The sequence below is a fragment of the Astatotilapia calliptera genome, chromosome 14 (genome assembly GCF_964374335.1).
Source record: "Astatotilapia calliptera chromosome 14, fAstCal68.1, whole genome shotgun sequence".
NCBI classification, from domain to species: Eukaryota; Metazoa; Chordata; class Actinopteri; order Cichliformes; family Cichlidae; genus Astatotilapia; species Astatotilapia calliptera.
In genome coordinates, this window is record NC_137435.1 from 35,686,694 (window position 1) to 35,830,872 (window position 144,179).

The 144,179-nt window shown below is 43.3% G+C and overlaps 2 protein-coding genes across 14 annotated transcripts; both read right to left on the bottom strand.

Moving 5' to 3' along the window:
* Positions 1 to 1,932: 1,932 nt before the first annotated feature.
* Positions 1,933 to 59,958, bottom strand: usp2a (ubiquitin specific peptidase 2a). Of its 8 annotated transcripts, none has more exons than XM_080288991.1 (15): positions 59,721 to 59,945; positions 57,622 to 57,726; positions 47,119 to 47,221; positions 39,746 to 40,574; positions 11,315 to 11,365; positions 8,564 to 8,687; positions 8,175 to 8,286; positions 7,973 to 8,083; positions 7,072 to 7,136; positions 6,809 to 6,912; positions 6,461 to 6,541; positions 5,281 to 5,359; positions 4,696 to 4,800; positions 4,189 to 4,309; positions 1,933 to 2,595 (listed from the first exon to the last, which is right to left on the bottom strand). In XM_080288991.1, the coding sequence occupies exons 4-15, from the start codon at positions 40,511 to 40,513 to the stop codon at positions 2,511 to 2,513; spliced, it is 1,806 nt and encodes a 601-aa protein (XP_080145117.1). In that variant the 5' UTR covers positions 40,514 to 40,574; positions 47,119 to 47,221; positions 57,622 to 57,726; positions 59,721 to 59,945; the 3' UTR covers positions 1,933 to 2,510. The 8 variants fall into 8 exon arrangements, with proteins under 8 accessions (XP_080145117.1, XP_080145118.1, XP_080145119.1 ...); XM_080288992.1 differs by having other exon boundaries at positions 47,134 to 47,221; positions 59,721 to 59,903; XM_080288993.1 differs by lacking the exon at positions 59,721 to 59,945 and adding an exon at positions 57,895 to 58,141 and having other exon boundaries at positions 47,134 to 47,221.
* A 9,274-nt stretch (positions 59,959 to 69,232) lies between these two features.
* Positions 69,233 to 87,253, bottom strand: tbcela (tubulin folding cofactor E-like a). 6 transcript variants are annotated; one of them, XM_026192040.2, is made up of 11 exons: positions 87,174 to 87,248; positions 85,947 to 86,047; positions 85,758 to 85,828; positions 81,949 to 82,128; positions 80,347 to 80,486; positions 80,027 to 80,208; positions 77,704 to 77,960; positions 72,301 to 72,427; positions 72,032 to 72,148; positions 71,810 to 71,921; positions 69,233 to 69,665 (listed from the first exon to the last, which is right to left on the bottom strand). In XM_026192040.2, exons 4-11 carry the CDS (start codon positions 82,094 to 82,096, stop codon positions 69,459 to 69,461), a joined length of 1,290 nt encoding a protein of 429 aa, XP_026047825.1. In that variant the 5' UTR covers positions 82,097 to 82,128; positions 85,758 to 85,828; positions 85,947 to 86,047; positions 87,174 to 87,248; the 3' UTR covers positions 69,233 to 69,458. The 6 variants fall into 6 exon arrangements, with proteins under 6 accessions (XP_026047825.1, XP_026047826.1, XP_026047824.1 ...); XM_026192041.2 differs by lacking the exon at positions 87,174 to 87,248 and adding an exon at positions 86,820 to 86,935; XM_026192039.2 differs by lacking the exon at positions 85,947 to 86,047 and having other exon boundaries at positions 87,174 to 87,253.
* Positions 87,254 to 144,179: the final 56,926 nt, after the last annotated feature.

The window sequence follows — 144,179 nt, forward strand, 5'->3', positions numbered from 1 at the left end:
GCAGTTGGTGAATTGGATTTCTCAATGTGTTTGCCCTATCAGTTGTTTCACAAAGTAGAATTAGATAAGTTATAACAGAACAGTATGGAAATCTATCAATCTGAATGGTTACTTTCAGGTAGAAGATACACGGTTCCACATTTTACATTTAAAAGATATAGATTCACTTAATGCTGCAGTGTGCAGGTCACACGATCAGTGATTTGTTGTGCTTTTATGTACTGCAGGTAAAATAAGTATTGAACATGCTTACCGAATGTATTTAATACTCCATACAAAAGCCTTTGGTTTCTCCATACAGTAGGCATCTTGAAGCTGGCATCACCAACAGTCACATGCATTTCTAAATGTGATTCTGTCTTCAAATCCTGTAGGTTCCTGGATTTCTGATTCTCATCATTTTCACTCTGTCTGAAATCTGGTGTGGGGAGCACCTAGTTGTGGATGTTTTTTCCACTTCTAGATTATGGCCACAACACTGCTCACCGGAACCTTCAGTAGTTTAGAAATACTTCTGGAACCGATGCCATCTGTATGTTTTGCAAGAATAATGTGGTGAAGGTCTTGAGGGAGCTCGCTGGTTTTACCCATCATGAGATGGTGCTTGTGTGACACCGTTTTGTAATGGATCAGCTGGGACTGAACTAGCTGATATTAATTTCCACTAAGTGGCAGCGTTGCTTTCTAATTACTGATAGATTTCAGCAGCTGTCATGACTTTCTGCACTTCCCTTTCTTCCCATGCTCAGTCCTTTTTCCCTGTTCCCATTTCTCATTACTACACATAATTTATGGACATCTACGGTTTGTTTTCTCTGCATGTGTGGATTGGATGGGTTGTTACCAACATCTGGTGAGAATTTCATGCCAGTAGCACCTTTAGAAATATATTTACTTAGAAAACGTATTTTACCCGTTGAATGTGCTGGTTATAAAGGTTGTACTGGTAGTGACTAGAACAAATGTTCTCTTTGGGAACAACAAACATTATTGTAGCTATCTCTGTCTTAACTATAAGACCAGATTCAGGCAGCTGCAGACTCTCTAGCAGAGACCAAAAAAATACAAAGACAGAAAGTAAAAGCACTGTTGCGCTCACTTTTATTCATATATCTATCTATCTATCTATCTATATATATATATATATATATATATATATATATATATATATAGTCATGTGTTTGACTGCCACAGTTAAAAAGTGTGACTCATCACATTATCACCTGTAAGCATAAATAATGACTTTTTTTTCTCTCTTGAAACCTGGTAAATAAACCAACTGAAAACAGTTACGGGTCATTTTCAGCACCATTGAATAGTACATTCTCTATATTGCATCAGGATATAAAAATATACAGATATAGTGTTTTTTAAAACATTCTTTCCATGTTGTTCAATGGCATGAAACAAGAGAGGAAGAAAAGACCCCATACTGACAATGAGGATTATTACCGTTATCATCTGTATTATTAATCTGTAGCCGACCCTTAGCGGACCGTGCGCTCATCCGTTCACAGCACTTTAAAAACATCAGTAGCAGCCACACATGGGAGAAACAAATAAAATAAAACACGAGTAAGAGGCAGACTTCTTCTCTGGAACATTTCACGCTCACAGTGCCACCGACCCTCCCAACCACTTTTAGAGAACAAAAGAAAAACAGGAGAGTGATGGAGATGCTAATAGGGACCTGGGAGTGCTGGAGGGTTGTGGGAGGGAAAACCAAGCAGGCCGGTGGGCTGCAAGCTTCTCGTATCCATGACCAGTCCAGTTATAGACACGGTCTAAACACTGTACATCCACAGTCCAGGATGGTAACGATGCTAGGGGCCTCTATTAACCCCTACCCCGCCCCAAAAACTATCAATGGAAAACCCTCAACATGAATTCAAAGCAGAAAAACGTGAAGAAAGAAAGCAAGAAGAAAAATAATAAACTGGGTCGTCTCAGTTTTAATGGTTTGAGGCAAACAAGAAGATCACAAAGAGAAGACGAAGAAGAAGGAAAGGCGTGGTCAGGACCAGAGTTCAGTTTGCAGTGCATAGAGAGGGGCTTCTGAGATGGAGACTGAGTCACCTGGTTGGTTCACTCAGATGGGATTATTGCCCTCTGTCAACCTCACACACACGCACACACACACACACACACACACACACACACACACACACACACACACACACACACACACACACACACACACACACACACACACACACACACACACAGTAAACGCACGTCCACCCGCAACCAGCAACATGTGGGAGTACAAACGGAGAGCAGAATTAAAAAAGCCAGTGGTTTCCAGCCTGTCCCCCCATCCAGCAGTTTCTGTGGAGTGATGTGTATGTGTGTGTGTGTGTGTGTGTTTGTGTGAGCCATGTAATGTATGTCCAAGTAAAATTTCCAAACAGGCCAGGCTCCAACAGCACTTTCATGTGTTGCGTGTCCATCCGTCCAGTGTCTGTCTGTGAGTCAGAGTGGTGCTGTGGCCTGCCCTCCTCTACGACGCTTCACATCCGCGAGGAGCAAGCCAGCTCGTAGAACAAGACGTAGGCGTCGCTGCTGCGCACTTGGCTGGAGGACATTGGCGTTACTCTGAAAGTATATAAATAAAATAAAATTAAACTTAAGCTTTTGAACACTTGATTATAATGTATCATTTATATATTTTATTCAAGCAAAAATGATCTCATGATCCTCTGAGTGAGCTATAGGGTGTCTTTATAGATATTAACTGTAGACATAATCACAGTCTGTTTGAGCAGTTAGTATGCAGTAGGATGCCATATAGTGTAACTCCTATCTTACTCTAATAGAAATTACAACATGATAAATGGGATAAAAAGTCAAACTGAAAGTTAGTGCACGAAGGGAATGAAGCTGTCAGGCACTATAGTTGCTACTTCAGTCACACACTGCTGTCTAAAACAACCTGCCCAGACTTTGAATGTAATGACTAATTGAGTTAGCTGAAAGCTCCACCTGAGCCTCATATGTGTGTGAGTACATTTAGTAGAGCACCGCATTAAAAGCAGAATGTCTGAATTTGGTGATTTTGAGATGAGATGTCAAGTCTGAGGGAGCCCACGTGCTAACATGGTTTCCAAATGGATTAATTCTGTTGGCTAGTGCTGATGCCAGGAGGATGTGTAACAAATGATGTATGCCTTCCAGGAACGACTTTGATGCTTGATTAATAGGAGAGCATTAAATCAACGCTGCAGCCTGACATACGCCTTCCCTTAAACATCTGTTTGGTTGTGTGAGTGTAGAATACAGTACGAAGCATCTGTTAAATGTAACACAGTTGTAATTGTTTCTAGCTTGCTCATTATGCTGATGCAGCAATGTGGAACAGTGTCGAAATCTACAAGCGTTCTTGTTTTCTGAGCTTGAAATCATCAGTGTGCACTCAGTCGGCTGTCTTCTGTTATAGTAAAAGTTACTTTTGTTCAAGATTTATCAGCTCCAACGTGAGTAGCTCAGTTTCCGATGTAATGTTAGAACAAAGCAGACACACACGGGTAGAAAAGAAAAACAACACTAACGATTCACTGCCTCTTTATGGTGGCTTCACAGGGTTAATCTTACTTTGCAGTAATGCATATGTATATATACTGTATGCATGCTAGTGTATGAGGAGGTAAAGGAAACAAATTCACTTAGTCAATCTAATTTGCTTTGTTTCCATGCTGGAGTAACTTTCAGAATCATCATCAATTCATTTATCTTTCATGAAGCTATCAAATGGTTTCAGTGCCAGCGTGCATGCTGTACACTCCCAAACACACACACAGAACAGCGTGAGCTATGTGTAGTCATCAGCTATGTGTAGTACAACCCCCCAAGAGTGACGGAGAACCAGCATCAGACCTGACAACAGTGTTGAGTAAGAGGAAGCGTGGAAGGGTATGAATGAGTGCAGCGCAGCAGGAAACAGCCTGGAGTGACCAACGGGATGCTAAGCAGAGCAGATAGCACCCGCAACTCTTACTATCACTCCTCAACTCTGTTATCTTAGCCAGGGGGTGTTTGTGTGCTTGTGAGAGCAATAACAGCCTGTAAAATTATCATTATCAACGAGCTGACTTCTCCACACAGCTCCTATGATCTTCTACACGAACAGTGAACTGTCATAGTAACACTAAGTGTATGTGTGTGTCTGTGTGAGATTTGTGGCGAACCTACCTGGAGTCATTGAACGTGTACCATTCTCCCGAGCTGGGATTGCGACAGTAGGCTGTGTAGTGGCCGCCCATAGTGGTGCCTGAGTGGTTGGACACTGCGTACAGGTTGTACACTGCATTTACTGCAAGGCGACAAAACACATGTTTAAAGGGACAGTTCACCCAAAAATCAAATCTAGATATTGTCTCAATAGCCTGTAGTGATTGCTCACCACAATGGGCCATGACTTGAATATGGGGCCATCTAGTTCCATTATACTCCATTAAAGTATAATGGAACTAGAAAAAAATCTGAATGGAGAATAGTTTCATGTAGAAACCATTAGTTTAATGTTGTAGATCTGGGGCATTGGCTTGAACTGCTGCCTCACAGCACAAAGGCAGAAACTAGCTCACACCTAAACACTGAATAAACTTCTCTGTGAGCCAGAGAGAAAAGTTCTACATTTAGTGTAAACATAGCGTTCTGTGGCAGTCCACTCGTGGAGAGTACAAGCTCATTACTTACTGCTGTTTTCAGAGGCAAACTCCCGCAGGTCAAGATCCTTCATGGGGAAGTTAACAAATGTGGACAGTTTGCTGGTTCTTCGTGCCTCAGAGAAGCGCTTCAGGTCTTTAGAGGAAAGGGAGTCAAGGAACAGATGCTCTGCATACAGTAAACTGTACATCAAGCCAACATTCAACATGACTACTCGGAACGGCTTCACTCCACTGAGGCTTTAGAATGACACATCCATCACCTCAGTGACTTGACAAATTCATAACAGCCAATTAGCAGCTCGTTAAAACATCTGATCATGTGCACTGTCAGCGCTCACTCACTTAATTACACTGTTGGGCTTACACACATGACAACTTCCTGCCTCCATGGCAGAGCTGTCTGCTGCTAACTGTTCACAGCACTTTTCTATTGCAGCTATTGTCATAGCTGCAACAGAATAGCTAAGGGTCAGCTAATTACTAGAAAAACACTTTTTGCAATTCAGTAGAACAGAATACAAAGCAGTAAGTCATAAAATCTCAATAAAGCATTCAGCTACCCCACATGCCTCAGCACAGCATCACAGCAGGTGATGAATAAAGCAAAGGATACGCAGCACTAAAATCTTGGGGAATTTCTGTATTGTGAACTTTTTAGTGCATCTCCTCCTGGCTTTACATCTGTAGCACGTCTTTGAGAAGAAACAGAATAAGATCAGTCAGTGTTTAAGAACAGGAATCATAGAGGAACCACCACACAAGATAAAAAGCACAAGTTACTCACTCAGTCTAAACTATCTCTGACCATCTATGTGCAGCTTACATTTGTACTGAGCATAAAACAAACTGCAGTTTATAGATAGTTTCCCTTTTAGATGCTGTGTAAGTTCTGTGGGAGGGATTTTTTAATTTGAATTACTTTATAAGCATTTTACAGTTTGTTGTTGAACAGGAAAATTCCAAACCAGTTTTCCTAAATTTGCTGCTTCTGCAGTTACTTTGCTCTGCCTTTGTAGGGCAGTGTAACTCCTCTAATTACATGTATATGAAGAGTTTCTGAAGAAATACAGTTTTTTCTTATTTTTATATTTGTCCTGTCACACTGCTGGATGCTCACATTAAACATGACCAACAACACCTTTACATTTGTAAAAACAGTTCTACTGTCATTTATGATTCATTCAGATGTAAACATATTGTTGTGCACTTTGTGCGTCAAAGTATGAATTTGTTTTGAGAATTGTGTTTTTTACTTGTATTTATGTTGTATGGTCTACCTTACAATATAAAGTGCCTTGAGGCAACTGTTGCTGTGATTTGGCACTGTAAAAATAAAATTGAACTGAATTCTAGGTTTGCAGTTTGGTTTTGGAAATCCTACAATTGCAAGTTCAGGAGGAAGTCTTATGGCTTCTTTTAATGGCTTAAAGCCAGGCGAGGGGCAGCCAATAATATAGAAGTGAAAGGGTGGACGTAAAAGGACAGGAACTAAAGCAGCTTGTTTCAAACAGAGGATCAACTCAACTGAGTTAGGGGCAGCAACGAGCCCTGTATATGTTAATAGGGATTATTTTAAATTGTGAATCATGCAATTCTGTCATCGTCTAAGAATAAAAAAGGAGCTGAAATTAGCTTAATTATAAAGTAAACAATATAAACTCTTATACGCACAAATAAAACAAATTTCATGTTCTGTGTTAGCTGTGCTAACTCAACACTGGATAGGAAAAGTATGAAGTCAAAGTGGTGATTATCATAAGCTCTTTTTGTCAGTGCAAGCAGTGAACACCTACCGGCTTTTCATCCCCATCAAGGACGTCTTCTTTGGTGAAGAGTCGCATGCAGTCCATCAGACTCACCTCACCATAGCCCTTCTGAGCACAGATGCATTCACATTACATTCACACACACGAAGCAAAAACAAATAGAGACAGGAAAGAAATGAAGAAGCTCATATTAGGAGCTGTGGACACAGGAAGTGTTTCAATATTTAGTGCAAATCATCATAAAACACACACACACACACACCCACACTCATACACTGATTGTGCTGACATTTGTGTCTGCTGCCCTTCTGGTACGCGTTACGTAAGAAGGACAAACACAGGTCCCTGTCTGGACCTGTGAGTCTGTGGTCTAACCTTGGCGATAGGCAGAGAGAGATCCCAGAAGGGGTCGAAGACAGTGGAGCAGAAACCACAGTGGCTGCAGGTCAATGAGCTCTTCAGCTGTCCCACAAACAGGTCTGGAGAAGCACAGATCAAAGAGTACATCAAAGAAACAGATGAGAAAGTTTATCTTCCTTTTCATTTCCATTTAACCACGTTCTGTTTATGTCTTGTATGTGCAAGGTGAATTTTCACATTGGTGACAAATAAAACTGAGCTGCAGCCCATTTACTCACCTACTATCTTACTGTCCTCTCGCTCCAGGTATTTACTCCACATCTTCTTCCCTTTCTCCTCATCTCTGAGGGGGGAGTATGAGTTAGAAGTTAGAAAGTGTAAGCCTTACATGAAGTGTAAGGCTTACACTTCATGTACATATGTAATGCCTGAGCCCCCAGCAGGCAGCTGATAGTTAGGAAGATGGCTAAGATGGGGGAAATCATACTGAGCTGTTGTGACACTGTAAAAGGGTTTCAAAAATAACAAAAAGCAACAAGAGAACCTGGCCTAATTTATCTTAACTACCAAGGTGTCCAAGAACCATTTTAGGGGATTAAAAAGATGCTTTACAGAAACACTTCCTCCTGTGAAACACTTTTTCATGCTGTGTGCAGATATTTTCCTGCAGTTTTAACAGTGCAGCAGAGAGGATGTATTTTTAGGGCAATACTGGAAGTTGCTGGAATTAACTCTGACCCTTAAACAAACCGTGGTTAGATAACTGTTAATTATATCAATGAAAAACTGGAGCATTAAGTGCTTGTGGCCCCCAGAGAGGAAACAAATCAGCATGGGAGGTGAAACTATTGCACATGGCCTTGAATTAAAGATTAATGATGAGGCCTCAGTGATTAGTGCTGTCTTGGTTTGGGGCTTGTATTCATACTGTACGCTGCACATAACCTATTCAGAGATTTGGCCCAGATGTTTTTGAATTACTAAGCTAATGTGATTCAGGCTGGTTACGTATGAGTAAAAACTCTAATAAAATACAATAAACAGTTGTACTGTTCATCTGTGAAACTTCCAAACACATCCTCATCTCCAGCTAACAAAGTCCACTTTTAAAAACAAAACAAAACAGTGTTAGTGTGACTCAGTGCAGGTACACGCGCACGTGTCGGTCTGATTACTCACGGCAGGTGGTCGAAGTCCTCCACAGTGCCTCTCGGCCTCACAGTGACCCTGTTGACCTCGTTGTGCAGGCCGTCCAGGAGGAAGCGCAGGAACTCCTGAGCATCCTGTTGGCTGTGATACACCAAAACAGTTAGGGCTATGAAAATCAAAATCAGGTCACAAAAAAACAGAAAATAAAAAATAAAATGATTACAAAGCTTACTTGTATCCCACAAATCTGGGAGCATATCTCTGGATCTGTGTTTTAAATTCGGACGGGCTGACAGCCTCACTGCTGGATGATGTCCACATGGTCTGTAGCAGCTTGGCAAATTCTACCAACACAGCAGCAGCTAAGGTTATTCACACATGCTGGGACGTAAAATGCTTGTGTCACAGTGGAATGAAATGAAGGTAGGACTCTTTTTCATGCAAACTCTTAAAAGACCAAGAAAACCACTCTTGTTTTTACCTCTTCTAACATGCTTTCAGGTGAAATGTGCAAATCTTACAGAGATGCGGGGGGTAGGGGGGAATGAGTGTGCTGCTGGTGGATCGCTGCGAGGAGAGTTTGTTTTGGACTCTAAGGGGCCTGTGTGACATGTCTCTCACCTTCCATGAGGGCTGTGTTGGTGCGGCTGTTGTTGTTAAGGTCTCTGCGGTGGGAGTTGTGCAGGCAGTAGTCTCGCAGGCTTTGTGTGTTGCTAAGACACTGCAGGATACTGTTCATGAAACACTGTCAGGACAAAGCAGAGAAAACGGTTTGATTCCAGATGCTATAATCAAATCAGTTTATGCTTTTACTTAATTAATACTGTTAAGTTAAACGTATTACTATTCAAGTCCTAATTAATAAGATTTAAGACCAAACTTGACATGGACATCAAAAGCAACAAACACACTGTTGTCAGTTCAAAATGAACAATAAGGTCAAATTAATACAGGAAAAACTGTATTAAAAACTGTGACCCTGAATCCTCCCTTAGTTATGCTGCAATAGACGTAGGCTGCTGGGGATTCCCATGATGCATTGAGTTTTTCCTTTCCAGTCACCTTTCTCACTCACTATGTGTTGATAGACCTCTCTGCATTGAATCATATCTGTTATTAACCTCTGTCTCTCTTCCATAGCATGTCTTTCATCCTTTCTTCCTTCTCTTACCCCAACAGATGGCCCCGCCCTTCCCTGAGCCTGGTTCTGCCAGAGGTTTCTTCCTGTTAAAAGGGAGTTTTTCCTTCCCACTGTCGCCAAAGTGCTTGCTCATAGGGGGTCATATGATTGTTGGGTTTTTCTCTGTATCTATGAAGCGCCTTGAGGCGACTTTTGTTGTGATTTGGCGCTATATAAATAAAATTGAATTGAATTGAAAAACTGTCTGAATGTATTTGTTAATATAAACAGACAACCACCTTGTTCACCCAAATGTCAAACTCCTGAAAGCCTGACCAATTTATCTGATATTATTGGCTGAAACCAGCAATATGCTACTGCTGGCATGTTGTTTGGAATGCCACACTCACACCAAACAGCTGATCTGACCACAGTCGGGCAGAATGTACACGAGTAAATAAATAACTACACATAACAAATTTAGGGAAATCCTTTTGCCATGTCGAAATGGAAAAGAAATACTGGCATATATATTGGAATATGGCATTTTAAAATCACCAAATATTAGCACTAGTTTCAAAAATCCTTTACCTACCTTTGACAGGCAATGTTGTTTGTTCCAGAAACATCTACAAACTTTAATCATCAGGACTCAACTTTGCTATTATATCAAGCAGCAACTTCTTGCTTACTAAATGGCTGAAAATTAAGCCAATATGGACACATGCTAAGAGTTGCAGTTGTTTTATTGGTCAACAGATGCTGGTCTCAAACAGTAAGTCAATCCCCATAGACTATAATGTAACAATGTCCAACTCTGCAGCATTGAAAATGGCACAGGAAATGGATTTAGCTGTGACAGATCATTTCTACTTCATAACAGCTGTACAGGGGGTGAATGTTTTGGAGGCTAAGGCCAACCTTCATACAAAGTCTTTGGGTTAAACCCGCAGCATCCCATGACCACAAACCAACAGGAGAGCTGCCCTTCTTCTAAAGATTTATTTTTGCCATTTATCCTTTAGTAGATAAGATACAGGACAGACAAGAAAGCAGAAAGGGAGCATGGGGGAATGACACACAAGCAATGTGGCAGGTATATTGTTGGTATATTGGTTACCAGCTCAACCAGATGAACTGAGATCTAAACTGAACTTAAGATGGCTGAAAACTTTTAAAGGTGTTTTAATAAAAGATAATTCACAATTAAGACATTCTAGGCCTTTCTGAAGATGTGCAGACACCCTGCATCATGTCTAACAGTGATTTCTAATGTTGTTCCAATATGTTACCAAAATATATTTCTGAGCGCAATTTGCAGTGTTAAAAGATGACAAAACAGTAGCTTAACAGCTTGAACGAATACTTCAACATTTTGAGTGATGTGCTTATTTGCCTAGAGTTAGATGAAAAAAACAGCTAGCATGTATAAAGATAACAACATCTCCATATAGGCACTCAAAGCTCACTGAAGAATATGCTGTCTTGTTTGACTTCGGTGTGCTCAAAGAGTAAGAATAAAAAGTTGGGACTTTACAGAATGTGATTTGTGCACTAATTCCTCGGGTGAGCACATCATAGCTGGGTATCTGCTAACCTCACTGTAATTACAAATACTTGTTTTTACTTTAACTGTTCTAAGTCTTAGTGAAAAGCCAAGCAACTCAGATTTACTCCTCAGACTTGAGCATCATCAAGTTCATAGAACAAAGGCAATCAAGTGTTTTCGCCAGAACTCTGTTCACATCATTTTGAAAAAAGGTGGTGTACAGTCATGTAATAAAAGCTAAATCTACATATTATGTAAGAGAAGGATTTTTCAATGTAAATGTGAAGTCATTTGTCCTTGATGAATGTTTAAAGAAGCAGAGAAGCAGCAGTGTAACTCCTGGGTACAAAGAAGTATCACAGCACTGTCTCATGTCACGTGTTCATGTGACACATGTGCAGCTTGGTAAGAACAAGCCAGTCAGAGAGGGAGGGAATGAGATCTCTCTGGTCCATAGTTCAGAGCTCTCTGATTAGGTTACTCTATACAAGCACACAACACAGTGCACAGTTTATTTTAGGAGTCGTCCTTATGCTTGTTGCCTGGCAGACCGAACAGATCGCAACACACTGTGCTTACAGTGACACTCACTGGATTTTTGGAAAGCTATTGCAAATCAGTTGAGAACAAGAGCAACACTACTCAAGATGTTAGTCTCACAACAGATGTAATTACATGTATAGCATGTGGCTGCTGTACTTACAGTGTTTCCTAAATTCTTCAGTCCCACCAGGCCTTGGGTGCTCTTTGAATTCTGAAAATATAAATAAATAAATATCAAATTTAAAAACAAAACAAAACACCATTTTCAGATCATATGTACAGTCTTTTGATCAGACCAGTGAGGGCTGGTGACTCCCAATCACCACTGACAGTACTAAAATGTTTCATTTTATTCCTGAAGCAAAAACACTTGAAGAGCACTCCATGTAGCGGTTTGAATGAATGAACTGAAGCATTCAGCTTTTTCTGGTAGTGTTTAGCCTTCAGGAATCTCCAAACAGAAGATTCCCATTCCCAGCATCAACGTTATCTCTCGTGTCACTGTCCATGCTGCATAAGAAATACTAGTCAGTTAAATTAATAATTTGTAGTGCATTAAAGTACAACACCAGTTAACTATTGGTCACAGCCAGCTGTTTTCAGAAATAACACTACTCAACCAAATCTAACAAAGTCCTTCTAGCTTAGTGTGGAGCTTTGTCTGCACTGAGTTAGAATGGAATGGAACAGTTTACAGTGCAAAGGCCTTAATAGTGACTAACAGGAAAGTCTTAGTGTGTGTCAGACTTTAAAAATGAAAGCCCACAGTTATACACCGGATGTTTTCAGGATGACTTATGTTAAATTTTCATAACCAAAGTGTCCGGTTCCTTCTTGGAATACCAATGTTATTTAAAACATGCTGAATTCTCAAAAATAAAAGCCTCCACTGGTTGGTGGTTGTGAAATGTTAGATTTTTAAAATAGTCCAAGGAATTTGTCAGTATCCTTTGGTGTGTCCTTTTTGCACTAGACACCATTATCACATGCTGTAACTGTATGAGTTTCAAAATAAAAGTTACCATTTATGTATAGGCATTTAGCAATACTTTACAGAGTATTAGAATTTTAAAGATAAAACCAGGTAAGTAAAGCCCAAAAGGTTTATTCTGTTCATCTGGACGTAGCATTTTCAATGGGTATCGTCGTTTCTGTCACTTGGAAGAGTGATGAAATGTTTCTCCCATTGAAAAGGCTAAGTCCAGATGAACTGAATCAACCTTTTGGGATTTACTTACCTGGATGATTGAGCATGCATCAAGACACTTTCTTTGAAAACTTCTCTAATTGCTGGAATTGTTTATTTATGCAATCTTGAGTCAGCATCTTATCTTCAGCTTCTCTCAGCTAGCTGATTTTGCTAAAGATTTTTAGCCGCGAGTAGCAGACAAAGGCCAACAACAACAACAATAATCCAGGTGCACTCTCTTCAGAACCTGTGTGGTCTAGACATGCAATGTCTTAACTAATGTGTTACCGAATGCTGGACAGGTGTGTATGTGTGTGGATTTTAACCTTTAAGGACAGAAGGACTGAAGCCCTGCTAATCTGACATCTTGTGGGTGCACTATTATGCATGTGTCACGGACCCGGCTCTGGGGACTTGGGGTCCGTGGGCAGTGGGGGACTATGACTGTTGTTGTTGTTGTTGTTATTATTATTATTATTAGGTGTGTTGTCTGCACTGCCCCTGTGCACATCTGTGTGTAGGCAGGTATGTGTGTGTATTGCCTATCTGCTGTGGCCAAGTTACAGGCACCTTCAGCCCTGGGGGCGTGGCCTAACTTGAGGGCTGGCCACACCCGAAGTCCTGGCCGCACACCTGCTCCTCATCTGGGCTCGTCGGGGGAGCTATTTAGATGAGCGATGGAGCTTCCACCGATGCGGGATTATTGCGTTGGACTACACGTCAGTCTTCTAGCATAGTCAAGTTTGAGTGTATGCCTGCTGGGACAAGTGTGTAACGGCTGCCTCTATTGTTTTCCCCTCAGGAGGAGTGTGGGACAAGAAGGAGCAGTGAGCACGGGGAGTGCAGGGACACTGGAGCAGAGAGCACTACACGGGGACTTTAGGGAAGAAGACACTACACGGGAGTCTGGGAAACTGGGGATTCATTGTTGTTTACTTCACCACCTTGTAAATAAACACTGTTGCACTGAAGAGTCCGGCGTTTGGGTCCTATTTCCCCATCTCCCCACAGTCTGCCAGCCAGACCGTGACAGCATGGTGGATTTTTGAAACATTTCAGCAATTTTTAAATATGATGTAATAATGCAATTAACAGTTTGAAATGGAACTTAAGTTTGAACACATAAGATTTAATACCATCTGTTACACCGTGCTGAATGCTGACTGTTTCCAGTACTTTTCTTGCTTTTAGATGAGTTAAAATGGCATTTAGATTTATTAGTAAATGTAAAAAAAAAAAAAAAAAAAAATCAATCAATGAGGAACCACACACACATATACACACCCACAGAATGTGATTCTTTTTTTACTGAATCCAATGGGTGAAAATCCTTACATAACTGAATATGTATCCATTAATCTGGCAGTCTTTCTGCTGAATAAGCCGGGATTGTGAGCTACTTCGCCACTGCCAACAGTGCTGATGTGTTTGAGGCTGAATTTGCACTTTAATGATATCCTCATGAATCTAGAGACCTGACCTTGCGCTGTGTCCCTCTAAGAATGCCATATAGGAGGCATTTCCTGGTGAGCATTATCTGTAGACAGAAGCTTGTTTTTGTGATTTCACAGCTGCTTCCTCTCTGAGTAATCACTCCCAGATGGCTGAGATCTGATCAACAACAGCAAAGTCACTGTACCTCACAGAGTTTAATTCATACTGTAACTTTCACTGTTCTTTAGGCAGGAAACTATGAAACAGACACATTTAAGCTCAGTGAAACACAGCAGATGGCACGGCATATTATCATGTTTTCAGAATCTTAAAATGGTCTGAAATGCTTTAAAGAACTTATGTCATCACTCGCTGCAGTTCAATTTCATTACATAAGATTAGTGGTTATATAATAGTGTAACCAGAGGAAGAACAAACAAAGAAGACGGGGGTGGATAAGGAATGCACTGGTGCCCTTGGCTAAAAGGCAGAAGCATTTTTACAAAGACGCGTAGGACTGAATTCACTGTGCATAATGCTCCATCAACCAGAGTGCTGCTGTACTAATCGTGTTTATAGTCACTGTGAAAACACACTCACTAAAAACGTGTGGGTAAACTTGTGTTTTTAGGCACTGAGAGTGTCGGCAGACTGACATCAGTCACCTGAGCTCACTGTTTTGTTCGGCTCATTTTAAAAATTTATATGGCACATTTGAATACAACAGCAACCTGCTGTACAGAATTACAAAATAACTAGTACCGAATAACTCTCATACTGTATTAAAAGACAGTGAATACAAATGTGTTTTAGGTTTGAAAAGACTAACAGTAGGAGGCTGTCTGATGTGTAGGGGTAGATTATGCCACAGTTTAGGCGAGGGGTCTGCAACCTGTGGCACTTTTGTCCTTATACTGCGGCACCGGGTGGTTTGGAAAAATAAATTAGAAGTATTTAGCTGAAGTATTTTATTTGTGTTTAGTTCTTTTTTTAACTTGTAGTTCTAAACTGGAAGATTATTGTGATATTGAAATATAAAAATACAATTATATTTTCTTATTTTTCATTGCTCAAAATAAGCGGCACACTCGCGGAAGCTGGTGTACCCACCGAAACGCCAGCATTTATTGAGACTTTCAACGCCAGGTAGGCCAATTATGGATCTTCGGATCCACATTATGTCAGCAGCTATTCTCCACCGTGAACTATGTTAAAAACAAACACCGCTCACGCCTCACAGATGACAGCTTAGAGTCCTGCGTAAAGATGAAAGTCACTTCGTACAGCCCCGATTTGCAGACGCTGTGTGCAGAGGTTCAGGAGCAGAAGTTCCATTGTAAACATACCACGGCAGACCCGCTGCTTTTCAACATTTCTTTATTGACCACTTTTCACACAGGGTTGCTGTACGCATACAGCCGGCTGTAGCTTTTCAGCTCACAGCCCGACAACACAACAGCAGAGAGAGCACAGACTTTAAGGCGGCGAGGTGTGATTGCGGGTGCCGCTCAGGTGCGTCCGACTCCCATGCAGCGGCACTGCAGACCACGCCCCGCCACACACATTAACCATTTAAAATACATATTTAGGCAGAATTTTGCAAATATCAATTTTTTTTAGCAGCATAGTGCTTTTTTTCCAATAATTTTTTAAAAGTCAGGTCAAGGCTCCAAAAGCCCAAAGGTGATATGAGGGTGGCGGCTCACAACAGTTTTTGTTTGCTACATGGATCATTTTAGTTCAGCTGGCTGTCTTTCCCTTTGTTATATTTCTTTAAGAGTTCAAAATGTGTTAATTACATAAATAAAATGTAATTTTCTCTGTAGCACTTCATGGATTTCATAAGCAACACACCTTAGTTGCTCTGTGGATTCTTTTAAAAAGCAGTTAAAAACTTTTCTGTTCAAACAAGCCTTTTGTTGATCTACGTATTTTATATTCTTTACATTATTTACATTTGATCTTTTACATTGTGTATAATGTCTATTGATTGAACTGTTTACAGCGCTTTGTGAATGCCTGTCTGTTAAAAGCGCTTAATAAATAAACTTTACTTACTTACTTTAGTTGTTCACACAAAGCATAAAGGTAAAAAAAATATATATATACAGTGTTATCTTCATTTTAGATGTCAAAAAGTATTTGCGGCTCCCAGTGTTTTCTTTTGTGTGGAAACCGGGTCCAAGTGGCTCTTTGGGTGTTAAAGGTTGCTGACCCCTGGTTTAGGGGCTACGACCCCAAATGCTCATTTGCCTCTGTGAACCAGCCTACCCTTGGTCTGGCTAAAAGTAAAAGATCTTTTGATCTAAGAGATCTAGAGGGCACAAAAAAGCTGCAAGAGGTCAGATAAATACCCAGGAGCCTGTCTATTCAGGGCTTTGATGGCTGTGGGTATGTACTCATGTGCTGGCTGTTACCCTCACCTGTGGTAAATGAGAGTGCTATGTAACAGGACCACAATGAAAATCAGCCAAATTGCATAGAAGGCAAGCTCACCAAACCGTTTAGTGATTAAATCAAAAGCAGCATGGGAAGGAGAGTTAGCTTTCACTGATTTGGTCCAGGACACGTCAAACTGCAGGTAAAGGTGCCGTTTACAGTTTGTTACTTTAGATGTTCTCCTATTTCAGTTGCTGAAGTGTTCAAATTCCTCTCTGGGTCTGAACACAAACTAGATGATGCCTGAGAGGCCAGAGACCGCTCATCACTCACACACACTCAATCCCGTGTTCAACTTCACCCTGGAATTGACCTGACAACCAATATATGAGTCACCACACATCACGTACCTAATGACCTTCCTGAACCCAGTGACCATTCATAATGGTATCAACACTTCCTACGGTCGCACGTGAACAGGCTTAACAGTCAAACTGTCAGGGTTTAACTGGCAACAGACTTACATCATTACTACCAGAGCAGGACGTTTTCTGAGAGGCTCTGGAAGGAAAAGTATGTATGAAGTCACAGTTGGAACTTTTTCATTTCAGGTACAGGTGGGACTGGCTATCAAATACACCCTCACTTCATAAGGAGAAACCTATCAGAAGAAAGCTAGAGGTGAGGCTGCACCAAGGCTCAGTACATACAATAAGTAGGGCTTATTCTGAACTGTGAATGAGGCAAAGCTACAGTGTTAAGAGTCCAAGAACAGACCTAAGGAGATGGAATTGAGCAGAGGCTATGCTTGTAAAATTATTATGGTGTTAACTTACACATTCAGCAGCTCCATTACAGTAACATTATGATTCAGATGGTGTCAATGTTCTACCTTCTTCACAGATTCAAGTCCATTATTGCCCGTCCTTTTGCTTTTCATTCTTTTTAGTGCTGTTTTTTTTTTCAACAAACTCCTGAGAAATAGATTTGTTCATCAGCAAAAAGCAAAAAGTGTGAAGCAGGTTCATCAGATCTTTTTTTCCCCAGAAACAGCTGCTCGTTGGCACTGGAAACAAGTTTAATGAGACCACTGAGACCGAATAGGGAATCCAGAAATCTAAACAATGGCTACATTATTTTGGTCTTAAATCTCCATGGGTTCATTATAATGAGCTGTAAACACACTCTGCACACTTTGAGTCACTGTTGATAGGGGGGGAAATAACTGATAGTGCATATTAAACTGATGTTAAGAATACTGTAGCTGCTGATGGAATTTTTTGCTGTTTCAGCTGCACACAGAAGAGCTTCGCTTGCAATGCATGCTGGGAGAAAGAATGCTGAATGTGACAACAGAAATCAAAGTGACTACTCCCACCCTGAGCTCTGCTGCCGGCCTTCTGTAGCTTCACATGATTGGAAGTGTGTTCTGTTTGTTCACGAGTAACGTGCGCCTCCAGCTCATCTTGTTATGATGCTTTTATAGGAGAAACTCTCTGCTCTTATATAAATAACCCCTGCCATCTGCCTCTGATTCACCAATAACACAGTCATACAGGATGGGGGAGGGGAATATCTGCAGTTTAATTAACTACAGCTTACCTAAATCCCCCTTTCTGTAAATTCCTCTGTAGTGACTGGAACATTTTATTAGCCACGGCCATATAACATAAATACACAGACACATGCACACACTTCCTGCTGTGATTTCGCCACTATCTCAGCGATGACAGGATGGAGGACAAATCCTCTGTGCTTGCTGCAAATTTTATTTCATAACACACACACACACACACACACACACACACACACACACACACACACACACACACACACACACACACACACACACACACACACACACACACACAACTGGAATGTGGACATTGCTGAGTAATGCCACGGTCACTACCAAAAATAGCTGCCTTGCTTTTAGTAATGGCTGCTTGTCCACTCACAATTGACTGATGCTTTGGCCAGCCCAGTGCAACTCATAACAGTGAAATAACATCTTGGCTTTGTCACCGTGGCAACACTGTTTTTATTTTTATTTATTTTTTTGCAGAATAGAAAACTAGAGGACACTGTGACATCACTGTGACAGGACTGAGCATAGAGAGATCTCGCTCTCAGAGAGAGAGTGAGGTGTGTGTATGTGTGTTTCTGGGAGAAATGGCTTTGAATAACTTGGAGCAGATGTGACTTTTGACAAGTTTTAGAAGCTGAAAACACAAGTTATTTAGTCTTGGTAGTCAGCATTTCAATCCTGTCATCCCATAATAACAAAAATAATTAATATGTGTTTTCGATGAAAATATTACATGAAACATAAAATATCAGAAAGAGGCAGGAACCATGTAAAAAAGGCTGGGAGGTTAAGTCATATAGTAAAAAGTGACAATACAGGGGAAAAACCCAGACTGTTTTGAAATGACATTTTGGAAGAAAATTCCTGTCACGGCTGCACAGCAGTCGTGTGGTGTATTGAAAAAAGGATCCAAAATGCAGGTACCGGCTGGGGTGCGAGTGAGTGTTTATTTACAGCGGTGAGAAGGTGACAAAACAGGAAGAGCAGAGCGGGGAGTAAACAAACCTAAACTGGGAAAACTAAAGAACAAAACTTAAACCAAACACTCACGGGAGGAGGAGCGAAATGCACAAAGAGAGATGGCAGAGAGACGCAGAATGAATACCAGGTAACAGAATAATGCAGACTGACATGGAACTAAACAGACGACGCGACAGAGAGCACAGGAAAACACAGGGCTTAAATACACGGGGAGTAATCAGGGAATGGGCCACAGGAGGGAGACACAGCTGGGAGCAATAAGGCTAACGAGACAGGGGAGAGGTAAAACTGAACACACTGACATGAGACATGAACTTTCAGAATAAAACAGGAAACTAACAGACACAGAGAATCAGACAGGACACTGAACATGACAGGCAGACTCATGAGCAGACACAATAACACCATGGACAGACAGAGGGAACACAGAGAAGTGGGAGCAGGCAGGCAAAGAACAGAAACCTAACAAATGGCAAAATCACAACAGAATACACACTCGGAATGAACAAAAGCATAAGGAAACACAAAACACTGAGTCCTCAGACTCAGGACCATGACAGTACCCCCCCCTCAAGGGCTGGCACCAGACAGCCCAACAGAAACACAAAAACGGACCAAAACCAAAAAAAAACCCCACGAACCAAAAAACAGAAAACGACCCGACCAGGGCGGGCGGTGGGGGTCCAGGACGGAGGGACACAGTCCGAAAAGGCCCAGACGGACAAGGTCAGGGGGCCGACCCGGAGGCCAAAACAGTTCAGTTCCGGGGGCCGACCGTGTGAAAGGCAGCGGCAGTGGGGCAGGTCTGGAGGCCGGCCACGCAGTAGGCAGTGGTGTGGAAACAGTTCTGGGGGCCGACCGTGCAGACGGCAACAGCGGCGTGGAAACAGCTCTGGGGGCCGACCGTGCGGACGGCAACAGCGGCGTGGAAACAAGTCCGGAGGCCGGCCACGTGGAAGGTAGTGGCGGCGTTCAGGAGGGCGTTCAGGAGGGCGTCCACGGTGGCGGAGATGCCCAACAAGCGGCCTGGCAGATGACCGACGATGTGGAGGTGGTAGTAGGGGACCTGAAGGCTGCGTGGCCCCTGCAGCCCCAGGCGAAGCGGAGGCTGGACCAGACGAGGCGGAGGCTGGACCAGACGAAGCTGATGAGGACACGGAGGCTGGACCAGACGAGGATGAAGACACGGAGGCTGGACCAGACGAGGATGAAGCAGTGGCTGGACCAGACGAGGATGAAGCAGAGGCTGGACCAGACGAGGATGAAGCAGAGGCTGGACCAGGCGACGAGGATGAAGACAAAGCAGATGCTGAAACCGGACCAGGCGAGGCCGAAGACTCTGAGGCCGCAGCAGGCGAGGGTGATGAGACTGCAGCTGGTGATGAGACTGCAGCTGGTGATGAGACTGCAGCTGGTGGCTGGACGGGCTCCTCGGGCCCCCCAGCAAAAACAGTCTCAGACCCAGTGGGCACTGGAGCCCCTGGCACACACAGAACAGAACCAGCAGGCACACGGGCCTCTGGCAGGGACGCAACAGAACCAGCAGGCACACGGGCCTCTGGCAGAGACAGAACAGAACCAGCAGGTGCGGAGACCTCTGGCAGAGGCACACGGGCCTCTGGCAGAGACAGAACAGAACCAGCAGGTGCGGAGACCTCTGGCAGGGACAGAACAGAACCAGCAGGCACACGGGCCTCTGGCAAACACATGGCAGACTGCAGCTGCACAGAGCATTGAGTCTGCTCAGGCAGCGACGGCTGGGTGCGGTCCTCAGCAGGCTTCTTGACCGCCAGGGGTCCAGAGTCTGCTGGGGGCTGAGACCCAGCCTCTGGGGAGGCCCTGGGGCGAGTAACAGTCTCTAAATTAGCCAGTTTCTGAGAAACTAGAGTGGTTTTAATGCGTTTGTCTCTCCGCTCAAAATGGGTGCTAGGAACGGGGTTCAAAATGGGTGGCACAGACACAGCGTCCAGTATGGAGGGAGCGGGTGACCGGGCTAATGGAATAGATGCAGGCTGGGCTAATGAACTGGCTAAAGGCTGATGTACAGGTTGAAGTGAGACTGGAGTTGGTGGTGGAGTGGATGAAACACAGTCAGTTACTTGTGAGAGGTTAGTTACCACGAAGGTAGGTAAACACCGTGTACTGTCTTTACCCTCCCCATGAACAGCCCCAGAAAACACAGTCCCAGAAGCACCAGCGTCCTTAAAACTCACCACAGCTGGTTGCACAGGAGTCCCTGAATCCGGCTGTGGGGTGAAGCGCCGGTGGCGCGAATGTTTCCTCCCCACCGCTGACGGCTCCGACAGGCAGGGAAAATCCTCTGGGGGGTCGGGCCGTGAAACCTCCGGTGGGTGAATCTGAGACGGATGCTTTGTGGTGGTCATAGTCCATTGTTGCTGGGCAGAATCCGCTACTTCCCGAGCTTGCACCGCTTCCCGGGCTTTATGCAGCTCAGCGATTAAGTCTGTAAATCCCTGGACCTGGTGGAGATAAGGATTTCCGGCCAGGATAGCCTCAACGGCATTTATCCCCACAACCTTCGCTCGTGCATTGGAGGTGTGGGTTACCCAGTCCACCAGGCGTAGGGCACGTGTGAGGTCGCTCTCCCCGGCCCTGACAGTACGACGCGACCACAAGATGGATCCAGCGGTCTTGCTGGATCCATCTTGTGGTCGCGTCGTACTGTCAGGGCTCTGTGTGCAGGCAGGCAGAGATGAGGATCCAAATGCAGGACTCGAACACAGAATTGAAACTCAAAAAACCCTCAGATTTATGCCTGTGTGTCCTTGGTCTCAGTGTTCCATCCTCACTCCATGTTTGTTTTTCTGCCAGCAATAAAGCTGAGGTTTTTTGAGTTTCAATTCTGTGTTCGAGTCCTGCATTTGGATCCTCATCTCTGCCTGCCCGCACACAGAGCCCTGACAATTCCTTCCATATGTAATAAAATAAAGTTGTTTAATAAATATAATAAAATACTGTATGGTAGTTAGCCAATTTCTTAAATTATTTGCTATTTCCACTTCAATTAAATGCTTTTCCTTAATTTATTCTTGTGATTATTCACAAGAATAATGGGGGTTTTTTTTGTTTTAGTTTTTTTTAACCCACTGGACCGCCATAGATTCTAACTCGTGTTCTTTTAAAGGCTTTGTTTAGTGCATTATGGAACAGTAAAGCTGTCCACTAAAAGCCACACTGATGACATCATTTTGGATGAGTTAGAAGCTCTCCAGAGGGCAGAGCAAAGCAGCTTTTACGAACTGTTGAGGAAAATCTCCCAAATCACACTGGATTGGGGGGTTGCAGGGTTCTCTGCTCTCTCCATTATTCAAAAGGAAAATTGAAAAATATCAGTGAACAAGCGTGGAGCACTGACCTCTTTGCATTATACTGTGATTCTGCAATATACTGTGCAGAAAAGACTTAATATTTTTCTTTCATCCTACAACCTGACTTCAGACTCAGTGTAAAATACAGTTAGAATGTTAGTGACTAAACAGTGTATGAAACAGGACCCTTTAAACATTTGTGTGTAACAGTGCAGGAATCATACCAGACCACTTTAATGACAGCTACACCCGTTCTGCTAATTCTGCTAATTCAGCGATTCTTCTCTGTGAGCACTGTACAGAAGCACAGGCTGTGAGTGTGGGATTACACTCATGGAAGGCTCTACCAGTTGCATTTACACTGTTTAACTAGCAGAAAACCGACGAGGGGGCCAAATGCACAGATGTATGCATTCAATTAACAAAGCAGCTAAATGCTCAGTTAGGTGCTCATCCTATAAACATATCATAACATACAGTGTTAAGAGAACTGTGACATTACCTGGAGTCTACAATACTAATTCAGTCGAAAATAGAGAAGAATTTTCTGACTCTCTTGCTTCCTCCCTCCCCTTTACTCGTGGACTGGACCCCAAGACACATGAACTCCTCCGCTTGGGTGGGCAAAAGTTCACAGGCTTTGTTATGTTACAGATGTTATGTTCATCTTTTAGGTACAGTTTATGGACAAACTATGCAGCCTATTTTGTAAACAGAAGTGAGCACAGTGGATTAGGAAGAGCAGTGTCTGGACCAGAAAAGAACGGGCTTGTTTGATGTTAAACTCTTCAAAATAAATTCCAAATATTTTACTTTTTTACAAAATGCAGGTGTTGAGTCAAATATAAGTGATATTTTCACACATAATTTTCTCTTTTCTAACGCTTTCTAACGCTACAACACACACACACACACACACACACACACACACACACGTGCTGTAGGAGTAACTACTTATGACAGTGAAACAAGCCTGAACATGCAAATCCCCTAGATCTGCATACCTCCATAATCATAATTTAAATAGGTATATTCATCTCACACATCACTCACCCTCAGTACTCTTGGATTTTTTGTTTCTTGCTTGCCCAGTTTGGAGCTAGTGACCTCGGGAGAACAGGTCAATGACATATATTGTGGAGGTAAACACAGACGACACGAGAGCTCTCGATTAACACTGCTGGTTTATTACTCATCACCACACAACTGAATACTTTTCCCTCCAAAACACAGCAACAACACTTCCTGAGAACTGGGTGTGAGTGGAGCCCTCCAGTGGTCCACCACACATGCCCCCCCCCCCCCCCCCCCCCCGAACACCCAGTAGGGTCACCCCCTAGTCCAGAACCCTTGCTTTAATTAAACGTCCAGAACGGCTGAACCGTGGAGGTGGAGAGCTGGCGGAGGGGAAACGAGCCTGAGGGCCAGGCTGGCATGGGCGGTCAGGAAAAGCTGAAGATAGCTCGGGCCCTGCCAGGTGGGCGCGCTCCCAGAGGAAGCAGGGTTGTCCAGTCCAGTGGAAGGCGGGCGGCCACGGCGGGGGGCCTGAGCCGGCACCACCTGATCATCCAGAAGCACATATGCTGGTTTAAGTCTGTCAATAGAAACAGCCTCCTGCCGACCCCCAAAATCCAAAAGGAAATGCTTCTGGCTCGGTTGAATAACCCTAAAGGGGCCGTCATACAGTGGACGCAGCGGAGGCCTATGAGCGTCATGCCTGACAAACACAAACTGCGAAGAGTCCAACGACCTCGGAACAAAGGTGTCGGGCACACAATGGTGCACTGGGCCAGGAAGAGAAAACGAGTCTCTTGGGGGACGGAGAGAGAGCACAGAGGGAGCGAAGCACGGGGTGGGCTCTCGGGCAAGAATTCCCCGGGGACCCGGAGGGGCTGACCGAGGAAACCCCGAGGCCTTCTTTAACCGCACAGCGCAACCCCAGTAAAACCCATGGAAGGCGGTCAACCCAGTTGCCATCTGTGAGAGAAGCACGGAACGCGGCCTTAAGCGACCGGTGGAAACGTTCGCACATCCCGTTGGCCTGCGGGTGGTACGCAGTGGTCCGGTGGACCTTGACCCCCAGGCCGTCAGCCATGGCAGACCAAAGCTCGGAAACGAACTGGGGGCCTCTGTCTGAGGTGATGTCGGCGGGGGGACCGAAACGCGAAACCCACGTTGACAAAAATGCCCTGGCCACTGCTGCTGCTGTAGTGGATGCCAGAGGCACTGCCTTGGGCCAGCAGGTTGTGCGGTCCACTACAGTCAAAAGGTGCGTGAAACCTTGTGACTGCGGCAGAGGACCAACCAGATCCACATGTACATGATCAAAACGCCTCCCTGGAACGCGGAAAGATTCGAGGGGCGCCTGTGTGTGCCTATGGATCTTAGCACGTTGGCATGGGATGCACGCGGCAGCCCAGTCTTTCACCAATTTATGAAGGCCCGGCCTTCGTAAACCTAGAGCTGACCAGCTTGACTGAGGCCCGGACGCCTGGATGAGAGAGGGCGTGTGCGGAGTCAAAAACGCGACGACGCCACGAAAGGGGAACTACAGGGCGTGGACGGCTGGTGGAAACGTCACAAAACAGGCTAGGCCCGCCGTTCCACACAGGTCTGTCCTCCAGTACAAGGCCCGTTTGCGCAGACCGAAGGGCTTGGACGTCCGGGTCGGCCTGTTGGTCAGCGGCCAAAGCCTCAAAGTCTATGCCAACATAAACGGGAGAAACCAGCACGCGGGATAGACAGTCAGTTGGACTTACCAGCCGCGTGCTCAATGTCAGTTGTGAACTCGGAAATGGCAGCCAATTGGCGCTGCTGGCGCCAGCTCCATGGATCAGAGACCTTGGACATCGCGAATGTCAAGGGTTTATGATCGACGTACGCGGTGAAGCTCCGACCCTCGAGAAAAAAACGAAAATGCCACGTCGCGAGGTGCAGGGCCAGCAACTCCCTGTCAAAAACGCTATATTTGCGCTCACTGTCCCTAAGCGTGCGACTAAAAAAAGCGAGCAGTTGCCAGATACCGGAGACCCGCTGTTCTAACACAGGTCGCCACGTCCGACGCGTCAGAGGTCAACGCAATCTCCGCCGACGGAAACGGGTGAGCCAGCAGGGCGGCATTAGCCAGCAGGGCGGCATTAGCCAGCGCGGTCTTCGCCCCAGAAAATGCCTGGATGCGTTCAGGGAGCCAATCAATCTGGTCCTTAGCTGTTTTACCCTTCAAGGCAGCATAGAGAGGCTGCAGCAGGTGCGCAGCTCTGGGGAGAAAGCGGTTGTAGAAATTGACCATCCCCAAGAACTCCTGCAGCGCTTTAACGGACGCGGGACGCGGAAAAGCCGAGACGGCCCGGACCTTGTCTGGCAACGGAACCACACCGTCAGCGGAAATGCGGTGGCCCAAGAAATCCAGAACCGGCAAGCCGAACTGGCACTTGGAGGGGTTGACGATCAGGCCGTGTGCCGCCAAGCGCTGGAAAACCTGATGCAGATGGTACGCGTGCTGACTCTCAGAACAGCTGGCCACCAATGTATCGTCAAGGTACACGAAGACGAAAGGCAGCCCGCGCTAGACAGAGTCCATCAACCGCTAAAAAGTCTGGGCGGCGCCTTTCAGGCCGAACGGCATGCGCAAAAGTTCAAACAGGTCGAAAGGGGTAATAACGGCAGTTTTGGGGACGTCTTCGGCGCGCACGGGAACCTGGTAATACCCCCGCACCAAGTCAATTTTAGAAAAAATTGAGGTGCCGGCGAGGTGGGCGGAAAAATCCTGGATGTGGGGAATGGGGTAACGGTCGTTCTCCATGACATTATTCAAGCGGCGAAAATCCCCACACGGTCGCCGCCAACCGTCTGACTTGGGCGAAGAGGAAGATGTGGACAAAGAGGAATCCCCCGTCGTCCGGTCCGAGAAAGGATAGCATGTGCTCCATCAGTTCGAGAGTTGTACCGCCACCCAGGCCTGAGAGGGAGAGGAGCTTCTCGGCTCGCTCTGCGTCGGAGAGGGCATAGCGCCGAAGAAGCAGCTCCTTAAGGGCGGCGTACTTCCCTCGGGTGGGTGGGTCCCGGAGGAGAGTCAACGCACGACGGGTGGCTAGCGGGTCGAGAGAGGCCACCACATGGTGATATTTCGTGTCGTCAGCCGAGATGCCACGAAGGGCGAACTGAGCCTCCACGTGCACGAACCACAATGGGGGATCGTGAAGCCAAAAGTCCGGCAGCTCGAGCGCTACAGCAAACGTAGCTGCAGCCGGAGGCAGAGGGCTGACGGCAGCTGATGCATCCAGAGCGGAGTCGGTGCCACCATCGGACTGCAGCATGTTTGAGTCAGGGGTCACCAATGTGGAGGTAAACACAGACGACACGAGAGCTCTCGATTAACACTGCTGGTTTATTACTCATCACCACACAACTGAATATTTTTCCCTCCAAAACACAGCAACAGCACTTCCTGAGAACTGGGTGTGAGTGGAGCCCTCCAGTGGTCCCCCACAATATTTACATATATTTAGACGTCTCTCACTTTAAAAAAAAATCTGAATACTTTTAAGCAACATATCCTAAATTCACTGCATTAATCTGGTGTATTTGATAAAAACATTAAGGTGGTGTAAAAATGACACACCTGCAAGTACAAGAACAGGGAATATCATCACAAAACCAAAGTGTGCTGCGAAGACTAAAAAGATGAAAATAAAGAAAGCAGAAGACCGGAGATAAAAAAAAAGAGCAGGCACAGGAAAGAATATGAATCCACTCCTCATATTCCCTGTTGTTCCATGTGAGCACACTGTGCACAACAGAGGCAGCCCAGAGGGATAAATTTGTATAAATGCTCTATTCATAAATGTCAGAAGAAGCTCAGGCAAGCAGGGGAGCTGAAATCTTACTCCTCTTATGTTAAAAAGCAGGGAGGCCACTTTAAAAAGCATTCCAGAGGCCAGGTTGGACTGCTCCCTAGAGATGGGAATAAGAGACACAGGAAATGAGCATTTTGGCACAAGCCCAGCTCGGTGCAGGTAAAATCTGTCCATCAACTATGCTCAATTAATTCAAAGATGTTTGGACTGCTGGGTAGAGGAGGGTGGCTTGGGAGCAAAATGGGTCAAAACAAGGTGAGGAGGATGGAAAGGATAAGTAATCCCAGATTCTGGCTCTGCTTCCCAGAATGACTTCATAGGAAGACAGAAAGTGACCAACAGAAAGAGAGATTTTTACTCCTCTGACAGGCATTCAAGAAAAAATATATCAAAGACCACATGATAAATGTAAGACATGGTCAGTATATGTGTTTTAACAATGATGATGTTACTCCCTATTAAGAGAGGGTTTGCATAATGATGATATTTTTCTACCCTGCATATCTTGAAGAGAGTGAAACTGGGTCACCTTCTTACATTACATAAATTTATACAAAAATATCAATTATACCCTGGTAATATCAGGGAATAACTATTTGGAAATTCTTTATAGATAAAAATAACTACTCTTATTGTCTCCTGTCTATAATCACCTAGCAAATGAAATGCTTTTCACAGTCAGGTGTTTCACTACATGGAAGCATGTATGTTACAACACTGTATACGCTGCGGGAAAAGTTACAACAATATGAACACTACAGCAAAATCTTTGATTTGTGTGTAGATATGTGTATGTAAATTCTGTGTGTCCCTTGCAAAGGTTATAGCCAGAGCTAAAAGAGTGTTATTATGTACTCATTTTAATCACTTGTGGGGGATTCATTATTCACATAAACATTCCTTTTTATCTACAGATACAGATTATCTTAGCTGAGGCTTGCTTTGTCACATGTAGAAGAACAGAGGAAATGAACTGGTATTACAAGTACTGCGCTGCAGTGGTTTGTATCATATCTATCTAATAGACTCCAATTCGTGCATGTAAATGGAGAGTCCTCTTCACACACTGAGGTTAATTATGGAGTTCCACAGGGTTCAGTGCTAGGACCAATTCTGTTTACATTATACATGCTTCCCTTAGGCAGTATCATTAGAAGACATAGCATACATTTTCACTGCTATGCAGATGACACCCAGCTCTATCTGTCCATGAAGCCAGATAACACACACCAATTAGTTAAACTGCAGGAATGTCTTAAAGACATAAAGACCTGGATGGCCGCTAACTTTCTGCTTCTTAATTCAGATAAAACTGAGGTTATTGTACTCGGCCCTGAAAATCTTAGAAATATGGTATCTAATCAGATTCTTACTCTGGATGGCATTACCTTGGCCTCCAGTAACGCGGTGAGGAACCTTGGAGTCATTTTTGACCAGGACATGTCCTTCAACGCACATATTAAACAAATATGTAAGACTGCTTTCTTCCATTTGCGCAACATCTCTAAAATTAGAAATATCCTGTCTCAGAGTGACGCTGAAAAACTAGTTCATGCATTTATTACTTCCAGGCTGGACTACTGTAATTCATTATTATCAGGATGTCCAAAAAACTCACTGAAAAGCCTTCAGCTAATCCAAAATGCTGCAGCAAGAGTCCTGACAGGGACTAGAAAGAGAGAGCATATTTCTCCTGTTTTGGCTTCCCTTCATTGGCTTCCTGTTAAATCCAGAATTGAATTCAAAATCCTGCTCCTCACATACAAGGTCTTAAATAATCAGGCCCCATCTTATCTTAATGACCTTGTAGTACCATATCACCCTATTAGAGCGCTCCGCTCTCGCTCTGCAGGCCTACTTGTTGTTCCTAGAGTATTTAAAAGTAGAATGGGAGGGAGAGCCTTCAGTTTTCAGGCCCCTCTTCTGTGGAACCAGCTTCCAGTTTGGATTCGGGAGACAGACACTATCTCTACTTTTAAGATTAGGCTTAAAACTTTCCTTTTTTCTAAAGCATATAGTTAGGGCTGGACCAGGTGACCCTGAATCCTCCCTTTGTTATGCTGCAATAGATGTAGGCTGCCGGGGGATTCCCATGATGCATTGAGTTTTTCCTTTCCAGTCACCTTTCTCACTCACTATGTATTAATAGACCTCTCTGCATTGAATCATATCTGTTATTAACCTCTGTCTCTCTTCCACAGCATGTCTTTATCCTGTCTTCCTTCTCTCACCCCAACCGGTCGCAGCAGATGGCCGCCCCTCCCTGAGCCTGGTTCTGCCGGAGGTTTCTTCCTGTTAAAAGGGAGTTTTTCCTTCCCACTGTCGCCAAAGTGCTTGCTCATAGGGGGTCATATGATTGTTGGGTTTTTCTCTGTATCTATGAAGCGCCTTGAGGCGACTTTTGTTGTGATTTGGCGCTATATAAATAAAATTGAATTGAATTGAATTGAATTGAACTGTGGGCTGGCAGTGAAAAAGTCAACTCAATAACATCTTTATGATCCACAGTATCTCCCAATGTCTCTAACTCACAGTAGGATAAAACTAAAACAAGTGGGGACAGAAAACACTTTTAAAATGTTTGAACTAAAAGTAAGAATGATGAGCATGAACAAGCCATAACTCCTGCCCATCTTAATTAAACTGACTACAGTCTATAATCCATAATAATTCAAGGTAATCAAAACATGAGTTTAATCAAATCAAAAACAAGTTTAATCTTCATAACTACTTTAAGCATTTGGTTCTACAGTGTACAGCTCAGTTATTGAGGTTGTGTTTGCCACAATCACCCATGACCAACATGTGTTGCTGGGTGGATGACTGTTACTGTGTTAGCACGGAGCCAGAACAGAGACGATGCTCTGTTCTTTGTGAAGACAGAAGAGCTGCTGCTCAAGCTGTCGAGCTGGTGCTGACTAAGAGTGGTGATTACCTGCCATTAAAATCTTTATGGAAAACAAAGCAGCGAGTCATGATCTCAGAGTTTCATTTAACCAACCAACATCACTGTTAGCAACTGAAGTCATAGAATTACACTAACACTTATCTGAAAAGACAGATTCGTGATCAAATTTTACACATGATGGTTTTCAAAGTGGCTGGATATTATTTTCTGTCAACAAACAACTTTTGAAGTTGGAACTCAGTGAGAATGAGTTGGTAAGCTGTGGTAGAAAGCAACCTTTAATCTACCAGCTGGTTCACCCTGAGCCTGCAGTGTACAAACACGTGCATCATCACAGATGACAACACACATTACCCACTGTAAGCTCACCATCAGAAGGATACGACATGTTCAATGGGCAAGCGGTGGTCTGCAGAGATGGAGGAGGTGCTGAGCCAGAGCTGAAGGAGAGGGGCAGGACGGGAAGAGCAGGTGGGACGCTGACAGCGGAACAGACAACAGCAACGAGCGCAGCAGAGCACCGGGCTGGGCCAGCTGTAAAGTGTATTCTAATGTGATTTGTCATTACATAACAGAAGCTGGCACACAGCAGAGCCACTCCACGCTGCAGCCCAAGAACATGCACACAGACACACACCAGCAGCAGCAGCAAGCCTCACAGCACTTAAGGTCATTCCTCTTCTGTTTGTATCAGGGCAGTTAGCAAGTCGACTTAGTGGATTTGTTTAGTTCTTCACTTGGCATAAAACACACTGTGTTTTTGGCTGCACTCATCCAAATTACAGAGAACACTTTTCAACTATAAAAACAACAATACACAAAGAAAAATGACAAGGGCACTCAGTGAGCAAACAACACAGCCAGCGATCACATGACTGGCTGAGGAGTAAACATCAATAGATATTTAGAGTAGAAAGTACCACACACTTTTTTCCTCAACAGACGGAACTGACTGTCAGAATTTTCCTCACACCTACATTTATGTGTACATGTGATAGAGCCCATACAGAAACAGCAAGAGGCAACCTCCTCCTCCTATACTTTGTGTTGCATACATACAGGTCAGCCAGAATGATTTATTCCTGCATCTAACTCCACTGTAACACTACAATGGGATTCATACGAGCAGTATAGTAGGAGCAGCTGTAGTGTATGAGGGGGATTAAATGCTGGTTATATAACCAGTGACCTGCCAGTGCAGCCCTACTGATCCTGGCCCAGCAGAGTACAGCTCGGCTTAAGAGAGCGGCTTACCTCTGCAAATGATTCATTCAGCATTAAACTCGCTTCATCTTTCACAACATGCATAACACCGGGAGTGAAGTAAGATCTGTGGCCTATTTTAACGAGAAATCCTCCCACAGGAATCATTAGCCCTCCAACACATCCCAGCACTTACACAGATAATAAAACATGATGATAAAATACACTTGCAAATTAATGAGAATTTCATACATTCAGTATAATATGAAACTTTACACGAATATATTGTATATTTTACTTTCTGAAGTTTGTTACAGTGGAGTCCCACAGTAGATACATATCAAATACCACATATTATTATTATACTCACATTATATAAACCACTGACAAATATACAATCTTAGCTGGAACCTTTGAAGCTCTACAAATGGAGCATTATAAATATAACGGTTAAATTGTCAGATTTTTGAATGGAGTTTGGTGTGATGCACTCCCGGCGGAGCTCAGAGCTCACAGCAGGCACTCTCGCTGTCTCTTACCTTGGCTTGGTTGATGATAAGCCCCACGAACGTTGACACCAGCACCGACCCGGACATGCTGCCTTTTCTTCGCATCTCCTGCTTTAGGAACGGGAAAGCAGCGGCGGGCGGCTCCTCGGGAACTGTCACCGTGTAGGACTGTCGCATGCTCGGCATGCTGGCGGAGGAATGAAACCGATCACCGGTACGAGTTACTCAGACAACGGCGTAGGTCTCCGAGTGCTCCCGCTGACTGGATGATGAGCTTTCTATCTCAGGGAAGCGAATCACACGTTTCACCAGCTTTCTCTGCTTGTAGTCGTTCATTCATCGATATAGACGACCTGTGGCTTCTCCTTCCACGCCGTGCTACTACAGACTGCAATGAACACGCTAAAAGCGACAAACACGTGGTAAAGCCGAGTGTTATAAGAGCAACTGGCCGCTGTGTCGTTCTACGCAGGTGAGGGTCCATTCGGCGGTGTGGGTCTGTAAATGCAAATAAATGCACATTGTGTTCCCATTCCGTTTTACCGGACTGCAGGCCCGCCCCCTTTGGGCTCGGGTGAAGAAAAAAAAATCGGCCCACAACAAACGTCAGCGGCCGCCTCCAACCGTGCTGGCTACGTCAGTCCAGCCTTCTCCGCGCTGCTGCTACAGTCTGAAGGACTAAACGCTGTGCTCCAAGGAGACTACGCATCTTCATTTCGATCACGACACAAAAGTCACCCATAAGGGCAACTACTGTATAAAAATCAGTGTAATAGTATGGTAATAGCTAAAGTGAGGAAGAAACATCGGCTGTAAGGGAAAGACAGCATACACTCTTAATGTGATGGCAGGGACAAGTAGTTCTAAAATTAGGATGTGCAGTCCTAAAAAAAACGGTTGTTAATGACGTTTCCGGTGAATCACCAGCAAAGACATAGACACATTAGTGTTAGTTCTGGTCTGTCTTAATGAGAGGGTGTAGTAGAATGACAGCCTAGATCTATCAGCAGTACCCAAGCAAGCACAGAGTGCCGCTCAGCAGTCTGCTAAATATCCCATACAGTCCGCATGTAGCAGATTAACAACAACTAATGTCCAAATGGTACACTGTATTAGTAACAGAAGTTACAAAATGAACACCATATAACATTCTCTGACCTGAAACTATGAATTAATCCTGTAAACCCATCAATGAAGTGTTTAATTAGGTCACAGATCACAGGAATAACTCCTGTTGGCTATTCCAGGTTTACTTAGACAAAAGTAACAAGGGTTATAGTGAGTAATAACTAGTTGATCAATGATGACATTCATCAAAATACCAAAGATTACTAATAAGATAACAAAACTCATGGTAAAAATTCAAGTCTAAGGTTCAAAGTTGAGGAACGCAAAAGTAAGATAAATACAGACTAACCCTCTTAGTGTCAGAGTACACTCATGGACTTTCGTGGAGTTCACAGAAAAAGTGTTAAAGAAAAACAAGTGTTTCCATGATGGCAGTCAGGTGGCACACAAAGGTGGAATTATTGTGAGTAAGGAGGACTTAATGTTCTGTCTCATCCTTTTTTCTAAGTGAATGATGGTCACATTTTACACTTCAGGCAACCCCAAATAGACCTGCCGTAGAAATACTGAGAGCTACAAGTTACAGTAATGCTTGTGATCACACAGGTCTGTTGACTATAAGCACCTGTGACTATAAGGTTTTGATGACAGCTCACCCGACACCCGGAATTATATTCATGCTAAAAAGAAATTTCCCAATGAATGTAGTTAATAAAACAACCAAATGTCCTGTACCTGCCCTTCCACGTATGGGCAGTATAATTCAACATTGCATCAAACAGGCGAATTGCTGACAAAAGTAACATAAGTACAAGCTGATTTTAGCTGATCCGGTGTGTGAAGTGGAGGAAGTGCAACATGTACCCAACAACAATATCATAACCCAGACTCAAGTGTGTGTACACAACAAATAACCAAAGAGCACAGTCCATCTGCAGACTAAACACTTGTGTGTGTCTGTGTGTGTGTGTGAGAGAGAGAAAGAGTCTAAATCCCTGAAGAAGAAACCTGCAATGTGAGAAGGGTCTGTATTCTGATATGTGATGCAAAAAGCTACATAATCTAAAATTGGGACAAATGAGTCTGAGCAGTGTTTTCTGGGAGAAGTCAGTGTACAGTTACCTTGGGAGGACTGTTCTATTACTTAGGCACATCAGGCTGATTATCTCCTCGCTCAAATGTTTAAATTTAATCTAGGAACAACATATTTCATACTTTTTATTGCTGTTCGTGCGCCGTTATTCATTCTATAGTCACGCGTCGTACAGAGCATACTTTGACTTACTAGCACCGATTCAGATTCAGAACTAAAGGAAGAATGCAGGCGATCCTTCAATATAAAGCAGCTACCAAGTTACAGCTCTGCCCATTAATCCATCTTTCTGTCATAGTCAGATTGTCTCCAGGTTCATGTGGTATCAAATAGAATCCATAAACTGTATATAAAAAGTTGACAGAGGCATCTGTCTGGATTTTGAAGCCAGAAGTAACCAAGCTCTAGTTATCAGCTCAGTCTTGCTAGCTTGGTTAAGAATCTGCATGTATTATTGAGAACAGATGCCAAAGTCAGACACAAATATCTGCAAATTATATATATCATATATAAGCAGATAATAGTTTATTTATTAGATATTTAATACTGTGCCTACATTGCCAGGGATAGAGATGGAAATTAGTTTTTAGATAAATGTAAAAAAAGGCATCTTCTCTTTTCTGGGATGTTTTTTTACATGGTTCCTCACAAATACAACATAAAACTCACATTAAACTAAGAAAATATCTAAAGTTCCACAACTGGTTCAGGTGAGAAAATTGATCTTTATGGTTTTCTAAGCTAATTCCCTCTGATAAGAAAGACTGTGAAATATGGCGGAGAGCCAGCACTAAGTAATATATGAATCTTGACTTGAGTATATTCTGTCACACTATCAGATAACTAACAAATTAAGTCAACAATTAAACACTGATTCCCATTGTTCCTATAGTGGCTTGACGTAACCTCAGCATCAGATGGTGGTTGAGGAGGGAAAGCTGACCTACAAAGCAAAGCTCTTGATTTAGCGGTCTATATTCATCAATCTTTTGAGTTTACTTGTGAGATAACAATTCTAAGCTCTTGGTGAAACTCGCCAGAGAAAGTCAGGGCTCAGCCAGTTGCTATGAGTGACTATTTAGTTGGAAGAAAGATCAGAACGTCTATCAGACACAAATGACCAGACAGTATATGCTGACATCTGCATAGCACTTTAGAAGTGGTAGTCAACCAGCTGCCACAGCTAGAAAACAAAACAGATGATTTACATCTGAACCATCTCTGTGTGTTAACCTCAAGGTCCAAACAATAACAGGCCATCTTGGATTTAAAGATCCGAGTAGTGATACTCAAAAACCACTGCAGGTTTAGTACTGGGGCAGTGAACAGTAGTTTTAGAGTCCTGCTATAATGATTGCTCTGACAGATATGGCACACCCACAAACCTACCAATCAGGCAGAACTACAATAGCAGCTTGTAAACCTGAGCTACTTAAAAGGCTGGCCCTTCTCTGCCAAAGAACAAGGAAAAGCTCCATCTTGTACCAGACTGTTTATTTTCTCTTAAATCAAACCATAAGCTGTCTGGCTAAGGTGTCAAACCGAGAGTCAGACTGTCTAAACATACTGTTGACCCAACAAAAAGTCTAGACACAAAGCACAAATGGATCTGCTGAGTTTAGTCTCAAGGATGCCACAGTGCCCTGTTGTAGCTGTTTGTCTCCACAAGCAAACATGGAAAAGTGTCAGTGAAGGGCCATTAGTGTCTTTTCAAAGAGCTGGCTTTAAAAAGCAGTAAGAAACTTAAAAAGTACTACCACTTTGAACAATAGACTGAAAGTGGTCTGAATCTGTGTTGTTGATGGGAGAACAACAATACACACAACTGTGGCAACAAAATGTGTCAACATTTAAATGATAATAATACTGTTCTCTGTTGAATATGTCTGACTAACCCAAGAGTGTGTTTAGAGCTTGGTGGCTTATTTGTATCAGATCTCACTTATAATAATGTTGAGTGAGCACTTTTAGCATAGCTTTGTGATAATGCTAATAAGTTTAACTGTTAAGATAGCCAAAATACAAAAGCTTGTGCAATGTGGATTGTGTCATGGGTGCTAGCTATGCCATTCAAAACCTCGCACTACACGATGCACACACGATTAAGGCAAAACACAGGCCGATCCCCAAAACGGTTGCGCAACTGAAAAATCAGCTCTAAATGGGCCAAAAATCGCACAGTGTATGGCCAGCTTTTGGAGGCTAGCTCCAAACAAACATGGTAAATGGTAAATGGCCTGTATTTGTATAGCGCTTTTACTAGTCCCTAAGGACCCCAAAGCGCTTTACACGTCCAGTCATCCACCCATTCACACACACATTCACACACTGATCATAGTGTGCAGCTTGGCAGTGTATACAGCACTATAATGACCAGACCTAATTCTTTTGAAAACCTTACATCTTTCCCAGGTCTCCACTTCATCAAACATTGCCTAGACACAGAGCTGGATGAGGCCAGCACAAACAGCGGCCTATTCGACGAAGATGATGGATCCATGGGGTCAGGAAAGCCAGAAGCAGGGGAGCTGGAGAGGTACCTTTCGTGTCCATTCACTGGAGGTGTGGATCTATTGCATGGCTTTCCTCACATCAAGAAGCTGTCGATCAAAGTCAATACAGCTCTTCCTGCATCTGGAGCTTGTGAAGGATTCTTAGTCATGCAGGACTCCTGTTCACTGCTAAACAGTTACAGCTTCACAGAAAGAACCTTGAGAGCAAACTGCTGCTTAAGCTTAACCATCACCTCACTGAGTTAAGAAATGGCACATTTTTGCTAAATATGCAGAAATAAATGCACACCCATACAACTTATGGTAAACTGAGCTGCCTTGTATGAACATATGTTGAAGATGCCTCGTTCTAATGTTTTCTCTGAGGCTGCTGTGCCATTTGGAGCAAAAATGAATATAACGTTTACAGCATATCTTGTCACTGGAAATTGTTTGCACTGTTTATATATTTATATTATTTACTGTAGGTATTGGTGAAAAAAGCTTTATGTTGTGAAAAACTGAAATCTGGAAATTAGAATTGTTGTGCCTTATTTTGTTGATGTTTTTACATATATTCCTTTTGAAAATGGTAAAATTTGTATATTTATTTATATTTGTTTGTCTGGTAACATTTATTTAATAAATAAATCGGATATTTCAAACAGTTACTCACTACTTGAGTAGTCTTTTCGCCAAGTACTTTTTTTACTCTTACTTGAGTAACTTTTTTGACGACTACTTTTCACTTTTACTTGAGTAATAATTTTTTAAAGTATTGCTACTCGTACTTGAGTACAACTTTTGGATACTCGACCCACCAGAAGGATACATGATCTATTAAGCCTCAGCATTTGAAAGCTCTCTTAATCACAATGCATTCTTACCTGCATTGTCATGGCCATGCACATATGCACCACACAGTGATTACACTTCATTGCCTGCCTATTTGTCAAAGTTCTATTTAAGCATATCTACTTTCACAAGAGTCACAAGATTTTCAGAAAATTTGACCTCTGACCTTGACGTCAGGTCACCCAAACTAGAACTCGTCCCAGATTTTTACTAGATGCCACTATAGTATCAGTGTGAAAATCCGAGGTACCCAAGAAAAAAGACAAGTGGTCACATTCTACATAAAGAGGCTGAAAAAAGGAGATTAAAAAAAATGAAGGGAAATAAACAAAGTTGGCTGCATTAAAATCAGTAAGAAACAATGAGTCTGGGCTGGTGGACATACACTATTTTCATACACCAAACAAGTGCAAGCAACAGGAACTGTGCACTGTACTGCAAAGCAAGTTCAGCATACCCAGGTTATCTTTCTGTTATCAGGCTTCACTTACTGTAACATCGGCAGTCAGGCTAAGGGGTTACATCACTGTACTGACTTAGCAAGTTGATAACCATGGGTTTTCTTAATGTCGCTATGCGTACCTTCACACAAAATAGGTGGCAATGCCAGTCTCTGGCCATCAAAAACATTACAGCAATTGTTGTGAAACTGTTTGCAGGAAAGAGGGAAAAAAATCTTAATCATACTTAAGCATGTGGACCAGAGTACTCGGGGATGGATCCCAGGAAAATATTTGCTGAGATCACTGATCAAGTGCAAGTCAGTATACTTATTTTACAACTAGATTTCTTTTTGAAACCAGAGAACTCACCATTTGCTGGCCACTGGGAAGAATATAAGCTTAAGGCATTCAACATTAGCTTAACCTTCCAGACTGGGAAGCTACTTCCATCTTTTATATATAATCTATTGGTCTAATCAGTACATCCATTGTTTTCCCAAAGACGTGTCTAAAGCACTACACAGCTTCGTAAGTCAAAATCCACTGGGGCTGCTTTCTGCACGCTCTGCTGTCAGTGTTGACACCAAGCCCCTGGGAAGATGGTGATTATATGTGCTTGAGTTCATTAGCAATATGCACAGGCCAGCTGGTGACCTCCAGTTAAAGTCCTGCACTTTTCAGACCTTGCGTGTTAAAAAGGTGTTGATTACCTAAGGGGTTAAAATGAATAACCCTAGCAAAGAACAAGGAATTCTTTATAACCAGTATTTCACCTTTGCTTTAATAAAGCCTGACTTTTTTTGTCTCTATAGTTAACCCAGCAGCACCATGATCCCAAGTGTTCTTTGGGAACACTCTTTTGAAATGACTTGGTTATCTTAGGTCATGTTTGTGAATAAAGACTTGCATGAGCTATGTTTACCCCTGATGTCAGCAGGCAGCAGTTAGTTTCCACTGTTAAAACTCCATAGTCCAGAGTGCCGTAATACTGTAAAGTGTACTATTATGTCTTCTCTTTTCATTGTTCTCAATGGCAGTTAGTTTTAAAGAGCCAGTGCACGTATAGCCCACGCTGGTTATTTTAAGTAATTTGGCAGATAAGACCTCTCTTCAAGGCCGTGTGGGTATACACACACACACACACACACACACACTCTCCCAGTACTGCAGCACCCACTATCAACCTGAGCTAAGATCTGTGTGGATGTGCAGGGTCTTGGTGATATGAAACTGTTAATATATTAAGTTATTGTTTAAAAAAAAGTGCTAAAAAGTGTTAACCATACCCGGTGAGCCCTAAAACACATTCACTTCTCAGTAACACGCATGGGAGTTACATACAGCTGACTGGACATTACAGGGTTTAGACATTGCCTGGTTTAGAATGGGCCTTTGGGGCCTCTACAGTAAAGGCTGTGCTAGCTTACTTGACAGAAATAAAAATGTCAAGTAAGCTAGCACAGAGTGCATAAAAATGCACTCTGGTATTAGTTCTGTCACCCTACTGTCAGGCTCAGCCAGCAAACCAGCTGATAGTTGAGAAGATATCCTTCTGCTTTTCATATATGCAAATGAACATGATGAGCAGAAGAACTAAATGAATAAAGAATGTCACATTCTGGAGCATATCTGATGCAATAAAGATGACAGATTTATTCTATCTGAAAGCCACTTTCAAACAGACTTCTCACAAATTCTCCCTAATTCCCACTTTTCCTCCTTCCATCCATGGAAGCAGTTACTGAGACTAATCCAAAGGAAAAGTGGATCAGTCATACTTTGGGATCCACGCAGTGGAAACCTGAGTCATTATTCTTGATGCTGAGAGGACCCGTCTGCTCTTTGAGAGACTGCTGGGCTTAGAAAGAGCTGTCAGATAACCATCAAACTACTTTTGTACAGTACAATAAGAGAGTTAAAAGAATAAGGAGCATTGTAACTGTGTCCTAGCGGAGAGTTGTAACAGTAAAAACCACAGGAGAGTGTAAGGTGTGCAAGAATACTGTAAACCCAGACTTCAAGTGCACTGAAATTAATGTGAACAACAGTGCCCCCAACTGGTAGGAAACAGTGCTACTAGTAGCACCAGAGCATTGTGGGTCTTTACCATGTGCAGACTAATAAAAGGAAAGCTTTGTGGTGATGACTGCAGCTTTCATAGTACTCAGCCTTCCTTGGCTCCTGCCAAAGATCCTGCCAAGGATCCTCTGTAAAGGAATGCTTCTCCAGTTAAAGCACAACAAGAACATGGGACTTGTTCTTACCGTAGAGTCCCTCGTTGGGGAATGGGACAGCTGGTTACTGCTTGGGTCCCATGCTGAAGAGCTGAATGCTCTGCTCCTGCTGAAGGCCTCCTGGGTGGAGCTCCGTGACAGGGTCTCCTGAGTAGTGCTTCGGGACAGGCCTGAGTAGCCGGGTCGGGAGCTACTGCCGTACAACTCAGCCACATCACTGGTCCGACTGCGGTAGCTCCGCAGGGCACTGGTGGATGAAGAAGGGGTTGAGGAGGAAGCATCATTGAGGCTCAGAGAGGCCAGGTCCCTGCTCAGGTCACTCTGGGATACAGATTTTCGTCGACTGAGCGAGATGCTGGAGGCCACCGGAGAAGAGGAGAGGTAGCTGGACTGGGCTGGGGATGAAGCGTAGGAGCTGTAGCCAGTGTAGGCTGACCCCCCACTTAGCCCTGACCCTCCATAGCTCTTGAGTGGGGTTCTGCTGAGGCTCTCACTCCGGCGGTTGCTGCTGCTGCCAAGGATGTCAGTGCGAGGGATGGTTCGACCCCGGTCACGCTCAGGGTCCGAGGAGGTGCTGTAGTTGTGGCTGCGGACGGCGGCGCTGCTCAGATAGGTAGAGGATAAGTAACCTGAGGAGGAGGATGAAGAGGAGGAGGAGGTGTGGGACTTGTAGGAGGACAGCCTGTCCCGCTCGCTGTAGGAGCTAAGGCCTGGGGTTAGGGAGGAGCTGTAGGAGCTGTAGTGGCTGGTGTAAGAGGGGCCAGTGTATCGCTTTGCGGTGGAGGAGACACGGGACATACTGCTGCTGCTGCTGGTTTCTCAGCCAGGGAGAGGGATAGCCTCTGGAAGACAGCATCGACTGCACACACAGCAAAGACACAAGAGCCCTGTATTAGTTCATCAGCAACAATCCAATCAATACCACAGCAACAACGTAGGCAGTGGGCAGGCCATCATTTACCCTCGCTCCATTGAGCGTTAATTGTGTTTTAAAGAGACAAAATGATTCAAGGCTGTGCATGACTGAGTTTAAATGGCAGAATATGAAAACAAACGCTGATTCATTCACTCATCCTGACTCACTGTCCTGCCATTTAGAGAATGACATCAGTATTTTGTCATGTCTAAACGAATTTACCATAAATCCCATTTCCTTTGCATTGCTGCAGTCCATTTCCTGAGCATGCGCTAGTGTTTTTTCCACACTTACTGGATTCCAGTTGGCACACTAAGAATCATCAGGACCACCTCAGACTGAACGTTTCTTATTTCACTATCGGCAAAGGACAAAGTTTAGTTTCTGAGTGCTACATAATGCAATAGTAAAAGAATTAAACTCAAATGTATGGGCATTAACTCAACTCTGTTAGCCCTCAAAATAATGGAGCAATTTCTAAAGGTCCTAATGGTATCATAAAAGCATACTGTGGCAGAGTAGTACATCACTCCACATGCAACACTGTCTTCCATATTTAAATGGACACATCTTAAACTCCACACATACTAGATATTATATGTGTTTTTGATTAAGTGTGTGTAGGTGTGTAGGCTGTTGCTCCAGACAGATGGAAAATTGCTGCAATATAGCAGCTGTGCTCAGTGTGTTTACATCAAGCTTATACTCACACTCTCAGGCTGTTGGATCAAATGATACCTTTCTACACATTCAATTAGCCAACTGCACTGGATGTGCTCTTCAAGCTGGCCACCTAAAGCACAGATACTTTGCACCTGTAAGCCATTTTGCAACCCAGCTCTTTGACTTATATCGTTTGTCACTGAAGCCCGCTTCATTCTGTTCTGGGTGTTGTTGCTGCTCTCCATAACTGCACATAGAAAAAATAAAACATTTATGATGGTTTTGACTAAAATGTGATCAACATGACCTGTTTATATTTATTCCCAGCTCCATATTTTTATCCTTAGACTCTTAGAGTAGCATCATGGTTATAAGAAAATAATCCTCAGCACTCTTTCCGTTTCAACCTTCTCCTGATTGGCTTGTCTTCCCAAACAGGTCAAATGCATATCTGCTACCTCTGACATCATACAAAGTCAAGAGTAGAACATATCATGCTGTAGAACAAACAGCATGATATGAAATCCAGGGGAAAACCACGGTGATACAATTAACACCAGCAGGCATGCTTGCTGACACACAGTTTAGGATATCAAATGCTAAATCCCTCTCATCAACATAGAACCCTCCTCTTAACTTAGCGCTAAAAAAAATCATGGAGATTTGAGGAAATATGGAACATAATCTCGCTTGCGTAGACCCAGCAGTGCTCCTCCTGCATGCCCTGGTCTCCCCTCTCGCCCTCTCTCACAGCTATAACAGGAGAGTCTAGCTTAATTCTGGAAGTAAAGCCATGTGGGCAGGACAGTGTGTTCCTGTGGCTGAGGCAGAGAGAGGCTCTTGTTCACACGCACAGCAGTGTCTAAATAAATAAAAGTATCTGGTGATGCTGATCCATGTTGAGTTCATTTAGGGAGGCTCCTATTTCCTTAATCTGCCTGTCTCCCCTCTTCTCTCCCCCTCCTCGGCACCTACCTCTACTGAGTGTAATTTCCTTTCCTTCGGGGTCTCTGTTGATCCCTTTTTGCTGTTCTCTTCCTCTCTCTCTCTCTCTCTCTCTCTCTCTCTCTCTCTCTCTGTCTCTATGAACACAGCTTTATCTATAATTCAGCATATGGATCTGGAGCAGGCAGACAGGCACCATTTGGAGAGAGACCAACTCACGGCACTGGCGAAGACACACAGAGGGAGGCCAGGCGGCTGTGGCCACTCAGTGCAGTTCTGCTAAGCCAGCAGGACTAGCAGCAAAGAGAAGCTGGCCTCGCTTTCGCTCTCGCTTTGTAGACGGTCAAGGTTTGTTTCAATCATTTGACAGTGCTGGTATGTGGAGGGTTATTTTAGTTTGGGCAGAGTAACATAGATGGTAACAGCAAAATGTGGATTCTGTGTCTGATATCAGCCAACAGTTTTCAGACAGGATAAAACCTGAATCTGGACTTACTTATCATAATTACCAAGTTGGTGATTATGGTGGGAAGTACAGCTGGAAGTTAAGTGAAGAAAATCATTGGCAAAAGGGCTCATGAGACAAACCATCCAAAAACACGCACCTCTTACTGTATTTCATGTCATTTGCAAACAGCATGTTTTTAATTATTCTTTTATTTTTTTTTATTCTATGCTGGGGGAATACATTATCTTTGTGCAACTTGTTAAGCTGGACCTTGCTAGCATCAGTTATGAAGCACTATAAGTATATTTCTCATGTATTCAGCTGGTAATGCAGAAAATGTATAAATGTTTTTATACTTGGTTCTAATCTGCTGCTGAGTCTGTTTTACACGGCTGGAATGGCAACTACTACACCACAGAACACGCACCAGGAATACCTGTTCAACCAACCAAATTAATTTAACTTTAATCTGCTGACAAACGCCTGCTTTATCAGGCTGTGGGACAGTAAGTTTTAAATGTTTATTTCACTGCCCTGTGCACTATCACTAGATTAACTATCTTCTGCAGCATTCATTTCCTGTCTTGCAGTGGTGTTATCATCTTTATAGAGTTTTATCATCACCTGATAACCTCTGATTGGAATAGGTGACACTCGTAGGGATCATTTTATGAAGAAGAGTCTGATGTATGAAACGCCCCTTTTTGTGTGAGCACATACAGAGCCTGAAACAGAAAGCCATGCTTAACAAAGCTGATAACCACCATCATGACACCTGTTAACTACTGGAGTAGTTGCCAAGCCATCTGACATAAGGAAAGCCTTAAAGCCATGTTGAAGGTCCTCGATCGTATATCCCTCTAATCACTACTAACAAAATATTTACACTTAACTGAATGAAATGATACCCCCACTAACATGTGTATCCGAGTCCTCTTTCAGATGACATCCTGCTTTATTTTGAAGGATTAGTTTCTCATGTGGCTTTGTGTATTTTTACTTCCCTCCTTTGCTGTTTTCCCAGCCTCATTATTATCTTAACTGAGTTCACCTGTGCCATATTCGCCTTCTCACTAGTGTGACTATTTATTATATTTTGTTTGTGTCTTTAACAGGTAGACGTTATATCTCTTGCTCCCGAGTGTTTCCTGGTTTCTTTTCCTGCTGGCTCTATGCATTTGATGAATTGTTTGGACTTTTGTTAGCTATAGGGTTTCCTGCCACACTAGGCTTTGCAAAAGTGCCAGGCAAAAAGTTCTTATTTTTATCCAAAATCGCTGACCCTGTACCGCATATTAACGTGACTCAAAAGGCCTAGGCCCTGTATGACATGAGTTCAGCGTACCCTGGGTATCTTACCGTTATCTGGATCCAATTACCCTAACATTGGTAATCAGGATAAGTGGTTAGGTTACATGAAGCAGAGTATCAAGTCTAACCACTGACTTAAATTGTTTTTATGTATTGCAACCTAATCAGTAATATATGAATATTATTTAAAAACTAGTTCAGCCATTTTCAGTAATTTATATGTAGTATTCTGATTAGAGCAGGGCGATATGGCCAAAAATATTTATCACGATATATATTTGAAAATTTGCGATAACGATATAACCGATGATATAATTGATGCGAGACAAAATACAACTCCACAACATTACTAGCGCAAAAAGACAACCTTCCATTTATTTTCACTTAAACAAGAAGCTGGTTTTTATGTACATTAAAGCTTTATAAAAATGTAACAGTGCAAATGCAAATTCCTTGCTGAAAGTTTAACCAAAAGGCATTTCCAGTAGAAATGGGCTGACATATCCTGAGCATAACCATGTATAATATCCACTGAAGTTAAAAAGAGGTGCTTTGCAACATTAAACTGCAGTGTGCAGTATGTATTTTTCGGACCATAAGGTGCACGGGATTATAAGGCACATTAAGCGAAACAAAGCAGTCAGATAAATCAAACTTTATTAAACTCATTCTTCTTGCTTCCTCCACTTCTGTACCATTGATTCATTAATGTTGAATTCTCTGGCAGCTGCTCTATTCCCATGTTGTTGCAGTCTATTAATGACTAACCTCATATTGTGGATGGATTATCTCAGTTGTTCTCCTGACTGAAGTTTGGTCCGTTTACAACATCCTGCCATGCGATTGCATTTGTCTCTAACCATGAAGAACCTTCACGTTAACTTTTATAAGTGGAAAAGTGTTAGTGTTCGTCCTCCAGCTTCACTGTTTATGTTATGCTAACATAGCTGTGTCGCTAGCGATCACGTAGCACATCATTATATACCAGCTAGCCCAACTTCAGTAACCCTACAAACGTCACTGCTGTTTAGTTTCCTGTCTTCATTTATGTTGGAAGTGATAGCAGAACTGTACGTTTGATTTTTTTCAGAAATCTCTCAGTCAGAACATGCTATATCATGCTTAGGTAACTAGCGAAACTAGCGAGCTAACTTCCGCTAGCTTCCTGCTAACGTCTAACTCCGTTAAATGTAATAACTTTAGTTTTCATGGATGCCTGGAAGTTAAACTTCATAGTTACACCTGGTAAAGCAGCAATGCTGATCGTTTTATTAAAGATGAAAGAATTTAGACAGTTTTTAACTCTAAGTGATGCTGCAGTGTTGTTTGACCTGAAGATTACGGAGTTTAGGACCCAGATTACTCCCAGATTTAAGAGCATCTTAGTCCGACAAATATGACAATAACAACGGCCGCTTGCATGTTCTGCAAAAAAATGTGCTTTGTCGTGTATCTGACGGACAAACACCAAACCAGTTCCACATCACGGAAGTTGCACCATTTTTACAAACCAATTCTGGTTCATCTGTTTCACTCAACAATCGGCCATGTGCGTATGAAAACAAAGGCACTGCGCATGCGCGTTTTACTCCCATTCTATCGCGATATTTCATTTTCCTATCGTTGCCTAACATTATACCGGTATTACCGTGAACGGTATAATATGGCCCAGCCCTAATTCTGATTCTATTCTCTTTTTAACACTGTTTATCCCCCCCAAAAATGTGTCTGTGCTTATGTCAGTTATTTGCATTACAAGCATTTGAGTGGACAATTTGTTGCCTAAAAACAAACCAAACAAGATTTTCACAGCTCAGACCAGACTTTGATGATAGCAACGCCATTTTTCATGGAAAAAAATCCACTGGCATCAGCTAAAGCTGGTAAGTCCACCGCATCTTTATCAGCACAGTAGTTCACACATTACTATGCGTAAACAGAAGTAATAAAAATGTGAGGGAAAATTAAATGAATGCATAGAAATTGTAAATGTAAAACAACAATGAGCACAGCTCTTTTTTTTTAACTAATTCATACCATCAGACAGTTCCAAACTGCAGGAATTTTTCACACCTCTTATAACCCTTTAAGGAAATCCCCCTCTTCTTCCTGTCTCCACACTTAACTCTCACGTCTTAGTTTTTAGAGCATTCATTTTGATGTCTTTTTTTTCATCTCATATTACAGAGCAGGTACTCCATCACAAGAGGAACCTTTGAGTGACATATGTAAATGGCCTGTATTTTATATAGCGCTTTACTAGTCCCTAAGGACCCCAAAGCACTTTACACATCCAGTCATCCACCCATTCACACACTGGTGATGGCAAGCTACATTGTAACCACAGCCACCCTGGGGCGCACTGACAGAGGCGAGGCTGCCGGACACTGGCGCCACCGGGCCCTCTGACCACCACCAGTAGGCAACGGGTGAAGTGTCTTGCCCAAAGACACAACGACCGAGACTGTCGGTCTCGTCGAGACTGTTGCTCGAACCGGCAACCTTCCGATTACAAGGCGAACTCCCAACTCTTGAGCCACGATCGCCCACATATGTATACTGTGACTGGTACAGTAGTAAGCTTACTTTGGTCCGACATCGGTAACCGGCATATACAAAAAAATCCATGTAAACATAAGCTATGTAAGCAACAGTTAGTTGCTAATAAGTGAAATTTTTGCTGACATTTTTTCTCAGTTTGCTATGGCAGACATCCACAAAGCAAAGCAATTTGGATTACTCCAAATTGCTTTGCTTTGTGGTTGCTTTTTTCTGATGTGTTTCCGTTCCTAACCCGTAAGAAACACATCAGAAAAAAGTCAAAGACTTTTCTAACTTAGTTGTCATAAGAAAAAACAATGACACACACAAATATAGCTTATTGATGTAGTTACTGTTTTACCACCCTCAACCTGGTTCTCACTAAAAATGATCCTGGCGACTAATTTCTTAGTCAACTAAACGAGCTGGGGGAAAAAAGGTGATTAACAGACTAGTCTAAAAGCAAGAAATGCTCGCATATTAAGTTCATTTTTAAGATTGTTAATTGGACAATGTTAAAAAGTGTAGTATGCCTAGTGAAAATAGCGATGATTAGTTGCCTATCAACTACTCACGCACATTCCTAGTCCTTACATCATGCTACTGTTTGTGCTGGTGAAGTGGCTCCATGGTTTGGTGGTTGGCACATTTGCCTTACATGTGAAAGATCTCCATTTCAATTCTGGGAAGAAACACAAACCCAGTCATAAAATAGCATTCTCCAAATAACAGTACCAAATTATTACCAAATGAATAGAAAGGATATGTCAAGAATATCCCTCTGGCATTAAAGCTGTGTCAAACAAACATCCATCCACTGTGACCCCCTTTCGAGATAAGGGAGCAACTGAAAGCACCCAGCAATGTTCTTATTCATAATGTGAATGCAAACAGGAAGTTACTCCTCATCCTCCTGGCAGAAAGATCTATGGCGTCAAACTGAAAATCCTATGACCACTATGTCACTAAGATTCCTCTGGCTGTCTTCCACAGCATGTCTTTTATCCTGTCTTCCTTCTCTCACCCCAACCGGTCGCAGCAGATGGCCGCCCCTCCCTGAGCCTGGTTCTGCCGGAGGTTTCTTCCTGTTAAAAGGGAGTTTTTCCTTCCCACTGTTGCCAAAGTGCTTGCTCATAGGGGGTCATATGATTGTTGGGTTTTTCTCTGTATCTATGAAGCGCCTTGAGGCGACTTATGTTGTGATTTGGCGCTATATAAATAAAATTGAATTGAATTGAAGATTCAAATTTGTCTGAGATTTTCAGTAGATGCACTTATGGCATGAATTTGAAAATCCTAAAGTTGCCTTCTTCTTGAGTTGTCATATTTTCAAATGTAGGTGTCCTGGGTAGGGGTAAAAACATATAGGTAATGTAAAAAGTTATTTAGTTCTCATGTAAGCTCCCCCGTGGGCAGTTATACTGAGGGATTTTCCAGAATTCTTAAAGCACCTTAAAATAAATATTTCACATGTGTTTCTGTGGTTTTACCAGTGTTGTGTGGGGCTGTGAAGTTTCCTGTATGATGGCTCCCTTTCTACCTTGAACTGAACCTCTGCGTACCCATCAAATGCACGCACCTCTCTGTAATCCTGCAGCTGTGTCGCAGCCAAAGACAAAGGGCAACTGAGTGAAACAAGTTTGGGCTCGCCTTGTGGGCGAGCCACTAAAAGTGGAGTGCGAACAACAAGTCGCATCATACATCATGGACACTGTGGATTGATAAGAAAATTACAGATCCCACTTCTGAAGCGATGTCTCCACGGAAACAACAACACACGCAGAGTCACGAGCAAAAACACACACAAATGCACTCTGGCTACTTCTGCATTTTTGGCCTCCCCTGAGGCTGTGATAACCAGCAGTTACCATAGCTACTGGGCAACAAGCTGCATTTGTTTGCTTGCTACCAACGCATAAAGGACTTAAAAGTAACAGCAGGGCATATTCCATGACCAATTTACACTAAGTATCAGAGCTCTGCATTCTTTTCCTCCCTTTTAGAGCCACCAAGGAAGTGAAAACCCTCTGATTAACAAGTCTCTGTGCAACTGGAAAGTCAGAACGTGGTGAGATAGAATCTAATATGGGAGGCCAGAGGAAAACAACATTGTACTACTGTGAAAGACTTGGCTGTTCTGGTTGGCTTCTACTAAATCTGTATTAACAAAGCTGTCAACAGAGTAGCACAAGTGACTGCATGAGTGCAGTGCAAGAAAGGATTTCAGCAGGTGACTGCTGGCATCGTGCTGGCAAAGAACTGAAGGAGATGAGGTTTCAGAAAACCAAGCTCAGAAGCTTCCTTTCACTAGAGGTAATTGAAAGATGAAAAAAATCAAATCAACTTTAACCCCCCCCCCCCCAAACTAACAACACTGATAGACAACGCCATAATTCTCCCTGGGGAAACACAGAGTGTCTGTGGCCTCTTAGTAAAACATGAGGTTAAAGGACCACTACAGTCAGAAGAAGACCTCAACAACAAAAGCCTGATCTTTTTTTTCTGAACTACTTTATATTTAGTGTCCTGGGATCTCCCTGCCTTTCCATGTGTGTACATGGAATGCATGAGGAGGGAGGAGAGCAACAACATTACTTCCGGCAAAGATCAGAGCACACATCAGCGAGAAGCAACATGACACAGTATGAAAGTAGGAGCTGGGGTGAATCTGGCTTTCACTATTAAAGTTACTTTATTAGTAGCTGTGCTGACCAGAGCTGAACAACAACAAGCTCTGCACTTCCTCTGAGGTCAACAGAACATTGAACATTCAACTCCTCGGTTCTGATGAAGAAGCCACTGCATACATATTTACTGTATACATGTTCATCTTTAAACATCTACAGAAAAATAGGGCCCACATGTGACCGTGTGTTCAAAAATCTAATGAGTGGTAAAGTCTCCCTTTCTCACTGATCTCTGCTCCTACTGATAGTTATTTTAGAGACCTGCATAAAGCTTTGACCAAAAAAGGCCCTGTCATCACTATTGTTTAATCCACTGGTCACAAGGGATGGGTATCGTTTAGGTTTTATCCGATACCAGTACCAAACCGGTACTTTTGAAACGGTGCCGGTGCTTAAACGGTGCTCGAACCGGTGCTTAAAGAATGAAGAACACACACTTTGTACAAAAACCTCTCATGTTTAGCTGTTTTTTTGTAAAAAGATAACAATGTTAGCCTTTTCTGCAGCTATAGGGCATATATGGTATCACTCTTGGCAGGAAGCAGTGCTTAAACAATGGGAAAACAAACTTTGTCCAAAAACCTCTCATGTTTAGCTGTTTTCCACTTTTTCTTTGGTCATTTTAGCTTTTTTGGCCAGGGTGAAGGGAGTATCTGCCATCAAACAAGAAGACAGCGTCATGTAACTACGATGGTGTTTGCTAGTTCACCTTACATGCATTAATGTAATAACGTGGTTAGCCTACTCAACGTAAATTACACACGAACAACATGAAGCTACTCTCGCAGAGAAGAACGGCTGTTGCTGCCATCATCATCCGTCAGCATTTCTGCTACACTGGCAGGGCTAGGGGCCAGGACTCTCCTCTTCGGGTTTTTGGGGGATGTTGCTAACTCCGGGACCGATAACAGGCACCACACCCGCAGTAGATGTGCTCGGTGTGAGGTCTCGCAGCAAGCTATCAAATACGGTACATTTCTCAGCTTTTAAAAAAATGCTATGCGTCACCAGGTGTTTCATCAGATTCGAGGAGTTACCTCCTTTGCACAGTATCACCTTAAAGCACTTGTTGCAGGCTGCTGAGTTTTCATCTTTTGCTGTGAAGTACAGCCAGACTTTTGACCGCTTCGCCTTGGGCATTTTTAATCTGTAGCTCTGCTCTAAAAGAACGTACGTACCAGGGCCCGCCTACTACGCTTGCAAAGGTAAAATGATTGGCTAGAATCCAAAGTGTATGACATCTCAGTAAAAAAAAAAGCACCGAAATAAAGCGAAATGTGCGCTGCTTTTCGGTCTGGTTACTACCGTTTATGTCAGAACCAGGCTCGCTCTCAAGCTACTGAGTATTAGACTTAAAATCTCCAGCTGAAAAGCATGAGGCAAAAACACATGGGCCTTATTTTGAATACTCAGAATCAGAATCAGAATCAGAATCAGAAAGGGTTTTATTGCCAAATGTTGAGCAGGTTTACAACATTAGGAAATTGCTGCGGTGCTTCAGTGCAAACATACTGTCATAAAAATATAAAAATAAGACTACACAAAATAATAACTACATGTCATAATCTTTGACGTGTTTATGTCTCTAAGAACCAGGCTCCCTGTCTTGAGTCTTGATTGGTGAGTTTTGGCAAAAACAAGGTATCAAATATATATTTTCTGACTTTTCACCTCTAACCACCACAATTTCTCTTTGAGTTCAGATGACTGTTTCACCGTACTTCCCTTAAGATATTTAAAAGATATCACGTTAATAAGAATAAGATGAAAGGATGGATGGGCTGCCATAAAAACATAAAGCCTCTGGAAATGGCTGTTGTTATTATGAAGGCGCACAAAAAACAAAACAAAACAAAAAAAAAAAACAAAGAGAGAAATAGGACTAAAATGTGCTCATGCTGTCATTCTAAAAGAGTCAGTGAGTAAGATCTCCTCCCACACCCACTGTCCTCTCAGGCTGTGCCCCTGGACTGGTGGAGGGAAGAAGCAATCTGAAGCTTCCGCTATCCACCAGTGTTGTTGATGGTGCAGGACGTTAAAGGCACCGTGCCTTGGAGTGGTACTGCATGAATGTAACATCAGTACAGACACTCGGGCTGATCTGGAGTGGGAGTGTGTCTGTGTACTGTACTGTAGTAAATGGCAGGCTGAGTCAGTGCATTTCTGAGGAGAAATCTATGTGTAAATTCTATGTGAAACTCACTGCTGGTTCAGGCTCTGTTTCCACAGACAGAAAACATTTTCCCAATTAGGATCCAACTGTATATTGTAGGGTAGACCCTACAATAATACATTCAGAGAAAAAAACCCAACAATCATATGACCCCCTAGGAGCAAGCACTTTGGTGACAGTGGGAAGGAAAAACTCCCTTTTAACAAGAAGAAACTTCTGTTAAAAGGCTCAGTGAGGGGCGGCCAGAAACCAAACCAGATTATTATGACTACTGCCAATCCCACACCTCCCACTTCCATGTGCTATTACTGATGTCCTCATAGTCTGAATGGCAATCAGTTCTTCAGCCTGACATCTTGGTCACTGCCTCATTTGCATCTGGAAGGGGATTCGTTTTGTTTAACTCAAACCAATCAAATATTTGTTTTACACTTATTTTCCAATTGTTGATAGCCAAGTCATAGTCTGAGGGAGATGTACCTATTATTAATTCCATCAACAAGACAATGGTAACTATAACAGTTAATAACTTGCAAATACATCAGAAGAAGGCATAAAGTACAATGTGTTAACTTATCTAAAAAAAAGTTGGGGGAAAAAAACAAAACAAAAAAACCCTCTTACTTTAGATTTACAAACATTTACAAAGAAAAGATTATCTCCCAAAATGATTTTGTTCATTCCTGGCATAAATGTTAATCATCTGCAGTTCATGGAGTAAAGTCTTCAGGATGCCGGACAATTAGGAACAGCAGCTTCCATTGTCCCACTTTGTTTCATTTAGAGCAGCTCACTGCACAGGTTAGCTCATTGGGCGGAGGTGGCCTCCTTGAGTGCTCTATATGCTCAGTTGGAAATTCAGCAAAATTAGGCTTTTTTGTCGCTGTCTATCTTCTGAAATTGAGGATCGAAACTTAACCAAACCAAGGAGTTGAAAGACACCAAACTACCCCACAGAATTGATGGTAACTGAATAGATTTTCCATCTGAAAACTCACTGCTAACATCAAGCTGTTCATAACCACAGTTCATTCGCTGCTGCAAATGAACAAGCTATTTGACATTTAGAAAGGAAAGAACAGACATACTGACTTTTGTCAGACCACCTTTACCACATTTACAAGTAAAATATGTGAACTTAGTAAACTGAAGGCTATTTGGCCCTCACAGCAGTACACTGCAGTGTTGCCATCACCTCAGTATAAACCGACCAGCAGTAGCAGCACAATTCAGCACATGCCAGCAGAAAACATTCAGAAAATAGTCAAAGGAGCTTGCAAAGAAAAGCGTCTGGACTTCTTTAAGTTGCTTGAAGACGTTTCACCTCTCTTCCAAGAAGCTTCTTCAGTTCTAAGGTCAAATGGCGGAGAGTCCCGGATTTAAACCCAGTGGGAGTATCCCCCCAAAGAGGGACAAAAGGACCCCTGATGATCCTCTAATCACCTGAGCCAAGGTGTGAAAATGGGTGTGGGTCCCAATTAGCCAGGGTTTCGGGTGAGCTCATTGTGAAACCTGGCCCCACCTTATCATGCGATTTCCTGAGGTCAGATGGCCCTCTTTCAGCTACTTGGTTTGGTTAAGTTTCGATCCTCAATTTCAGAAGATAGACAGCGACAAAAAAGCCTAATTTTGCTGAATTTCCAAGTCAATAGTGAGCATATAGAAGACTCAAGGAGGCCACCTCTCTCCAATGTTGCAACAACATTGTCATCCCCTGTATAGCCAGTGTATCAGAAAAACTCAGGAGAGTTTTCTCCAAGCATCTCCGCCATTTTACCTTAGAACTGAAGAAACTTCTCGGATGAGAGGTGAAACGTCTTCAAGCAACTTAAAGAAGTCCAGACACTTTTCTTTGCAAGCTCCTTTGACTACGATGACCTGGATGACTGAGAACCTTCACAGACATTCAGAAAATAATTTGGTTCTCAAAGGGAAAGATGTTAAGAATCAACAAGAGGAATGTGAGTGACTGTCTCTGAGCTGTGCTGGTTGCTATATATACCCTGAAATGTGAGTAGATAAGAACATGCTGATGCCATTGAAGGCCATACTGACAACCCTACCCTACCTCTCTGTGCCTGTAACAACTGGCTGCCAAGCATATTAAAAGAGGCTCAAGTACTCCTCCATTCCAACAGGCCATAGCTGCACCTTTGCCAGCTGTCCCTAACTAGTCGTTAGATACCAGTCACTTTTGTTTTGACCTCAGCCACATCTTGTGAGTACGGCAGTGCAGTACTGTGTACATGCAGCATTTAAAGCGCTGCACAAAGTAGAAAAGGAAATGAACTGGAGGAATGCACAGTGCTGGCACAAAGATGATACACTGCATAAACCATGAAATTAAAGTAGCAACTAAAAACACTGGGTTCCTAAAAATGCTATGAAAGAAAAAAAATTAACATCTACAATTTTGCTTGTTCCCGGGGCCCTCCAACTGGGCCCGTGGAAACTATAAGAGCTCTGAATTTAACATCTCAGTCACCTTTCATTCTCCATCCTTGAACATACATGAAACACCCCAAAACAGGGCACAGCCCCAAAGCCCTGCATTCAAAGGCTTCAACTGAGGAGCCAGAGTTTCACAGTATCTGCTACCGAGCCTATGCAATATGAAAATCTGAAGAAGAACAGACCAATTAGCATTCATCACTACTACCATCTGTGGATGACTCACATTGCGGCCATACACACAGCAGTGACCTCAAAGAGGATGGGATCTGGGCTACAGTGATTAATGCTCCAGTCTGTGCAGCTGATTGCTGTAATTCTTCATTCATTAAGCAAATTGAAATAATAATAGTGGCCAAATAATAATTGGCCAAACAAACACCTATCATGCTCTGACAGCCCGCTGCCTGAGTGACGCTAAGTGACTCACTGGACAAGCTCAAGCGTAACTAGTTAAAACTCCCAGCTCAGAGTTCAAACAGAATAAAGCACCAGCACTGTCAGAGCCTTGGATTACTTTAGATTTGAAAGTATTTTATCCAGTAATTCATGCTGCTGATAAACACTTTATAGACTGGCCCAATTCAAGCAAAAACCAACATACTGCTAAGTCTCCTGTGCTGATCCAGCTCCTTTTGACGCTGATGTTTCACTGAAACAGAAACTGACACATAAAAATATGTATGACTGATAATTCAGTCAGACTGATATATAACACTATTCAATTACTAAAGATCTATTGTGAACTGGTGTTCTGCAGGGATCAATTCTCAGTCCACTTATTTTTAGCACTGATCTGTTTTATGGCAAAACACTATAAAGTACAAGCAATTAAAAGCTGACAGTTGTGTTTTTTTATGCATAAAGACATCCTGTTGATTGGCTGTGCCACATAAACAGAAGGTTAGAATACCAGGTTGGTGAGGCTTCTGGGCTCACAGCCAGAACTGTGCACCTAAGATGCTCATGTTAGAATATCCCTTCTCAATGGCTTCATACAGAGTCAATAGTATAGACTTTCTGAAACTAAGCTTTTAAAGCAGTCTGAAGCCTGACATTACTTAGACATACACTGACCTTATTATTTTATGACTTTAGGTCATGAACATCTACCAGTGTAATAGTAAATGAATGACAGAGAATAATGAAAATGACAGTATATCCCCTAAAGGCAGATAGAGTGTACATTTCTCCAGGGTTAACTTTTCTTTACTGTTTCGCTCTAACTTTTGGGATGGATTTTACTCCTGACACAACTGAAATCCACTGTGAAGTTAGCAAGGTCAGTTTTTGCCATTAAGATAACAAAATCAACCAGAAATAAGGTTGCAGATCAACTGCAACATGGGGCTGTTTTTCCATAGACTTTTGTATAACCAGACCAGTGGAATTGCCCCCTGCTGCCATTAGAAGAAAAAAAAGCACTTTCATATTGGCTTCATTTTTTTTTAGATTCAAACCTTTGTCAAAGTCCTTCAAAAAGCAAGTCTTGCTACTCAGTGGCTATTTGCATTCAAATTAGGGACATTCACGGTATACCGGCATAATGTTAGGCAATGATAAGAAAATGAAATATCGCAATAGAATATGGGTAAAACCTTTGTTTTCATACGCACATGGCGGAAAGACGATGGCGGCGATGGAGAATGAGAAGGGCAAAAGCGGATCGTTGAATGAAACAGATGAACCTGAATTGGTTTGAAAAAATGGTGCAACTTCAGTGATGTGGAACTGGTTTGGTTTTTGTCTGTCAGATACCCACCAAAGCACATTTTTACGTATGTTTTTTTGTTTTGTTTTTTGTAGAACATGCAAGTGGGCCGTCGTTATTACAGTATTTTTCAGACTTTAAGGTACTCTTAAAGCCTTTAATTTTCATGGCGCTCAAAAATCTATTAAAAAATGTTTTAGTACCACTTTGGTAAGCTATGAAGCTGCACCGCTTGATGGATTGTCGGAGTATTACGGCTACCGTAGTCAGGAGCCTCGCAGAGTAATACGTACTGTGCTTCAACATAACATTACCGTATTGTGTGTGTATAAGGACCCCAAAATGGCACCTGTTAAGAGACATGCGTATGAAGCGCATTTTAAACTCAAGGCTATCAGTTGCGCAGTAGAACATGGGAATAGAGCAGCTGCGAGAGAATTCAGCATTAATGAATGAATGGTACAGAAGTGGAGGAAGCAAGAAGAATGAGCTGAGTAAAGTTTGACTTATCTGACTGTTTTGTTTCGCTTAATGTGCCTTATAATCCTGCGCACTTTATGGTCCGAAAAATACGTATTTGACTTATTTATTTGGCTCACTGCAGTTTCATGTTGCAAAGCACCTCTTCTAAACTTTTGTGGATATTATACATGATTATGCTCAGGATATGTCAGCCCATTTCCACTGAAAATGCCTTTTGGTTAAATTGTCAGCAAGGAATTTGCCTTTGCACTGTTAAATTTTTATATAGCTGCTTGTTTAAGTGAAGATGAATTGATGGGCGGTGTTTTCACTAATAAAGTTGTGGAGTTGTGAAGTATTTTGTCTGGCATCTGTTATGTCATCAGTTATATATAATTTTCAAATATATGTCGTGATAAATATTTTTGGCCATATTGCCCTGCCTTAATTCAAATTACCAGAAAACTGCTTAAAGTTTGGTATAAAATCTGGGTTTTAAAAGAATCAGCAACCACCACTTTTGCCTTCACTGAATTCTCCCATAGGATTCAGTGAGTCTCTCGCTCTCTAATAATCCCTTCAACACAGTTAATGTTAGTCCGCTTTAAAAATCATCTGAAAAAACTGTTGTTTTCTATGGCTTTGTCTTGGTTTTATACCATCCTTTGTTCTTCTAAAATCTGAAAAGAAATCCATACACATGTCTATAAAGTGTTGCCCTATAGAAACATATGAACATGTTACCAGCATTGTATCACATAAAAGCTACACTGTACAGCAGTTTTGTCTAATGTAGTGGAAATGTGTTGAATATTGGAAGGCTGTTCTATGATACTGGCATCAGAGCCTTTTAGCTGTCCCTTTAATGGCACAGGGTGGGTGATAGAAACTATATACGATAGAAACAATATAAATTTGGCCAACGATAGAGAGTTTGACTATACCGCAGAGCTGTACGTTTTAATTAGTTTCAAAAATCTCTCACTCAGAACCTGAAGGAGGACGGAGTTTTGGACCCAGATTACTCCGCAAAGCTCCTTACTACGGCAGCCATAATGCTCTGACAATCCATCAAGCAGTGGGGCTTACCAAAGTTGTACTAAAACATTTTTTAACAGATTTCTGCACGCCCAAATCGGTTTGAGGTCAGTAAGCACAACCAGAATTCATACATAAGGCACACTCTCGATTTTTGAGAAAATTAAAGGATTTTAAGTGTGCCTTATAGTGTGGAAAATACATTATACAGAAAAAAAAGAATATATCGCGATATATATCGTTACCGCACATGCTTCAAATTCTATCGCAATATGAATTTTAGGCCACATCGCCCAGCCCTAGTGTGCATGTTATAATAGTGTTGTAAGCTGAGAATAAATTGATTTGCAAGATCAATGTTCTAGTTTAGACATTTGTGTGTGTCACTGAATGAGCAGATTAAACACACCACGTAACTTATTTTTATAACTTTCCCTTACTTTCTGTCGGTAAATCTGCTGTGATGCATGTAAACCTTGCAATCGCTGACATGATAGCAGGACTGATATAGCAGCTGGGACAGAGTTGTGTGTCCAAAGGCATCTGTGTGAAGTAATTACCTGCCGTATTTGTAGCGGTGTGTGTCAGTCCCTGCAGACTGTGATGGCTCTGGGGCAGCTCATCCTACTGTTGCTCCCCTATAGTCTATGCACATGCACACGCTCCTGTGGAAACACACAGGCACACAGGATTAAAACCACCCTGACGCCAGAAAGAAGCATCTTATGAACGCATCTGCCTCTCAAGACAAGTTGCTGCACTTTCACACAAGCTGTTCGAGCGTGACGTGAGCGTGCAAGCAGTCAACACATGTTCTGGATTTCATGTCTTACCATTAAAGATTGATGGCTTTCTCCCAGTTGGACTATCAAATCCAGAAAGGTTGCTCATTATGAAGCCCAGCTAAGCTAAGACTGTCTAACTGTATATTTCTGGTGAGTGCGCTGCCAGAAGCTCTTCTACTCATGCGAGCAAACTCCAGAAGTTTCTGAAAGGTTATCCCCTATCCTCCTAGACGAGCCTTGTTCTACAGCTGAGCGAGCAGCCCGCACTGTATATGCCAACTTTTCAAGCAGATACCTAAAAGAAGAAAAGGACGAAGAGCAGCAGGTTTAAGAGGCTCACCCTTGATGTTCTGAGAGGCCAGGCCAACAGACAGAAGGCAACCGGGTGCCAGTTTAGTTTGGGACTCTGTGGGTAACGGAGTGCGAGGGAGCAGCGTAAGCACAGCACTGCAGAATGCCACCGATCGAGTTACAGAGTCAGTAAATATAGCAGCCGCCTATGACCTCCATGGGTCACTCAACACTCACTGGCATTCCACTTTGCTCTTAAAGGACTCCATGGGAATCTCTGAGCTTCTCAGTAACAGTAACTACATTTTATTTGTGTGTGTGTGTGTGTGTGTGTGTGTGTGTGTGTGTGTGTGTGTGTGTGTGTGTGTGTGTAGCAAGCTGTACACAGCCCCAGTAAATAGATGGTTCTTAAATAGTACCTAATAGAGGGAGACTGCTCAATATTGTTGATGGAGGCTGACAGCCACTCACTCTGGCCACATGTTTATATGACACTGGTATCCAGATAACAAAAAGCTAATACGTGAGCAGCAGAGAGGACCAGATGAAGTGGAGTATGTTGTACTGTGTTGACGTACGTTTGCAGGACAATGGAAAAAGACAGACGCGGCTCTGTGGTGGATGGGCTCTGTGAGGGGTGTAGCGTTACATGACACTGACACTGAGATGAGATGGCGCTGGTACCGGTGTTGCCAGGCTCGCTGCACTGCGGTGTGGGACTTAACGTGGCTCCTGAAGGGACCGATTTGATGCAAAATATGATGTACGCGCATTTTAAATGCCGCTCATTAATAGTGGGGGATGACGTTATTCCGCGCGTGATTAGATAACCAGTCAGACCCCGGGAGCGTTGCTCGGTAATGGAATGGGAGGCTTGCGGTGCTGTCCGTGAAGGGGGTGGTGGGGTGTTTAGGGGCAATAGACAGACCGAAAACTTGTCATCCCTAGAGGAGGCGACGCACAAACTTAATACAGCGCGTATTAACTAACCTGGATACTGATTTCGTCTTTATATAAGCACGTGACCACGACGTATTGGTCAGTTAATTAGCTGTCTTGCTAGCTTACTATAGTCAACAGTAACGGTGCAGTGTAGCCAAGACAGTAGCACTGTGTCAGAGTACCGCGTCAAACTGTACTGTGTAAGCATATTAATGCAGCAAGCACGCAAATTTCACGTGTCATAACACGGTACTTCCAAACCTACTAGGGTAGTATTCTTCGCACACGTATATCCAAAAGAAAAATTAAGACTTCATTTGACGAACTTTTAGAGTTTGTTCGGGGTTATCAGCCTTGCAGCATAGCTTCGGGCAATGAGCATCCTTGTTCTAAAACTTGAAAATATGCTAAAAAAAAGACAGCAGTTACACTACCACAACTGATACCGAATATTTAACCGCCACGCTGTTACTTCTAAAATGCGCTAGATTGTTTTTAGTGCCGTTTATATGTTAATTTCCCCTCACAAAGCAAACTTAACATTCTCTGAGTTCGATGGGAGTTCGGTTTGTGCTTCTGTCCATACGAAAGAACAGCACCTATCAGGGTTATGGTGGTGTCAGGTAACTGCATACACTCACCCCGCAATTGGAGAACATCCCGATCCAAACGGGCAGGGAAGCGCCACTCAAAAGTACCTCTGTGGTCGCTTTTAGAGCATCACTATTAACATTAGACTGGAAGCTTGCCCTGCAGGCGATTTAATCAAGAGTACGCTGGTATTCAGCCATATCCTCCTTCCAGTGCAGTTGTAGAGTTTCAGCAACCAAGTAACGGTTCTTTTCGCTTTAACGGTGACGTCAGTCGGTCAACGAAGCTTTTTTCTGATTGGTTCATACCTCTATTTGAGCGTCACTAGCTAACCGAGTGAACCGCCTCCTACACCGTCGTCATGGCAATGAACGTAAACATCAGAGATTTCTTTCATTGAAAAAATGCCATGTTCAAGCGCGTCGAAGAGAGCTGGCGATACCCGTGATTTAATCAAAAATTAAATGCTATTCTGGTAGCTTTCCAGTAGGTATTATTAGTATTACAAATAATAGTGAAAAATAGTATCTTTAATTAGAACAGCTTGCGGGGAAAAAAGTCAAAGCCTACACAACAAGTTCATTATCCTAATGCAACTGAAGCCGTTAGTATCAACTGAGCATTGTGTCAATACCACAAGCAATCTGAGTTTTGTTGCTGAGCATGTCCATCCCTTTATGACCACAGTGTACCATCTTCTGATGCTTGCTTCCAGCATGATAATGCCCCGTGTCCACAAAGCTTCCAGCATCTATGCCATGAAGGATTAATGCAGTTCTGAAGGCAAAAGAGGGTCCAACCTGGTACTACTGTGTTCAATTAGTGTAAAGAAAAACACATAAATGGCACCAGATAATTATTCATATGCTTGGTTTCTGGTATTCTGTATTGCTTTCAAAAAATTATTTGGTATTATTTCTTATTTAATATCATCCCCGCTGGCTCAGCACATGTATAGACATCATATATTCTGATGCACTCTGGGTGTTTGCCTGAGTCCAGTCAGTGTGTCTTTTAAATGTACATCGATCGTTTTTAGACACTGATGAAGAATTAATTTAGTTTCGTTTATAAAACTCTGGACTTTAATCTTTTAAAATAGTGTTTTCTGTCCTCATTTCTGCATGTTCAAAACATGAACTTGAATCCTTCCAATCATCATTGTTATCTTATTAAGTACAACAGAAAACAAAACTGGGCAACACTTCCTGAAGATTGATTAGAAAACCAGCAACAACACAGTTTGAAACTTTAAAAACTTGCTTATATCTTACTGAGTTTTCAGACTAAGGGGGGAAAGCCCTTGAAAAAACCTCCACCCCCTTATTTTTCAGTCTTGTCTGGTTATTGTCCTAGAAAAAAAGAGACTGTTTCTGCTGACTGAGATCACATTTATACAGAGTTGTAATTGCCATCTTGTGCTGGATTTGTTTCCCCCTGTTGGTCAACAGTAATTTGCACTGATTAGAGGTTTTCAGAAAGGAACAACCTCTTTTTCTCTTTGACACACGCCTGACAAAGACATGCATCAAAACCCAGCCTTTGTATAAATGTCTAGAGAATCAAAGTATAGTAACTGTAGCCAGATAATGATAGATAATTCCACTTTAATATTTTTTCTCCTGGTCTGGCTCTTAAAAATGCTGGGATGTGCTCACACTTACTCTCTTTTCTGGTAATCAGGTCAAGTGTAAAAGATTCAGTGGTGGTATGGATTCATTAGTCATATTTTGGGAGTGAGAGAAAAAGATGGACTTAGAGTGAGTAATGCTCCTCTGGTTCATTCATTTTTTCGAATTGGTGGGGAATAAATGAACATGGTCTAAACCAGGCCTCAAGGCTGGTGTCATGCAGGTTTTAGCTGTGTCCTTGATCCAACATAGCTGATTTAAATGGCTAGATTACCTCCTCAACATATCTTGAAGTTCTCCAGAGGCCTGGTAATAAACTAGTCATTTGATTCAGGTGTATTGACCTATAGGGTGATATCTAAAACTTGCAGGACACCAGCCCTTGAGGCCTGGAGTTCCCCACTCCTGGTCTAAATAATAGCAAGGCATGTCCCCTGTGCCCCAAGAATGGTTACTGGGATCACCTATCAACGAGGATTTGCCAGTAGATGTTGTATAATATTGTTTGCTAAGTTGCTGCACTCTGGCAGCACATCAGGCTGGAGTATCTGAGTGTCTGCATCAAAGTGAGTGATAAAATCATACTGCGGTATAACCATGAAATCATATCATGAGATACAGTCAAAACCTTTGACATGTATCCAAAGCTGCTGCTGCTGTGAATGAAGAAACAGTGTCACACACTGAGGAGGGAAACTGCCATTTATTACCATTCAGTGATGCATTCTTCCCTGCATATACTAAAACAAGACAGATGACTCATTCTGATCCACTCAAGACTTCCTATAGGCTCCTACAAAACAAGTGGTTATGCTTTAAATACCACAGATAGTCCCAAGTTATCGTCAAGTGACTTGATGAGCTTAAATACTGAGTGGGTGGGAACAAACCAACAAAGAATCTGTGACACTATAATCAAAGCCCCAATCTGAGATCCAGGATCCACTTTTGAAGGCAGGTGATGACTCAAGCAGTGCACTTACTATTATGGCAAATGTCTATTTTGTTTTCACAGGTTCCCATTCAAACATGGATGCGCTGTAAATAAAGCTGCTGCATGTCTGACGTCACATGTTGATTTTTTAACTAAGCAAAGCAAATACAGATGCTTATTTTGTCCATTTCAGCAGGCAGGCCCAATAGCCATGTAACCGAATAACATTTCTGCATGAGTTAAACTATAAATTAAACTATAAACATAAATTACCCAACTCCAAAAAAGTGGACATACTCCTTTAAATATCACATTTGTGTTAATGTACAGAAAGAGGTGAAAATGTTAATAATGATAGCAGCAAATAGAAACACGAGTGCTGTGGAGTGTCTCCAGCTCTGTTATAGAGGTTTCCCAGTAGAACAGCTGAGTGATTAATGGAAGGTGACTATAGGAAGCCTCACTGTACGATTCTTTGGGGCCAATACCAAATAATGAGGTTTATGGTCCAGTTAGGCTGAGTAGTGCAATAACTGCAGCAAAAAACAGTGTGACCAAAGAAAACAAGGACTGCACTCATGACACATCAGAGAGTTTTAAGCTGGGATTTTGTTCCCCCTTAAAGGCCTCGAAAAGCTATTTTGTAAACCAGATTCAGATTAGGAATGATGGGGTCCCACATGAAGATAATTTTTTGTCACTGTTAGAAATATGGCCATTAATTTTTTAGTTATATAGACAGTATAGCAAATGGGTGAAGCTCACAGGTCTGAAAAGTGAAGCCAACAAGGAATCCTTCTGAACCTGGATTCCTTTCACTCATCTGTCCTGTGGTTCCACTGAGGTTGTATAAGTGTATGGGAAAACTACTGTTGACTCCCTCGCCCTGCAACCTCTTTAAAAGCTTTACTGATGAATTTATTGGCTCAATAACCAGTTTAATTTCATTTGGGCGTAGCATTCAGTCCATTTTGTGCATCTCAGTGGTTATCAGAATCAGAGAGGAGGATTATGCTCATTATCTGATCAGTTGTAAGTTGTTAGCTAGTGAGTGTGCATGGTCAATCCTCCAGGTAAAGACATCCCAGAAAGTTGATTCTGTTCATCTGGACGTAGCGTTTTCACTGGGAGAAACGTTTCGTCACTCATCCAAGTGACTTCTTCGGTCTGCAGGTTTCCCCCACCTTATTTACATGAAAAAGGAACAACCATTTCTGAATAGAGGAGGGGGCCTGAGGGTACATTTTTCACCATGTTACAGTGCTGTGATTGTTGCCATTCCTCAACTCTCTGTTGGCACGGTAGGTAGCTGTCCCTCTGTGATCATTGGTCATGACAATTTGCATATTAATGATCATAGCTGAGCTCGTGGGCCATTGTTGGTCAGTGGTGCTATCTTCATAATTATGCAAACCAACTGTTTATAAGGTTGAGGAAACCCACAGTTATCTGACATAGTAGAAGTCACGTGGATGAGTGATAAAATGTTCCTCCTACTTAAACCTCAACACCCAGTTGAACAGAATCAACCTTCTGGCAATGAGTGTGCAGAGTCAGAGTCAGAGCCACCCCTCACTTGTCACAAATACACAATATTCAAAACACCAACATGGCAACAGAGAAAACACTCATCTTAACGCTTCCTAACAGGATTTTACTAACCAGTGGCTGATGTCATGGTGGCTAGCTTCATCTTTTATACCATCTGTAATTTGGATCATTCAGAATTTCAATCAGAATGTGATGTGTAACAATTTAATGGAACCCCACATAGTACATTTAATGAGGAAAAAATGTGTAAATTCATACTCTTTATTCCATGCTTACTGATTTCCAGATGGACTTCTCAACAAGCGGTGAGTTTAAACAATTTTATGTTGTTTACGGATACATTTAATACTGGATATTTTGTAGTTTTTTATTGCAGTTACTGTGCTTTTGACACCAAAATCCATCTTTCAGATTAACAGGTGTAAGGAAACCCTTTCCTCGTTATTTTGAGAACCCAAGTGGATTCACACCGTCAAGGCCCAATTATTGCCATCTTGGCTACATACATGGCAGGGACAACTGAAAAAATTCAACCATAGGAGGACATGTCATCAGCCCAGATGACAATGTCATGGCTAGTTAGTTTTTTTCATGGCATTGTAGGTAAGACCACCTTACATATGCTGTGGTGTTTTTATGTGTTAAAATGGTATATTCTCTGTTAAAGAGTTTAGTATTATATGCGGCCAGATGATCAACATTATTCAATAAAGAACAAAACACTGTAGGGAACAGATTAGGAACCCAAGAGCACAGTAAAACCCTGAGAGTATGGATTTACACATTATGATCTCATCTTTGATCAGTGCTTTATTAGTTGTGAATCCCTGTTACAGAGAGGTACTGAAAATCAGTGATTACTTTTCACTGATTTTAAGGGCTATAAACTGGCTTAGACACTATGTTCAGTAAGCTGGGTTCCCAGTAAATGACATTAAGAAAAAAATGTTCAACAATAAATTTACATCAACATTTAAAATCTGAGCACTTTTTACTCTTGGACTTTGGCAGCTTTGCATAATCTATCTTATGCAATTCTTCAGTGCAGCACCAAAGTTCATATCTCTCTCTCTCTCTCTCTCTCTCTCTCAATTGTATATTCTCTGTTAAAGAGTTTATACACACACACACACACACACACACACACACACACACACACACACACACACACACACACACACACACACACACACACACACATATATGAGTGTATCTATGTACAGTGGGGCTAAAAAGTATTTAGTCAGCCACCGATTGTGCAAGTTCCCCCACTTAAAATGATGACAGAGGTCAGTAATTTGCACCAGAGGTACACTTCAACTGTGAGAGACAGAATGTGGAAAAAAAAATCCATGAATCCACATGGTAGGATTTGTAAAGAATTTATTCGTAAATCAGGGTGGAAAATAAGTATTTGGTCAATAACAAAAATACAACTCAATACTTTGTAACATAACCTTTGTTGGCAATAACAGAGGTCAAACGTTTACTATAGGTCTTTACCAGGTTTGCACACACAGTAGCTGGTATTTTGGCCCATTCCTCCATGCAGATCTTCTCGAGAGCAGTGATGTTTTGGGGCTGTCGCCGAGCAACACGGACTTTCAACTCCCGCCACAGATTTTCTATGGGGTTGAGGTCTGGAGACTGGCTAGGCCACTCCAGGACTTTCAAATGCTTCTTACGGAGCCACTCCTTTGTTGCCCGGGCGGTGTGTTTTGGATCATTGTCATGTTGGAAGACCCAGCCTCGTTTCATCTTCAAAGTTCTCACTGATGGAAGGAGGTTTTGGCTCAAAATCTCACGATACATGGCCCCATTCATTCTGTCCTTAACACGGATCAGTCGTCCTGTCCCCTTGGCAGAAAAACAGCCCCATAGCATGATGTTTCCACCCCCATGCTTCACAGTAGGTATGGTGTTCTTGGGATGCAACTCAGTATTCTTCTTCCTCCAAACACGACGAGTTGAGTTTATACCAAAAAGTTCTACTTTGGTTTCATCTGACCACATGACATTCTCCCAATCCTCTGCTGTATCATCCATGTGCTCTCTGGCAAACTTCAGACGGGCCTGGACATGCACTGGCTTCAGCAGCGGAACACGTCTGGCACTGCGGGATTTGATTCCCTGCTGTTGTAGTGTGTTACTGATGGTGACCTTTGTTACTTTGGTCCCAGCTCTCTGCAGGTCATTCACCAGGTCCCTCCGTGTAGTTCTGGGATCTTTGCTCACCGTTCTCATGATCATTTTGACCCCACGGGATGAGATCTTGCGTGGAGCCCCAGATCGAGGGAGATTATCAGTGGTCTTGTATGTCTTCCATTTTCTGATGATTGCTCCCACAGTTGATTTTTTCACACCAAGCTGCTTGCCTATTGTAGATTCACTCTTCCCAGTCTGGTGCAGGTCTACAATACTTTTCCTGGTGTCCTTCGAAAGCTCTTTGGTCTTGGCCATGGCGGAGTTTGGAGTCTGACTGTTTGAGGCTGTGGACAGGTGTCTTTTATACAGATGATGAGTTCAAACAGGTGCCATTCATACAGGTAACGAGTGGGGGACAGAAAAGCGTCTTACAGAAGACGTTACAGGTCTGTGAGAGCCAGAGATTTTCCTTGTTTGAGGTGACCAAATACTTATTTTCCACCCTGATTCTTTACAAATCCTACCATGTGAATTCATGGATTTTTTTTTCACATTCTGTCTCTCACAGTTGAAGTGTACCTCTGGTGCAAATTACTGACCTCTGTCATCATTTTAAGTGGGGGAACTTGCACAATTGGTGGCTGACTAAATACCTTTTTGCCCCACTGTATCTATGTGTGTGTGTGACAGCAATGAAGAAAAAAAAAACATAATAGGTCCCCTTTAATATAATACAAAATTCCTTTAAGTGCAGTATTCCTTCAATCTGAGCAAGCAAAGTGATACTTTCTTCAAAAACACGTAAATTCAATACATAAATCACATGCTTACCATTACGTCACCAACCCTGCAACAATTATATATGACACACTTTCAAATAGTCACACACTGATCAGCACAGTCGAGCTCGATATTCCAGGCCAGACTTGGTGTCTTGGTGTGTGCTGGTTTCTATGGCTGTGGTTCATGCTACACTAACATTTATTCAGCACTAGTGTGATAATAAAATGGGCAGGGGAGGGGGTGCCTTATTCAAGTATACCAGTGGTATTACAAAATGAACTTATAGTTGGAAGGGAAAAGAAGGGTTTACATATTTGTTATAGACAGGGTAAAAAAAAAAAAAGATCAAAGCGCATTGAGATGAGTCTTCTATAAGCAGTGGATGAGCCGGCGCTACAGACATTCATTCCCAAACAGCCACTAACTGTGAATATTTCATTTTGTGGCTGTAAATATAGCAGTAACACTGTCAGGAATCCAGCACTCTGCTAGGTTGCTTGCTATAGGAAAAATCAATGGCACCAAACATCTCACATCTACACTCTTCTAATACAAGATGAATGCTGCATATTAAAATCAATATAACTGTATATATATTCCACATTACTATAATACTACCAGCATCATGAGCTATCTTTGGTGAAATTATATCTGTGCAGAATGGACTATAATGTAGAATACACTATATTTTGGCAGATGAAGCACTAACATTGGAATATATCAGTATTTCACTGTATAGCGTTCACTTCAAAGTAGAACTATTGGCTTAATATCAGTATGAGCCCTTCTGACTGATATACGGGCATTTGCTGATGTTAGTGGCCAATACTTACACATTGTGTACTTCATACTTGTGTTGGCTAACTGTTCAAAAATAGTGTATCAAGGAGGTTGTTTTGTGTTTGTTTGTTTTTTTATTAAGATTTCTTTGTTTTCCAGACAGATGTGGAAATAAATATCTTCCTCCCCTCACCCTTAACCTGGCACGGTAGGTAGCTGCCTCTCTGTGATTTGCTTCTGCCAGATGTCTTTTCCTTCCTACCCACTGCCAAGTGCTTGCTCACAGAGGATTATGAGATCACTGAGGTTTTCCCTCTAATACAGTTGGGTCTTTACTTCATAACATAAAGCTTCTTAAAGCAGGTATTGTTGCTAACTGGTTATATACAAAATAAATTGATTAGACTACATATCAAAAGAAGAAGTCAGCTATCGGCCAAACAGTCATTTTAAACACTGGTATAAATACCCAGTGGGTGCACTTAAATGCCTTCAAGTGAGATCAGCATCTGTTAAACAATGGTTGCTGATTATATATTCTTAAAAATCCAAATAAACTGTAAATAAATTATCCTGATTATGCATTTAAAGTTACATAAAAGTCATTCTTTGGGTGAAAAAAAAGCATGGAGCAGTGACAACATTGAATGCTGTGTCCTAAATGCAAAATTATAATTTCAAACTAATATCATCATGTAGGCCTACACAAAAGGGGGCCTGCTGAAGCAACGTTGCACCGTGGCCTGAATGTAATCAATAATATCTCAAATGCAGATGCTATGATGTCCTGATGACTCTTACCTTATGTCTTTTGTGTACTCTGGTCTGTGTGTGTGTCATTTCTTCCTGCACTGGCAGAACACACATCCAACCAAAAATACAGTGAAGCTTGTAGAAGGCAGCACATATAACATGACACAGCAACAGCTGCTCTGTGTGGGCAGCCGTGAGAGTGCACAGAGCACTATCAATGATAGGAAACGCAGTAGCATCAGTTCTTAATCTCTGACAAAGGAAAACATGGACTGGCAGAGAGTGTGCACTGTTGCTCCTGAAGCCATTTTGTTGCTAGGTGGTGTGCTTTATCTTTTCTCTCTGTTTTGCCTCGTGTTGCTTCATGTGGATGTTTGAGCTTCACTGTAGGGATGTTAAACAGAGCTAATCATCATCCAGTATAGAAGTGCCAAATCTGCTTATTACATTAGTTTCACACAGTGACATTCACGTCACTATGGCCTTTTGACTGAATGTCAAAAGTCTATAGTGAATGCGATTCAACAACCTAACTTAAGAAATTTGCCACATTAAACAAGGCACAAAAAACCCCACCTGACAACAAAATGGAGCTTAATCACCAGTCCTTCAGTTTACAGTGCTTTTGGTGCGAGCCTTCCTCTGCTCTTCCTCGTGTTGTGCCTCAGGTAAAAGTGCAGATGAGAGCAGTTCTTTTCCACTTGGTGGTACTGCCTGACTACCAATCAGTGTAACTGCGACAAGTGGGAAAGCGAGTGATTTTGGAGACTTGCCTACGCAGGTGCTATAGTACATGCCGTGCGCTAAGAGACAGAGCTGCAGTGAAGCTTTGCTGGTCCAGCAGCGGCCCTCCCCTCCGCTGAAACTGCGAGCTGACTGCGAGGTGCTCTTCTCAGCCCATTCTCAAGTGTGACACGTTTGTGCACTCGCTCCAGTGGTTCCCCCTCAGAGAAAGCTCAATTAAATAAAGACAGGATCCGCTGCATTCCCAGTGCTCACTTATATTTCAGAGGCACTCAGCAGCCATCTGTAGTCTACTAGTCTAGTCTCCTTGATGGTGCTCATATTGCTTTCATAATTTCTGTGTATGCCCTCTCTCAGTGGGCCACTGCTACTGTTCTATTTTCCAATTATTTTGCTGTATCAGTTAACCAATCAGAAAAAAAAAAAATTTTCAATTCACTCTTGTCAGCCAGCAGGTCATCAGCTGTTCACTTGGTTTTGGGCACCACCAGTATTTCGTCACCATCTTGGATGCTGTAGGAGTGGAGAGCTCGCGTGTTGTACTTCATTTCCTCTGGACCGAAGGCACTGCCCTTGTCGATGTAGTAGAGCCTCATGCTGTTGGTAGACAGCTGGACCACTGTCGTGAGCTGCTTTTTCAGCTCAGCCACTGTCTGGTCCAAACGGATGCTCAGCTGGCACAAAGACAAACAATTTCTACGTTTGCGACTTTCAGAGTAACAGCAAGAGCACAGCAGGTTAAAGTTAGGAGCCGTCTGTAGGTTGACAGCTATACTGTTAAAGTGAACCAACACAACCCAGGTCATGAACTCAAGAAACTGCAGTTCACGCTGTTACGAACAGTGTCGGGAAGGTTACTTTTAAAATATATTCCACTACAGATTACAGAATACATGCCCCAAAATGTATTTTGTAACATATTCTGTTATGTTAATCAACGAGTGTAACGTATTCTGAATACTTCGGATTACTTAATATATTATCATGCTTTTTACAACTACATGAATTGCTGTGTGATTTATTACTTTTACTGAAGGATACTCTTCATACCAATACCAACTAGATTTTTAAATCTTAATATAAAATGAAAAACAGTAGGGTGGACATTAGGTAAGGCTGCGCTTTTTGCAGCAATCTCGTATAGAAAACTATTCCGTGCATATATAAAACGGCTCCGAACCGTAGTAAAGGGACCTCTGGCTTGTAGTTGAAAAAAAGTTTTTGTTGTCTGGGTCAACTTTGCTAGCGAGAGACAGAGAGATGTGTTCAAAGGCTGATCCAATGGAACTTATTGTTTCGGAGGAAAACACGAACACAGCGTACAGTCAAGCTTACTTACAACTGGGCTTGCCAGGCAGTCTTTTTGGCTGCAGTGGTTATTATTATATTTATATTCTTCCATCTCCCATTTCTGGTGGGTGACAACTTGTACTTTTTCTCCCTCCCTCAGACTCACAGACACATAACAGGTATGGCAGTCCATTCTCCCTGCAGCATGGACTACACTGCCCATTAGGCTACATTCTTTAGGGCTATGCCTGTAACACTCTGCCTATTGCCTTCTTATTAAATAATTTTTGTGAATAATTTTTAAAAAATATTTCTCCATGTCATTTTGCGGGCCGCAAATAGTAGTGACATGGGCCACGAGACTGACACACAGGCATTAGAGCCTCTTAATGCTGGCTTTGTTTAGGAAAAAAGAGGGAGCATAGCCTAATATATGAAACAGGAAAAGACCGCCGTGTAATCCATTTATTTCAACAAAGTAACTGTATTCTGAATACCACCCTTTTAAACGGTAACTGTAACGGAATACAGTTACTCATATTTTGCATTTTAAATACGTAACAGCAGTACATGTATTCCGTTACTCCCTAACACTGGTTACGAACCAGAACACAGATAGTATTATATTAATCAGCATGAACACAATGCTTTGACAATCTGCGCATAGACTAACTCTTTCATTTTTTTGTTTTAATAAAAGTAACTAAAATCTACTTTTGACTGCTGCCTTATTCACAAGTGGCTAGCTCCACATATTTGATTTGCCAAATTTTTATGCCAGATGCTCATCCTGACACAACCCAAAGAGATTTGTGACATGAAGCAAAATAAACTAAAACAAATTGCACTAAAATGCTTTGCAGACCTGAAATATATAAGTATAAGTATATAATAAGCTGTGGGGTTGCCACTATCAGCAACTCCCTCTACATTACATGCAGCTGTGGGGTTTATTGGTAATATAAAAATACTGATTCAAGCACCTGTAAACTGTGACTGAAATGTCAGTGTTTGGGACAAAAATGCATATTTTTATATAAATTTCACTACGATTGTGTCTAATATATGTGCAATCTTTTGAAAATTTAGGATTTGCAAATAAATGTAAAACTATTTTTTAAAGGTTTTGTCGTTTTGAGTTTTTGTGGGCTTGAACAAACATGTGCACTGATTACATCATTGATAAAGTATACCCAAGCAAAATAAATCATCTCCAGGGTCCTTCACAGCAAAGGTATTTTAAAATGTTAAACTGGTGCTGATTGAACTATTAAAATTGTTTTATAGTACTAGTTTTTAACACCGAGTTTTGCAAACTCTGTGTTAAGAGATTTCATCTACTTCTAAATGTCAAGTACTCAGGCACTAAGGGCAAAGTACAAAGGCACAAGTCATTTACTAAAGTGATTCACAGTGGTATGAGTAGTAGAGAAGGAAAAGAAAGCAACGGTTACATTTTATAATTTCCAAAAGGTATTTTTCATTCGAGGATTCTCCAGAACAGCAGATTATTAAATGCCACACTGACCTGTTCTATTTTTTCCTCACAGTGAACCTCCACCTGGGCACGGCAGCGAGGTCGGAGGTCAATCTCAGCAAGTGGTTCAAGCTTGCCATACTTGTTTACGAGGGAATGGTATCTGAGGAGGAGAGCAGGGTGTGTCGTCTGTTTTAACAGCACTTACTGTAACACACATAAACCAACACTCATACCACTGCTCATACAGTGTAAACAAGGGTGTGGGTGTACCTATAAGGCAGCTCCTCTTCAGGGTAGTCTAAGTAGTAACGGATGAAGAACCTCTCTGCGTCCTCTCTCTCACTGTCACTCACAGCACTGCCATTTAGCAGTGATACTGAGGGAAGCCTGAAGAGGAGATATGACATATTGTGCAGGTATCTGTTTATTGACCTTCTGCAGGTCAGAGTACAGCTCAGATCTGTGGATTATTCAAGTTCTCATCAATGTCCTCTACTTGCTGTGAAGGATGTCATTTCTCTCTAATGTCACAGACTTACTGCGCTATCATGAGGCTGCGTCGCTCTGCATTGGTGTAGGCCTGCAGTAAGGGAATGCCCTGCAGGCGCACCTCCTCCAGCCTGGGGAAGAAGTTCAGCTTCTCTATATCTTCCCACTGGTTTAGACCTGACAGTGCACGTGCGCGCACCAGCACACACACAAACACAAACACACATAGATGTCATGTTTCAAGCTGGCACACCAAAAGGGGTGTGAAACTGCATATGTGATGAAAGTTGGACACTGTGCACGATTTTTATTTATTGAGGAAGCTGTGTGATAAATGCCATCAAGTGGAGTCAACTGAGTTGGGATCGGGGATGTAACGTTAAAATTAAGCCAGCTCACCAGACCTCTACAGTCTGGCTCTGTAGTAGCTACTCATGTCCACTTAAGACAGACAACCTGAGCCTACCTTACTTACAAGACATTATATATACAGTATAATATAACAGATGCAATATAATATCACACAAATAATCCTCCATCATATTACACAATATACATATAACATTATATCACTATATTTAAACATGATACTTCATGTTAGTTTTAAAATGGTCCTATTGTGCATTTCCCCATTTATATATCTACTATTACAATGATGGATATGCATATTTAACCTGGTCACAGTTTTAAATGGTGTGATCAGAGCATAAACAAATAGATCCTTTGAGCCAGACGCTCAAGCTCAGACTGCTGTAGCCTAAGCTTTTGTGCCTGACAGTTTTTCCTACCCTTAACTCTGCATGATGTCAATTACAAAGGAGTGTTCTACATTAGCTGATACTAGAACAGCTATATCTGCAGCTGAACCTTCAGAGGTCATGTATTGCAGGAAATCTAGTTGTCAGGTTTTGATAAGGAAGAACTCTGTGCATGTTCATCTATGCTCTCCTTTTTTTCCTCTTCTTTTTACCCGAAGAAGAATACGAGAGGGGTCATTAATAATTTTGGCTGCCTGTCTAAGGACCTGTTGGCTGAAAACCTGTGCAAGAGTTCTGACAGGCAGGCCAATAATTTTTGAGCACGCTCATGCAGTGTCCTGCAGTCTGCTCCTGTTCTGAAGGCTGAGGGAGTGGAACCAGCAGGTAATGGAGACGGTCATGATGCTTTTCAGGAATACATAGTTAAAAAGTCATCATGATGGGTGTGCTGACTCCAAAGGAGCTGTTTCCTAAGGAGGTATAGCCGTTGGTGACACCTCCTGAGAGGTTAGCAGAGAATTTCAGGAGGTTGTCAAAGATGGTTCCCAAGTATTTGTACTCCTCAACTACCTCCACTGGCTTCCCATGGATGGTGGTGGTGACTGAAGCAGCCAGATCCCTCTGCCTACTGGAGAAGGTCACCACCATCTCTTTGGTTTTGCTCACGTTCAGTTAAAGTTTGGAGCTGTCACACCACTCTACAAAATCCTGAAGAGCGGGTCCGTGGTGTTGTGAGGGGCCTGACAGCAGTGACAGGAGAACTGTGTCATCAGCATATTTCACCAGGTGACAGTTGGGCTGTGTGGATCTGCAGTCATCGGTGTAGATGATGAAGAGCAAGGGGGAGAGCACACAGCCCTGGGGGGAGCCAGTGGAGGTGGAATGGAGACCAGAAAAAGAGCTGTCGACCCGAACTTTCTGAGTCCTGTTGGTCAAAAAGTCCAATATCCACAGGATTAGCTGATCATCCAGGTGAAATCGGGAGGAAAGTTTAGTGGCCAGGATATGAGGCTACAGAGTGTTGAACGCTGATGAAAAATCAGCAAACAGAAGTCTGGCGGAGGAGTCAGGGAGCTCCAGATGTTTGTGGATGGAGTCCAAGATGAAGACTTTTGCATCATCGATGCTTCTGCGTGCACGGTAAGCAAACTGAAGTGGGTCCATCAGGGGTTTTATGATCTTCTCCATGGCCTTCATTTTTTTTTACCCTGGTTCTGCCAGAGATCTATTCCTGTTAAAAGGGAATTTTTCCTCTCCACTGTCACCAAGTGCTTGCTCATAGGAAATTGAATTAGTGCAGGGGTTTTCTCTCATTGCTGGGTTTTTAGCTTACAATTAAAATCACCTTTAGGTGACTGTGATTGTGAACCAGTGCTATCTAAATAAAATTTAGAATAAACAAACAATAAAAAAGTACTATATATGCTGCCACTGCTGGTGTGCAGCAGCAGTGGCACTAGTAGGAGGAGGGGGGCTTGTTAAGTTTCTGTAGATAAAACAGGAAAAAAAGTTAATGGAGTCTGATTAGAATAGTGACAGTGCACAAATTAATAATGCTAAACTAGATTTCTCCTAGAGCATGGGAAATATATACGTGTTGATTCTTGGTACTCTCATGTGGTCTAGCTAACAATGCTAATTACCTTAGCACATATATGAGAATTTCCATTTTATTTCCATTATTTTCCATAATGTTATATAGTACCTGTGTGTCATGAACGTAGAAGTAATCCATTAAAAATACACAGGGGACCAGTTTGTGGAAGCCACAAACCCTATGAAACCCTTGGCCATCTCTCAGTGCGCTTCGTGATGTAGTAACCTGAAATGGTTTTCACTTCACCAGTGTGCCTTGTCAGGGTTCATTTGTAGAATTTCTTGCCTTCTTAATGTGGATGGGACTATCAGTTGTGCTGTGCAGAAATTACAAGCTAACAGTACCTCAGATTAGAGCAGGGGTGGGCAACTCCAGGCCTCAAGGGCCAGTGCAGGTTTTAGATGGGTCCTTGATCCAACACAGCTGATATAAATGGCTAAATTACCTCCTCAACATGTCTTGAAGTTTTCCAGAGGCTTGGTAATGAAGTCATCATGTGATTCAGGTGTGTTGACCTAGGGTGATATCTAAAACCTGCAGGACACCGGCCCTCGAGGCTTGGAATTGCCCACCTCTGGATTAGAGCCTAGAAAATGCCACACAGTTCCAGTAGCAGACACATCTCTACATTAACTGTTCAGAGGAGACTGTGCGAATCTGGCTTTTATGGTCAAATAGCTGCTAAGAAAGCACTACTTAGGAAAATCAATGAGCAGAAGAGATTTGTTTGGGCCAAGAAACAAAAGGAGTGAACATTAGACCAGTATAAATCAGTGATTTGGTCTGATGCGTCTAAATTTGAGATCTTTGGTTCCACCTGCCATGCCTTTGTGTGACGCAGATAAGGTGAATGGATGGTCTCTACATGCATGTCCCACCCTGAAGCATGTGATGAGGTAGAGATGTAATGGTGTGGGGATATTTTGCTTGTGACACTGTTGGGGATTTATTCAAAATTGAAGGCACACTGAACCCCCATGGCTACCACGGCATCCAGCAATGACATGCCATCCCATCCGGTTTGCATTTAGTTGGACCATCATTTATTTTTCAACAGGACAACGACCCCAAACACACCTTCAAGCTGTGTAACAGCTATTTGACCAAGACGGAGAGTGATGGTCGCATGTCTGTGAAGGTTCTCAGTCATCCAGGTCATCATAGTCTAAGAAGCTTGGAAAGAAAAGCGTCTGGACCTCTTTAGGTTTCTTGAAGACGTTTCACCTCTCATCCGAGAAGCTTCTTCAGTTCTAATTCAGTTCAATTTTATTTATATAGCGCCAAATCACAACAAGAGTTGCCTCAAGGTGCTTTATATTGTACAGTGGATCCTACAGTAATAGATACAGAGAAAAACCCAACAATCATATGACCCCCCCTATGAGCAAGCACTTTGGCGACAGTGGGAAGGAAAAACTCTCTTTTAAGAGGAAGAAACCTCTGGCAGAACCAGGCTCAGGGAGGGGTGGGGCCATCTGCTGTGACCGGTTGGGGCGAGAGAAGGAAAACAGGATAAAGACATGCTGTGGAAGAGAGACAGCATGTATTTATGGAATGAGTTCAAAGAGCAATTGGTGGAGAGTCCCAGATTTTAAGCCCTATGGGAGTATCCCCAAAAGAATCACAGAACCCCTATTGATCCTGATACTTAATCACACGAGCCAAGGTGCAAAAACAGGTGTGGGTCATAATCAGCCAAGGTTTCCGGTGAACCCATTGTGAAAGCTAGCCCATCCTATCATGTGATTTACTGAGGTCACAAGGTGCCAGATGTGAGTGGGTGTTAAGGCGTCTGGAAAGGGATCTCAAAACTGGACAATTGGTGTCAAAATCCACTTCCTCTGTTCAAAGATGGTCATTCACAGTGGACATAGCTTCTTTCACTCCTCTTTCAAACCATCTCTCTTCTCTGTCCAAGATAGGAACATTGGCATGCTTGAAAGAGTGACCTTTGTCCTTTGGATGCAGATGAATAGCTGAGTCTTGTCCCGTTGAGGTGGCTCTTCCGAGAGACAAGTTGCCTTCAACATAGAGTCCAGACGCTTTTCTTTCCGAGAAGATGCATCCAAACCTTTGACTGATAGCGTAAAACAGATGTAGGCACCTGTCATATTGACAGATGAGGTAGAAGTGAACTGACAGCTCACCTTAAAAACTCCGGAGTTTTTGAGGTGACTCAGGAGTAAGAACATACCATGAAATATTTAATTGCCTTCTATCAGTTTTTAATTTCTGATTTACTGCCAAGTATTGATATTATTTAAATATGTAAAATATTGTGTGTACAAAAATGTTTATATAACATATAAGCTAACTTGCATCTGAATTCATATTGTTGATCCCTCCTTTTTCTCTCCATAAAAAAACAACAACAACAAAACCTCATGAGCCTTTTTATAATAATAATAATAATAATGGATTGGATTTATATAGCGCTTTTCAAGGCACCCAAAGCGCTTTACAATACCACTATTCATTCACTCTCGCATTCACACACTGGTGGAGGCAAGCTACGGTTGTACTATGACACAAAGGAAGTTTTGGTTTTGCTGATGAAAAACCTGCTGCTTAAAATCCTGACAATCCTTGCTGCCTTGTCATTTCTTCTTTCAAGCCACTTCTAAAACACCCTAAATAATGGAAGCTGGACTTTTTGAATGCTACATTTTAAGAATTAAGGGATAAATATGACCCATAATGGCTTGTTCCTTGCCTCAGGCGTAGGAGATATAACTAATGGATGGACTGTAGTCAATATAAGCATGTCTTTGTTTTTGGGTTTTTTTTCCTCTGAAAAGAACTCTAAAAATAGACTCAGGACTGATAATCTCCAAATAGAAACAATTCCTGAGATAAAAGCTGACACATGGATAAATCTGTTTTAATAAACTACAAAGCCTGTAGGATTCAGTGCTATCTTTACTCATGCTAATTTTATCAGTTGTTACCCAACTGACTGCTGCACACTAAGCTATGAACAGGAACATTTCAGCATTCCCTTCTGAAATGACCCTATCATAGCTAACCACTCACCAAGTATAAATAGTCTCATGTCTAAAACTAACACACAGAACAAGCTGGGAATGAAATGCACTTACCTGAGTTGTGCAGGTTGATGCTGCGTAGTTTGGGGAAGAGCCTTTGCAGGATATCCTTGCTGTCCTGGATGGAGGACAAGTTGTTGTTTGCCATAACCAGAGTGTCCAGACAGGGGAACATGGAGCCAAACTTGCGGACCTCGGCCCAGTCCTTGAGGCAGTTGTCGGTGATGTGAAGAAGGCGCAGGGTGGAGCAGGCCACGCTGGAGGAACTCACACTGCTGTACTCATTATGGCACAGAAACAACTCCTCCAGCCTGCACAACAACAAGGAGAGAGCATTCAGTCACAACCTTTTCAATAAAGACCTACATAAAGCCCTGCTCTACTCCAGAATTTCACAGATTACTACATGGCATATAGTTGTCTATACTGTGCTAAACTACACTACAGTGGAATTGATTATACTGTACTATAGTATGTTGTGTTCTATCGTATGTTGTACTATAGTGTGCAATATATATTCACGGGCCACTTCATTAGGTACACCTGTTCAACTCCTTGTTAGGACAATATTCTAATCAGCCAATCATATTGCAGCAACTCAGTGCAGTTAGGCATGTAGACATGGTCGGTACGGTGACGATTCACTTTGATTGTGTCATGGTTCTCAATAAATACCACATGAGCTAGTCTGAGTATTTCAGAAACTGGTGATCTAATGGGATTTTCCTGCACAACTATCTCAAAGAATGGTCTGAGAGAAAATATCCAAAGAGCTGCAGTTCTCTGTGAAATAATAGTCACTTATTACAACCAAGGTATACAGAAGAGCATCTCTTGAAGCAGAAGGCTGCAATTTGCACAGGTTCACCAAAATTAGACAACACAAAATTGGGAAAACATTGCCTGCTCTGAAGAGCCTTGATTTCTGCTGCAGCATTTGGATATTGATGGCTTCTGATGGCTGACTCCAGGAGGATAACATTCAATGTCACAAAGCTCACATCATCTCAAACTGGTTTCTAGAATATGAAAGTAAGTTTACTGTACTCATACCGCCTCTACAGTTACCAAATCTTAATCTAAGAAAGCACCTTTGGAATGTGGTGGAATGGGAGATTCCCTGTGCAGCCAATGAATCTCAGTCCGTGCTGAATTCAAACCATGAAGGTGAGAGCAAACATGGCTGTAATCCAGAACTATCAGGGTGTACCTAATAAAGTGTCTTTTGATTGTATACTGTCTATGATGTACCATGTTGTCTACTAGTCATGGTCCTGGGTTGTTTGAGCTAGTGTTTGAGTTTTTGAATTCTGGTTCCTTTCATCTTAATTATGTGCTTCATTTATTTTTCATCAGCATATTTAGTTTTGTTCCTAGACCCTGGTTGCTTCAGAGTTTAGTTCTCTCTCGGTGTTCCTCTTGGCTGAAGTCTCCCATATTTCAAGTTCATGTCTGTGTTTTCCCCATGTAGCTATCTCACTTCCTACTTTGTTTTAATAGTTAGTTGCTCCTTGTACCTTACTTTTAGTTTCTCTTCCTTTGTCTTCCCTTCTGTCTCATCATGTCCTTTCAGCCTCGTTGTCCACAGCTGTCTCCAAACCCCCAATTCTCCTTCTGTTTATATAGATTTTACTGTCCTCTCATTAACCCTCTCCAGAGTGTCTGGTCAGCTCACCCCAGTGTTTTCCCAGGCTTTATATTTCAGTTGTTACAGTTTTCAGTTCCCTTTTTGAAAAACTGGCCAACAGTGTGAATGAACAGCTCGCCCTGTGTTGAATTCTGTCCATCTGAGATTCTGCACATCGTTCCTCATCTAGACAAATTAATTCAATACTGCACTTCAAATGTTGTTTATCATATGCACAAAACTATGTATTCATTGTACCTGGAAATTTTCTATTCTTCCATTATCACCTTTTACATTCCTACACAAAGAAAATAAATAAATAGTTATGCATTGGTTATCTAGTACACTATTTGGAGGCAAAGATGAGAAAAAAATTTAATTAGTTTTTTCTTTTATGTCTTTTAGTTCTTTTATTGAGGTGCTCACACTTGCTGATGATCAATTAATATATATATATTTGATTAACAGCACATAGCATACTTACCCTCTTAATTCCTATGGAAGCAGTAAGGCGGTACTTTCTTCTATCTTGAAATAAACTAAAACATGGAAGCACGGCTCATGGAGTAAGTAAGAAAATATGTTTGTTATCATTTGGTTAAGCTGCCATCGTCAAATGCATTCAGTGATTTATCAGTGTTAGTTATGGATAAGGAAGGTGTTGTGCTAGTCATAGTGAGATGAAGTGAAATAAAGCAATGCTGTGTGTGCTTGGAGTTACACCCAGCTTAGGGTAGCTGTTCTTCTTACTCTGGTATTTCTCGAGTGAGCAGCAGCACAGTGTCCCAGGACACCTGAGTGTTGTTGAGGACAAGGCGCCGCACGCTGGAGAAGGCTTCAGCCCACCGTGGCTCAAGGGTCATTCCTGCCAGCGGGTTTGAGCTCAGGTTGAGGAACTCCAGGTTGGGGATGTTAGAAACAATTTTACTAATCTGAAAAAGGACAGTAGCATCTTTCTTAAATACACTTGGTGCTGTCGTCAACAGTATCACCACAGGTTAAAGCCTTAAAAGAGAAAAGTGATTTCCTAAAACAAAAAAATGTTACTGTCAGAAACCCAGGGACTGCACCTCATGCCAATCCTGCAGCTTGTTGTGAGACAGGTCCAGCTCCATGACATGAGCACAGAAGGCAGCAATCTCAGCCTGGTCTCCTGACTTGCTGATCCCACAGCTATTCAAAACCAGCACACTGGGCAGGTTCAGACGGTCTAAGAGGAAGGATTGAATTATTAAGAATTAATCAAACAGAAAAGTGTATGCTGATGCTCCAAACAAAAGAACGTGAAATTTTAAACATTTCCCAAAATAACCGCTAAGTATTGTGTTGTATCCTTGGATCATGTCCTTTCAGTTGTGGGTCGAGTTCAATCACACACAGTTTACCTTCGAGAGGGAAAAAAAACCCCATTCTTAGATAAAGATTTTCAAAACCAACAAACTTTATAAGCAGCTTTTATCAGCTCTGGTGACTATATACGTGCAGTTTTTATGTCCTGTAACCACTGACATTTTTCGTATTTTACAGAGTTTCAAAATAAAGGTCCAAACAAAGTGCCTTGTGGTTGCTGAATGTGAAGGCTTGCTTCAAGAAGGACTTTGGCTAGATTTATTCATGTTACATTATTATTTTAAAACTAGATGTCTAGTTAGGTGCTTGAATATTTTGTACAGTGAAAAATGCCTCGCTGTGGTAGTGAGTGCCACAATCCCAAAGTTTATTATACTCACTGACATTTCTTTGTTTATTAGTGAATCATTACCCTTATTTCACTTCATATGCTGAATTATTATTGTTTCTATGAAAATCATCAAATATCAGTCATTCTCCGGGAAAAAGTGAAAATCTTCCAGAGAATCCTTCTGTAAACAGAAAAATCCTTTGGATTTCTTGCTTTAGCTGGTGTGTAAACGGAGAAGTTCTAAGAATAACCCAGTTACCACAGAAATTCAATTTCAGGATCCCAGGAAAGTCCACAGTTAAGAAATATTCAAAAGGCCTGAGTCAGACATTTGGATTTCCCGAGATCCCACACTTCAGATCAAAAGCCAATCTACAGGGCTAGAAAATGCAGCTAACCCAAAGTGCATAAAATTATAGTTAATGTTTAACCGATGCTAGCTCCAAGAGCAATTCAATCCCAACACACTGTCAGATTCAAATGCACAACAAAAACACAAGTAAAACTTTTGCATGAGTATTAATAAGTGAAATTCTAGTATTTCACTGTTACTTTCCCTAATCGCCTGGACGCTAATCTGATACTTAGCACTAATTAGCAGATCTCTGCCTGTGTGTAGTGCATGTACAGTTTATAGTCGCAACTTGCTAATACAACTTGCTAATATAAGCAGATAACCTCACTACCTCTTCTCATCCAAAAATGGTAACTTCCAGCTTAAATGTGGAGTCACTTTGCCTGCATCTATCTTTTATATATAGTTTGTAGCTCAGACCGCCAAAATTCTTCTGAAGGAGTTATCAGAGTTTCTAGCTAAATTAACATGAAAACATAAAGGAAACGAGATGACAGCATTTTTAATACTAGGTCTATGAGTTCACTGTCGTGGTGATGACACTGAATAAAGTGCTCGTTATCGCTTGGAAGTGCTAAAATGTGACAAAGGGACCCGTTAGCCTTTTCAGTTGCCCAATAGTTCTCCTTGGCTCACCTTTCATAGGGGAACCTTGAGGACCTCCAGTGGACACTACTACCACCCCCATACCAGGCCCTCTGCGGTATGGGAAGTTCTCTGGGCTATACTTTTCACTGATCACCTCCACAAAGGTACGGCCATCGTTATCCTCTGGTGGCTCCATAGCTCCTTCCTGGTGCGCAGCCTCCCCTTCAGCTGCCCCACAAACAAAGCAAACACTCCCAGCGATTAGCTGCAAGCATATGCATATTTTAACCAGCCATTGCTACAACACACACTTATTTTTATTCACTGATTCATATACAAGTATTTCTGAATAACCACTACATCATTTGACCTATAAAACATGAAACATGTGTAACAGGGTCATAAATCACATTGTTATAATTACACAAAATGTGTTCTAAACCCCCAAACTGCTCCTTTTATACCTGACTTTTAGGACCTCCAAGCCTGTAGTTGTATTCATTAGAGCCCCTCCTCATTCTTTTCTTCTTCTTCTTTGGTGCAATACTATAAATACAGTGTACCCCTTTTGCCTCTCCCCTTTTTCTACAATTCCCCTGTGGGAGAGGTGGGTGTCATTTCTTTCCAACACCTTAAAACACACATAATTCATATTTAGCCACCCTGATGTTTATGATTGCGATGTTAGTTCAATTATTGTCATTATTAAGCCTGTTTTTGTAAGATGTTATAAGAGTGTAGTATGTGTGTATCATAAATGTGTTTTAGGCGCCATAAATGCTAGCAAGAATATATACTCCTTGCTAGCTTGGGAGTTGTGGTGGGTTGAGCTAACCCTCTTCCCCACTGTTTGTATTTGGTCTAGGAGCTGGAGTGGGCAAATTATTTACTTGGGAGGTCTTTCTTTCTTTTACCTTTTTTATCAGGTATGTCGGATTTCATGTTGTTGTTTTATGTCAAATATGTTACGTGTAAATGCATATTTTATGTTTAATGTAAAAATAAATGCCAGCCCTTTTTCTACAATTCCCCTGTGGGAGAGGAGCTGGAGTGGGCAAATTATTTACTTGGAGGTCTTTCTTTCTTTTACCTTTTTTATCAGACACAACGCAGAATCACACCGGTTACACATGCACAAAGTAACATAGTGAAGTGTTCTTGTTTTGGTGCTGAATTTACAGGCACACAAAAATGAGGCAAAATTCTGATATTCCAGGAGCTGAAATCAGAAAATCTTTTACTTTGGTGTCATAAAAAAATTTATTACTCATCAAAAAATAAATAAATAAATCTATTAACTAGATAATTATTGCAGCTCTGGTCCAGACTGGCTTATACAATAAATTCCATGGATTTTTAGAAGGTGACTGGAAGCTGGACTTAAAGCTTAGTAATAGTGTGAAGAAGCTTTAATAACCTGAACAAGCTATCATAACTAACAGAAATCAAAAGATGCAGCTGCCTAGATTCATAATAATGTAATGTAACAATGTACACTGCAGCCACAGCGTTATCTCTACTGAAATGAAAACCTAAAACAGATCTTGGGTAATGTTACCATAAAAATCCACATAAACTGAAGAAAAAGTACAAATTAAATTGGTGGTAATATGGTAATTCACTCATACACACTCAGACATCTGAAAACCCTTTTTTAAATATTACATTTATACAAACTACCTATGCAGCAAAGCAATCACTGTGAGAAATGCACAATTCAATTCAATCAAAACACAGCGCCAAATCACAACAACAGTCGCCTCAAGGTCCTTTCTATTGTAAGGAAGACCCTTCACTAATACATACAGAGAAAAACCCAACAATCATATGACCCCCTATGAGCAAGCACTTTGGCGACAGTGGGAAGGAAAAATTCCCTTTTAACAGGAAGAAACCTCTGGCAGAACCAGGCTCAGGGAGGGGCGGCCATCTGCTGCGACTAGCTGGGGAGAGAGAAGGATGGCAGGATAAAAGACATGATGGGGAAGAGAGCCAGAGATTAATTCAATAGCTGACAACACCAGACTGAAGGTATTCAGTTATATTCAAGGAGCTTATATTTGAACTTAGTGCGCTGCACTTAGGTGGCAAGAAAACCAGCAAAGCCATCCGAGTTGCAAAAGACACAGCCAGAATAAACCAAACACACAGAGCCAGAACATGGAGGAGCAGTTAGAAACAGGAGGGAGATTAAATTAGCAGATGAAGACACCAGAATTCATAAATAAGGTGTGCTGGATTATAAGGGGCACTGTCGATTTTTCAGAAAATCAAAGGATTTTAAGAGCGACGTATTTTCCGAAAAACACGGTAATAAGAAATTCCACATCACTGAAGTTGCACAATTTTTACAAACCAATTCTGATTCATGTCTTTCATTCAATGATCCGCTTTCGCCCTTCTCATTCTCTGTCGCTGCCATGCTTTTTCTGCCATGTGTGTATGAAAACAACGGCACCGCGGATGAATGTTTTACCCATATTCTATCATGATATTTCATTTTCTTATCATTCCCTAACATCATACCGGTATTACCGTGAACGGTATGATATGGCCCAATCCTAAAATACACAATAAAAGACTGAGACATACACAAAGAACAAAAATACAAAAGAAAAGAAAAATCTAATTAACAACAGGGAACAAAACCAGTAACTGCAGAAAAGCAGTAAATGCCTACAGTCACATGATGTAAATGAAAGAACAATTGCCATTTTTAAATTTTTGCTAACCAGATTACCTCTGCAATTGCCTTGCAACTGAAGGTGGTTGCCCAGAGTTTTCAGGTTTTAAATGCTTGTGTAAAAAAGACCCAAACACCAGCTTTTCCTTGTTTCGCTGAGTTACCTGTAATATTTTTGCTTGTGTCACTGAGCAATTAATACAACAGTTAAAGATTAGACAAGAACTTTGACAGTTTGTTGGCTAATTTTCTCTCAACTAATTGTTTTAACTAACAGATATCAGATGTGATCAAATCATTAACCAAGCAATTACCATATCATATCTATAGCCACAGATTTATTAGTAGAGTGCAATGGATTCAAGCTCCAGACACAATAGAAGCTCAGCTGTCTTCTTGCTCTTGACTGACAAACACCAGTCCAATAACATCCTATCGAGAAATTCCACAAGCAGTTCTGCCACTCAGTGAAACTTCCTCACATCACATTTCAGCTATTTATCTTCAATTTTACTAGAACCACAACATAATCACGTTGAACATGACAGGCTCACAACTGTTCACATCTCCTTAATGACACAAATGTATCCAGGCGGACAAACATCTACATTTCTTGAGTTACAAAATGACAATTAGATGACAGGACACAAGCAGGTTTCCTCCTCTCTTTATCAGCAGAGCACAGAGACATTGACCAGTTTAAATGTCCTTGGATTTGCCCAAAAAAGAGGAACAAGAAGGCAGACTATTTCTGCTGAACTTTTTTAAATTAGAAAAAAGACTGTTTCTGCTGAACGTTTAAAATTAGAAAAAGAAAAAGTAAAGAAGTGCTTTCTTGATCTCACTCAGCACTCAAGGCTTGGAGGGCAGAGCCTCACTGTGGAATCTGCACAAGGGAAGCATAAATTATGTAGTGGATTAGACAAAATAAAAAAATAAAAGGCTACTGTTACAATATCTTATTTGTCAAAAAAGGGCTGTAGTAAATTGCAGTAAAGGATGAAATCAATTTGTTACTGTCCAGATAATAAATCAAGACATTTGTTACAATGGTGTGGTTTGTTTTTACTGACCTAAGACAAATAAATACCACAGCAGATGTGTGTTTGAACCAGTGACCTGATTAGAGGAATTCAGAACCATACCTGAATTGTTAAAACAGACAGCGTCTTACCTGAAGCGATGTCTGCCTTAATCTGACCACGATTGCTGCTCGCCGTCTTCTTTTGCTTTTGTACCGATGGCCTGTCAAAGAAACCAAGAAAAGCCTTATTCATTTTCAGTCCACTGTATTATTCCATTTCCATACTGAAACTATGACAGCCTTTGGGACAGGCACTGTGACTTAATCAGCAGGTCTTACTCCAGAGTGGCTGGTGGGGCTGACGGATGACTGCAAAAAAATGCGGGTTCCTCTTTGGTCAGGGGGTGGGATTTGTTTCAGACTATCCAGAACAGGAAGGACTGGTAGGTCATTCACCACATAGAGAGCAAACAAGGCCAAAGGTCAATTTCTGCCTCGTCAGGCAGTATCAATAAAAGAGAAAGAGACGGGAGAACAGAAGCACTCCCAACCAGTACCACTGGATGTGAGTAGTGGTAGAAGCTGAGGTCTCTCTTAGTATTTACTTATGTAATAAAGTAGTTTTAATGTACTTGTACTTTGTAAAAAATATTTCTATATTAACCTGCTTTCTACATTAACCTGCTTTCTACTTGTACTTTACTGTATTCTGGGTGCAAATATTGTTCTTTGGAGGCCACACCATTTATTTTGTACCATCATCATTTTATTCCTGAACTCAATAAATAATCGGGGTAAAAGTCATAAATCTAAATATTTGCGATCTAAATAAATATTAATATTTAGATTTACAGTGTATTTTTGTAATACGGGTTTCAGCACATTTCTAAGCAAAGTCTTTTTTTAGTTCTTGGTTCCATCTCTGTCCATCCATGAAAAAAAAGCCATTGTGTGTGATTGAACGTGAAGCTATTGAACATTCGGCGTAAACACTTTTGACAAAGCATTAATATTCACAGCGATCCAGACTTATTACAATCAATTTTCAATTCTCACAACATACATAACAACACTAAAAGTTGCTTCTTTAATATGGTATCATCTTATCTTCTTCAGATGGATTTAAGCCGATGTAATGAATGCGGATTATTGATTGGGCAAATGTGTTACATTAATCTTATTACACTACAAATAGGCCGAAAAGGCACTTACACTTCAAAATTGAGAGATATTCGAATAGAATTTGGCCTGTCCACCAATGCGTAAAGCTAGCCCAGTACAGAACACAACAACATCCCTTTCCGTTCTAGCACAAACTTAAAGAAATCAGCGAAACAGCTGCTGAACAATGAGCGCGAACTGTGTGCCGCTGACAGCCTGGGAGCAGACAGTGTCCAGTCCGGGCTCAACATCGCAGTGACCCCCCCAGCAGCAGCTCGGTGGAGCCGGACATGGACCACAGAAGGCAGCGACACAAACACACACTGAACAATCGCCTGCACAGTGACAGCCTGCTCACACACCGAGCCAGGACCGCATAACTCACAATCTCCTGATTCTGCCTACCTTTAACGTCTACTTTGAAATCCCCCTTGTTGATGAAAACAAACCAGCTGTCAGTTTGCTCTCCCCTAACTACCGGAAGTGACGTAGCTCGATAGCTGAAAATACGTTTTTTCCCCCTGTTTAATTCAATAATTTTGGGGGGTGATAAAATATTTGCTTGACATCATTTGTATTTTTGAACGTTTTTTTCCGGGATGGGATTAAATGAGAAAAAAATACATGAAAAATAAAACCGGAGGTACCCAGTGTAGTGATCTATGATGTCACTGAGTTTTTACCAATGACTGTATTGGTTTTTACTGCTGCTGCTGCTGCTGCTGATTGTTGGTGTCTTGTTTCCCGTGCAGATGATCTTGTGCAGATGCTGTCTTTTCCTATGATGTTACTATGATGGCAGACATGTTGTCACAGCAGGTGTAACTTAAATGGTGGCTACATTTAGCTCAGCTGTGCAGAGTTTCATGAAATAAGAAACCCATGTCAAACAGCAAAGTTCACTGATACTGTCTGAATGGGACAAGCAATAAATGTGATTATGAATGTGACTTTAGACCACCACTGAATGCTTTCTTGTATCCCTGCCACACACACAGTGTTGTGATCTCACTCAACTGCATTTTGTGCACACACAGATACATGGATCAGTTTAGGGGAGGCAAAAAGAAAAAGCAAGGCTAGGTCTGCTTTTTTAAACCACTACTTTTAGAGTTTATGGAGGCTGTTGCTTGTTAACTAATGTTAAGAAAATGTTACTGAATTTCCTGATTGAAACTGTTATACTGAACGCGACTGACAGAAATTCAAGGTTCAAGGTTCAAGGTTCTTTATTTGTAACATGCATAGTTATACAAGTATAACACACAGTGAAATGTAGCCTGACACGCTCCTCGCATGAATGGGGGGGGGGGGGGGGGGTAGAGGAAGAACATTATATATATATATATAGTATATACACTGGGTGAATGTGCAGTAGTAGCAGCAAGCAGGTGAATTCTGTACATTGATATGAATAGATATCTGACTATTTTACAGGATAGACAATATAAACATATTTAAAATTAAAGGAATTGAAATGTACATTGTGCCTTGGTTTAGTGTCTGGAAGAGTCCTGTCTCAGTCAATTATAGATGATGTGAGAGGGCGGGTGTGTGTGTTTAGGGCACGGATGGCTTGGGGATAGAAGCTCCTCTTGAGTCTCTCTGTCCTTGCCCGGAAGATGCGGAACCTTCTACCAGATTGCAGAAGTTGGAACAGTTTGTTGCCAGGATGGGACGGGTCCTTCAGTATCTGCGCTGCTCTAGTCCGGCATCTCCTGGTGTAGGTGTCCTGAAGCGGGGGGAGAGCAATCCTGCAGCAGCGTTCTGCTGTACGGATCACTCTCTGGAGAGCTTTTTGGTCCTTCACACAGCTGTTCCCAAACCACGATGTCATGTTCTGTGTGAGGATGCTCTCCACAGCGCCTGTATAGAAAATCCTGAGGATCTTTGGAGAGACCCTGAACTTCCTCAGTTGTCGTAGGTGATACAGGCGCTTGCCTAGCTTTTTTGGTCTGGATCTGAATGTGGGCAGCCCATGTCAGGTCTGAGGAGATGTGGACACCAAGATACTTGAAGGACTGCACCCTCTCCACTGGAGCTCCATTGATGATAATGGGCTTGTAGTCTCTGTGCTGACCCCTTCTGAAGTCCACCACCAGCTCCTTGGTCTTGCTGACGTTCAGCTGGAGGTGGTTGTCCTGGCACCACGATGCCAGATTCTTCACTTCATCCATGTAGGCCGCCTCATCGTTGTTGGAGATGGCACCCAACACCATTGTGTCGTCAGCAAACTTCACAATGGTGTTGGACATGACATGTTTCAAAAGTAAACAAAGAAATCTTGCTGGGACATGTGAGCTATTATTAATTGAAATATATTTTATTTTCTTTTATTTATCAGTAGCTATCTCCCCAGTCAAAAGAAATAAAAGCACCTGGATATCAGAACAATTTCGACTCTCACATCTGGAACCAGGCAAACACAAAAAAAAGCACAGAAGAGTGAGGCGTGTCTACATGTCTACATGTCAAAATCTGAGAGCCTCAGTCATTGAGTATATGAGTACCTGATGCCTAATTTTTCTATTTTGCTTTTCATAAGTACAGATATTTGCATCATGAAATGGTGCAGGAAAGGTACAAACTGGGGCATAAAAATGATCATAATGCAGGGAAACTAATGATCACTTTTTCCACCTCCTTCTCTGTACAATTAAACACGTTTATGATTGCATATGTAGTTCGATGCAGCCTCTGTATTATCACAGGGCAGTTACATCTTCTAGCCTTCGTTTATGAAGGCAGAAGCTCTTTGCAAATTAAGAATCTCTGAAATCCTTAAAATTAGAACTCACTGAATTTCCAAAGGTTTTGAAGTACTTTGTTTGGTGTTAATTTCTGATAACATTTTATGATTTCCTAAAAACCTCATCTGACTGGTTGTTGGCCCTCATCTAAAAAAACCCCCATTACATTAAAAAACAAATAATTTTCTAAAAAGCGTAGTGCAGTTTCTTTTTTTCTTTTTTTAAAAGACTGAGCAAGTTTAGCTGCGTAGCATTTAGTCATATTTAAGGTTCTACAAGAGAGAAAAGTATTCTAGTTCACACTGCATTTAGTTTCTCTACAAAATGATGGAAGACTGTCTCCTTCAGTTCTGAAATAAGTCCAAAATATCTTTGGTCCATAGATAAAAAGAATTAACAAAACTATACTAAATCATATTCACAGTGTTACTAACATAAAAGTAAAGCAGGGTGATAGAAGTCAAAGGAGCTTGCAAAGAAAAGCGTCTGGACTTCTTTAAGTTGCTTGAAGACGTTTCACCTCTCATCCGAGAAGCTTCTTCAGTTCTAAGGTCAAATGGTGGAGAGTCCCAGATATAAACCTAGTGGGAGTATCCCCCACAGAGGGACAATTGCCTGAGCCAAGGTGTGAAACTGGGTGTGGGTCACAATCAGCCAGAGTTTCGGGTGAGTTCATTGTGAAACCTGGCCCCACCTTATCATGCGAATTCCTGAGGTCAGATGGCCCAGGATGTGAGTGGGCGTTAAGGCGTCTGGGAAGGGATCTCAAAACTGGATTATAGATGGCAGAGAGTTGGTGTCATAAACCACCGCCTCTGTTCAAAGATGGTCGCTCACAGTGGACATAGATGGCTTCTTTCACTCCTCTTTCAAACCATCTGTCCTCTCTGTCCAAAATGTGCCAATGTTCACATTTTGAACAGGGGATATTGAATTCTATAAGATAAAGCCATAAATATGCGAGTCTGAGTCGTCTATCAAAAGTTAGAGCTATTTATATGAAGATGTACAAAAACGCTTTATTTCGTCAAAACAGTGCGTTTCTGGCGAAATCAAATCATTTGAATGGGGAACTCGCCCGAAACAAAGTATAAGTTTTCATTATGTGAATAACTTGAAAATCTTAGCTCAAACAGCTGCAAAACCTTTTTTCCCAGCACGGGGATATTGAATTCTATAAGATAAAACCATGAATACGTATATCTGAATCTTCTATCAAAAGTTACAGCTGTCTTTATGAAGACCATGAAAAAGGCTTTATTTCACCACGTTAGTGCGTTTCTCGCTATTACATGCATGTAAATGGGCACTACTAAATATGTGAGTCTGAGTCGTCTATCAAAAGTTACAGCTATTTATATGAAGTTGTACAAAAAGGCTTTATTTCGTCAAGACAGTGTGTTTCTCACTGTTACATGCATTTGAATGGGGAACTCGCCTGAGACAAAGTATAGGTTTTCATTATGTGAATAACTTGAAAATCTTAGCTCAAACAGCTGCAAAACCTGTTTTCCCAGCACGGGGATATTGAATTCTATAAGATCAAGCCATGAATATGTGTGTCTGAGTCGTCTATCAAAAGTTACAGCTAACTTCATGAAGTTGTACAAAAGCGCTTTATTTCGTCAAGACAGTGCGTTTCTGACTATTACACATATTTGAATGGGAACTCGCACGAAACAAAGTATAGGTTTTCATTATGTGAATAACTTGGAAATCTTAGCTCAAACAGCTGCAAAACCTGTTTGCCCAGCACGGGGATATTGAATTCTATAAGATAAAGCCATAAATATGTGAGTCTAAGTCTTCTATCAAAAGTTACAGCTATTTATATGAAGTTGTACAAAAACGCTTTATTTCGCCAAGACAGTGCGTTTCTGACGATTACACGCATTTGAATGGGGAACTCGCACGAAACAAAGTATAGGTTTTCATTATGTGAATAACTTGAAAATCTTAGCTCAAACAGCTGCAAAACCTGTTTGCCCAGCACGGGGATATTGAATTCTATAAGATAAAGCCATAAATATGTGAGTCTAAGTCTTCTATCAAAAGTTACAGCTATTTATATGAAGTTGTACAAAAATGCTTTATTTCGTCAAGACAGTGCGTTTCTCACTGTTACATGCATTTGAATGGGGAACTCGCACGAAACAAAGTATAGGTTTTCATTATGTGAATAACTTGAAAATCTTAGCTCAAACAGCTGCAAAACCTGTTTTCCCAGCACGGGGATATTGAATTCTATAAGATAAAGCCATAAAGTAAGTAAAGGGAAGTAAAACGTGGACTGCCCAATCAGAAGCTACGCTACAGGACGCACTCAACGACGTAGACTGGGACATGTTCAGAGCATGCGCAGTCGACATCAACGAGTTTACGGAAGTAGCAGTATGCTTCGTCAATATGCTAGTGGAGGAGATTATCCCCACTGCGAGAGTCACCACATTCCCAAACCAGAAACCGTGGATGGACAGATCGATCCGCACTGCAGTAAACGCCAGGACCGCCTCCTACAACGCGGGTCTCGCCACTGGCGATATGAGCGCCTACAAAGCGGCCTCATACGGCGCGCGGCGCGCGGTGAGAGATGCCAAACGCCGGTACCGGGAACGTGTGGAGTCCCGCTTCCACCAGGTCGACACACGGAGTATGTGGCACGGACTACGCACCATTACGGACTACAAAGCCAGGGACACTGCGCTGATCAACGCTGACTCTGCATTCACCAACGAGCTGAATCAGTTCTACGCCCGTTTCGAGGTTAGCCAGGCGGCTAATGCTATCTACCGCCTGACTACCGAGGACAGTGACGTCATCAGCGAGAGACCGGTGACCAGCATCGCGGAGCATGACGTCCGAGCGGCACTGAGGAGAGTGAACACAAGGAAAGTGGCGGGGCCAGACGGCATCACCGGCCGTCTGCTGCGCTGCTGTGCTGACCAGCTAGCAGGTGTGTTCACTTACATCTTCAACGAGTCCCTGGCGAAGTCCGTGGTCCCCACATGCTTCAAAAGATCCACCATCATCCCTGTGCCCAAGAACAGCAAACCCTCATCCCTGAACGATTACCGGCCAGTTGCACTTACCTCGGTAGTAATGAAGGTGTTTGAGAGGCTGCTGAAGAACATCATCTCCTCCTCCATCCCAGACACCACAGATCCGCTGCAGTTCGCCTACAGATCCAACAGATCCACAGAGGATGCCATCGCCCACGTCCTACACACCACTCTCAGCCACGTGGACAAGAAACAGGGTAACTATGTGCGAATGCTGTTTGTTGATTACAGTTCAGCGTTTAACACAATAGTGCCCTGCAGACTGTTCACAAAGCTGAGGGATCTGGGACTTAACAGCCGTCTGTGTGCATGGGTGTTGGACTTCCTCACTGGCAGAACTCAGGTGGTGAGAGTGGGCAGGTGCTTCTCCAACAGCATCACCATCAACACAGGAGCACCTCAGGGGTGTGTCCTCTCGCCACTGCTCTACTCCCTCTACACTTCAGACTGTGTGGCCACCCATGGCTCCAACACCATTGTGAAGTTTGCTGACGACACAGTGGTGTTGGGTGCCATCTCCAACAACGATGAGGCGGCCTACATGGATGAAGTGAAGAATCTGGCATCGTGGTGCCAGGACAACCACCTCCAGCTGAACGTCAGCAAGACCAAGGAGCTGGTGGTGGACTTCAGAAGGGGTCAGCACAGAGACTACAAGCCCATTATCATCAATGGAGCTCCAGTGGAGAGGGTGCAGTCCTTCAAGTATCTTGGTGTCCACATCTCCTCAGACCTGACATGGGCCGCACACATTCAGGTCCAGACCAAAAAAGCTAGGCAGCGCCTGTATCACCTACGACAACTGAGGAAGTTCAGGGTCTCTCCAAAGATCCTCAGGATTTTCTATACAGGCGCTGTGGAGAGCATCCTCACACAGAACATGACATCGTGGTTTGGGAACAGCTGTGTGAAGGACCAAAAAGCTCTCCAGAGAGTGATCCGTACAGCAGAACGCTGCTGCAGGATTGCTCTCCCCCCGCTTCAGGACACCTACACCAGGAGATGCCGGACTAGAGCAGCGCAGATACTGAAGGACCCGTCCCATCCTGGCAACAAACTGTTCCAACTTCTGCAATCTGGTAGAAGGTTCCGCATCTTCCGGGCAAGGACAGAGAGACTCAAGAGGAGCTTCTATCCCCAAGCCATCCGTGCCCTAAACACACACACCCGCCCTCTCACATCATCTATAATTGACTGAGACAGGACTCTCTTCCAGACACTAAACCAAGGCACAATGTACATTTCAAATTCCTTTAATTTTAAATATGTTTATATTGTCTATCCTGTAAAATAGTCAGATGTCTATTCATATTAATGTACAGAATTCACCTGCTTGCTGCTACTACTGCACATTCACCCAGTGTATATACTATATGTATATATATATAATGTTCTTCCTCTACACCCCCCCCCCCCCCCCCCCCCATTTTTGCACATGTCGAGGAGTGTGTCAGGCTACATTTCACTGTGTGTTATACTTGTATAACTATGCATGTGACAAATAAAGGACCTTGAACCTTGAACCTTGAACCTAAATATGTGAGTCTGAGTCACTTATCAAAAGTTACAGCTATTTATATGAAGTTGTACAAAAAGGCTTTATTTCGTCAAGACAGTGCGTTTCTCACTGTTACATGCATTTGAATGGGGAACTCGCCCGAAACAAAGTATAGGTTTTCATTATGTGAATAACTCTAAAATTTTAGCTCAAACAGCTGGGAATCCTTTTTGCCCAGCACGGGGATATTGAATTCTATAAGATAAAGCCATAAACATGTGTGTCTGAGTCGTATATCAAAAGTTACACCGATTTATATGAAGTTATACAAAAACGCTTTATTTCGTCAAGACAGTGCGTTTCTGACTATTACATGCATTTGAATGGGGAACTCGCCTGAAACAAAGTATAGGTTTTCATTATGTGAATAACTTGAAAATCTTAGCTCAAACAGCTGCAAAACCTGTTTGCCCAGCACGGGGATATTGAATTCTATAAGATAAAGCCATGAATATGTGAGTCTGAGTCGTCTATCAAAAGTTAAAGCTATTTATATGAAGTTGTACAAAAACGCTTTATTTTGTCAAGACAGTGCGTTTCTGACTATTACACGCATTTGAATGGGGAACTCGCCCGAAACAAAGTATAGGTTTTCATTATGTGAATAACTTGAAAATCGTAGCTCAAACAGCTGCAAAACCTGTTTGCCCAGCACGGGGATATTGAAGTCTATAAGATAAAGCCATAAATATGTGTGTCTGAGTCTTCTATCAAAAGTTACAGCTATTTATATGAAGTTGTACAAAGAGGCTTTATTTCGCCAAGACAGTGCGTTTCTGACTAATACATGCATTTGAATGGGGAATTCGCCCGAAACAAAGTATAAGTTTTCATTATGTGAATAACTTGAAAATCTTAGCTCAAACAGCTGCAAAACCTGTTTGCCCAGCACGGGGGTATTGAAGTCTATAAGATAAAGCCATAAATATGTGAGTCTGAGTCGTCTATCAAAAGTTACAGCTATTTATATGAAGTTATACAAAAAGGCTTTATTTCGTCAAGACAGTGCGCTTCTTGCGATTTCAATTCATTTGAATGGGGAACTCGCACGAAACAAAGTATAGGTTTTCATTATGTGAATAACTTGAAAATCTTAGCTCAAACAGCTGCAAAACCTGTTTGCCCAGCACGGGGATATTGAAGTCTATAAGATCAAGCCATGAATATGTGTGTCTGAGTCGTCTATCAAAAGTTACAGCTATTTATATGAAGTTGTACAAAAACGCTTTATTTCGTCAAGACAGTGCATTTCTCACTATTACATGCGCCGATATCATGCACATTTTTCCAGGACTAGTATTGTTAGATGAGGCTATCCTGTGCTACTGGCTGAGACCATAGAAATTACACCAGGGACAGTGCTTCCTGTGACGCCATCTTCACCACACCAGGGCCTGTGGTGCTGGCTGAGGCCATTTACATTTTACCAGGGCCTGTGTTCATGGCTGATCCCATCCACAATATACAAAGGCCTGTGCTACTGGCTGATACCATCCTCATTTCACCAGGGCCTGCGTTGCTGGCTCATGCCATCCATATTACACCAGGGCTTGTTTTGCTGGCTTATGCCATCCACATTTCACCAGGGTCAGTGTTGTTGACTGATTCCATCCACATTACACCACGGCCAGTGCTTCCTGTGAGGCCATCATCACCACACCAGGGCCTGTGGTGCTTGATGAGGCCATCCACATTACACCAGGGCCTTTGCTACTCGTTGATACCATCCACATTTCACCAGGGCTTGCGTTGCTGGCTGATGCGATCCACAATACACAAGGGCCTGTGCTACTGGCTGAGGACATTCACAATACACCAGGGCCTGTGTTCCTCAACAATACCATCCACATTTCACCAGGGCCACTGTTGTTGGCTGAGGCCATACACTTTGCATCAGGGACAGTGCTTCCTGTGACGCCATCGACATTACACAAGGGCCTTTTGTGCTGACCAATACCATCCACATTTCTCCTGGGCCTGTGGTGCTGTCCAAAACCATCCACATTACACCAGGGCCAGTGGTGTTGGCTGGGGACATGCACATTACACCAGGGCCTGTGGTGTTGGCCAATACCATCCACATTTCATCAGGGCCAGTGTTGTTGGATGAGACCATCCACATTACACCAGGGACAGTGCTTCCTGTGAGGCCATCATCACCACACCAGGGTCTGGGGTGTTGGCTAAGGCCATTCACATTACACCAGGGCCTGTGGTCATGGCTGAGGCCAACCACATTTCACCAGGGCCTGTGGTCATGGCTGGTGTGTGGTGCTGACCAATACCATCCATACTTCACCAGGGACAGTGTTGTTAGATGAGGCCATCCACATTACAACAGGGCCTGTGCTACTGGCTGAGGACATTTCCATTTCACCAGGGCCTGTGGTCATGGCTGAGGCCAACCACATTTCACCAGGGTCTGTGGTCATGGCTGATGCCATCCACATTACACCAGGGCCTGTGGTGCTGGCCAATACCATCCACATTTCACCAGAGCCAATGTTGTTGGCTGAGGCCATCCACATTACACCAGGGCTTTTGATGCCGGCTTCTTCCATCCACATTACACCAGGGACAGTGTTGTTAGATGAGGCCATCCACATTACAACAGGGCCTGTGCTACTGGCTGAGGACATCTCCATTTCAGCAGGGCCTTTCTTGGTGGCTGATCCCATCCACAATATACAAAGGCCTTTGCTGCTGGCTGATACCATCCTCATTTCACCAGGGCCTGTGCTACTCGTTGATGGCATCAACATTACACTTGGGCCTGTTTTGCTGTCCGAAACCATCCACATTGCACCAGGGTCTGTGTTGTTGGATGAGGCTATACACATTACACCAGGGACAGTGCTTCCTGTGAGGCCATCTTCACTCCACCAGGGCCTCTGCTGCTCATTGATGCCATCCACATTACACCTGGCCCTGTGCTGCTGACCGATATCGTGCACATTTAACCAAGGACAGTGTTGTTAGATTAGGCAATCCACATTACAATAGGGTGTGTGGTGCTGACCAATACCATCCATATTTCACCAGGGACAGTGTTGTTAGATGAGGCCATCCACATTACAACAGGGCCTGTGCTACTGGCTGAGGACATTTACATTTCACCAGGGCCTGTGGTCATGGCTGAGGCCAATTACATTTCACCAGGGCCTGTGGTCATGGCTGATGCCATCCATATTACAACAGGGCCTGTGCTACTGGCTGAGGACATCCACATTACACCAGGGCCAGTGGTGTCGGCTGAGGACAATCACATTACACCAGGGCCTGTGCTGCTGGATGAGGCCATCCACATTACACCAGGACCAGTGCTTCCTGAGAGGCCATCATCACCACACCAGCCCTGGGGTGCTGGATGAGGCCATAAGCATTACACCAGGGCCTGTGCTACTCGTTGATACCATTCACATTTCACCAGGATTTGTGTTGCTGGCTGATGAGTTCCACAATATACAAGGGCGTTTGCTACTGGCTGAGGACATTCACATTACACCAAGGCCTGTGGTGCTGGACAATACCATCCACATTTCACCAGGGCCACTGTTGTTGGCTGAGACCATCCACATTACACCACTGCCAGTGCTTCCTTTGAGGCCATCATCACCACACCAGGGCCAGTGTTCCCTGTGAGGCTGTCTTCACCACACCAGGGCCTGTGCTTTCTGTGTGAGACCATCTTTGCCACACCAGGGTCTGTGCTACTGCCTGATGCCATCAACATTACACCAGATCCAGTGCTACCTGTGAGAACATCTTCACCAGACCAGGGTCGTTGCTCGTGCCTGATGCCATCCACATTACACCAGGGCCTGTACTGCTTTCTGAGGCCATCTACATTACACAAGGGCCTGTGTTGCTGGTTTAGACCAATTAAATTTCACCAGGGCCTGTGCTACTCGTTGATGCCATGCACATTACACCAGGGCCTGTGGTTTTGGCGGTTACCATCCACATTTTTACTAGGGCCAGTGTTGTTGGATGAGCCCATCCACATTACACCAGGGACAGTGCTTCCTGTGAGGCCATCATCACCACACCAGGGCATGTGGTGCTGGATGAGGCCATCCACATTACACCAGGGCCTGTGCTACTCGGTGATACCATCCACATTTCACCAGGGCTTGAGTTGCTGGCTGATGCTTTCCACAATACGCAAGGGTCGGTGCTACTGGCTGAAGACTTTCACATTACGCCAGGGCCTCTAGTGCTGGCCAATACCATCCACATTTCACCAGGGCCAGTGTTGTTGGATGAGGCCATCCACATTACACCAGGGACAGTGTGAGGCAATCATCACCACACCAGGGCATGTGGTGCTGGATAAGGCCATCTTCAACACACCAAGGCCCGTACTGTTGGATGAGGCCATCCAAATTACACCAGGGACAGTTCTTCCTAAAGGGCCATCATCACCACACCAGGGCCTGTGGTGCTGGATAAGGCCATCCACATCACACCAGGGCCTGTGCTACTCGATGATACCATCCACATTTCACCAGGGCTTGTGTTGCTTGCTGAAGACATCCACAATGCGCAAGTGCCTGTGCTACTGGCTTAGGACATTCACATTACACCAGGGCCTGTGGTGCTGGCCAATATCAACCACATTTCACCAGGGCCACTGTTGTTGGCTAAGGCCATCCACATTACATCACGGTCTGTGATGCCGGCTTCTACCATCCACATTAAAGCAGGGACAGTGCTTCCTGTGAGGCCATCTTCACCCCACCAGGGCCTCTGCTGCTCGTTGATGCCATCCACATTACATCTGGGCCTGGGGTGCTGACAGATATCATGCACATTTCACCAGGGCCTGTGGTGTTGGCTAAGGCCATTCACATTACACCAGGGCCTGTGCTACTGGCTGAGGACATTTACATTTCACCAGGGCCTGTGGTCATGGCTGAGGCCAATTACATTTCACCAGGGCCTGTGGTGCTGTCCGAAAACATCCACATTTCACCAGGGCCTGTGATACTGGCTGATGCCATCCAAATTACACCAGGGACAGTTCTTCCTAAAGGGCCATCATCACCACACCAGGGCCTGTGGTGCTGGATAAGGCCATCCACATCACACCAGGGCCTGTGCTACTCGATGATACCATCCACATTTCACCAGGGCTTGTGTTGCTTGCTGATGACATCCACAATACGCAAGGGCCTGTGCTACTGGCTTAGGACATTCACATTACACCAGGGCCTGTGGTGCTGGCCAATATCAACCACATTTCACCAGGGCCACTGTTGTTGGCTAAGGCCATCCACATTACATCACGGTCTGTGATGCCGGCTTCTACCATCCACATTAAAGCAGGGACAGTGCTTCCTGTGAGGCCATCTTCACCCCACCAGGGCCTCTGCTGCTCGTTGATGCCATCCACATTACATCTGGGCCTGGGGTGCTGACAGATATCATGCACATTTCACCAGGGCCTGTGGTGTTGGCTAAGGCCATTCACATTACACCAGGGCCTGTGCTACTGGCTGAGGACATTTACATTTCACCAGGGCCTGTGGTCATGGCTGAGGCCAATTACATTTCACCAGGGCCTGTGGTGCTGTCCGAAAAGATCCACATTTCACCAGGGCGTGTGATACTGGCTGATGCCATCCACATTACACCAGGGCCAGTGGTGTTGGCTGGGGACATGCACATTACGCCAGGGCCTGTGGTGCTGGCCAATACCATCCACATTTCACCAGGAAAAGTGTTGTTGGCTGAGGCCATCCACATTACACCAGGGACAGTGCTCCCTGTGAGGCCATATTGACCACACCAGGGCCTGTGCTGCTGGGTGATACATCCTCATTTCACCAGAACTACGTTGCTGGCTCATGCCATCCACTTTACATCAGGGCCTGTGCTACTCGTTGATGGCATCCACATTACACCCGGGCCTGTGGTGCTTTCTGAAACCATCCACATTTCACCAGGAATTGTGTTGCTGGCTGATGACATCCACAAAACACAAGGGTCTGTGATACAGGCTGATGCCATTCACATTACACCTGGGCCAGTGGTGTTGGCTGAGGACATTCAAATTACACCAGGGCCTGTGCTGCTGGCCAATACCATCCACATTTCACCAGGGCTTGTATTGCTGGCTGATGAATTCCACATTACATCACGGTCTGTGATGCCGGCTTCTACCATCCACATTACGGCAGGGACAGTGCTTTCTGTGAGGCCATCTTCACCCCACCAGGGCCTCTGCTGCTCGTTGATGTCATCCACATTACACCTGGGCCTGGGGTGCTGACAGATATCATGCACATTTCACCAGGGCATGTGGTGTTGGCTAAGGCCATTCACATTACACCAGGGTGTGTGGTGCTGACCAATACCATTCACATTTCACCAGGGCCAGTGGTGTTGGCTGAGGACATTCATATTTCACCAGGGCCTGTGGTCATGGCTGAGGCCAACTATATTTCACCAGGGCCTGTGCTACTGGCTTAGGACATTCACATTTCACCAGGGCCTGTGGTCATGGCTGATGCCATCCAAATTACGCCAGGGCCTGTGGTGTTGGCAGAGGACATTCACATTACACCAGGGACAGTTCTTCCTTTTAGGCCAGCTTCACCACACCAGGGCTTGTGCTTTTGGCTGAGGCCATCCACATTACATCACGGCCTGTGACGCCGACTTCTACCATCCACATTACACCAGGGACAGTGCTTCCTGTGAGGCCGACTTCACCCCACCAGGGCCTCTGCTGCTCATTGATGCCATCCACATTACACCTGGCCCTGTGCTGCTGACCGATATCATGCACATTTAACCAAGCACAGTGTTGTTAGATGAGGCCATCCACATTACAACAGGGCCTGTGCTACTGGCTAAGGACATCTACATTTCACCAGGGCCTGTGTTGGTGGCTGATCCCATCCACAATATAGAAAGGCCTGCGTTGCTGGCTGAGGCCATCCACATTGCACCAGGGCCACTGCTCCCTGTGAGGCCATATTCACCACACCAGGGCCTGTGCTTCTGGCTGATACCATCCTGAATTCACCAGGGCCTGCGTTGCTTGCTCATGCCATCCATATTACACCAGGGCATGTGGTGCTGTCCGAAACCATCCACATTTCACCAGGGCTTGTGTTGCTGGATGATGCCATCCACATTTCACCAGGGTCAGTGTTGCTGGCTGAGGCCAACTACATTTGACCAGGGACTCTGCTACTCGTTGATTGCATCCACATTACACCCGGGCCTGTTTTGCTGTCCGACACCATCCACATTTCACCAGGGCTTGTGTTGCTGGCTGATGACATTCACAACACACAAGGGCCTTTGATACTGGCTGATGCCATCCACATTACACCAGGGCCAGTTGTGTTGGCTGAGGAGAGTCACATTACCCCAGGGCCTGTGCCAATACCATCCACATTTCACCTAGGCCAGTGTTGTTGGATGAGGCCATCCACATTACACCAGTGCCTGTGCTACTCGTTGATTCCATTCACATTACACCAGGGCCTGTGGTGCTGGCCAATACCATCCACATTTCACCAGGGCCAGTGTTGTTGGCTGAGGTCATCCAGATTACACCACTGCCAGTGCTTCTTGTGATGCCATCATCACCACATCAGGGCCTGTGCTACTCGTAGATACCATCTACATTTCACCAGGGCCTGTGTTGCTGGCTGATGCGATCCACAATACACAAGGGCCTCTGGTTCTGGCTGAAGACATTCACATTACCCCAGCTATTACATGCATGTAAATGGGCACTACTAAATATGTGAGTCTGAGTCGTCTATCAAAAGTTACAGCTATTTATATGAAGTTGTACAAAAAGGCTTTATTTCGTCAAGACAGTGTGTTTCTCACTGTTACATGCATTTGAATGGGGAACTCGCCTGAGACAAAGTATAGGTTTTCATTATGTGAATAACTTGAAAATCTTAGCTCAAACAGCTGCAAAACCTGTTTTCCCAGCACGGGGATATTGAATTCTATAAGATCAAGCCATGAATATGTGTGTCTGAGTCGTCTATCAAAAGTTACAGCTAACTTCATGAAGTTGTACAAAAGCGCTTTATTTCGTCAAGACAGTGCGTTTCTGACTATTACACATATTTGAATGGGAACTCGCACGAAACAAAGTATAGGTTTTCATTATGTGAATAACTTGGAAATCTTAGCTCAAACAGCTGCAAAACCTGTTTGCCCAGCACGGGGATATTGAATTCTATAAGATAAAGCCATAAATATGTGAGTCTAAGTCTTCTATCAAAAGTTACAGCTATTTATATGAAGTTGTACAAAAACGCTTTATTTCGCCAAGACAGTGCGTTTCTGACGATTACACGCATTTGAATGGGGAACTCGCACGAAACAAAGTATAGGTTTTCATTATGTGAATAACTTGAAAATCTTAGCTCAAACAGCTGCAAAACCTGTTTGCCCAGCACGGGGATATTGAATTCTATAAGATAAAGCCATAAATATGTGAGTCTAAGTCTTCTATCAAAAGTTACAGCTATTTATATGAAGTTGTACAAAAATGCTTTATTTCGTCAAGACAGTGCGTTTCTCACTGTTACATGCATTTGAATGGGGAACTCGCACGAAACAAAGTATAGGTTTTCATTATGTGAATAACTTGAAAATCTTAGCTCAAACAGCTGCAAAACCTGTTTTCCCAGCACGGGGATATTGAATTCTATAAGATAAAGCCATAAAGTAAGTAAAGGGAAGTAAAACGTGGACTGCCCAATCAGAAGCTACGCTACAGGACGCACTCAACGACGTAGACTGGGACATGTTCAGAGCATGCGCAGTCGACATCAACGAGTTTACGGAAGTAGCAGTATGCTTCGTCAATATGCTAGTGGAGGAGATTATCCCCACTGCGAGAGTCACCACATTCCCAAACCAGAAACCGTGGATGGACAGATCGATCCGCACTGCAGTAAACGCCAGGACCGCCTCCTACAACGCGGGTCTCGCCACTGGCGATATGAGCGCCTACAAAGCGGCCTCATACGGCGCGCGGCGCGCGGTGAGAGATGCCAAACGCCGGTACCGGGAACGTGTGGAGTCCCGCTTCCACCAGGTCGACACACGGAGTATGTGGCACGGACTACGCACCATTACGGACTACAAAGCCAGGGACACTGCGCTGATCAACGCTGACTCTGCATTCACCAACGAGCTGAATCAGTTCTACGCCCGTTTCGAGGTTAGCCAGGCGGCTAATGCTATCTACCGCCTGACTACCGAGGACAGTGACGTCATCAGCGAGAGACCGGTGACCAGCATCGCGGAGCATGACGTCCGAGCGGCACTGAGGAGAGTGAACACAAGGAAAGTGGCGGGGCCAGACGGCATCACCGGCCGTCTGCTGCGCTGCTGTGCTGACCAGCTAGCAGGTGTGTTCACTTACATCTTCAACGAGTCCCTGGCGAAGTCCGTGGTCCCCACATGCTTCAAAAGATCCACCATCATCCCTGTGCCCAAGAACAGCAAACCCTCATCCCTGAACGATTACCGGCCAGTTGCACTTACCTTGGTAGTAATGAAGGTGTTTGAGAGGCTGCTGAAGAACATCATCTCCTCCTCCATCCCAGACACCACAGATCCGCTGCAGTTCGCCTACAGATCCAACAGATCCACAGAGGATGCCATCGCCCACGTCCTACACACCACTCTCAGCCACGTGGACAAGAAACAGGGTAACTATGTGCGAATGCTGTTTGTTGATTACAGTTCAGCGTTTAACACAATAGTGCCCTGCAGACTGTTCACAAAGCTGAGGGATCTGGGACTTAACAGCCGTCTGTGTGCATGGGTGTTGGACTTCCTCACTGGCAGAACTCAGGTGGTGAGAGTGGGCAGGTGCTTCTCCAACAGCATCACCATCAACACAGGAGCACCTCAGGGGTGTGTCCTCTCGCCACTGCTCTACTCCCTCTACACTTCAGACTGTGTGGCCACCCATGGCTCCAACACCATTGTGAAGTTTGCTGACGACACAGTGGTGTTGGGTGCCATCTCCAACAACGATGAGGCGGCCTACATGGATGAAGTGAAGAATCTGGCATCGTGGTGCCAGGACAACCACCTCCAGCTGAACGTCAGCAAGACCAAGGAGCTGGTGGTGGACTTCAGAAGGGGTCAGCACAGAGACTACAAGCCCATTATCATCAATGGAGCTCCAGTGGAGAGGGTGCAGTCCTTCAAGTATCTTGGTGTCCACATCTCCTCAGACCTGACATGGGCCGCACACATTCAGGTCCAGACCAAAAAAGCTAGGCAGCGCCTGTATCACCTACGACAACTGAGGAAGTTCAGGGTCTCTCCAAAGATCCTCAGGATTTTCTATACAGGCGCTGTGGAGAGCATCCTCACACAGAACATGACATCGTGGTTTGGGAACAGCTGTGTGAAGGACCAAAAAGCTCTCCAGAGAGTGATCCGTACAGCAGAACGCTGCTGCAGGATTGCTCTCCCCCCGCTTCAGGACACCTACACCAGGAGATGCCGGACTAGAGCAGCGCAGATACTGAAGGACCCGTCCCATCCTGGCAACAAACTGTTCCAACTTCTGCAATCTGGTAGAAGGTTCCGCATCTTCCGGGCAAGGACAGAGAGACTCAAGAGGAGCTTCTATCCCCAAGCCATCCGTGCCCTAAACACACACACCCGCCCTCTCACATCATCTATAATTGACTGAGACAGGACTCTCTTCCAGACACTAAACCAAGGCACAATGTACATTTCAAATTCCTTTAATTTTAAATATGTTTATATTGTCTATCCTGTAAAATAGTCAGATGTCTATTCATATTAATGTACAGAATTCACCTGCTTGCTGCTACTACTGCACATTCACCCAGTGTATATACTATATGTATATATATATAATGTTCTTCCTCTACACCCCCCCCCCCCCCCCCCCCCATTTTTGCACATGTCGAGGAGTGTGTCAGGCTACATTTCACTGTGTGTTATACTTGTATAACTATGCATGTGACAAATAAAGGACCTTGAACCTTGAACCTTGAACCTAAATATGTGAGTCTGAGTCACTTATCAAAAGTTACAGCTATTTATATGAAGTTGTACAAAAAGGCTTTATTTCGTCAAGACAGTGCGTTTCTCACTGTTACATGCATTTGAATGGGGAACTCGCCCGAAACAAAGTATAGGTTTTCATTATGTGAATAACTCTAAAATTTTAGCTCAAACAGCTGGGAATCCTTTTTGCCCAGCACGGGGATATTGAATTCTATAAGATAAAGCCATAAACATGTGTGTCTGAGTCGTATATCAAAAGTTACACCGATTTATATGAAGTTATACAAAAACGCTTTATTTCGTCAAGACAGTGCGTTTCTGACTATTACATGCATTTGAATGGGGAACTCGCCTGAAACAAAGTATAGGTTTTCATTATGTGAATAACTTGAAAATCTTAGCTCAAACAGCTGCAAAACCTGTTTGCCCAGCACGGGGATATTGAATTCTATAAGATAAAGCCATGAATATGTGAGTCTGAGTCGTCTATCAAAAGTTAAAGCTATTTATATGAAGTTGTACAAAAACGCTTTATTTTGTCAAGACAGTGCGTTTCTGACTATTACACGCATTTGAATGGGGAACTCGCCCGAAACAAAGTATAGGTTTTCATTATGTGAATAACTTGAAAATCGTAGCTCAAACAGCTGCAAAACCTGTTTGCCCAGCACGGGGATATTGAAGTCTATAAGATAAAGCCATAAATATGTGTGTCTGAGTCTTCTATCAAAAGTTACAGCTATTTATATGAAGTTGTACAAAGAGGCTTTATTTCGCCAAGACAGTGCGTTTCTGACTAATACATGCATTTGAATGGGGAATTCGCCCGAAACAAAGTATAAGTTTTCATTATGTGAATAACTTGAAAATCTTAGCTCAAACAGCTGCAAAACCTGTTTGCCCAGCACGGGGGTATTGAAGTCTATAAGATAAAGCCATAAATATGTGAGTCTGAGTCGTCTATCAAAAGTTACAGCTATTTATATGAAGTTATACAAAAAGGCTTTATTTCGTCAAGACAGTGCGCTTCTTGCGATTTCAATTCATTTGAATGGGGAACTCGCACGAAACAAAGTATAGGTTTTCATTATGTGAATAACTTGAAAATCTTAGCTCAAACAGCTGCAAAACCTGTTTGCCCAGCACGGGGATATTGAAGTCTATAAGATCAAGCCATGAATATGTGTGTCTGAGTCGTCTATCAAAAGTTACAGCTATTTATATGAAGTTGTACAAAAACGCTTTATTTCGTCAAGACAGTGCATTTCTCACTATTACATGCGCCGATATCATGCACATTTTTCCAGGACTAGTATTGTTAGATGAGGCTATCCTGTGCTACTGGCTGAGACCATAGAAATTACACCAGGGACAGTGCTTCCTGTGACGCCATCTTCACCACACCAGGGCCTGTGGTGCTGGCTGAGGCCATTTACATTTTACCAGGGCCTGTGTTCATGGCTGATCCCATCCACAATATACAAAGGCCTGTGCTACTGGCTGATACCATCCTCATTTCACCAGGGCCTGCGTTGCTGGCTCATGCCATCCATATTACACCAGGGCTTGTTTTGCTGGCTTATGCCATCCACATTTCACCAGGGTCAGTGTTGTTGACTGATTCCATCCACATTACACCACGGCCAGTGCTTCCTGTGAGGCCATCATCACCACACCAGGGCCTGTGGTGCTTGATGAGGCCATCCACATTACACCAGGGCCTTTGCTACTCGTTGATACCATCCACATTTCACCAGGGCTTGCGTTGCTGGCTGATGCGATCCACAATACACAAGGGCCTGTGCTACTGGCTGAGGACATTCACAATACACCAGGGCCTGTGTTCCTCAACAATACCATCCACATTTCACCAGGGCCACTGTTGTTGGCTGAGGCCATACACTTTGCATCAGGGACAGTGCTTCCTGTGACGCCATCGACATTACACAAGGGCCTTTTGTGCTGACCAATACCATCCACATTTCTCCTGGGCCTGTGGTGCTGTCCAAAACCATCCACATTACACCAGGGCCAGTGGTGTTGGCTGGGGACATGCACATTACACCAGGGCCTGTGGTGTTGGCCAATACCATCCACATTTCATCAGGGCCAGTGTTGTTGGATGAGACCATCCACATTACACCAGGGACAGTGCTTCCTGTGAGGCCATCATCACCACACCAGGGTCTGGGGTGTTGGCTAAGGCCATTCACATTACACCAGGGCCTGTGGTCATGGCTGAGGCCAACCACATTTCACCAGGGCCTGTGGTCATGGCTGGTGTGTGGTGCTGACCAATACCATCCATACTTCACCAGGGACAGTGTTGTTAGATGAGGCCATCCACATTACAACAGGGCCTGTGCTACTGGCTGAGGACATTTCCATTTCACCAGGGCCTGTGGTCATGGCTGAGGCCAACCACATTTCACCAGGGTCTGTGGTCATGGCTGATGCCATCCACATTACACCAGGGCCTGTGGTGCTGGCCAATACCATCCACATTTCACCAGAGCCAATGTTGTTGGCTGAGGCCATCCACATTACACCAGGGCTTTTGATGCCGGCTTCTTCCATCCACATTACACCAGGGACAGTGTTGTTAGATGAGGCCATCCACATTACAACAGGGCCTGTGCTACTGGCTGAGGACATCTCCATTTCAGCAGGGCCTTTCTTGGTGGCTGATCCCATCCACAATATACAAAGGCCTTTGCTGCTGGCTGATACCATCCTCATTTCACCAGGGCCTGTGCTACTCGTTGATGGCATCAACATTACACTTGGGCCTGTTTTGCTGTCCGAAACCATCCACATTGCACCAGGGTCTGTGTTGTTGGATGAGGCTATACACATTACACCAGGGACAGTGCTTCCTGTGAGGCCATCTTCACTCCACCAGGGCCTCTGCTGCTCATTGATGCCATCCACATTACACCTGGCCCTGTGCTGCTGACCGATATCGTGCACATTTAACCAAGGACAGTGTTGTTAGATTAGGCAATCCACATTACAATAGGGTGTGTGGTGCTGACCAATACCATCCATATTTCACCAGGGACAGTGTTGTTAGATGAGGCCATCCACATTACAACAGGGCCTGTGCTACTGGCTGAGGACATTTACATTTCACCAGGGCCTGTGGTCATGGCTGAGGCCAATTACATTTCACCAGGGCCTGTGGTCATGGCTGATGCCATCCATATTACAACAGGGCCTGTGCTACTGGCTGAGGACATCCACATTTCACCAGGGCCAGTGGTGTCGGCTGAGGACAATCACATTACACCAGGGCCTGTGCTGCTGGATGAGGCCATCCACATTACACCAGGACCAGTGCTTCCTGAGAGGCCATCATCACCACACCAGCCCTGGGGTGCTGGATGAGGCCATAAGCATTACACCAGGGCCTGTGCTACTCGTTGATACCATTCACATTTCACCAGGATTTGTGTTGCTGGCTGATGAGTTCCACAATATACAAGGGCGTTTGCTACTGGCTGAGGACATTCACATTACACCAAGGCCTGTGGTGCTGGACAATACCATCCACATTTCACCAGGGCCACTGTTGTTGGCTGAGACCATCCACATTACACCACTGCCAGTGCTTCCTTTGAGGCCATCATCACCACACCAGGGCCAGTGTTCCCTGTGAGGCTGTCTTCACCACACCAGGGCCTGTGCTTTCTGTGTGAGACCATCTTTGCCACACCAGGGTCTGTGCTACTGCCTGATGCCATCAACATTACACCAGATCCAGTGCTACCTGTGAGAACATCTTCACCAGACCAGGGTCGTTGCTCGTGCCTGATGCCATCCACATTACACCAGGGCCTGTACTGCTTTCTGAGGCCATCTACATTACACAAGGGCCTGTGTTGCTGGTTTAGACCAATTAAATTTCACCAGGGCCTGTGCTACTCGTTGATGCCATGCACATTACACCAGGGCCTGTGGTTTTGGCGGTTACCATCCACATTTTTACTAGGGCCAGTGTTGTTGGATGAGCCCATCCACATTACACCAGGGACAGTGCTTCCTGTGAGGCCATCATCACCACACCAGGGCATGTGGTGCTGGATGAGGCCATCCACATTACACCAGGGCCTGTGCTACTCGGTGATACCATCCACATTTCACCAGGGCTTGAGTTGCTGGCTGATGCTTTCCACAATACGCAAGGGTCGGTGCTACTGGCTGAAGACTTTCACATTACGCCAGGGCCTCTAGTGCTGGCCAATACCATCCACATTTCACCAGGGCCAGTGTTGTTGGATGAGGCCATCCACATTACACCAGGGACAGTGTGAGGCAATCATCACCACACCAGGGCATGTGGTGCTGGATAAGGCCATCTTCAACACACCAAGGCCCGTACTGTTGGATGAGGCCATCCAAATTACACCAGGGACAGTTCTTCCTAAAGGGCCATCATCACCACACCAGGGCCTGTGGTGCTGGATAAGGCCATCCACATCACACCAGGGCCTGTGCTACTCGATGATACCATCCACATTTCACCAGGGCTTGTGTTGCTTGCTGAAGACATCCACAATGCGCAAGTGCCTGTGCTACTGGCTTAGGACATTCACATTACACCAGGGCCTGTGGTGCTGGCCAATATCAACCACATTTCACCAGGGCCACTGTTGTTGGCTAAGGCCATCCACATTACATCACGGTCTGTGATGCCGGCTTCTACCATCCACATTAAAGCAGGGACAGTGCTTCCTGTGAGGCCATCTTCACCCCACCAGGGCCTCTGCTGCTCGTTGATGCCATCCACATTACATCTGGGCCTGGGGTGCTGACAGATATCATGCACATTTCACCAGGGCCTGTGGTGTTGGCTAAGGCCATTCACATTACACCAGGGCCTGTGCTACTGGCTGAGGACATTTACATTTCACCAGGGCCTGTGGTCATGGCTGAGGCCAATTACATTTCACCAGGGCCTGTGGTGCTGTCCGAAAACATCCACATTTCACCAGGGCCTGTGATACTGGCTGATGCCATCCAAATTACACCAGGGACAGTTCTTCCTAAAGGGCCATCATCACCACACCAGGGCCTGTGGTGCTGGATAAGGCCATCCACATCACACCAGGGCCTGTGCTACTCGATGATACCATCCACATTTCACCAGGGCTTGTGTTGCTTGCTGATGACATCCACAATACGCAAGGGCCTGTGCTACTGGCTTAGGACATTCACATTACACCAGGGCCTGTGGTGCTGGCCAATATCAACCACATTTCACCAGGGCCACTGTTGTTGGCTAAGGCCATCCACATTACATCACGGTCTGTGATGCCGGCTTCTACCATCCACATTAAAGCAGGGACAGTGCTTCCTGTGAGGCCATCTTCACCCCACCAGGGCCTCTGCTGCTCGTTGATGCCATCCACATTACATCTGGGCCTGGGGTGCTGACAGATATCATGCACATTTCACCAGGGCCTGTGGTGTTGGCTAAGGCCATTCACATTACACCAGGGCCTGTGCTACTGGCTGAGGACATTTACATTTCACCAGGGCCTGTGGTCATGGCTGAGGCCAATTACATTTCACCAGGGCCTGTGGTGCTGTCCGAAAAGATCCACATTTCACCAGGGCGTGTGATACTGGCTGATGCCATCCACATTACACCAGGGCCAGTGGTGTTGGCTGGGGACATGCACATTACGCCAGGGCCTGTGGTGCTGGCCAATACCATCCACATTTCACCAGGAAAAGTGTTGTTGGCTGAGGCCATCCACATTACACCAGGGACAGTGCTCCCTGTGAGGCCATATTGACCACACCAGGGCCTGTGCTGCTGGGTGATACATCCTCATTTCACCAGAACTACGTTGCTGGCTCATGCCATCCACTTTACATCAGGGCCTGTGCTACTCGTTGATGGCATCCACATTACACCCGGGCCTGTGGTGCTTTCTGAAACCATCCACATTTCACCAGGAATTGTGTTGCTGGCTGATGACATCCACAAAACACAAGGGTCTGTGATACAGGCTGATGCCATTCACATTACACCTGGGCCAGTGGTGTTGGCTGAGGACATTCAAATTACACCAGGGCCTGTGCTGCTGGCCAATACCATCCACATTTCACCAGGGCTTGTATTGCTGGCTGATGAATTCCACATTACATCACGGTCTGTGATGCCGGCTTCTACCATCCACATTACGGCAGGGACAGTGCTTTCTGTGAGGCCATCTTCACCCCACCAGGGCCTCTGCTGCTCGTTGATGTCATCCACATTACACCTGGGCCTGGGGTGCTGACAGATATCATGCACATTTCACCAGGGCATGTGGTGTTGGCTAAGGCCATTCACATTACACCAGGGTGTGTGGTGCTGACCAATACCATTCACATTTCACCAGGGCCAGTGGTGTTGGCTGAGGACATTCATATTTCACCAGGGCCTGTGGTCATGGCTGAGGCCAACTATATTTCACCAGGGCCTGTGCTACTGGCTTAGGACATTCACATTTCACCAGGGCCTGTGGTCATGGCTGATGCCATCCAAATTACGCCAGGGCCTGTGGTGTTGGCAGAGGACATTCACATTACACCAGGGACAGTTCTTCCTTTTAGGCCAGCTTCACCACACCAGGGCTTGTGCTTTTGGCTGAGGCCATCCACATTACATCACGGCCTGTGACGCCGACTTCTACCATCCACATTACACCAGGGACAGTGCTTCCTGTGAGGCCGACTTCACCCCACCAGGGCCTCTGCTGCTCATTGATGCCATCCACATTACACCTGGCCCTGTGCTGCTGACCGATATCATGCACATTTAACCAAGCACAGTGTTGTTAGATGAGGCCATCCACATTACAACAGGGCCTGTGCTACTGGCTAAGGACATCTACATTTCACCAGGGCCTGTGTTGGTGGCTGATCCCATCCACAATATAGAAAGGCCTGCGTTGCTGGCTGAGGCCATCCACATTGCACCAGGGCCACTGCTCCCTGTGAGGCCATATTCACCACACCAGGGCCTGTGCTTCTGGCTGATACCATCCTGAATTCACCAGGGCCTGCGTTGCTTGCTCATGCCATCCATATTACACCAGGGCATGTGGTGCTGTCCGAAACCATCCACATTTCACCAGTGCTTGTGTTGCTGGATGATGCCATCCACATTTCACCAGGGTCAGTGTTGCTGGCTGAGGCCAACTACATTTGACCAGGGACTCTGCTACTCGTTGATTGCATCCACATTACACCCGGGCCTGTTTTGCTGTCCGACACCATCCACATTTCACCAGGGCTTGTGTTGCTGGCTGATGACATTCACAACACACAAGGGCCTTTGATACTGGCTGATGCCATCCACATTACACCAGGGCCAGTTGTGTTGGCTGAGGAGAGTCACATTACCCCAGGGCCTGTGCCAATACCATCCACATTTCACCTAGGCCAGTGTTGTTGGATGAGGCCATCCACATTACACCAGTGCCTGTGCTACTCGTTGATTCCATTCACATTACACCAGGGCCTGTGGTGCTGGCCAATACCATCCACATTTCACCAGGGCCAGTGTTGTTGGCTGAGGTCATCCAGATTACACCACTGCCAGTGCTTCTTGTGATGCCATCATCACCACATCAGGGCCTGTGCTACTCGTAGATACCATCTACATTTCACCAGGGCCTGTGTTGCTGGCTGATGCGATCCACAATACACAAGGGCCTCTGGTTCTGGCTGAAGACATTCACATTACCCCAGGGCCTGTGCCAATACCATCCACATTTCACCAGGGCCACTGTTGTTGGCTGAGGCTGTACATTTTACACCAGGGAGAGTGCTTCCTGTGAGGCGATCTTCACCACTCAGGGTTCTTTGCTATTCGCTGAGGCCATCCATATTACAACAGGACCTTTCCTACTGGGTGAGGACATTTACATTTCACCAGGGCCTGTGTTGGTGGCTGATCCCATCCACAATATAAAAAGGCCTGTGCTACTGGGTGATGCCTTCCACATTGCAACAGGGCCACTGCTCCCTGTGAGGCCATATTCACAACACCAGGGCCTGTGCTGCTTACTGATACAATCCTCATTTCACCAGGGCCTGCGTTGCTTGCTCATGCCATCCACATTACACCAGGTCATGTGCTACTGGCTGATCAGAATCAGAATCAGAATCAGAAAGGGTTTTATTGCCAAATGTTGAGCAGGTTTACAACATTAGGAAATTGCTGCGGTGCTTCAGTGCAAGCATGCTGTCATAAAATGCGCTTAAATAGACATGAAAAAATAAAAGTAAGAATAAGAATTAAAAGTGCTACGTAGAAAGATATATGCATGAGATATACATGAGATATATACATGAGAATAAGAATCAAAAGTGCTACGTAGAAAGATATATACATGAGTGCAGGTGGTGATCAGTGCCAAAACATGGAATGATGCAGTGAACACAGCGTAGGGTCATGAGTTAGTGGTGGGGACAGTCGTACGTTTATTGTTCATGTGTCCAACAGCAGAGGGGAAGAAACTGTTCTTATGGCGAGAGGTTCTGGTGCGAATGGACCGGAGCCTCCTGCCTGAGGGGAGCAGGTCAAACAGACTGTATCCAGGGTGAGAAGGGTCAGCTGAGATCCGAGCTGCACGCCGCAGTGTCCTGGAGGTGTACAGGTCCTGCAGAGATGGGAGTCTGCAGCCAATCACCTTCTCAGCAGAGCGCACAACACGCTGCAGTCTCTGTTTGTCCCTGATAGTGGCTCCAGCATACCACACGGTGATGGAGGAGGTGAGAATGGACTCGATGATTGCGGTGTAGAATTGCATCATCGTCCGTGTTGGCAGGTTGAATTTCTTCAGCTGCCTCAGGAAGTACATCCTCTGCTGGGCTTTCTTGATGACGGAGGTGATGGTGGGCTCCCACTTCAGGTCCTGAGTGATGGTGGTCCCCAGGAAGCGGAATGAGTCCACAAAGGTGATGGGGGTGTCAGTCAGGATGATGGGGGGGAGTGGGGCCATCCACATTACACCAGGGCCAGTGGTGCTTGCCAATACCATCCACATTTCACTGTTGTTGCCTGAGGCCATACACATTACACCAGGGAGAGTGCTTCCTGTGAGGCAATCTTCACCACACAAGGGCCTTTGCCCTGGGCTGAGGCCATCCACGTTACACCTGGGCCTGTGGTACTGACCGATATCATGCACATTTCCCAGGGCCAGTGGTGTTGGCTAAGGCCATTCACATTACACCAGAGACAGTGGTTCCTGTGAGGCCATCTTCACCAAACCAGGGCCTCTGCTGCTCGTTGATGCCATCCACATTATGCCTGGGCCTGTGCTGCTGACCGATATCATGCACATTTCACCAGGGCCAGTGGTGTTGGCTTAGGACATTTACATTACACCAAGGTGTGGTCATGGTTTAGGCCAACTACATATCACCAGGGCCTGTGGTGCTGGCCGATACCATCGATATTTCACCAGGGCCACCGTTGTTGGCTGAGGCCATAAATATCAGGGACAGTGCTTCCTGTGAGGGCATCTTCACCACACCAGGGCCTGTACTGTTGGCTGAGGCCATCCACATCACACCAGGGCCTGTGATGCCAGCTTCTACCATCCACATTACACCAGGGACAGTGCTTACTGTGAGGCCATCTTCACCCGACCACGGCCTCTACTGCTAATTGATGCAATCCACATTACACCACGTCCAGTGGTGTTGGCTGAGGACATTCACATTACATCTCTGCCTGTGGTGCTGACCGATATCATGCACATTTCATCAGATCCAGTGGTGTTGGCTAAGGCCATTCATATTACACCAGGGTGTGTGGTGCTGACCAATACAATCCATATTTCACCAGGGACAGTGTTGTTAGATGAGGCCATCCACATTACAACAGGGCCTGTGCTACTGGCTGAGGACATTAACATTACACCAAGATCTGTGGTGCTGGCCAATACCATCCACATTTCACCAGGGCCACTGTTGTTGGCTGAGACCATACACATTACACCAGGGACAGTGCTTCCTGTGAGTCCATCTTCACCATACCAGGGCCTGTGCTTTTGGCTGAGGCCATCCACATTACATCACGGCGTGTGATGCCGGCTTCTACCATCCACATTACACCAGGGACAGTGCTTCCTGTGAGGCGATCTTCACCCCACCAGGGCCTATGCTGCTCGTTTATGCTATCCACATTTCACCAGGGCCTGTGCTACTGGCTAAGGCCATTCACATTACACCACGGTGTGTTGTGCTGACCAATACCATCCATATTTCACCAGGGACAGTGTTGTTAGATGATGCCATCCACATTACAACAGGGCCTGTGCTACATGCTGAGGACATTTATATCTCACCAGGGCCTGTGTTCATGACTGAGGCCAACTACATTTGACCAGGGCTATTGCTGCTGTCTGATGCCATCCACAATATACAAAGTCCTGTGTTGTTGGCTCAGGCCATCCACATTACACCAGGGCCTGTGCTACTGGCTGAGGGCAACTACATTTCACCAGGGCGTATGTTGCTTGCTGAGGCCATCTACATTTGACCAGGGCTATTGCTGCTGTCTGATGCCATCCACAATACACAAGGGAGTTGGTGTCTGGCTGATGCCATCCACATTACACCACACCAGGGCTTTTGCTGCGGGTTAATGCCATCTTCACCAGACCAGGGTCTGTGCTGCTGGCAGATGCCATCCACATTACACCAGGGCAAGTGATTCCTGTGAGGCCATCTTAACCACACCAGGGCCTGTGTTGTTGGCTGAGGCCATCCACATTACACCAGGGCCTGCGTTGCTGGATCATGTTATCCACATTTCACCAGTGCCAGTGTTGTTGGCTGAGGCCATTCACATTACACCACTGTCAGTGCTTCCTGTCAGGCCATCATCACCACACCAGGGCTGTGGTGCTGGCTGAGGCCATCCACATTTCACCAGGGCTTTTGCTGCTGGCTGATGCGATCCACAATACACAAGGGCCTGTGCTACTGGCTGAGGACATTCACATTACACCAGAGCCTGTGCTACTCGTTGATACCATCCACACTTCACCAGTGCCTGCGTTGCTGGATCATGCCATCCACATTACACCAGGGCCTGTACTAGTGGCTGAGGCCAACTACATTTCACCAGGGCCTGTGCTACTCGTTTATGACATCCACATTTCACCAGTGCCAGTGTTGTTGGCTTAGGCCATTCACATTACACCACTGCCAGTGTTTCCTGTAAAGCCATCTTCACCACACCAGTGCCTGCATTGCTGGCTCAGGCCATGCACATTACACCGGGGCCTGTGCAATTCGTTGATGCCATCCACAATACACAAGGGCCTGTGATACTGGCTGATGCCATCCACATTAAACCAGAGCCAGTGGTTTTGGCTGAGGACATTCACATTACACCTGGGCCTTTGGTGCTGGCCAATACCATCCACATTTCACCAGTTCCAGTGTTGTTGGCTTAGGCCATCCACACTACACCACTTCCAGTGCTTCCTGTGAGGCCATCATCACCACACCAGGGCTTGTGTAGCTTTCTGATGTGATCCACAATATACAAGGTTTCTGTACTACTGGCTGAGGCCATCGTCAAAGGAGCTTGCAAAGAGGCCATCCACATTTCACCAGGGCCACTGCTGTTGGCTCAGCCCAAAAAATTTACACCAGGGAGAGTGCTTCCTGTGAGGCGATCTTCACCACACAAGGGCCTTTGCCCTGGGCTGAGGCCATCCACATTACACCTGGGCCTGTGGTGCTGACCGATATCATGCACATTTCCCAGGGCCAGTGGTGTTGGCTAAGGCCATTCACATTACACCAGAGACAGTGCTTCCTGTGAGGCCATCTTCACCACACCAGGGCCTGTACTGTTGGATGAGGCCATCCACATTACACCAGGGACAGTGATTGCTGTGAGGCCATCTTCACCACACCAGGGCCTGTACTTTTGGCTGAGGCCATCCACATTACACCAGGGCCTTTGGTGCAGTCCAATACCATCCACATTTCACCAGGCCCTTTGGTGCTATCCGAAACCATCCACATTTCACCAGAGCTTGTGTTGCTGGCTGATGACATCCACAACACAGAAGGGCCTGTGATACTGGCTGATGCCATCCACATTACACCAGGGCCAGTGGTGTTGGCTGAGGCCATCCACATTACCCAACGGCCTGTGGTGCTGGCCAATACCATCTACATTTTATCAGGGCCAGTGTTGTTGGATGTGGCAATCAGCATTACACAAGGGACAGTGCTTCCTGTCAGGCCATCATCACCACACCAGGGCATGTGGTGCTGGATGATGCCATCAACATTACACCAGGGCCTGTGCTACTCGTTGATGCCATCCACATTACACCAGGGCCTGTGTTGTTGGCTCAGGCCATCCACATTACACCACTGCCAGTGCTTCCTGTGATGCCATCATCACCAAACCAGGGTCTGTGGTGCTGGCTGAGGCCATCCACATTACACCAGGGCCTGTGTTACTCGTTGATACCAACCACATTTCAATAGGGCTTGTGTTGCTGGCTGATGCGATCCACAATACACAAGGGCCGGTGCTTCTGGCTGAGGACATTCACATTACACCAGGGCCTGTGGTGTTGGCCAATACCATCCATATTTCACCTGGGCCACTGTTGTTGGCTTAGGCCATACACTTTACACCAGGGACACGGCTTCCTGTGAGGCGATCTTCACCACACCAGGGACTGTACTATTGGATGAGGCCATCCATATTACACCAGGGCCTGTGCTACTTGATGATACCATCCACATTTCACCAGGGATTGTGTTGCCGGCTGATGCGTTCCAGAAAACACAAGGGCCTTTACTACTGGCTGAGGATATTCACATTCCACCAGGGCCTTTGGTGTTGGCCAATATAATCCACATTTCACCAGGGCAACTGTTGTTGGCTGAGGCCATACACATTACACAAGGGACAGTGCTTCCTGTGAGAACATCTTCACCACATCAGGGCCTCTGCTACACGTTGATGCCATCCACATTACACCTGGGCCTGTGGTGCTGACCGATATCGTGCACATTTCACCAGGATGTGTGGTGCTGACCAATACCATCCATATTTCACCAGCGACAGAGTTGTTAGATGAGGCCATCCACATTACAACAGGGCCTGTCCTACTGGCTGAGGACATTTACATTTCACCAGGGCCTGTGGTCATGGCTGAGGCCAACTACATTTCATAGGGCCTGTGGTCATGGCTGAGGACATTCACGTTACACCAGGGCCTGTTGTACTGGCCAATACCATCCACATTTCACCAGGGCCAGTGTTGTTGGCTGAGGCCATCCAAATTACACCAGGGAGAGTGCTTCCTGTGAGGTCATCATCACCACACCAGTGCATGTGGTGCTGGCTGAGGCCATTCACATTACAACAAGGTGTGTGGTGCTGACCAATACCATCCATATTTCACCAGGGACAGAGTTGTTAGATGAGGCCATCCACATTACAACAGGGCCTGTGCTACTGGCTGAGGACATTTACATTTCACCAGGGCTCGTGGTCATGGCTGAGGACAACTACATTTCATCAGGGCCTGTGGTCATGGCTGAGGACATTCACATTACACCAGGGCCTGTGGTGCTGGCCAATACCATCCACATTTCACCAGGGCCAGTGTTGTTGGATGAGGCCATTCACATTACACCAGGGCCTGTGGTGCTGGCCAATACCATCCACATTACACCAGGGCCAGTGTTGTTGGCTGAGGACATTCACATTACACAACGGCCTGTGGTGCTGGCTAATACCATCCACATTTCACCAGGGCCAGTGTTGTTGGATGAGGCCATCCAAATTACACAAGGGACAGTGCTTCCTGTGAGGCCACTGTGAGGCCATCATCACCACACCAGGGCCTGTGGTGCTGGCTGATACCATCCACATTTCACCAGGGCCACTTTTGTTGGCTGAGGCCATACACTTTTCATCAGGGACAGTGCTTCCTGTGAGGCCACCTTCACCACACCAGGGCCTGTACTTTTGGCTGAGGCCATCCACATTACACGAGGGCCTTTGGTGCAGGCCAATACCATCCACATTTCACCAGGCCCTTTGGTGCTGTCCGAAACCATCCACATTTCACCAGGGCTTGTGTTGCTGGCTGATGACATCCACAACACAGAAGGGCCTGTGAAACTGGCTGATGCCATCCACATTACACCAGGGCCAGTGGTGTTAGCTGAGGCCATCCACATTACACAACGGCCTGTGGTGCTGGCCAATACCATCTACATTTCACCAGGGCCTGTGTTGTTGGCTCAGGCCATCCACATTACACCACTGCCAGTGCTTCCTGTGATGCCATCATCACCAAACCAGGGCCTGTGGTGCTGGCTGAGGCCATCCACATTACACCAGGGCCTGTGCTACTCGATGATACTATCCACATTTCACCAGGGATTGTGTTGCCGGCTGATGCGTTCCAGAAAACACAAGGGCCTTTACTACTGGCTGAGGATATTCACATTCCACCAGGGCCTTTGGTGTTGGCCAATATAATCCACATTTCACCAGGGCAACTGTTGTTGGCTGAGGCCATACACATTACACAAGGGACAGTGCTTCCTGTGAGAACATCTTCACCACATCAGGGCCTCTGCTACACGTTGATGCAATCCACATTACACCTGGGCCTGTGGTGCTGACCGATATCGTGCACATTTCACCAGGATGTGTGGTGCTGACCAATACCATCCATATTTCACCAGCGACAGAGTTGTTAGATGAGGCCATCCACATTACAACAGGGCCTGTCCTACTGGCTGAGGACATTTACATTTCACCAGGGCGTGTGGTCATGGCTGAGGCCAACTACATTTCATAGGGCCTGTGGTCATGGCTGAGGACATTCACGTTACACCAGGGCCTGTGGTGCTGGCCAATACCATCCACATTTCACCAGGGCCAGTGTTGTTGGCTGAGGCCATCCAAATTACACCAGGGACAGTGCTTCCTGTGATGCCATCATCACCAAACCAGGGCCTGTGGTGCTGGCTGAGGCCATCCACATTACAGCAGGGCCTGTGCTACTCTTTGATACCAACCACATTTCATCAGGACTTGTGTTGCTGGCTGATGTGATCCACAATACACAAGGCCTGTGCTTCTGGCTGAGGACATTCACATTACACCAGTGCCTGTGGTTCTGGCTAATACCATCTACATTTCACCAGGGCCAGTGTTGTTGGATGAGGCCATCCAAATTACAACAGGGACAGTGCTTCCTGTGAGGCCATCATTACCACACCAGGGCCTGTGGTGCTGGCTGATACCATCCACATTCCACCTGGGCCAGTGTTGGTAGATGAGGCCATCCACATTACAACAGGGCCTGTGCTACTGGCTAAGGCCATCCACATTATACCACGGCATGTCCTCCCTGTGAGGCCATTATCACCACACCAGGGCCTTTGGTGCTGGCTGATACCATCTACATTACACAAGGGCCAGTGCTGCTAGCCTTCCACATTACACATGGACATGTGTTGATGGTCGAAAACCATCCACATTTCACAAGGGCCAGTGGTGTTGCCTGGCTGATGCCATTCACAATACTCAAGGTGCTACTGGATGATGCCATCTACATTACACCAGGGCCTGTGGTGCTGGCCAATACAACCGACATTTCACCAGGGCCAGTGTTGTTTGCTGAGGCCATCTTCACCACACCAGGGACTGTGCTATTGGCTGAAACCATTCACATTACATCAGGGCCATTGGTCCTTGCCGATGTCATCCACATTTCACCAGGCCCAGTGGTGTTGGCTAAGGCCATCCACATTACACCAAGGTCTGTGGTTCTGGCCATTACCATCCACATTTCAGCTGGGCCAGTGTTGGTAGATGAGGCCATCCACATTGCAACACGGCCTGTGCTACTGGCTGAGGCCATCCACATTATACAGGGAGCATGTGCTCCCTGTGAGGCTATCGTCACCACACCAGGGCCTTTATTGCTGGCTTAGGCTATCCACATTGCACCAGGGCTAGTGCTCCCTCTGAGGCCAACTTCACGACAGCAGGGCCTGTGCTGCTGTCTGAGGTCATCTACATTTCACCAGAGCCTGTGTTGCTGGCTGATGTGATCTACATTACAAAAGGGCCTGTTATACTGGCAAATGCCATCCACATTACACCAGGGCCAGTGGTGTTGGCTGAGGCCATCCACATTACACAACGGCCTGTGGTGCTGGCCAATACCATCCACATTTCACCAGGGCCAGTGTTGTTGGATGAGGCCATCCACATTACACCACTGCCAGTGCTTCCTATGATGCCATCATCACCAAACCAGGGCCTGTGGTGCTGGCTGAGGCCATCCACATTACACCAGGGCCTGTGCTACTCGTTGATACCAACCACATTTCACCAGGGCTTGTGTTGCTGGCTGATGCGATCCACAATACACAAGGGCCTGTGCTTCTGGCTGAGGACATTCACATTACACCAGGGCCTGTGGTGCTGGCCAATACCATCCACATTACACAAGGGCCAGTGCTGCTAGCCTTCCACATCACCCAAGGGCCTGTGTTGCTGGCCGAAACCATCCACATTTCACAAGGGCCAGTGGTGTTGCTGGCCGATGCCATTCACAATACTCAAGGACCTGTGCTACTGGCTGATGCCATCTACATTACACCAGGGCCTGTGGTGCTGGCCAATACCACCGACATTTCACCAGGGCCAGTGTTGTTTGCTGAGGCCATCCACATTACACCAGGGACTGTGCTTCCTGTGAAGACATCTTCACCATACCAAGGACTTTGCTGTTGGCTGAAACCATCCACATTACATCAGGGCCATTGGTCCTTGCCGATGTCATCCACATTTCACCAGGGCCAGTGGTGTTGGCTAAGGCCATCCACATTACACCAAGGTCTGTGGTGCTGGCCATTACCATCCACATTACATCAGGGCCATTGGTCCTTGCCGATGTCATCCACATTTCACCAGGGCCAGTGGTGTTGGCTAAGGCCATCCACATTACACCAAGGTCTGTGGTGCTGGCCATTACCATCCACATTTCACCTGGGCCAGTGTTGTTAGATGAGGCCATCCACATTACAACAGGGCCTGTGCTACTGGCTGAGGCCATCCACATTATACCACGGGATGTGCTCCCTGTGAGGCTATCGTCACCACACCAGGGCCTGTATTGCTGGCTTAGGCCATCCACATTGCACCAGGGTAGTGCTCCCTCTTAGGCCAACTTCACGACAGCAGGGCCTGCGCTGCTGTCTCAGGTCATGGTAAATGGCCTGCGCTTTTCTAGTCCCTAAGGACCCCAAAGCGCTTCACACTACATTCAGTCATTCACCCATTCACACACACATTCACACACTGGCGATGGCAAGCTACATTGTAGCCATAGCTGCCCTGGGGCGCAATGACAGAGGCGAGGCTGCCGGACACTGGCGCCACCGGGCCCTCTGCCCACCACCAGTAGGCAAACACGGGATTAGTATCTTGCCCAAGGATATTTGGCATGAAGCCAGGAGGCATCCTGGGATCGAACCACCGACCTTCTGGCTGACCTGCTCTGCCACCTGAGCTACAGCCACCCCCTACATTTCACCAGAGCCTGTGTTGCTGGCTGATGTGATCCACATTACACAAGGGCCTGTGCTACTCGTTGATGCCATCCCAATTACACCAGGGCCTGTGGTGCAGGCTGAAACCATCCACATTTCACCAGGGCTTGTGTTGCTGGCTGATGCGATCCACAATACACAAGGGCCTGTGCTACTGGCTTATGCCATCCCAATTACACCAGGGCCAGTGGTGTTGGCTGAGGACATTCACATTACGCCAGGGCCTGTGGTGTTGGCCAATACCATCCACATTACCCAAGGGCCTGTGTTGGTGGCTGATGCCATTCACAATACTCAAGGGCATGTGCTACTGGCTGATGCCATCTACATTCCAGCAGGTCCTGTGGTGCTGGCCAATACCATCGACATTTCACCAAGGCCAGTGTTGTTGGATGAGGCCATCCACATTACACCAGGGACAGTGCTTCCTGTGAGGCCATCTTCACCACACGAGGGCCTGTGCTGCTGGCTGAAGCCATTCAAATTACACCAGGGCCTCTGGTGCTGGCCAATACCATCCACATTTCACCAGGGCCACTGTTGTTGGCTTAGGCCATCCACATTACACCAGAGACTGTGATGCCGGCTTCTACCATCCACATTACACCAGGTCCTGTGCTGGTGGCTGAGGCCATCTACATTGCACCGGGGCCATGGGGTTGGATGAGGACATTAACATTACACCAGGGACTGTGTTGCTGGCTGAGGCCATTCAAATTGCAGTAGGGCCTGTGCTGCTGGCTGAGGCCACCTATATTTCACGAGGGCCTGTGTTGATGGCTCATGCCATCCACAATACACCAGGGCCAGTGATATCTGTGAGGCCATCTTCACTAGACCAGGGTCGGTGCTGCTTGCTGATGCCATCGAAAATACACCAGGGCCAGTGATTCCTGTTAGGTCATCTTCACCAGACCAGGGCCTGTGCTGCTAGCCATCCAAATTACCCCAAGGTCTGTGGTTCTGGCCGAAAACAACCACATTTGACCAGGGCCTGTGGTGTTGCTCGATGAGGCCATCCACATTACACCAGGGTCTGTGCTACTCGTTGGTACCATCCACATTTAACCAGGGCTTGTGTTGCTGGCTGATGCGATCCACAGTACACAAGGGCCTGTGCTACTGGTTTAGGACATTCACATTACAACATGGCCTGTTGTTCTGGCCAATACCATCCACATTTCACCAGTGCCACTGTTGTTGGCTGAGGCCATACACTTTACATCAGGGACAGTGCTTCCTGTGAGGCTATCTTCACCACACCAGGGCGTGTACTTTTGGCTGAGGCCATCCACATTACACCAGGGCCTTTGGTGCTGGCCAATACCATCCACATTTCACCAGGGCTTGTGTTGCTGGCTGATGACATCAACAACACAGAAGGGCCAGTTCTTCCTGTGAGGCCATCATCACCAGACCAGGGCATGTGGTGCTGGATGAGGCCATCCACATTACACCAGAGCCTGTGCTACTCGTTGATACCATCCACATTTCACCAGGGCTTGTGTTGCTTTGCATTTCATTCAAAATATTTAACAGTGTCGCAAGAAGCGTGTGGAAAAACCAAGGCGCAAAATAACTGCCCATGAACTGAGAAAAGTCAAGCGTGCTGCTGCCAAGATGCCACCTTCCACCAGTTTGGCCATATTTCAGAGCTGCAACATCACTGGAGTGCCCCAAAGCACAAGGTGTGCAATACTCAGAGACATGGCCAAGGTAAGAAAGGCTGAAAGACGACCACCACTGAAAGAGACACACAAGCCGAAACGTCAAGACTGGGCCAAGAAACATCTCAAGACTGATTTTTCTAAGGTTTTATGGACTGATGAAATGAGAGTGAGTCTTGATGGGCCAGACGGATGGGCCCGTGGCTGGATTGGTAATGGGCAGAGAGCTCCAGTCCGACTCAGACGCCAGCAAGGTGGAGGTGGAGTACTGGTTTGGGCTGATATCATCAAAGATGAGCTTGTGGAGCCTTTTCGGGTTGAGGATGGAGTCAAGCTCAACTCCCAGTCCTACTGCCAGTTTCTGGAAGACACCTTCTTCAAGCAGTGGTACAGGAAGAAGTCTGTATCCTTCAAGAAAAACATGATTTTCATGCAGGACAATCCTCCATCACACGCTTCCAAGTACTCCACAGCGTGGCTGGCAAGAAAGGGTATAAAAGAAGAAAAACTAATGACATGGTCACCTTGCTCACCTGATCTGAACCCCATTGAGAACCTGTGGTCCATCATCAAATGTGAGATTTACAAGGAGGGAAAACAGTACACCTCTCTGAACAGTGTCTGGGAGGCTGCGGTTGCTGCTGAACGCAATGTTGATGGTGAACAGATCAAAACACTGACAGAATCCATGGATGGCAGGCTTTTGAGTGTCCTTGCAAAAAAGGTGGCTATATTGGTCGCTGATTTTGTTTTGTTTTGTTTTTGAATGTCAGAAATGTATATTTGTAAATGTGGAGATGTTCTATTGGTTTCACTGTTAAAAATAAATAATTGAAATGGGTATATATTTGTTTTTTGTTAAGTTGCCTAATAATTATGCACAGTAATAGTCACCTGCACACACAGATATCCCCGAAAAATAGCTAAAACAAAAAACAAACTAAAAACTGCTTCCACAAACATTCAGCTTTGATATTAATGAGTTTTTTGGGTTCATTGAGAACATGGTTGTTGTTCAATAATAAAATTATTCCTCAAAAATGCAACTTGCCTAATAATTCTGCACTCCCTGTACTGTTTCGCCGGAAACAAAGTATAGGTTTTCATTATGTGAATAACTTGAAAATCTTAGCTCAAACAGCTGCAAAACCTTTTTGCCCAGCACGGGGATATTGAATTCTATAAGATAAAGCCATAAATACGTATATCTGAATCTTCTATCAAAAGTTACACCGATTTATATGAAGTTGTGCAAAAACGCTTTATTTCGTCAAGACAGTGCGTTTCTCACTGTTACATGCATTTGAATGGGGAACTCGACCGAAACAAAGTATAGGGTTTCATTATGTGAATAACTTGGAAATCTTAGCTCAAACAGCTGCAAAACCTGTTTTCCCAGCATGAGGACCTTGAGTTCTATAAGATAAAGCCATGAATACGCATATCTGAGTTTCCTATCAAAAGTTACAGCTATTTATATGAAGTTGTGCAAAAACGCTTTATTTCGCCAAGACATTGCGTTTCTGATGATTACATGCATTTGAATGGGGAACTCGACTGAAACAAAGTATAGGTTTTCATTATGTGAATAACTTGGAAATCTTAGCTCAAACAGCTGCAAAACCTGTTTTCCCAGCACGGGGACCTTGAGTTCTATAAGATAAAGCCATGAATACGCATATCTGAGTTTCCTATCAAAAGTTACAGCTATTTATATGAAGTTGTGCAAAAACGCTTTCTTTCGCCAAGACAGTGCGTTTCTGACTATTACATGCATTTGAATGGGGAACTCGACCGAAACAAACTATAGGGTTTCATTATGTGAATAACTTGGAAATCTTAGCTCAAACAGCTGCAAAACCTGTTTTCCCAGCACGGGGACCTTGAGTTCTATAAGATAAAGCCATGAATACGCATATCTGAGTTTCCTATCAAAAGTTACAGCTATTTATATGAAGTTGTGCAAAAACGCTTTCTTTCGCCAAGACAGTGCGTTTCTGACTATTACATGCATTTGAATGGGGAACTCGACCGAAACAAACTATAGGGTTTCATTATGTGAATAACTTGGAAATCTTAGCTCAAACAGCTGCAAAACCTGTTTTCCCAGCACGGGGACCTTGAGTTCTATAAGATAAAGCCATGAATACGCATATCTGAGTTTCCTATCAAAAGTTACAGCTATTTATATGAAGTTGTGCAAAAACGCTTTATTTCGCCAAGACATTGCGTTTCTGATGATTACATGCATTTGAATGGGGAACTCGACTGAAACAAAGTATAGGTTTTCATTATGTGAATAACTTGGAAATCTTAGCTCAAACAGCTGCAAAACCTGTTTGCCCAGCATGGGGATATTGAATTCTATAAGATAAAGCCATAAATATGTATTTCTGAGTCTTCTATCAAAAGTTACAGCTGTCTTTATGAAGACCATGAAAAAGGCTTTATTTCACCACGTTAGTGCGTTTCTGACGATTACATGCATTTGAATGGGGAACTCGCACGAAACAAAGTATAGGTTTTCATTATGTGAATAACTTGAAAATCTTAGCTCAAATAGCTGCAAAACCTGTTTGCATAGCACGGGGATATTGAATTCTATAAGATAAAGCCATGAAAACGTATATCTGAATCTTCTATCAAAAGTTACACCGATTTATATGAAGTTGTGCAAAAACGCTTTATTTTGCCAAGACAGTGCGTTTCTGACGATTACATGCATTTGAATGGGGAACTGCCCAAAACAAAGTATAGGTTTTCATTATGTGAATAACTTGAAAATCTTAGCTCAAACAGCTGCAAAACCTGTTTTCCCAGCACGGGGACCTTGAGTTCTATAAGATAAAGCCATGAATACGCATATCTGAGTTTCCTATCAAAAGTTACAGCTATTTATATGAAGTTGTGCAAAAACGCTTTCTTTCGCCAAGACAGTGCGTTTCTGACTATTACATGCATTTGAATGGGGAACTCGACCGAAACAAAGTATAGGGTTTCATTATGTGAATAACTTGGAAATCTTAGCTCAAACAGCTGCAAAACCTGTTTTCCCAGCACGGGGACCTTGAGTTCTATAAGATAAAGCCATGAATACGCATATCTGAGTTTCCTATCAAAAGTTACAGCTATTTATATGAAGTTGTGCAAAAACGCTTTCTTTCGCCAAGACAGTGCGTTTCTGACTATTACATGCATTTGAATGGGGAACTCGACCGAAACAAACTATAGGGTTTCATTATGTGAATAACTTGGAAATCTTAGCTCAAACAGCTGCAAAACCTGTTTTCCCAGCACGGGGACCTTGAGTTCTATAAGATAAAGCCATGAATACGCATATCTGAGTTTCCTATCAAAAGTTACAGCTATTTATATGAAGTTGTGCAAAAACGCTTTATTTCGCCAAGACATTGCGTTTCTGATGATTACATGCATTTGAATGGGGAACTCGACTGAAACAAAGTATAGGTTTTCATTATGTGAATAACTTGGAAATCTTAGCTCAAACAGCTGCAAAACCTGTTTGCCCAGCATGGGGATATTGAATTCTATAAGATAAAGCCATAAATATGTATTTCTGAGTCTTCTATCAAAAGTTACAGCTGTCTTTATGAAGACCATGAAAAAGGCTTTATTTCACCACGTTAGTGCGTTTCTGACGATTACATGCATTTGAATGGGGAACTCGCACGAAACAAAGTATAGGTTTTCATTATGTGAATAACTTGAAAATCTTAGCTCAAATAGCTGCAAAACCTGTTTGCATAGCACGGGGATATTGAATTCTATAAGATAAAGCCATGAAAACGTATATCTGAATCTTCTATCAAAAGTTACACCGATTTATATGAAGTTGTGCAAAAACGCTTTATTTTGCCAAGACAGTGCGTTTCTGACGATTACATGCATTTGAATGGGGAACTGCCCAAAACAAAGTATAGGTTTTCATTATGTGAATAACTTGAAAATCTTAGCTCAAACAGCTGCAAAACCTGTTTTCCCAGCACGGGGACCTTGAGTTCTATAAGATAAAGCCATGAATACGCATATCTGAGTTTCCTATCAAAAGTTACAGCTATTTATATGAAGTTGTGCAAAAACGCTTTCTTTCGCCAAGACAGTGCGTTTCTGACTATTACATGCATTTGAATGGGGAACTCGACCGAAACAAAGTATAGGGTTTCATTATGTGAATAACTTGGAAATCTTAGCTCAAACAGCTGCAAAACCTGTTTTCCCAGCACGGGGACCTTGAGTTCTATAAGATAAAGCCATGAATACGCATATCTGAGTTTCCTATCAAAAGTTACAGCTATTTATATGAAGTTGTGCAAAAACGCTTTCTTTCGCCAAGACAGTGCGTTTCTGACTATTACATGCATTTGAATGGGGAACTCGACCGAAACAAACTATAGGGTTTCATTATGTGAATAACTTGGAAATCTTAGCTCAAACAGCTGCAAAACCTGTTTTCCCAGCACGGGGACCTTGAGTTCTATAAGATAAAGCCATGAATACGCATATCTGAGTTTCCTATCAAAAGTTACAGCTATTTATATGAAGTTGTGCAAAAACGCTTTATTTCGCCAAGACATTGCGTTTCTGATGATTACATGCATTTGAATGGGGAACTCGACTGAAACAAAGTATAGGTTTTCATTATGTGAATAACTTGGAAATCTTAGCTCAAACAGCTGCAAAACCTGTTTGCCCAGCATGGGGATATTGAATTCTATAAGATAAAGCCATAAATATGTATTTCTGAGTCTTCTATCAAAAGTTACAGCTGTCTTTATGAAGACCATGAAAAAGGCTTTATTTCACCACGTTAGTGCGTTTCTGACGATTACATGCATTTGAATGGGGAACTCGCACGAAACAAAGTATAGGTTTTCATTATGTGAATAACTTGAAAATCTTAGCTCAAATAGCTGCAAAACCTGTTTGCATAGCACGGGGATATTGAATTCTATAAGATAAAGCCATGAAAACGTATATCTGAATCTTCTATCAAAAGTTACACCGATTTATATGAAGTTGTGCAAAAACGCTTTATTTTGCCAAGACAGTGCGTTTCTGACGATTACATGCATTTGAATGGGGAACTGCCCAAAACAAAGTATAGGTTTTCATTATGTGAATAACTTGAAAATCTTAGCTCAAACAGCTGCAAAACCTGTTTGCCCAGCACGGGGATATTGAATTCTATAAGATAAAGCCATAAATATGTATTTCTGAGTCTTCTATCAAAAGTTACAGCTGTCTTTATGAAGACCATGAAAAAGGCTTTATTTCACCACGTTAGTGCGTTTCTCGCTATTACATGCATTTGAATGGAGTTCTCGCCCGACACAAAGTATAGGTTTTCATCATGTGAATAACTTGAAAATCTTAGCTCAAATAGCTGCAAAACCTGTTTGCCCAGCACGGGGATATTGAATTCTATAAGATAAAGCCATGAATACGTATATCTGAATCTTCTATCAAAAGTTACACCGATTTATATGAAGTTGTGCAAAAACGCTTTATTTCGCCAAGACAGTGCGTTTCTGACGATTACATGCATTTGAATGGGGAACTCGCCCGACACAAAGTATAGGTTTTCATTATGTGTATAACTCTAAAATCTTAGCTCAAACAGCTGCAAAACCTGTTTGCCCAGCACGGGGATATTGAATTTTATAAGATAAAGCCATAAATATGCATTTCTGAGTCTTCTATCAAAAGTTACAGCTGTCTTTATGAAGACCATGAAAAACGCTTTATTTCACCACGTTAGTGCGTTTCTCGCTATTACATGCATTTGAATGGAGTTCTGGCCCGAAACAAAGTATAGGTTTTCATTATGTAACTTGAAAATCTTAGCTCAAATAGCTGCAAAACCTGTTTGCATAGCACGGGGATATTGAATTCTATAAGATAAAGCCATAAATATGTATTTCTGAGTCTTCTATCAAAAGTTACAGCTGTCTTTATGAAGACCATGAAAAAGGCTTTATTTCACTACGTTAGTGCGTTTCTCGCTATTACATGCATTTGAATGGAGTTCTCGCCCGAAACAAAGTATGGGTTTTCATTATGTAACTTGAAAATCTTAGCTCAAATAGCTGCAAAACCTGTTTGCATAGCACGGGGATATTGAATTCTACAAGATAAAGCCATGAAAACGTATATCTGAATCTTCTATCAAAAGTTACACCGATTTATATGAAGTTGTGCAAAAACGCTTTCTTTCGCCAAGACAGTGCGTTTCTGACGATTACATGCATTTGAATGGGGAACCCGCACGACACAAAGTATGGGTTTTCATTATGTGAATAACTTGAAAATCTTAGCTCAAACAGCTGCAAAACCTGTTTGCCCTGCACGGGGATATTGAATTTTATAAGATAAAGCCATATATATGCATTTCTGAGTCTTCTATCAAAAGTTACAGCTGTCTTTATGAAGACCATGAAAAAGGCTTTATTTCACCACGTTAGTGCGTTTCTCGCTATTACATGCATTTGAATGGAGTTCTCGCCCGAAACAAAGTATAGGTTTTCATTATGTAACTTGAAAATCTTAGCTCAAACAGCTGCAAAACCTGTTTGGCCAGCACGGGGATATTGAATTCTATAAGATAAAGCCATAAATATGCATTTCTGAGTCTTCTATCAAAAGTTACAGCTGTCTTTATGAAGACCATGAAAAAGGCTTTATTTCACCACGTTAGTGCGTTTCTCGCTATTACATGCATTTGAATGGAGTTCTCGCCCGAAACAAAGTATGGGTTTTCATTATGTAACTTGAAAATCTTAGCTCAAATAGCTGCAAAACCTGTTTGCATAGCACGGGGATATTGAATTCTACAAGATAAAGCCATGAAAACGTATATCTGAATCTTCTATCAAAAGTTACACCGATTTATATGAAGTTGTGCAAAAATGCTTTATTTCGCCAAGACAGTGCGTTTCTGACGATTACATGCATTTGAATGGGGAACTCGCACGAAACAAAGTATAGGTTTTTATTATGTGAATAACTTGAAAATCTTAGCTCAAACAGCTGCAAAACCTGTTTTCCCAGCACGGGGACCTTGAGTTCTATAAGATAAAGCCATGAATACGCATATCTGAGTTTCCTATCAAAAGTTACAGCTATATATATGAAGTTGTGCAAAAACGCTTTCTTTCGCCAAGACAGTGCGTTTCTGACGATTACATGCATTTGAATGGGGAACTCGACCGAAACAAAGTATAGGGTTTCATTATGTGAATAACTTGGAAATCTTAGCTCAAACAGCTGCAAAACCTGTTTGCCCAGCACGGGGATATTGAATTCTATAAGATAAAGCCATAAATATGTATTTCTGAGTCTTCTATCAAAAGTTACAGCTGTCTTTATGAAGACCATGAAAAAGGCTTTATTTCACCACGTTAGTGCGTTTCTCGCTATTACATGCATTTGAATGGAGTTCTCGCCCGACACAAAGTATAGGTTTTCATCATGTGAATAACTTGAAAATCTTAGCTCAAATAGCTGCAAAACCTGTTTGCCCAGCACGGGGATATTGAATTCTATAAGATAAAGCCATGAATACGTATATCTGAATCTTCTATCAAAAGTTACACCGATTTATATGAAGTTGTGCAAAAACGCTTTATTTCGCCAAGACAGTGCGTTTCTGACGATTACATGCATTTGAATGGGGAACTCGCCCGACACAAAGTATAGGTTTTCATTATGTGTATAACTCTAAAATCTTAGCTCAAACAGCTGCAAAACCTGTTTGCCCAGCACGGGGATATTGAATTTTATAAGATAAAGCCATAAATATGCATTTCTGAGTCTTCTATCAAAAGTTACAGCTGTCTTTATGAAGACCATGAAAAACGCTTTATTTCACCACGTTAGTGCGTTTCTCGCTATTACATGCATTTGAATGGAGTTCTGGCCCGAAACAAAGTATAGGTTTTCATTATGTAACTTGAAAATCTTAGCTCAAATAGCTGCAAAACCTGTTTGCATAGCACGCGGATATTGAATTCTATAAGATAAAGCCATAAATATGTATTTCTGAGTCTTCTATCAAAAGTTACAGCTGTCTTTATGAAGACCATGAAAAAGGCTTTTTTTCACTACGTTAGTGCGTTTCTCGCTATTACATGCATTTGAATGGAGTTCTCGCCCGAAACAAAGTATGGGTTTTCATTATGTAACTTGAAAATCTTAGCTCAAATAGCTGCAAAACCTGTTTGCATAGCACGGGGATATTGAATTCTATAAGATAAAGCCATGAATACATATATCTGAATCTTCTATCAAAAGTTACACCGATTTATATGAAGTTGTGCAAAAACGCTTTATTTTGCCAAGACAGTGCGTTTCTGACGATTACATGCATTTGAATGGGGAACTGCCCAAAACAAAGTATAGGTTTTCATTATGTGAATAACTTGAAAATCTTAGCTCAAACAGCTGCAAAACCTGTTTGCCCAGCACGGGGATATTGAATTCTATAAGATAAAGCCATAAATATGTATTTCTGAGTCTTCTATCAAAAGTTACAGCTGTCTTTATGAAGACCATGAAAAAGGCTTTATTTCACCACGTTAGTGCGTTTCTCGCTATTACATGCATTTGAATGGAGTTCTCGCCCGAAACAAAGTATAGGTTTTCATTATGTAACTTGAAAATCTTAGCTCAAATAGCTGCAAAACCTGTTTGCATAGCACGGGGATATTGAATTCTACAAGATAAAGCCATAAATACGTATATCTGAATCTTCTATCAAAAGTTACACCGATTTATATGAAGTTGTGCAAAAACGCTTTATTTCGTCAAGACAGTGCGTTTCTCACTGTTACATGCATTTGAATGGGGAACTCGACCGAAACAAAGTATAGGGTTTCATTATGTGAATAACTTGGAAATCTTAGCTCAAACAGCTGCAAAACCTGTTTTCCCAGCATGAGGACCTTGAGTTCTATAAGATAAAGCCATGAATACGCATATCTGAGTTTCCTATCAAAAGTTACAGCTATTTATATGAAGTTGTGCAAAAACGCTTTATTTCGCCAAGACATTGCGTTTCTGATGATTACATGCATTTGAATGGGGAACTCGACTGAAACAAAGTATAGGTTTTCATTATGTGAATAACTTGGAAATCTTAGCTCAAACAGCTGCAAAACCTGTTTTCCCAGCACGGGGACCTTGAGTTCTATAAGATAAAGCCATGAATACGCATATCTGAGTTTCCTATCAAAAGTTACAGCTATTTATATGAAGTTGTGCAAAAACGCTTTCTTTCGCCAAGACAGTGCGTTTCTGACTATTACATGCATTTGAATGGGGAACTCGACCGAAACAAACTATAGGGTTTCATTATGTGAATAACTTGGAAATCTTAGCTCAAACAGCTGCAAAACCTGTTTTCCCAGCACGGGGACCTTGAGTTCTATAAGATAAAGCCATGAATACGCATATCTGAGTTTCCTATCAAAAGTTACAGCTATTTATATGAAGTTGTGCAAAAACGCTTTCTTTCGCCAAGACAGTGCGTTTCTGACTATTACATGCATTTGAATGGGGAACTCGACCGAAACAAACTATAGGGTTTCATTATGTGAATAACTTGGAAATCTTAGCTCAAACAGCTGCAAAACCTGTTTTCCCAGCATGGGGATATTGAATTCTATAAGATAAAGCCATAAATATGTATTTCTGAGTCTTCTATCAAAAGTTACAGCTGTCTTTATGAAGACCATGAAAAAGGCTTTATTTCACCAAGACAGTGCGTTTCTGACGATTACATGCATTTGAATGGGGAACTCGCACGAAACAAAGTATAGGTTTTCATTATGTGAATAACTTGAAAATCTTAGCTCAAATAGCTGCAAAACCTGTTTGCATAGCACGGGGATATTGAATTCTATAAGATAAAGCCATGAAAACGTATATCTGAATCTTCTATCAAAAGTTACACCGATTTATATGAAGTTGTGCAAAAACGCTTTATTTTGCCAAGACAGTGCGTTTCTGACGATTACATGCATTTGAATGGGGAACTGCCCAAAACAAAGTATAGGTTTTCATTATGTGAATAACTTGAAAATCTTAGCTCAAACAGCTGCAAAACCTGTTTTCCCAGCACGGGGACCTTGAGTTCTATAAGATAAAGCCATGAATACGCATATCTGAGTTTCCTATCAAAAGTTACAGCTATTTATATGAAGTTGTGCAAAAACGCTTTCTTTCGCCAAGACAGTGCGTTTCTGACTATTACATGCATTTGAATGGGGAACTCGACCGAAACAAAGTATAGGGTTTCATTATGTGAATAACTTGGAAATCTTAGCTCAAACAGCTGCAAAACCTGTTTTCCCAGCACGGGGACCTTGAGTTCTATAAGATAAAGCCATGAATACGCATATCTGAGTTTCCTATCAAAAGTTACAGCTATTTATATGAAGTTGTGCAAAAACGCTTTCTTTCGCCAAGACAGTGCGTTTCTGACTATTACATGCATTTGAATGGGGAACTCGACCGAAACAAAGTATAGGTTTTCATTATGTGAATAACTTGGAAATCTTAGCTCAAACAGCTGCAAAACCTGTTTTCCCAGCACGGGGACCTTGAGTTCTATAAGATAAAGCCATGAATACGCATATCTGAGTTTCCTATCAAAAGTTACAGCTATTTATATGAAGTTGTGCAAAAACGCTTTATTTCGCCAAGACATTGCGTTTCTGATGATTACATGCATTTGAATGGGGAACTCGACTGAAACAAAGTATAGGTTTTCATTATGTGAATAACTTGGAAATCTTAGCTCAAACAGCTGCAAAACCTGTTTTCCCAGCATGGGGATATTGAATTCTATAAGATAAAGCCATAAATATGTATTTCTGAGTCTTCTATCAAAAGTTACAGCTGTCTTTATGAAGACCATGAAAAAGGCTTTATTTCACCACGTTAGTGCGTTTCTGACGATTACATGCATTTGAATGGGGAACTCGCACGAAACAAAGTATAGGTTTTCATTATGTGAATAACTTGAAAATCTTAGCTCAAATAGCTGCAAAACCTGTTTGCATAGCACGGGGATATTGAATTCTATAAGATAAAGCCATGAAAACGTATATCTGAATCTTCTATCAAAAGTTACACCGATTTATATGAAGTTGTGCAAAAACGCTTTATTTTGCCAAGACAGTGCGTTTCTGACGATTACATGCATTTGAATGGGGAACTGCCCAAAACAAAGTATAGGTTTTCATTATGTGAATAACTTGAAAATCTTAGCTCAAACAGCTGCAAAACCTGTTTGCCCAGCACGGGGATATTGAATTCTATAAGATAAAGCCATAAATATGTATTTCTGAGTCTTCTATCAAAAGTTACAGCTGTCTTTATGAAGACCATGAAAAAGGCTTTATTTCACCACGTTAGTGCGTTTCTCGCTATTACATGCATTTGAATGGAGTTCTCGCCCGACACAAAGTATAGGTTTTCATCATGTGAATAACTTGAAAATCTTAGCTCAAATAGCTGCAAAACCTGTTTGCCCAGCACGGGGATATTGAATTCTATAAGATAAAGCCATGAATACGTATATCTGAATCTTCTATCAAAAGTTACACCGATTTATATGAAGTTGTGCAAAAACGCTTTATTTCGCCAAGACAGTGCGTTTCTGACGATTACATGCATTTGAATGGGGAACTCGCCCGACACAAAGTATAGGTTTTCATTATGTGTATAACTCTAAAATCTTAGCTCAAACAGCTGCAAAACCTGTTTGCCCAGCACGGGGATATTGAATTTTATAAGATAAAGCCATAAATATGCATTTCTGAGTCTTCTATCAAAAGTTACAGCTGTCTTTATGAAGACCATGAAAAACGCTTTATTTCACCACGTTAGTGCGTTTCTCGCTATTACATGCATTTGAATGGAGTTCTTGCCCGAAACAAAGTATAGGTTTTCATTATGTAACTTGAAAATCTTAGCTCAAATAGCTGCAAAACCTGTTTGCATAGCACGGGGATATTGAATTCTATAAGATAAAGCCATAAATATGTATTTCTGAGTCTTCTATCAAAAGTTACAGCTGTCTTTATGAAGACCATGAAAAAGGCTTTATTTCACTACGTTAGTGCGTTTCTCGCTATTACATGCATTTGAATGGAGTTCTCGCCCGAAACAAAGTATGGGTTTTCATTATGTAACTTGAAAATCTTAGCTCAAATAGCTGCAAAACCTGTTTGCATAGCACGGGGATATTGAATTCTACAAGATAAAGCCATGAAAACGTATATCTGAATCTTCTATCAAAAGTTACACCGATTTATATGAAGTTGTGCAAAAACGCTTTCTTTCGCCAAGACAGTGCGTTTCTGACGATTACATGCATTTGAATGGGGAACCCGCACGACACAAAGTATGGGTTTTCATTATGTGAATAACTTGAAAATCTTAGCTCAAACAGCTGCAAAACCTGTTTGCCCTGCACGGGGATATTGAATTTTATAAGATAAAGCCATATATATGCATTTCTGAGTCTTCTATCAAAAGTTACAGCTGTCTTTATGAAGACCATGAAAAAGGCTTTATTTCACCACGTTAGTGCGTTTCTCGCTATTACATGCATTTGAATGGAGTTCTCGCCCGAAACAAAGTATAGGTTTTCATTATGTAACTTGAAAATCTTAGCTCAAATAGCTGCAAAACCTGTTTGCATAGCACGGGGATATTGAATTCTACAAGATAAAGCCATGCATACGTATATCTGAATCTTCTATCAAAAGTTACACCGATTTATATGAAGTTGTGCAAAAACGCTTTATTTCGCCAAGACAGTGCGTTTCTGACGATTACATGCATTTGAATGGGGAACCCGCACGACACAAAGTATGGGTTTTCATTATGTGAATAACTTGAAAATCTTAGCTCAAACAGCTGCAAAACCTGTTTGCCCAGCACGGGGATATTGAATTTTATAAGATAAAGCCATAAATATGCATTTCTGAGTCTTCTATCAAAAGTTACAGCTGTCTTTATGAAGACCATGAAAAAGGCTTTATTTCACCACGTTAGTGCGTTTCTCGCTATTACATGCATTTGAATGGAGTTCTCGCCCGAAACAAAGTATAGGTTTTCATTATGTAACTTGAAAATCTTAGCTCAAACAGCTGCAAAACCTGTTTGGCCAGCACGGGGATATTGAATTCTATAAGATAAAGCCATAAATATGCATTTCTGAGTCTTCTATCAAAAGTTACAGCTGTCTTTATGAAGACCATGAAAAAGGCTTTATTTCACCACGTTAGTGCGTTTCTCGCTATTACATGCATTTGAATGGAGTTCTCGCCCGAAACAAAGTATGGGTTTTCATTATGTAACTTGAAAATCTTAGCTCAAATAGCTGCAAAACCTGTTTGCATAGCACGGGGATATTGAATTCTACAAGATAAAGCCATGAAAACGTATATCTGAATCTTCTATCAAAAGTTACACCGATTTATATGAAGTTGTGCAAAAATGCTTTATTTCGCCAAGACAGTGCGTTTCTGACGATTACATGCATTTGAATGGGGAACTCGCACGAAACAAAGTATAGGTTTTTATTATGTGAATAACTTGAAAATCTTAGCTCAAACAGCTGCAAAACCTGTTTTCCCAGCACGGGGACCTTGAGTTCTATAAGATAAAGCCATGAATACGCATATCTGAGTTTCCTATCAAAAGTTACAGCTATATATATGAAGTTGTGCAAAAACGCTTTCTTTCGCCAAGACAGTGCGTTTCTGACGATTACATGCATTTGAATGGGGAACTCGACCGAAACAAAGTATAGGGTTTCATTATGTGAATAACTTGAAAATCTTAGCTCAAATAGCTGCAAAACCTGTTTGCATAGCACGGGGATATTGAATTCTATAAGATAAAGCCATAAATATGTATTTCTGAGTCTTCTATCAAAAGTTACAGCTGTCTTTATGAAGACCATGAAAAAGGCTTTATTTCACCACGTTAGTGCGTTTCTCGCTATTACATGCATTTGAATGGAGTTCTGGCCCGAAACAAAGTATAGGTTTTCATTATGTAACTTGAAAATCTTAGCTCAAACAGATGCAAAACCTGTTTGCCCAGCACGCGGATATTGAATTCTATAAGATAAACCATGAATACGTATATCTGAATCTTCTATCAAAAGTTACACCGATTTATATGAAGTTGTGCAAAAACGCTTTATTTCGCCAAGACAGTGCGTTTCTGACGATTACATGCATTTGAATGGGGAACTCGCACGAAACAAAGTATAGGTTTTCATTATGTGAATAACTTGAAAATCTTAGCTCAAATAGCTGCAAAACCTGTTTGCATAGCACGGGGATATTGAATTCTATAAGATAAATCCATGAAAACGTATATCTGAATCTTCTATCAAAAGTTACACCGATTTATATGAAGTTGTGCAAAAACGCTTTATTTTGCCAAGACAGTGCGTTTCTGACGATTACATGCATTTGAATGGGGAACTGCCCAAAACAAAGTATAGGTTTTCATTATGTGAATAACTTGAAAATCTTAGCTCAAACAGCTGCAAAACCTGTTTGCCCAGCACGGGGATATTGAATTCTATAAGATAAAGCCATAAATATGTATTTCTGAGTCTTCTATCAAAAGTTACAGCTGTCTTTATGAAGACCATGAAAAAGGCTTTATTTCACCACGTTAGTGCGTTTCTCGCTATTACATGCATTTGAATGGAGTTCTCGCCCGAAACAAAGTATAGGTTTTCATTATGTAACTTGAAAATCTTAGCTCAAATAGCTGCAAAACCTGTTTGCATAGCACGGGGATATTGAATTCTACAAGATAAAGCCATGCATACGTATATCTGAATCTTCTATCAAAAGTTAAACCGATTTATATGAAGTTGTGCAAAAACGCTTTATTTCGCCAAGACAGTGCGTTTCTGACGATTACATGCATTTGAATGGGGAACCCGCACGACACAAAGTATGGGTTTTCATTATGTGAATAACTTGAAAATCTTAGCTCAAACAGCTGCAAAACCTGTTTGCCCAGCACGGGGATATTGAATTTTATAAGATAAAGCCATAAATATGCATTTTTGAGTCTTCTATCAAAAGTTACAGCTGTCTTTATGAAGACCATGAAAAACGCTTTATTTCACCACGTTAGTGCGTTTCTCGCTATTACATGCATTTGAATGGAGTTCTGGCCCGAAACAAAGTATAGGTTTTCATTATGTAACTTGAAAATCTTAGCTCAAATAGCTGCAAAACCTGTTTGCCCAGCACGGGGATATTGAATTTTATAAGATAAAGCCATAAATATGCATTTCTGAGTCTTCTATCAAAAGTTACAGCTGTCTTTATGAAGACCATGAAAAACGCTTTATTTCACCACGTTAGTGCGTTTCTCGCTATTACATGCATTTGAATGGAGTTCTGGCCCGAAACAAAGTATAGGTTTTCATTATGTAACTTGAAAATCTTAGCTCAAATAGCTGCAAAACCTGTTTGCATAGCACGGGGATATTGAATTCTATAAGATAAATCCATAAATATGTATTTCTGAGTCTTCTATCAAAAGTTACAGCTGTCTTTATGAAGACCATGAAAAAGGCTTTATTTCACTACGTTAGTGCGTTTCTCGCTATTACATGCATTTGAATGGAGTTCTCGCCCGAAACAAAGTATGGGTTTTCATTATGTAACTTGAAAATCTTAGCTCAAATAGCTGCAAAACCTGTTTGCATAGCACGGGGATATTGAATTCTACAAGATAAAGCCATGAAAACGTATATCTGAATCTTCTATCAAAAGTTACACCGATTTATATGAAGTTGTGCAAAAACGCTTTCTTTCGCCAAGACAGTGCGTTTCTGACGATTACATGCATTTGAATGGGGAACCCGCACGACACAAAGTATGGGTTTTCATTATGTGAATAACTTGAAAATCTTAGCTCAAACAGCTGCAAAACCTGTTTGCCCTGCACGGGGATATTGAATTTTATAAGATAAAGCCATATATATGCATTTCTGAGTCTTCTATCAAAAGTTACAGCTGTCTTTATGAAGACCATGAAAAAGGCTTTATTTCACCACGTTAGTGCGTTTCTCGCTATTACATGCATTTGAATGGAGTTCTCGCCCGAAACAAAGTATAGGTTTTCATTATGTAACTTGAAAATCTTAGCTCAAATAGCTGCAAAACCTGTTTGCATAGCACGGGGATATTGAATTCTACAAGATAAAGCCATGCATACGTATATCTGAATCTTCTATCAAAGGTTACACCGATTTATATGAAGTTGTGCAAAAACGCTTTATTTCGCCAAGACAGTGCGTTTCTGACGATTACATGCATTTGAATGGGGAACCCGCACGACACAAAGTATGGGTTTTCATTATGTGAATAACTTGAAAATCTTAGCTCAAACAGCTGCAAAACCTGTTTGCCCAGCACGGGGATATTGAATTTTATAAGATAAAGCCATAAATATGCATTTCTGAGTCTTCTATCAAAAGTTACAGCTGTCTTTATGAAGACCATGAAAAACGCTTTATTTCACCACGTTAGTGCGTTTCTCGCTATTACATGCATTTGAATGGAGTTCTGGCCCGAAACAAAGTATAGGTTTTCATTATGTAACTTGAAAATCTTAGCTCAAATAGCTGCAAAACCTGTTTGCATAGCACGGGGATATTGAATTCTATAAGATAAAGCCATAAATATGTATTTCTGAGTCTTCTATCAAAAGTTACAGCTGTCTTTATGAAGACCATGAAAAAGGCTTTATTTCACTACGTTAGTGCGTTTCTCGCTATTACATGCATTTGAATGGAGTTCTCGCCCAAAACAAAGTATAGGTTTTCATTATGTAACTTGAAAATCTTAGCTCAAATAGCTGCAAAACCTGTTTGCATAGCACGGGGATATTGAATTCTACAAGATAAAGCCATGAAAACGTATATCTGAATCTTCTATCAAAAGTTACACCGATTTATATGAAGTTGTGCAAAAACGCTTTATTTCACCAAGACAGTGCGTTTCTGACGATTACATGCATTTGAATGGGGAACCCGCACGACACAAAGTATGGGTTTTCATTATGTGAATAACTTGAAAATCTTAGCTCAAACAGCTGCAAAACCTGTTTGCCCAGCACGGGGATATTGAATTTTATAAGATAAAGCCATAAATATGCATTTCTGAGTCTTCTATCAAAAGTTACAGCTGTCTTTATGAAGACCATGAAAAACGCTTTATTTCACCACGTTAGTGCTTTTCTCGCTATTACATGCATTTGAATGGAGTTCTGGCCCGAAACAAAGTATAGGTTTTCATTATGTAACTTGAAAATCTTAGCTCAAATAGCTGCAAAACCTGTTTGCATAGCACGGGGATATTGAATTCTATAAGATAAAGCCATAAATATGTATTTCTGAGTCTTCTATCAAAAGTTACAGCTGTCTTTATGAAGACCATGAAAAAGGCTTTATTTCACCACGTTAGTGCGTTTCTCGCTATTACATGCATTTGAATGGAGTTCTCGCCCGAAACAAAGTATGGGTTTTCATTATGTAACTTGAAATTCTTAGCTCAAATAGCTGCAAAACCTGTTTGCATAGCACGGGGATATTGAATTCTACAAGATAAAGCCATGAAAACGTATATCTGAATCTTCTATCAAAAGTTACACCGATTTATATGAAGTTGTGCAAAAATGCTTTATTTCGCCAAGACATTGCGTTTCTGATGATTACATGCATTTGAATGGGGAACTCGACTGAAACAAAGTATAGGTTTTCATTATGTGAATAACTTGGAAATCTTAGCTCACACAGCTGCAAAACCTGTTTTCCCAGCACGGGGACCTTGAGTTCTATAAGATAAAGCCATGAATACGCATATCTGAGTTTCCTATCAAAAGTTACAGCTATTTATATGAAGTTGTGCAAAAACGCTTTCTTTCGCCAAGACAGTGCGTTTCTGACTATTACATGCATTTGAATGGGGAACTCGACCGAAACAAAGTATAGGTTTTCATTATGTAAATAACTTGGAAATCTTAGCTCAAACAGCTGCAAAACCTGTTTTCCCAGCACGGGGACCTTGAGTGCTATAAGATAAAGCCATGAATACGCATATCTGAGTTTCCTATCAAAAGTTACAGCTATTTATATGAAGTTGTGCAAAAACGCTTTCTTTCGCCAAGACATTGCGTTTCTGATGATTACATGCATTTGAATGGGGAACTCGACTGAAACAAAGTATAGGTTTTCATTATGTAAATAACTTGGAAATCTTAGCTCAAACAGCTGCAAAACCTGTTTTCCCAGCACGGGGACCTTGAGTTCTATAAGATAAAGCCATGAATACGCATATCTGAGTTTCCTATCAAAAGTTACAGCTATTTATATGAAGTTGTGCAAAAATGCTTTCTTTCGCCAAGACATTGCGTTTCTGACTATTACATGCATTTGAATGGGGAACTCGACCGAAACAAACTATAGGGTTTCATTATGTGAATAACTTGGAAATCTTAGCTCAAACAGCTGCAAAACCTGTTTTCCCAGCACGGGGACCTTGAGTTCTATAAGATAAAGCCATGAATACGCATATCTGAGTTTCCTATCAAAAGTTACAGCTATTTATATGAAGTTGTGCAAAAACGCATTCTTTCGCCAAGACAGTGCGTTTCTGACTATTACATGCATTTGAATGGGGAACTCGACCGAAACAAAGTATAGGGTTTCATTATGTGAATAACTTGGAAATCTTAGCTCAAACAGCTGCAAAACCTGTTTTCCCAGCACGGGGACCTTGAGTTCTATAAGATAAAGCCATAAACATATTTGTCTGAGTCTTCTATCAAAAGTTACAGCTATTTATATGAAGTTGTACAAAAACGCTTTCTTTCGCCAAGACAGTGCGTTTCTCACTGTTACATGCATTTGAATGGGGAACTCGACCGAAACAAAGTATAGGTTTTCATTATGTGTATAACTTGAAAATCTTAGCTCAAACAGCTGCAAATCCTGTTTTCCCAGCACGGGGACCTTGAGTTCTATAAGATAAAGCCATAAACATGTTTGTCTGAGTCTTCTATCAAAAGTTACAGCTATTTATATGAAGTTGTACAAAAACGCTTTCTTTCGCCAAGACAGTGCGTTTCTCACTGTTACATGCATTTGAATGGGAAACTCGCCTGAAACAAAGTATAGGTTTTCATTATGTGAATAATTTTAAAATCTTAGCTCAAACGGCTGCAAAACCTGTTTGCCCAGCACAGGGATATTGAGTTCTATAAGATAAAGCCATAAACATGTTTGTCTGAGTCTTCTATCAAAAGTTACAGCGATTTATATGAAGTTGTTCAAAAACGCTTTATTTCGCCAAGACAATGCGTTTCTCACTGTTACATGCATTTGAATGGGAAACTCGCCTGAAACAAAGTATAGGTTTTCATTATGTGAATAATTTTAAAATCTTAGCTCAAACGGCTGCAAAACCTGTTTGCCCAGCACGGGCATATTGAGTTCTATAAGATAAAGCCATAAACATGTTTGTCTGAGTCTTCTATCAAAAGTTACAGCGATTTATATGAAGTTGTACAAAAACGCTTTATTTCGCCAAGACAATGCGTTTCTCACTGTTACATGCATTTGA

Coding starts and splice junctions, on each gene's coding strand:
- usp2a (XM_026193606.2), bottom strand. CDS start 40,513: ATGTCCCGTGTCTCCTCCACCGCAAAGCGATACACTGGCCCCTCTTAC. Junction 8,084..8,174: donor CCCAGATTTGTGGGATACAA/GTAAGCTTTGTA, acceptor GGTGTATCACAG/CCAACAGGATGCTCAGGAGT. Junction 6,542..6,808: donor TCTCTCTGCCTATCGCCAAG/GTTAGACCACAG, acceptor ATCTGTGCTCAG/AAGGGCTATGGTGAGGTGAG.
- tbcela (XM_026192039.2), bottom strand. CDS start 82,096: ATGGAGCCACCAGAGGATAACGATGGCCGTACCTTTGTGGAGGTGATC. Junction 80,487..81,948: donor TCAAGGTTCCCCTATGAAAG/GTGAGCCAAGGA, acceptor CCTTCCTCTTAG/ACCGTCTGAACCTGCCCAGT. Junction 71,922..72,031: donor GAAGAGGAGCTGCCTTATAG/GTACACCCACAC, acceptor TCTCCTCCTCAG/ATACCATTCCCTCGTAAACA.